We start from the raw sequence: 144,179 nt of genomic DNA on the forward strand, positions 1-144,179 counted from the left end.
ATAGATACTTTTCTCCTGAGCTTAATGAATACCCATGGACGTGTTTAACTGTGAATTATTTAGCGATTTGCAAATTTGCAAAAACCACTGGTTTTTGGCCATCAGCTTGAAGGGGATACGTTTCCCGCCCTCCTTTCATAATTTGGTGTGTGATTCATGCTTAGTGACGACATAGACTTGTTGTCCTAATTTTCTGCTCATTTCTAACATATACTGATGATTGGGAGAACGATGCGTTGTTTTATTTCATTTTTGGAATGAAACTAGTAGAGTCTTTCTGTAGCCATTTCAGATTCCGTTCCTTCTTCTTCCTATTGAGTTGAAAGCACGGCAGTGTGTTTTTCGATGTGCGGTAGAGGCGAGAGAATCCTCATATACGTGCTATGGCTGTCTGAGCTTGATACTTAGAAAAACTAGCCTATAAGAAATCATGGGCTTTCACGTCCTTTCTGTCTGTCTAGGAATAAAGATGCTATAAACAGTACGCTTACGCTGTTTTTCTATTCCTCGTAATTGGAAAATGCAAAGCACCGTTCTCAGTAGCGGAGGGGTGGGGAGGGGGGGGGGGAAGAGTTTAGCTTCAGACGTGAAGTCGTACAGCAGACCTTGATGGGTGAGTATGTTTGTCCCTTGGAATCACGCTATTAAGATGCATCCAACGAGTTAGGTTTCTTCTTAACGCGAAACTAATATCACTTTCATGACTTACAGATAATTTAATTTCGCCTTCTTTGTTTATATTGGCGTGTGAAAATTAGTTAACTTGTGGGCAGTGTTTAGCCTTGTGTTCAGGCTTTGTTCCTTAACGTTAGCTATTCCTGCGATAATATCAGGCTTACTTCGTATAACTTTCATGTATAGTGTTTTATTCAATATTTCTACTGATTTTCATTTAGGAGGGTGTAATCTTAACGCAGTTTCAGTTGGAATTCAGAATTAACCGCAGGGTACTCTTTGAAGGCATAATATCTGCCATCTACAATTTTGTGTTTTTATAATCTAGAATTCCGCTCATCATTCTCTGCCCATTGTCTTCAGCAAAACTTTTCCGTACAATATAATATGCTCTTAGTAGTTCTGTCCGACTTCTGTTTACCTCTTCTTCAAGAGTGTTTGCTTCTCATTCCTATGTCCTACTTAAAGGCAGTGTTGCTAGCTAAATCTTTTAACCATGATTCCATTACCCTTGCGCTTAAGCAACCGTAGTCAGTTTAACCATGAACTCTTATACTGAGTTGTGAGTTGGCCTTTGTATAACTACCAGAGTCTAACTTAGACGGTCAATTTTCAATTAGTTGCAGAGATTATTTACATCATACCAATTAGGAATTCAAGTACCGTCTCAAGTACCGCAAAATCACCACAGTGGTACAGTTATAATAAGATCAAAGAAATAAATACAGTGTAGTTATCCTTCCTCTTTTAGTAAACAGAGCGAGCATTTGAATGAGACTGGTGTTCACGGATGCGTTAATCACAGGTGAATATCACCACCTACTTGGACACATAGTTCCAAAGCGATTAGAAAGAACTGCTCATTCTCATTAGATTTTTCTTCGCGTAAACATGATACAAAATCGAATTCAAGCTGCAAAAAACAAATGTAATAGGTACAGCTTCTCCATTTTCATTTTATTAAGTGGAACTGGCAAAGAGGCCGTTCCTGCCCACTGAAGCCTACTAGTATCGAACATAGCACTTAATTTGAGGAGGATATTCCTGAGAATGTACTTTTGGAGCACAGCATTGTATGGCAGCGAAACATACACTATGGGAAAATCGGAACAGAAGAGAATCGACGTGTCTGAGATGTGGTATTACAGAAAAATGTTGAATATTAGGTGGAGTAATAACGTAAGGAATGAGGAGGTTCTCCTCAGAAACGGCGAGAAAAGGAGTGCACGAGAAACACCGACAACAAGAAGGAGCAGGACGGTAGGACATCTGTAGAGAGATCAGGGAATTAAATCCATGGTACTGTAGAGGATGAAAACTGTGCAGGAAGACAGAGATTGAAATACATCCAGCAAATAAGTGAGGGCGTAGGTTGTTATTGCTACTCTCAGATGAAAAGACTGACACAGGAGAGGAATTCGTGACTGGCCCGCATCAGACCTCTGAAGACTGATGACTACAGATTGTGCTCCGAGGTTTGAAATCCTGTAAGTGTGGTCCTATGCTAGCGCTGCTTTTGCAACTGACCGTTTTGAGTTTACGATACACACAACGGTCCCCAAAGATGGGTTTTGCTATATATTAAATTTTCTGATTATGTCTCAGAAGGGCGTCAGTAAAAAGTTCATTTCTTCTGCAATCAATAACCCTTTTCTTTCCACAAGTGATAGCAGTGAAATGTATAGATTAAACAAAGACCTTGCAGCAATCCCACCTAGATACGTGAAACAGCATGCTGAAACTGCATATCTGCATCATTCGTCGGAAAACTTGTGACGATGTTTCGCACGATATCAAAGCCGTTGTCCAGAGTGCTTCCTGGTGCAACCAAGATGTCTCCAACTGAAATTTCCGCGACAACAACCTGACTACTTCCGCCGTCCAAAGTCATTGAACCCCCGAGACATCTCATGCGCAACTACACAGAGCTAGGCATTGCAGCCTGTCAGAACTACTATACTCAGGAAGGCAACAAAAGCCTGGAAGAGCGTGTTGCGCTAGTGCGCTTATGAAAGAAGTCTGCACGGGTAAACAATGCGTTTCAACTCTTCCATTTCTTCCGGTACACTCTATTATTTAGTGTGGTTACGTGTACCTTATATGTCAGAACGCCATCTTTTCCGGAGATAATCGTTCGGAACTATGCGAAAGAGTGCTATATTCACAGTCCCAGAGCCAATCACATTTGTGTGGCTTCTTACTCGTAGCTATACCATTTCTTTTAGCGTTCTGCTGCTGTCAGGGACCGTCAGTAACTTAAGATTGCGTTTCAGGCACTTGGACAGTTACTGTGACTCAGTACAGTGCAAAGTCTTTGACGTTGTTCGCATGTTTACTCTATAAACTTTACAAGACTGGTTTTAAATAATTCAAATAATATTACATTTATAACAAGCCTACTTCTCATATTTATTTTGCAGTGGTTACACAACAGTAGTGAAACCGGTCATACATAATAAAGAAAATCTAAAAGAATCAAATTCGTGAACAAGAATAAAATTAAATATTTTGTCCAAGGACACTATGCGATAAATTAATCACATCCCCCCCCCCCCCCCCCCCCCCCCCCACAGGAGTTGCTAAAAATGAAATGTTATGATGCTTGGATGTGGGAGTGGTAAGGTACTGGGCATGCAATACTTAAATATTTCATATATTTATTAATTTTTTTTTCTTTTAAATTTTTAGCAAATGTGATTCACGATCTAGCAAATATATAAGAAGTTGCCCCAGAGACACTCAAGATTAGGCAATCATTTTAAAAAACTGTTTTGATTCAGAAACATTTTAGGTAATGTATATTTCATAGACAACAAACTAAAGAGCGAAAATCAGATGCATTTACATCTACGTCTACAGAGATACTCTGCAAGCCATAATACGGTGAGTGGCGGAGGGTACCCTGTACTACTACTTGTTACTACATTTCCTGTCCCATTCGCAAACAGAGCGAGGGAAAAACGAATGTCTAAATGCCTCCGTATGAGCATTAATTTCCCGTGTCTTATCTTCGTCGTCCTTACGCGCTGTGTATGTTGGCGGCAGTAAAATCGTTCTGCAGTCAGCTTCAGATGCCGGTTCTCTAAATTTTCTCAATAGTGTTTCTCGAAAAGAACCTCACTCCAAGGATTTCCATTTGAGTTACCGAATCATTTCCGTAACACTTACGTGTTGTTCAAACCTTCGGGTAACAAATCTAGCAGCCCGCTTCTGAGTTACTTCGATGTCTTCCATCAGTCCGACGTAGTACGGATCCCAAGCACTGAAGCAGTACTCAAGAATAGCTCGCAACAGCGTCCTATACGCGGTCTCCTCTTTCCTAAAATTCTCCCAATAAACCCAAGTCGACCTGTGGTCTTCCCAACCATATTTCTCACGTTGCTTTCCGACATTATGCCCAGATATTTAAACAACTTGACTGAATCAGGCAGGACATTAGTAATAATGTATCCGAAAATTACAAGTTTGATCTTCCTATTCATCAGCATTACCTTCCAGTTTTCCACATTTAGCGCTTGCTGGCATTCATCACTCCAACTAGAAATTTTGTCTGTGTTGTCTTGTATCTTCCTACAGTCACTGAACTTCGACACCCTATCGTATACCACAGCGTCATAAGCAAACAACCGCAGATTGCTGTCCATCCCGTCAGCCAAATCATTTATGTATATAGAGACCAACAGCGGTGCTATAACACTTTCCTGTGTCGCTCCTGACGATACTCTTGCCTCCAACGAACACTTGCCGTCGAGGACTACACACTGGGTTCTATTATTGAAACAGTCTTCGAGCGACTCACATACCTATGAGCTTACTCCATACTCTCGTACCTTCGTTAACAACCTGTAATGCTTTCCAGAAGTCTAGAAATATTGAATCATCCTGTTTCCCTTCATCCATAGTTCACAGTATATCATGTGAGAAAAGTTCCAGAATTTTCTCCGATTTCTCCACCAGATCGTGGACTGTGCGGCTGGTCCCGGCGGAGGTTCGAGTCCTCCCTCGGGCATGGGTGTGTGTGTGTTTGTCCTTAGGATAATTTAGGTTAAGTAGTGCGTAAGCTTAGGGACTGATGACCTTAGCATAATATTCCACACACATTTGAACATTTTCTCCGCCAGATCTTTTGATAAGGTGTGACGGTTGTAGTTGTCGTATGCTTCGTGCATAGATCTTTCCACAGATGCACGAATCTCTGTTAACCTTGGCTTGTCGTCATTTACGTGTTCCTTTTAAACCGAGAGTGCAACAGCCTCTGCTTCCTCAGCACATGTCGAATTTCATTACTAAACCAAGATGGATCTTTCAGTTCTTTACCCACTTACTAGGCACATAACTCTCCAGACACGATTTACAATCTGCTTAAACTTTTCCCATAATTCCCCTACATCCATCTTACTCTAAGTGATGCCACTTCATTGTCTAAGTGAAGGTTAATAACTGCTTATCTGCTCTATCTGGCAGAAACACTTTCTTAGCCTTCTTGACTGATTTATGAACTTCAGTAATCATAGTTGCAATAATGACATCGTAATCGCTAATCCCCATTTCTATACCGACGTTGTCGATAAGGACAGTTTGTAGTTACAAGATCGAAGATATTTCTGTTGAATGTGGGCTGCTGGGCTAGCTGCTCAAGACAATTTTCAGAAAAAGTGTTCAAAATTATTTGCTTGATTGTCTGTCTGTACCCCCCACAATGAATCCATAGACATCCCAGTCTCTACTCGGTAGGTTAAAGTCGGCTCCAACTAGTAATGGAGGATCTGGGTATTTGCGCGCTATTGATCGTAGACCTTCTTTGAATGACCCTAGAATTATCACCACAAATCGGGTGGCCGGTGAAAAAATTCAAGAAATAACTTGGTTTCACCAAAACCTGTTACGCGCGACCAGATTACATCCTGTCATACTTAACCTCGATCTGAAGAGAGACAACACTTTTGTCGACTGCAGTGAACATTTCCCCTGCTATGGCCTCTAATCTGTCTTTCTAATATACGTTCCACGAATCGCTAACTGTCTCAGAGCTTTCTATTTCGATTTTTAGCCAGCTTTAGTCCCAAGAGTAATCCCAAGAGTAATTTCCTTACAGTACGAAAAGGCCATAACGGCAAAACTTTGATTAATAGATCCACAGCGTGTTTAAGAGGGAGTTTAAATTTAATTATCCATGGCAGGTTTACTAGCAAAACGCATAATCTTTAAATACCAAATAAAGACAGGATTCAATTCCCTAACCCTTCAAAATAAGACAGAGACACAAACTATATGGAAACAATGTCTTTACTTCAGGAGGTAATAACGGAACAAAAGACAATCTGAATTGGATTCCCTTTAAAAATGTCTTGAAAACACTCGGAGATGTTCCATTTAAGGCATAATAGCGGCTATACCGCTATAGAACTGAAGCCAGAACAATTCTCAGTTAGTGAGGCTGCCGCCAAGAACAATACGGCTACCTCAGAAAGCGGAATGACCGGCAATACAAGAAACACAGAGATCTGTGCGCACCGAGAAAATCCCTTTAAATAGCCGAAAGGTTGCTTCCTAGCCAAACACTAGGGATGGTGTTCCTAGAGAGCGAACCCAAAGAAGCTCAGTCAGCGGCCTGAATCGATATCAATGCACGCATTGCTACTTTCCGTCACATCCTCTAGCATTAATAATAACCTAAATCAGGCGATCAAGAGACTCCGTAAGTATCTTCAGGTATATCATATTCCAATGGGGTCACGCACTGGCGATTAAATCCAGTAAAGCGCGAATGTTGGTTGCTACGTTTCACCAGTTGTTGCAGACTGTCCGAAACATTTTATGGGATTTTGCAGGCCATTTGAGGAGTGATAATGTACCATAGTGTCTTGCGAAATCCGGAACGTATACGTGCAGCCCTGTGGAAACAGCTTTTGTCATCTAGAAAGACAGGAGTGGCATAACTGTACTCACCATGAAGAATAAGCGATACTTACTCTTCGACAATATATAATTAAACTGTGTTCCGGTTGTCGGTAACTTGAGTAAGCGTGCCCTAGTCATGATGTCATAAACGTCAGCGAAATATCACATATCAAGTTACAACCAGAACTGCAATTTCCACCAAACTTATTTCGTCGTTAGTGCATTTAATGTCGTGTTCGAGAACAGGCAGAATCGCGACTCGTCGTACCAATACGCTCTTCAAGTCACCTATTTCCCTCATTTAATTCTGTTTTATGATTCACGGAAGACATCCAGCTATATGCGTGGCTGTGATTAATGTCCTTTTGTGATGTAACCGTCTCTAAAATCCACTGCATGCACTTTCCCATCTCTGTGTTTGCTCGGAATCTGGTAGGAGCTATGTTGACTGAGAGCTGAAACACCTTTCAGGTTCGATACAGACTGTCACTGACTGTAACTGTGGTCCTCGGTCAATATCGGTTAGGTTTTTTCTTTGGTCACGCTGTGTTACATGACTGCAGGTAGTACATCTTACTTACACAGATGGACAGTCCACGTTGATACATACATAAATCGGACAATTTCATTGACAGTGCGACCAGAGGCACTTCGAAAGACAATCCTTTCTGCCCTTCTATCACGTTTCCATGTCTTGTACATTAATACGCTGTTTCAATACGACCGAATGGCATATTCACAGTACTTTAATGCCACGTCTTACGTTAGCGGCGGAGGCCGCCTGGTATCGGCTCTGCGTACACCATCAACAACTCTCCAAAGTGACCAGCGGTCTCTTTTATCCGGCGAGATGAATGATTTTGTCCCTTGGATCCAATGTGCCCACCAGAGGGGCGCGGGGGGGGGGGGGGGGGGGGGGGGGGGAGTGGCATCCGACCGCTCTCGCTCTGTTTCGTTACCTGTTGTCGCTTGGCCTGCTGTAGCAGGTAGCCCAACGTCGTGCTTCCTGTAGCTTACTCTTTGCCTCTTCGACTACCAGATGACGTGGGTTTCCTGCCCAATACGATTTAAAGACAAGTATAAAGACAAACACGCCTGTGACAGTCGTGGATGATTTCCAATTCAAAAAATGTCCTGATTCCTGCTATAAGTTCATTTTGCGGTCTGTTGACGTATAAACCGTCCATTTCCGTCGAAGGGGCTCCTCGAGATATCCTCTCCAATTCCCTGAAGTTTCTCGGTTCGCTTTCCAACTCGTAGAATACGTCCTTAGTCAGGTATATCTAAGTATGTACTCATTGCATGATTTTTCCGTTTATGAAAACGACAGGCAGAGAAAGTATACGTGGCCACAGTATTTATAAAGATACTGAGGGTGAATAAATGTTTCCAGTTGAGGCTGAGCAATGCCCCTCCGTGCAAGGACGTGAACCCACTGAGTATCACCCTCGAAGAAATGGCGTGATGACGAGTAGTCAGACAAAGGTTAACACAAAGTTTTCCGAGGCGGTGGCACAATAATAATCGGACAACAAAGATTCACATTTGTTTACAGCACAGTAGTCAGTACTGGGACCTCAAAATCATCTCTTCCTCTTTTTATATGGTCGACCTTATTCCCGAAATAATCGCTACAAATGTGAATGCAACTGAGAAAATAGAGGAGACTACAAACATAAAAGAAAAAGAACAGCTTGAGAAAGAAAAAAAAACTTTGTTCTGCCTTACGGCAGGTCTTGTCATGGTGGAAGTCTCGTCGGAGAGGTCCACAGCATGAGCGTCTAGGGAAGTGATTCCAGTGGTGGCTTCCCGTTGCCTTCCACTGATGATGATGAAATGATAATTAGTACAACACAACACTCTGTCCTTAAACGGAGGAAATCTCCGACCCAGTCGGGAATCGAACCCGGGCTCCTTGGCATGACAAACCACCACGCTGACCACTCGGTAATCGGGGCGTACTTGAGAAAGAAACAAACAAAGAAAATATTCTGCATTCTTACCCTATGTGGTACCAATTAAGGGGGTAGAAGCGCAATACAATATCTTTACTCAAAACTGAGAGGAATCAGCAATGTAGGAATGGTGAGAAAGAGACAAATGAGGGAAAGTGTAAGGTAGGGTTTCTCTTTGTCACTACAGTTAGTCAAAAGCTCGTAGCTGATTATGCAGCTTCCGTACTGTTAGAGGAAAATGTGCCAGATGCTTTAAACCGGAAGAGAAAGCTGTCTTGTAACAGAGGACAGTTTTGGTTATGATCACGTGGTTTCCAGGATATCCCATCTCTTAGTTTGATTACTCTCTTTCTTATTGTGTCGCCAAGCTGTTGTCTTAATTTTCAGACAATCTGAGAAGCCGTCTTAGGTTGTTTGCAGATTATGCTGCCATTTATCGACTAATAAAGTCATCAGAAGATCAAAACAAATTGCAAAACGATTTAGAAAAGATATCTGAACGGTGCGAAAATTGACAGTTGACCCTAAATAACGCTAAGTGTGAGGTCATCCACATTAATGCTAAAAGGAATCCGTTAAACTTCGGATACACGATAAATCAGTCAAATCAAAAGGCCATAAATTCAACTAAATATCTGGGAATTACAGTTACGAACAACTTAAATTGGAAGGAACACATAGAAAATGTTGTGGGAAAGGCTAACCGAAGACTGCGTTTTATTGGCAGGACACTTAGAAAATGTGACAGATCTACAAAGGAGACTGCCTACACTACGCTTTCCTCTTTTAGAATACTGCTGCGCGGTGTGGGATCCTTACCAGATAGGGCTGACGGTGTGCATCGAAAAAGTTCAAAGAAGGGCAGCACGTTTAGTATTATCGCGAAATAGGGGAGAGAGTGTCACTGAAATGACACTGGATTTGGGCTGGACATGATTAAAATTAAGGCGTTTTTAGATGCGACGGAATCTTCTCACGAAATTCCAATCACCAACTTTCTCCTCCGAATGCGAAAATATTTTGTTGACACCGACCTACATAGAGAGAAATGACCACCATGATAAAGTAAGAGAAATCAGAGCTCGTACGGTAAGACAGAGGTCTTCGTTTTTTGCGCGCGCTATACGAAATTGGAATAATAGAGAATTGTGAAGGTGGTTTTATGAACCCTCTGCCAGGCACTTAAATGTGATTTGAATAGTATCCCTGTAGATGCGGATGTAGATGTAGATCATGTGCTTCGGTAAGTGCCGAAGAGATAAGGAATACCACTCAATCATTTATAAGAAGATTGCAGCACTGCACTGATACCAATGGTCATCACTTAGAACTCCTTTTGTAAATGGACGTTCATACCGCCTTTTTGACCTTTGTTGACCTTCGAAGACCTTACTTTTATGCATCATTGGATTCGTCTCGATAGACGCTATCAGAAAATAAGTACCAAACTATAGCACCCCATTTAAAAATACGAAGTTGACCTTCATATCTCTGTCGCGAGCCCACCAAGCAACAAAAACCTACGTCGTATTATGGGCCCCGTTATCCCATGCAACATTTGTTCCACAAACGTTTCAGCTCTCTTATCATACTTTCGAAGTTATTCTAGGTGGCAATATTTAGTGACTCACTCTGTATACTGCAATATTTTATTGGTGTTGGTTAACTGTCTATTGAATAAACAGAGTATATTTCCATTTCAGTAGGAATTCTGTGTGTAATATCCATACAAATTATGAACTGACAGCGAGGGGGAAAGAGGAGATGGGCCCAGGTAGGAATTGGAGGAGATGTACAGACGATGCAGAAAGGGGAAAGAGAATGAGGGGAGAGGGACAGGGAAAGGAAAGAGGAGAAAATGGACAGAGACAGGGAGAGGAGTAGATACGCAGAGAGATGGATTATGAGGAGATGAACAAAGGGAGAGGAGGAAATGTACAAAGAAGTGAAAGAGAAATATGGACAAAAAAAGGGCAGAGGAGGGAATGGACACTGAATGGAAAGGAGGGGAGGAGACGAGCAGGAAAGGCAAACAGAAGGAGATGGACATAGAGAGGAGGGAGTAGGAGATTCACAAACAGGCGGGTAATAGGAGATTGACAAGGAGAGAGAGAGGAGGAGCGGTGGAGAACAGGGTCAGAGAGATCGGGTGTTGGAAGAAGGAGATGAACTAAAAGAGTATTGAAATAAGTACGTACCCGGGCTACGCCGAGTACTCACGAATTACACATAAGAACACTGCCCACAAAAATGACGATATGTGAGAGTTAGGATATACTTCATGAATTTCGTAGTTAAATGACGGAAAAAAGGAAAAAAAGTTATAACCTAATCGCGACTCGAGCCACGAAACACGTCTTGAACGCTACCGATTGTTTTTGTTTTTTTTGTTTTTGCCGCCTTTATGCATCTTGGTTCTCAGAAATAATCGTAGAACATGCTCATTTCTTAAAATGTTTGAATTCACCAGGAATCAAAACATGGCGTCCAATGTAGCAAAAGACCACTGTACTACATAGCTACGGCGCTTATGAAATGAGCCATCTAGCATATTAAATATGCTCAGAAATCTTCATACTCAATTTTCTCGAGAGAGAAAGTCGCGTCGATTTGCTCTGGTACACTGATATGTGAGTGCTGAACCACAGGTAGCATAAATACACTCCTGGAAATGGAAAAAAGAACACATTAACACCGGTGTGTCAGACCCACCATACTTGCTCCGGACACTGCGAGAGGGCTGTACAAGCAATGATCACACGCACGGCACAGTGGACACACCAGGAACCGCGGTGTTGGCCGTCGAATGGCGCTGGCTGCGCAGGATTTGTGCACCGCCGCCGTCAGTGTCAGCCAGTTTGCCGTGGCATACGGAGCTCCATTGCAGTCTTTAACACTGGTAGCATGCCGCGACAGCGTGGACGTGAACCGTATGTGCAGTTGACGGACTTTGAGCGAGGGCGTATAGTGGGCATGCGGGAGGCCGGGTGGACGTACCACCGAATTGCTCAACACGTGGGGCGTGAGGTCTCCACAGTACATCGATGTTGTCGCCAGTGGTCGGCGGAAGGTGCACGTGCCCGTCGACCTGGGACCGGACCGCAGCGATGCACGGATGCACGCCAAGACCGTAGGATCCTACGCAGTGCCGTAGGGGACCGCACCGCCACTTCCCAGCAAATTAGGGACACTGTTGCTCCTGGGGTATCGGCGAGGACCATTCGCAACCGTCTCCATGAAGCTGGGCTACGGTCCCGCACACCGTTAGGCCGTCTTCCGCTCACGCCCCAACATCGTGCAGCCCGCCTCCAGTGGTGTCGCGACAGGCGTGAATGGAGGGACGAATGGAGACGTGTCATCTTCAGCGATGAGAGTCGCTTCTGCCTTGGTGCCAATGATGGTCGTATGCGTGTTTGGCGCCGTGCAGGTGAGCGCCACAATCAGGACTGCATACGACCGAGGCACACAGGGCCAACACCCGGCATCATGGTGTGGGGAGCGATCTCCTACACTGGCCGTACACCACTGGTGATCGTCGAGGGGACACTGAATAGTGTACGGTACATCCAAACCGTCATCGAACCCATCGTTCTACCATTCCTAGACCGGCAAGGGAACTTGCTGTTCCAACAGGACAATGCACGTCCGCATGTATCCCGTGCCACCCAACGTGCTCTAGAAGGTGTAAGTCAACTACCCTGGCCAGCAAGATCTCCGGATCTGTCCCCCATCGAGCATGTTTGGGACTGGATGAAGCGTCGTCTCACGCGGTCTGCACGTCCAGCACGAACGCTGGTCCAACTGAGGCGCCAGGTGGAAATGGCATGGCAAGCCGTTCCACAGGACTACATCCAGCATCTCTACGATCGTCTCCATGGGAGAATAGCAGCCTGCATTGCTGCGAAAGGTGGATATACACTGTACTAGTGCCGACATTGTGCATGCTCTGTTGCCTGTGTCTATGTGCCTGTGGTTCTGTCAGTGTGATCATGTGATGTATCTGACCCCAGGAATGTGTCAATAAAGTTTCCCCTTCCTGGGACAATGAATTCACGGTGTTCTTATTTCAATTTCCAGGAGTGTATTAAAAATTAACGAGATTTCGATTGCCACGCTGTCTTCTCGTAAAACAGATTGACGTCATCGATACAGAAGTAAGCGATATGAATCAATGTATACGATGTTGCACTGTGGAAATCCTTTCTTCAATCCACCCACTGCTACTTTTTCTTATACCTCTCGCTGTTAGCCAACTCATAACGCCGGTTGCTTCCGAAGAATAATTTTCCCGGAAAATTCAAATCGAGCTCGTCTGCCCGAATGAACCGAAGCTCCCCTTTACTGAAGCGGAATTCGGTTCGCACGCATCAGATAGCAGACTCTGGCGCCACAAAACACGCCGCCTGCAAGGCGCGATGCTTGAGGCCGGGACGCGGAGAAATGTGTACGTCCGCGAAACAAGGCGACGTCGGCCGCGACCCGTGGCGCGATATATCTGAGATATGCCACCAAATTTGCATCGCATTTGCATGGAAACGCGTTTTACATCCGCTCCAGCCGTATCGAAGAGAAGCATTTTAAGTCAGCGAGAGCAATATAATCATTTTCTTCCCGTGCCCGAGCGACAAAACCACATGAAATATGTTCCTGGTATCTCGCAGCTTGACCCGCACGACTTGATTTGCGTTTTATACGTCACACTTGCACACCACTCCGGCTATTTCTTTTCTTCTTCTAGGCGGGCTTGAAGGAGTCTACACAGAGACAAAGACTTGTCCAAACAGATATGACATCAGAATGTCTGGCTTTATGTTAAGACTGTAAACTGATCGAATACGTCTGTCCAGACACTTGTAACCCCAATGACATTTAAATAGAGAGTTACTCAGAAAAGTCCGAAATATTAAACCTCTTTTTCCAAAACTATTTCACGGGAAGATCGCACTGTAGTTCCACCTTTAAATCGTCGCACGAACGACATACCGAAATAAGTGACCAAGAGATATAAATCAGCTGAAATCGCTCAACAGAGGGAAGGCCACTAGATCTCATGGGATAACAACTCGATTCTACACAGTGCATACGAAAGAATTTGCCTCTCTCCTAGCGGCAGCGTTCTGTAGGTCTCTGGAGGAGCACAGCTTTCCTCATTATGGAAAAAAAAAACAGGTCACTCCCGTTTTCAAGAGGAGTTGTCAAACAGACACACAAAACTTTAAGCCTGTATCTCTAACATCGTTCTGTTGTGGAATTCCAGAACATATGCTATGCTCGCGTATAATGACATTTCTAGAGAGTGAAAATCTCCTCTGCGGGAATCAACGTAGGGTTCGAAAACAGCGATGGTGTAATACACAGCTCGCTCTGCTCCTCCTCGAGACACAGATAGCTGTGGATACAGAGGCTCGAGTATATGAAGTTTTCTTTGATTTCCGAGAGGCATTCGATGCAGTCCCGCACTGCCCCATAATGAACAAAATACGAGCGCATGGAATATCAGGGCAACTCTGTGACCGAAGAGTTTCTAGCAAACAGATCAGAGCATGTCATTTTCAGATGTCTTCAGACGTATAAGAACTTCGTGTGAACCCTCGGGAGCGTTACAGGACTGTTGCTTTTAATAGTATATATAGCCTACCTATTACATAACGTCGGAAGTTCCATGGCGCTTTTCGCGGATGAATTGTTGCATACAGGAAAGTCGCGAAGCTCGAAAATTGTAGTGAAATGAAGACGGTCAGCAGAGGACCCACGCTTGGTGCAGGGAGTTCCAGTTGATCCTTAGAATAAAAAAAGTATAATGTACTGCGAATAACAGACAGAAGGATACTTTACTGTATCACTTCAAAATCGCAGAATAATCACAGCAAGGAGTAACTTCTATAAAATATTAGGAATACGTTTTCAAATGGAACAATCACATAAAATGAATCATGAATAATGCTGATACCAAATGGAGATTCATTGTAAGAATCCTCACGAAATGTAGTTCTTCAACAAACGACATAGCTTTCAAAAAAAGTTGTTCGACACTATATTTCAAATGTAAAGGAGACTGCGTGGAGAGCACCAGTGCGGTCGATTCTTCAGTACTGCTCGAGTGTTCTCCGTACCGACCAGGTTGGCCGTCGAAGTATTTCAGAGGCGTGCTGCTAGATTTAGCACCGGTCGGTTCGATCACTAGGCGGGTCTTATGGAAATGTTCGTGAACTCAAATGGAAAAAACATTGAGATAAAGAGACGTGCAACTCGTGAAAAACTGTTGAGAATTTTGGAGGTCAGGGATTTGCGAGAGACTGCGGAACGATTCTACTGCCACTAATGTATATCTTACGTAAAGATGGTAAAGACAAAGTAAGAGAAATCAGGGCTGGTACAGAGGTGTATAGTAAACAGCCTGCGGAGTACGTACGTAGACGTAGAAGTGTATGCAGAATTACGCATTACTCAACATTGCCAATTGTTACTACTGCAGGAATAGCAACGACAGCCTGTATTCCGTTCACAAGACAGAGATACAAAGTAAAATTAACACTTCTAACATGTTCATTTTCACAAGCCACTACACAGGGTGATTAAAAAAATGTTTATAAACTGATGTGGCACATCGGGCATGCAACAAGGATCAGTGGTCACGTAGGAACCGGGAGTCGCAAACGCCACGATAGGGCGCTACGCTCATGTGTGAAATGGCATCGTCGGAGACTGTTTAATTGGCACAGGTGTTGCAGCGTGGCTTGCTAGATCACTGTACTTAAACACCCTGGATTTTTACCTCTGGGAGAATCTGAATACCGTTATGTACCCAGAAACAGTTCCTTATGTGCACACTTCGCAGCAGCGTGTTCACGCCGCCCGTGACACTATTTGGAGAGAGTCTGGGACGTGCGCAAGAGTGCGTCAATCGGTGATGGGACGTGTGACGAGTGCATTGCGTCCCATGGAGGCTACTTTGAAAATCAGTTGCGTCCTGGATGCGATGTAGCTCTGCTCTGAGTTCTGGGACGATTTATTGTTGTTGCAAGCACACTGTCCGTTTCCAGATACATGTTTATAGCATCTTTTTCCCTCCGTTTCTCGTTATGAATCCGTCCCTGCAGTTTTTCGGTTTTATTGATGTTCACCCTGTACAAACACCGACATGTAGGCAAGAGATTAGTGTAGCGTTCGCGATATAACATGAACCGAATACCTTTTAGCACACGGACCTCAAATCAGTAGATAAAAAATATTTTTAATTTGTGATAAGTATACTAAAAAATTCGTAAGAACAAATTAAAACAAAAGGAAAGAAAACAAAAGAAAAAGTTTCAGGCACAGTAGCTGAAATGACATAACAACGTACCTCGTAAACAACAAACCCAATGCATAACACCTACTTGTCGTAATATTCAGCCAAATACTGATGAGTATGAAATATTTTACAGGACTGTATTATCACCATTTGTGAACGATTATGAAAGTACAGCAATATGCATGATTATAAAATATTCATATCTCCATAAATCACAAACATAACGGCGTATATTTCCTAGCAGCGGTTCAAAAGATGGAAAGAATTTAAGGAATTGTAGCAAAACATCTCTGACTTATCGTCAAAATAGTTCACTAACAATTGTAAAAAGCTTTTGTCATAAAATACAGGCAACGTTGTGAGAATACCTTCTACAATCCTAAGAATAATTTAAGAGCACTGGATTATTCTTATACAGAACACTCAAAAAACGTGACTCAAGCAAAAATAATAAAAATGGCACTTTTAACTGAAAAGTTCTGAATATTTGAGCGTTTCCGAAGCCATGCTACCTTGTCGCGCGACAAGGTCAGCTGCCTTATCATTCTTTCTTACCAAATCCATGGCAAAGTACAGGAATGGGATGTCGTCGTCGTACCACAATCAAAGAAGATCGATATTAATAACATTTTGTATTTATCTGTTAACGTAACATTACCTCAAGGCCATGTAGATACGTAAGTATTATCGTAGTCCAGCGGTGTTACGATTTGACTTGGCCCATATTCGTCATGTACGAGCTGAGGTTGTCGACTACTAAATTTTTATCAACGGATGATTCTACTATTTATAGTTTTTAAAACATTAAGATTCCCATTAAAAAATTAACTTTTAATTGCATCACGAGTAGTGATCCATCCCGAAAAGCCTTACTTACTAACCAGTGTCGTAGACCCACTAACCATTCGTCACAGGGAGTTGCAATGGGTCTTGCTGCGGCTCGTGGCTCTTGCATTGGAGACAATTCGCACAGATACGACATTGAGTAACGTCACAAGCAGCATCATTCGCCAGCTTCAAGGAAGTATACTGTTTTGTTAACATGGCGAATTGTTCGATTTTATTTTAGGTGATTTGCCTCCAAGTACCGCTGTAATTGACATTTATTTCGATCAGTAGAACATTGAGTTCTTCTATCCAGAATACTATTTTTATTTCATTCACAAAACACTGTACTTCAGCTGCACAGTCACACAGACTGTTCACAAATATCGCCGCATCAGAATCATGGGATTTTTCGACTCAAAACCCGACGATCACTGCTTTTCGTAAAACTGGATGTATCGCTTACTTTATACTACCCGTACTGAATGATATTTGTACACTGAAGAGCCAAAGAAACTGGTACACCTGCCTAATATCGTGTAGGGCCCCCGTGAGGACGCATAAGTGTCGCAACACGACTTGGCATGGATTCGGTTAATGACTGAAGTGGTGCTGGAGGGAACTGATACCATAAATTCTCCAGGCCGTCCATAAATCCGTAAGAGTACGAGGGGGCGGAGATCTCTTCTGAATAGCAGGTTGCAAGGCATCCCAGATATGCTCAATAATGTTCATATCTAGGGAGTTTGGTGGCCAGCGGAACTGTTTAAACTCAGAAGAGTGTTCCTGAAGCCACTCTGTACCAATTCTGGACGTGTGGTATGTCGCATTGTCCTGCTGGAATTGTCCAAGTCTATCGGAATGCACAGTGGACATGAATGAATGCAGGCAATCAGAATGGATGCTTACGTACGTGTCACCTGTTAGAATTTTATCTAGACGTATCACGCGTCCCGACAGCACACGCCCCACACCACGTTCAAACTCACATCTTAATAATGTCCCATCGTAGCAGCAGTAACAGATCTAAAAACTGCACCAGACGCTTGTTGTCTTATATAGGCTCTCCCTACCGCCGTGCCATCTTCTGTCTGTTTACATATCTCTGTATTTGAAAACGCATAACTACACCAGTCTCTTTGGCGCTTCAATGTCTTAATGAAGTGTGAGTCCGGTATGTACCTACTTCGCCTGTAAACCGCACGTGATACCGGGTATGCCCTTCGCAAATATTTTACTTATGTGAACCTTAACTGCAAACTGGACTACTCTACGTGTGACAGGCTGAGCTTTTTAATAAAGAAACAAACTCCTTTACCGTCAGCAAATAAGCATGGGTCACCAAGAACCAGAATGATACAATAGAGGACTCTGGCACATTAATATGGTGATGGGCTTGTAAGCACCCTAAACCGGTCTTAATTCAATACCTACAATTGAAGCTGTTAATTATCTGAATCTACCACTTACTGGTTGGTTCAGAAAGTTAATTATTTCATCGTTGTGTGGCAATTTGCTGTCAACCGTTGTTGTATTTCAGCTTTATCTCCGAGATCGCCAGAATACTGTGTATGGCTGTCCCAATGGTGGCATTAGCCCGTTCACTGCTGTGTTATTCATAAGTATCTCTGACGTCTCGAAAGGTGGTTGCGTGAAAACTGCAAGACATAAAGGAAATAGATACCCACATCAAAAACGTTTTTCATCACCCCGGTTCCCAGAACTCCTGAAGACAGGCGTTGACTGTGGTTACTGCATCACAGACATAGTCCCTTTGACTGTTCAGAGATTTCACTAAACCCGCCCAAAGATGTAAACAACCATATATGAGCAGCGCCTATTAGACGGAGGGTGTCCGACAGCCGATCAGTTTCAATCACTCCACAAGGAAGGAGGTATAGGGCTCGTGTTGTCTGTAGTTCAACCATGCCTAGACGGTCAGCAGCGCGGTTCAGTCGCGTTCGCTTTGTTACTTTGTGCCAGGAAGGGCTCTCAACAAGGTAAGTGTCCATGCGTCCACTAGTGAATCAAAGCGATGTTGTTTGGACATGCAGGAGATGCAGAGAGACATGAACTGTTGATGACATGCCTCACTCAGGCCGCCCAAGGTCTACTATTGCAGTGGATGACCGCTATCTACGGATTTCGGCTCGGAGAAAAGACATCAACGCCATCATGTTGAATAACGGTTTTCGTGCAGCCACAGGACGTTGTGTTACGACTCAGACTGTGCGCAATAGGCTGCATGATGCGCAACTTCACTCCCGACGTCCATGGCGAGACCCATCTTTGGAACTACCTCAGCATGCAGCGCGGTACAGATGGACCCAACAACATGCCGAATGTACTTCTCAGGATTGGCATCACGTTCTCTTCACCGATGAGTGTCGCATATGGTTTCAGCCAGAGAATCGTCGGAGACGTGTTTGGAGGCAATGCTCTCAGGCGGAAGGCCTTAGACACGTTGTCCAGCGAGTTCAGCAAGGTGGACGTTCACGTATGTTTAGGAGTGGTATTATGTGGGGCCGACGTACGCCGCTGGTTGTCATAGTAGGCGCCTTAATGGTTGTACGATACGTGAATGCCATCCTCCGACCGATAGTTCAACCGTATCGGCAGCATAATGGCGAGGCATTTGTCTTCATGGACGACAATTCACGCCCCTATCGTGCACATCTGGTGAATGACTTCCTTGAGGATAACGACATCGCTCGACGAGAGTGGCCAGCATGTTCGCCAGACATAAAACCTATCGAACAGGCCTGGGATGGATTGGAAAGGGCTGTTTATGTTTATGTGACCCACCAACCACTCTGATAGATCTACGCCGAATCGCCGTTGAGGAGTGGGACAATTTGGACCACACTGCCTTGATGAACTCGTGGATAGTATGCCACGGCGAATGCAGGCATGCATCAATGCAAGAGGACGTGATATTAAGTATTAGAGGTACCGGTGTGTCAAGCAGTCTGGACCACCACCTTTGAAGGTCTCGTGGTGTGGTGAAACAACCTGCAGTGTGTGGTTTTCATGAACAATAAAAAGAGCGGGAATGATGTTTATGTTGATCTCTATTCAAATTTTCTGTACAGATTCAGGAACTTTCGGAACCGAAGAGCTGCAAAACTTACTTCATGTTTGTACGTATCACTAGATACAGCATCTCTCCAAGTTTTTTTTTATGTCATTATGAGTGATGTTCACTGAGATTACAAAAGGTGTGCCGGACCCTCTACTGCCAGGCGTAGAGCAGCAACTCGACGTGACATGAACTGAAGAAGTCGTTGGGAGTCCCCTGCAGAAATAATGAGCCATGTTGCCTCTACAGCTGTCCATAATTACGAAAATATTGCCGGTGCAGCATTTTGTACAAGAACTGACCTCTCGATTATGTCCCACAAACGTTCGATGGGATTCATGATGGGTGATCTGGGTTGCCAAATCATTCCCTCGACCTCTCGGGAATATTCTTCAAACCAATTGCGGGCAGTCATGCATAAAGATTCCATAGTTCTTTGGGAATATGAAGTCGATGAATGGTTGCAAATCGTATACAAGTAGCCGAACATAACCATTTCCAGTCAAAGACTTATGTACATACAGCAGCACAATTCAGGAGCCATATCAGCTTGCACAAAGTCTTGTTGGCAACTTGGACTCATGGCTTCGTGGGGTCTGTGCCACATTCTAACACTACCATCAGCCAACTGAAATCGGGACTCATCTGGCCAGGCCACGGTTTTCCAATCGTCTAGGGTCCAGTCTATATGGTCATGAGCCCAGTAGAGGCGCTGTAGGCGATATCGTGCTGTTAACAAAGGCATTCGTGTTGGTCGTCTGCTACCGTAGCCCATTAATGCCATATGTCGCCGCTCTGTCCGAACCGATACGTCCGCAGTGTTGCTTGTCTGTTAGTACTGACACTTCCACACAAGCACCGCTGCTCTCGGTCTCGAAGTGAAGGCCGTCGGCAACTGCGTTCTCTACGGTGAGAGGTAATGGCTGAAATTTGACATTCACTGCACACTCTTGACTCTGTGGATCTCGGAATATTGAATATCCTAACGATTTCCAAAATGGAATATTCCACACGTGCAGCTCCAACTAACATTCTGCATTCAGACTCTATTAATTCCCATTGATCTGCCGTAATCACGTCGGAGATCTTTTCATATGTGGCACCTGAATACAACTGACAGCTCCGTCTTTGAACTGCAGTTCTGTACCTTCTGCACCCAATATTGTATGTGTGTATCTGCATATCACTATCCCTTGATTTTTATCAAATAAGTGTATAAGGGGACCCTTTGCGATGCGGCAAACACAGATACTCGCATGCAGTTTATTGTAGTCGATGCTGTTGGTGCCCTGGAAGGTACAGCTGAGGCAACCCCTTTCGATTATACTCAATATGCTGTCTGCAGGTACGAACTGTTTCGTGTACAGTTTCTGACAACACTACCGCCTCCCTCCGTGTTGTGAAATTACGTCAGAGCACATATTACCAATCTGAACTTGATGAGATATTCTATCGATTGATATGTGTTATTTTTCTTCACCTCTTGCAGTTTTCAAGCAATTTTATTCTGAAATCACTGGGGAACATGAGCAGTTCAAAATTTTCACCATTTTCGATCCATTGGTCCGTCAGTCGTAAATGTGTGACCACTAATTTTTTCTCATCTGGATAAGGCACCTACTTACAGTTAGCATGTACGACTCAGTTTCTTATAAACGTGGGCAGTAGTGATGCATAAAGGCTGGGCACGTCACTAACCAAAAAGTCTTGCTTCAAAAATAGATGACTTTATTGCTCGTAATATGACGTAAGCCGTCTTTTAAAATGCAGTAAAGATTGTTTGAAATTACAAAACAGAATCAGGAGCATCTCTCAGTTGTACACACAATTTATCTCAGGCAAAAACATACTTAGGGGAAATATGCTGCACGTGAAGGCTGCAAGGTATGAGTGTAACCATCATAAGAAGACTAGTGAAAAAATCTTTACATGATACCTGGAGGTGAATACTGACACCAGTTGGCAGTACAGCAGTTAGAGTGGCATAATGCTTCATCCTAATTGACAACATCGTTCAAAAAATTAAATCATAAAAATATAATAGCTAAATATACACGATAACATTATGACAGAAAGAAAGATTGCAAAGAATATTTAGTTTAAAACAATAACATAAAAGAACAACATTGTTTTACGAATAGTTTGTCTCTAAACACTAAATCCAGTTTGCATTGACGTATTTTATTCTCATTTATATATGTTTTAACTTTTTATGTTAGCAACAACGAACTGTACCTTCATGTTTCTTGGAAAGCTTTGCGTCTTTGATTCATTGTACATTTGTTTTGTTTATTATTTTATTTCTACCCACAAACAGTTCTCGTCAGGAAACTTACCGTAAGTCTTGTACTCCTTTCACCTCTTAGTTTTTATTTCAAGCTTACGTTAGCCAGTATGCATCTGTTAATTCGTTTCATTATCTACATTGTAATTTCCTATTACTTTGTTGTTTGGTTCTAACTTGAACCATTGTCTACTGCGATGTTATAGGGCACAAATGTTGCTAATATTCTGTCACTTGATTGCAGCCAGTACAGCTCTGTATATTGGTTTTTATTTTACATTCTAACTGCTCTAATTATTTTGTTGTTGAATTTTTGCTATCGAATGAAACAACAAGTTTACTGTCACCAGTCACTGTATATTTATGTCCACAACGCGTTTAGAATGTTTTAAACTCGGCCATCAGGTGGATATATACGTGTTACTATAACATATGCGCGTATTGTGCTAAGATTCTGGGGTAACTTATACCACGTCTTCAGTGGTCACAGGCTCCTTTATTTATCGTAATATGGCACACGTGAACTGTAGTAATGATTTAGATGTTATGTGTTACGATACAGAAAGGAGCCTGTGACCACTACAGACAGTGTCAGAAGTTATCCCAAAATCGTAACACAACACAGACATATGTCTTACTAAAACATGTAAATCGCCCTGATAATGGAGGTTTAAATCATCGAAACCCGTTTACAGTGAATGGTAGCAGTAAACTTGTTGATTCATACGATATCAATAGCAGTCACGGTGAAGCTTAACCTAAAATGTTCTATTCTGACTTTTATTATGTACTCATGTTTGTTATTCTTCACAAATAAAATTCACTGTTGATCTTGACGATGTACAGCGATACATTTGCTACTATGCTGCCACTTGATGCCAGCCAAGTGGCTTTGTTATTCTTGTTTTAAACTAAAAAATTAGTACTGTTATAATTTTGTGATGCATATTTGTCTATTGTATTCTTATGGTCTTATTTTTCTGGAGTATGTTATCAATACGGACTATGCATGGTGCCACCATCGCTACTATACTGCCCTCTGGCGTGAATGTTCACCTCGAAGTTTCCACTTAAGATTTCTTCACTAATTTGCGTATGATTGTTACATACACATCTTCCAACCTATCTACGTACAGCATGTTGCTCTCAGGTAAGTTTTACCTAAGATGCATTGCGTATACAGTAGGGAGTTGATCCTGCACTTCACTATTGTGATTCTGTTTAGTAATTCTGTGTATCTTTATTATTTTTAACAGGTATCTGAAGATGGGTAATTCTGAAACGCCTCAGATTATGAGCAATAGCCACCAACCCAGTCTTTATGCAGGACTTCTGCTCATTCACAACGTGGTCGCCAGCCTCCTATTCTACTTTATGTCACAATTGTGTTTCTTATGAAAAGTCAATGTGCTCGAGAGAAACTTACTTCCCCATAAAAGGTCAGGTGATGTCTACAATGAGTAATGAAGTTGTTATAACTCATAGGCCACCAGTGTAAACATTAGTACTCTACATTTATTCACCGTAAAGTAAAGGTGTTTTTTAAATAAAGATACAAACTTCTTTGCAGTCACCATAGAGGATCAGGTGGTGTCAGCCAGATAGCCAACACGCACAGTGGTATGTGGAGCAGAAGGCGGGGGATCCCCCACGGGAAACGCAGGTGTTTCCGGCGGACCAATGAGAGGCGCCGCGGCGGCTTACGGCCGCGACACCCCATTGCAGCCAATTACGGCGAATAATCCGCGCCGGGCTAACCCACGCCATCTCTAATTACGGCCGGCGCGCAGCCTATTGATTAAGCGCGGCTAAGCTACCTGCATTTACAACGGCGAACACTGCCCACCGGCCGCTCGCGGTTCCTCAACATCGGCCGTCCATAGGCTCGGGACAATGTTCCCCCAATTGTTACCGCCCTACGTGGATCAGGTCTGGAAGGAGAGGTCATTAACAACTGCTGGCAACAGTGCGTTAGTCTAGCACGACGAGTTTAAGTTCCATAAGGTGTCTAACACACGAGTTACAGCGCTCCTTGCGGCAAACAACGTTAACTCGTCCGCCATTTTTATGGTGGTAAAAACATTCTACTATGGCATATAGCTACCTACGAAAATTTGTAAAGTTGCCCCACCCAATGTCATTTCACTGCAGATACTGATAATTTCCTTACCTAGAAGCAGGTAATTTTGATAACAACATTTAAACATTGTAACACTAAACTTTTGCACCTTTAGTGCAACAACGTACCATTATATTTTCAGAAACAGGATGCTCGGTTATCTGTACGTTAAGGAAGGGACCCTGTATTGGTTTGTGGTTAGGACAGTTTTTAAGGTGCAAACAAAGTTTTCTGTCACTGGAATTATTATTGAAAAACACTCACATCAATATACTGGTCCATACCTGAACTCCTGCAGTTGGTGGAGCAATGGCGCAATAGTGGTAGCAAGCGCATGGCGGCTAAGTGGTCCGATGCTCTTGAAGTTGAATGCTCTTTATAAATTCTTCTTGGAGACGTATTTCCTTCATTTCACAGCCATGCCATGATAACAAGAGCACCAAACGACAGCCAAAACCACATCCGAGGCAATTTCAACATAAATTGGGTTCGAAATACCTCACTTGGCACCCGCATTGTTAACAGTACAACGTCTAGCCACAGATTGCGCAATGTGCTCTCTCTCTCTCTTGTCGCCCAGATTGACCGCCGGATCCACCATTTCCCACGCACCAAACCCCTTCCCTGGCGGAGGGGGTTCCCTATGTCTTTTAAGTTATATCATACAAATTCCCTAAAGTGTGAACCAGCTTTCTACATACCATTTCTCTTTTACAAACAGGTATACTTCAAAAAGTTCCATTATTTAAACACACTGTTAAGTTTTTTTCAAAATATCCTTCACAAACTTCCACTTCCCTCTGGCAACTGAAAGACATTAATCAGTAAAGACTAAACGTTTCATAGTTACATATATAAAATTACGCTGTATAAATTATTTATAATTGATCTTGGTATACACACTGTTTGCTGTTTTCTGATAAAAAATAAACTGAAACTAGTGAAAGGTAATTTCAATGGGGCGTGGCAAAACAGACGACGCTTTTGACTACACGTAAAACGGTGAACGGGAATAAAATTTTCTTCAAACATGATGGACCTACAGTCACTCAACGAAATTTTAAGCTCCTTGATTTAGCAGTAGTAGGGAATTAAGTATGTGTGGTTTTGAAGTCTTTTTCTTGTTGTGTGTTGATTTTAACTAATCGATGTATTGCGAGATGTCAAGTCTTTACTCGTCCTGTAATAACAGCTACCTCCTTTTCCGAACTTCCCAGTCGCCATCATGTTTCCTCTCTGCTGTGGTCCTACTCTGCACTGCCACATATTTGACGGCTGACTTCTTTTCGATTGCGGAAGAGAGAGGATATAAGAGAACTTCCAAATTTAAACAGCTCGCTACGAAATCACAAAACACGATTTCACGGTTTCTGTAATTCTTCTATATTCAAATAAGTACTCAACACACAAGAACTGATAATTAACAAACCTTTTCAGACAACTTGTTCATACATGACGCTTCCATGCCTGATCAAAACAGTAAGTTAGTTACTTAACTCGGTAAAACGTAGAATAGAGTCTATACAACAACATTAATTTTTCTTTAGTGCTCGACCTTTGTCGTCAGGCCCCTTTCTTTTTTGGAGTCGACAGCACCCCTCAAAGCGAGACCGCAAAGTACAAGTGACCTCTCACTGATCTGTCCAAATTACGCATCCATCGTCGCTTTCTGCGGTGTGCCTGCATTTTTCCTTCTCATATATGCTCATACGTTCCAGCAAATCCGGGCACTGTAGCTGCTCTTTACTAATTAAAGTCACTTTATCACAGAAAAGGGGAAAGAGAGACGGGATTCCTACGATTCGTAGCAACGTGTATAACAACAGATTTCCCCACTAAGATGAAAGGTGTCGTATGGAATAAATTGCACAACTAAAGACAGAGTGTCGTATCTTATAAGCAGTCCACAAATTAAGTTAACTTTTACATTGAAGTTTCAAGTGACCTAAATTCAATGCATTTCTTTGAACGCCTAAGTGATACATTGGTTTCTGACCATGTAAAGATTACAGTCTTCGTACTTCAGAAAGATAGTTAGCATCATAAAACTGAAATTAATTTAACAAGAGGCGGTTTCTCTTACATTAGATTCTCTCTCTCTCATAGGTCAACTTACCCTCTCATTCCTACCAAATTGGTTCAGGTCCTTTCTTTGGGTTTACTTGACCTCAGGTATAGGTTACCTTTTTCCAAGGTAAACCTTATGCCATTACCTCCTTTCTGCGTAACTGTTGTGGTGTTGAATTAGTTATTCCGTGTAAGTCAGTGCAGATTGCTACGCGCGGTTTGAAATACACGCCCAGGCGTCAGTGGCAACCTACGGCGATGATAACATAACGTAGCAGTTCAAATTCGGCATATTGTTTTTGGGAATTGCAAGTATATTTTGAGCGCGACTAATACGTCTTAAATATACGTAGCGTCGCTTAATCTCAATACACCGGCAAAAAGTTACTTATTATTGATGGAAATGTTACGCTCTCAGTCAACGAATGACAACGTAACGTAATCGGCAACTAACCCAACGATAATATACAACACTAAATGATTCCTTTTGCCAGAAAATTAATCTAATGCTACACAGAAAGAAACAATGGTACAAATATCTGAGTATTTTAAAATAATTGCAAAGCATTTCTATGCAATTATCTCGTTAATAATTGAGCTAACTTTTAATCCTTTGAATTAACTGAAAATATTTTAAATCAGGGCTGAAGCCTGACCTAAGCCGTGCGGTGTTAAATCTCTGAATAAGTTTCGTAATCAATGATATTAAATAACTTCAATATTGAAAACTGACTGTAAAAGATCATAAAAGCTCTTAGAATTATCTTCCTTCGCCAGTGAAGCTCGCGAACACTAAAATGTATTATAGAACACGTAATGGCGGGTTTTTCGAAGAAAACATTAGATAGTTTCAATTAACAATATATTGTAACCTTAAAGTACAGACAGCGAGTTATACATACGTGGATCCACAGGAGAGAGACAAAACAGGCGAAAGACAGAGAACAAACAGAGGCGAGCAATATGGCTCTTTTGTATATATATATATTAAGCTGGAATTTCCATGCTACCATGGAACGTATTGAAATACAGTATTTTTAATGGAAAATATTTGTCACAAAATATTATCAGACTCTACAGAATGACTTACAGTATTACAGATATTACTTTCTTATTTTGTACACTACTGGCCAGTAAACTGCTACACCACGAAGATGACGTGCTACAGACGCGAAATTTAACCGACAGGAAGAAGATGCTGTGATATGCAAATGATTAGCTTTTCAGAGCATTCTCACAAGATTGGCGCTGGTGGCGATACCTACAACGTGCTGACATGAAGAAAGCTTCCAACCGATTTCTCATACACAAACAGCAGTTGACCGGCGTTGCCTGGTGAAACGTTGTTGAGATGCCTCGTGTAAGGAAGAGAAATGGGTACCATCACGTTACCGACTTTGATAAAGGTCGGATTGTAGCCTATCGCGATGCTGTTTATCGTATCGCGACATTTCTGCTCGCGTTGGTCGAGATCCAATGACTGTTAGCAGAATATGGAATCGGTGGGTTCAGGAGGGTAATACGGAACGCCGTGCTGGATCCCAACGGCCTCGTATCACTATCAGTCGAGATGACACGAATCTTATTCGCATGGTTGTAACGGATCGTGCGGCCACGTCTTGATCCCTGAGTCAACAGATAGGGACGTTTGCAAGACAGCAACCATCTGCACGAACAGTTCGACGACGTTTGCAGCAGCATGGATTATCAGCTCGGTTACCCTTGACGATGCATCATAGACAGGAGCGCCTGCGATGGTGTACTCAACGACGAACCTGGGTGCACGAATGGGAAAATGTAATTTTTTTCGGATGAATCCAGGTTCTGTTTACAGCATAATGATGGTCGCATCCGTGTTTGGCGACATCGCGGTGAACGCACACTAGACATTGGAAGCGTGTATTCGTCATCGCCATAGTGGCGTATCATCCAGCGTGATGGTATGGGGTGGCATTGGTTACATGTCTCGGACACCTCTTGTTCGCATTGACGGCACTTTGAACAGTGGACGTTACATTTCAGATTTGTTAGGACCCGTGCCTCTACCATTTATTCGATCCCTGCGAAACCCTTCATTCCAGCAGGATAATGCACGACCGCATGTTGCAGGTCCTGTATGGGCCTTTCTGGGCACAGAAAATGTTCGACTGCTGCCCTGGCCAGCACATTCTCCAATTGAAAACGTCTGGTCTATGGTGACCGAGAAACTGGCTCGTCACAATACCCAAGTCACTAATCTTGATGAACTATGGTATCGTGTTGAAGCTGCATGGGCAGCTGTAGCTGTGCACGCCATCCAAGATCTGTTTGACTCAATGCCCTGGCGTATCAAGGCCGTTATTACGGCCAGAGGTGGTTGTTCTGGGTATTGATTTCTCAGGATCTATGCACCCAAATTGCGAGAAAATGTAATCACATGTCAGTTCTAGTGTAATATATTTGTGCAATGAATACCCGTTTATCACCTGCATTACTTCTTGGTGTAGCAATTTTAATAGCCAGTAGTGTATTACCTTTATATCGGTTGAATAAATCGCATCATACATTAAATACTCTTCCAGGTGTCGCCACAACCCTCCGTCTCATTCTCCTATGTCTCTACAAATCTGGATACACGCCACCGTCATGCTTGATTTTTACCATTTTTCATACCTTGTCACATTATTTGTATTCTTCAGATAAGCTGATTTCTGGACACTGTCTTGGCTTATCTCACAATTTTGAATTGAAGTGTACAGATGTAAGTAACAGCTAGTAAAAACATCAAGAAAAGAACTTTCTTATGGCTCCCGTATATCTTGTATGGACTATAACCTATCGTACTGGTGGCTGCCTGCTATAGTATTCCACAAGATCAAAGTACAGAGTCATGACTCCTACAAAGAATTTCCGTTATCTTTTGGTGTTTGGTAGAAATTACGTTGTTACCACCTGACTTAAAATTGTTATACCCGTGTGCTCAAAAAAGCAAGACACTTGTGTATACAGCTATATCTTCCTTTGCGCAGGTAAATTATTCTGTCTCTTTTCAAAATTTTAAATATTTACCTTTAAGAAGTATTTATCTGTCTCTCTTTCCTAGCGCCTTTATAATTAATGAAATCAGATCTTCGCATATAAGGGAAATGCATTCATTAATAGTCGTTTGTACAATTTCGATATTACTTGTTTCTGTTACACGTGCATGAAATTTTAGATTTGTGTTAATGGCGTTCAAATTCCAATGAATAATAGCATTATTAAACTTCTGTGTGCTTTGAACGATTACGTTTCCACTTCGCACTTCTTGAAACAAAGTAAATATTTTTCTCTGATCTGAGTTAACACACCGATATTGCCAATGCTTTGAAAGAAATTTCGGACACAGATTTGATTTTAAAACAAAAGTATCTGTTGTACATACCTACTGTGGCAAGGCTTGTTTACTCTTTACACTAAACATCAGTGTTATCTACATACAGTAACTACGCTAGTACAAAATTAGCAGCGGCTAATTTTGCTTTAAATGAATGATGTTGTCCTGGTCTAGCGGAACGGGAATATACTAAGAAATATTAACATCTGAGTTGCTCTGGACAGACTCGTCAAAAACTATCTTACTGCATGGAAATCTATTTCGTATTATGAATTACGGGTTTCTTTCTATACTCAGTCTGTTCAAAAAATTCAGGAACTTTCCTAATTTCACGCCAATGATGTGTTGGAGCGAAATGCGGCTGGCATCCCAGCATATGCCTGTGTTTAATGTGTAGCTGCCGAAAGTTTCACTGTTGTATGTTTGTTAGTTATTGTTCGGTGTATTGAGCGGATCGTAGTGTCGCACAGTTTGCGAATTTCGAGATGCCACAGTTAGAGGAGCAACGCGTCTACATTAAATTTTGCGAGAAACTCAAGGTAACATTTACAGAAACACACCAAATGATGCAGGACGCCTACGTTAATGAGTACTTAAGCCGTGCACAGTGTTACCAATGGTTCACACGGTTTAAAAAGTTAAAGGTGACCCTCTTTCAGGACACCTTTTGACGTCAGACGACGATGCTTATGTGAGGAGCGTCGACAAGATCGTGGATGCCAAAGGAAGACTGACTTACCGAGAAATTGCAGAAGAATGTAACATTGCAGCTGGATCACGTCGTGAGATTCTGCCACAGCATTTGGAACACATCTTGCTGGTGCCAAGCTCGTCCCACGGCTTATGAGTCAAGACCAGAAAGACCTTAGCTTCGCAATCTGTGAAGAGCTTTTGCATCGTGCAAACCTGAACATGTTCATTAAGAGTATCATAAATGGTGATGAGTCAGAGATCTAAGTTTATGTCGTTGAGATCAAGGTTCAATATTCATAATGGGTCAGGAAACGATCTCCAAGACCAAAAAGAGCTCGTCAGGTCAGCTCAAATGTCAAAGCCATGCTCATGGTTTGTTTTTTTTTACTTTGACGGATTAGTTCATCATGAGTTGGTGACACAAGGACAAACTTTTAATCGAAAGTACTATCGGGACGCCTCCGAGAAAATATGAGAAGGAAACGGCGTGAAATGTGGTGAGACAATTCACGGTTCCTGCATCACGATAACGCACCCGCATATTCATCCGTGTTGGTGCGTGACTATTGCACGAAAAAAGAAATCACTGTGCTGCCACATACTCCGTAGCCGCCAGACATGGCCCCACCGGACTTTTTTTATTTCCAAAGTTGAAAACCCTATTGTAAGAACGAAGATTTGCAACGATAAACGAAATAAAGGAAAATTCGCGGACGGCGCTACGTGTGACACAGCAAGGGACCAAAATGCTGAGGTCATCGGTCCCTAGCTTACACATTGCTTAAACTAACGACACACACACCCATGCGCGAAAGTACTATCGGGACCTACGGGACCTACGGCGGGAGAGGCCGCGCAATAAGTGACATGGCGCCTCCAACCACGAGGCCACTCCGGGCGGCTATTTCGAAGGAGACCATGCACAATAAGCAAACGGTAAGCGTAGAAAAATGCTGTGGATAAAATTCCGGAAGTTTTTAAACAGACCTTGTATAAATACTGGTGTCCAAAATTAAAACCGGCCGTTGTGACCGAGCGGCTCTAGGTGCTTCAGTCTGGTGCCGTGCTGATGCTGCGGTCGCAGGTTCGAATCCTGCCTCGGGCATGTATGTGTGTGATCTCCTTAGGTTAGTTGGGTTTAGGAAGTTCTATGTCTGGGAGACTGATGGCCTCAGATGTTATGTCCCATAGAGCTTATGGCCATTTGAACCATTTTGAACCAAAATTAAAGCAACAAACCTCTATTTCCTCGTCCAGTGTCTAATTCACGATATAATTATACAGACCGTCAACAGATGCCTGTATGATCGTGTTCTGCACAGAAGAATGCATTGCGGTCAACGGACAACCACGTCAACGGTGATATCAGGGCATGTACCAAACGGGATAGTGTTTGCCGGATAGTTCCACATCCTTAATCGCTGTGTACAGTCACAGAAGTTGCAGTATGGTTGCAGTATGGCACACAGAAGACGCCTACCAGAGTGTCTGTGGTGTAGGACCATAGGTAGAATGGAAGCAAGACAGTCGCAAGCTGATGTGGCCCGACGGCTTAATGTGAATCGTTCTGTTCTTTCTCGGTTGTAGCGAAAGTTTATAGAGACCGAAACTGTGTCATGAAGACCAGGGCAGGGCCGGCAGTGTGTGACATCCGAGAGAGAGGTCCGTTATTTGTCTGTAAAGGCGCGACGAAACCGCTTTAGCGCTGCACGGCAACTAGCGTCTGACCTCGCAGCATCCACTGGACGTGTTGTATCGAGGCAAACGGTGTTTACCTCTGATGCGTCTTCACAGAAAGGATCGTCTAGAGTGGAGTTGTCAGCATGGCACCTGGATGGTTGGAAACTGGACCAATGTTCTCTTCACAGACGAGTTCCAGTAAGGTCTACAGAGTGATTCTCAACGGATCCACATCTGGAGGGAACGTGGGACACGATTTCAGGACACAAACGTTGTGGAAAAAGATCGAAATTGAGGAGGATCACTAACGGTTTGAGCAAGGATTACGTTGATCACTCGAACAGCTCTTTGTGAAATTGTACGGTTGGGTAGGCAAAGTTTAACAGGCGTCAGGCATCGTGGCGAGATCTTGGGACCTCGTGCGGTCGTTGCGAGACGCTGTGGGAGCAGACTTCGTGCTGATTGACGATAATGCTCGACCTCATAGAACACAGGTTGCTGATGTTTCATTGGAAGATATTGCACGCGCGGCGTGGCCTGCTCGCTCTCCCGATTTGACTCCCATGGAGTATGTCTGGGAACTCCTAAGGAGAAGAGTTGCATCACGTCAGCAACCACGAACCACTCTCGAAGACCTGCGAGCAGCTCTGCAGGAAGAATGGGCTTTATTGCTTTAGCGTGAGACTGAAGATATCATTCACAGCATGCCACGACGTTGTTAGGTCTGTATTGCTGCTACAGGTGGTCAAACCCCAAACTGAGAATATTAACCAGTTCTCGCAATGTGTGCGCAAATCCTTTAAGTTGTAAAAAACGAAGAACATATTTGTGTACCTTTATGCGTGTTGTATTTGCTTACGTTCTGCACTCTTCAAATTGTTTCTACTATTCAATCACCTGTTTATATTGTTTTGTGGCAAAATAAAGCAACCTTGCTAAATTTTTGTTTGTTACTTTAGTTTTAGACACCAGTGCGCTAGAGTCAAAGTATATGTACCCTGTAAATACCTTAACTCTACTATCAGCAAAATATTGCGAGTCGTTGGTGTTATACCGGAGCTAAGATAGCCCCTGAGGGCTGGCAACCTCCATTACACCACCGAAGACAAGGTTGCCTATGCCCAAGGCGTACCAAAAGCACCATGATAAACACCGGTTATTTACATACGAGATAATGGAAACAGATATTCCGAGCACTACTTCCTGCAGGGGGAGCTCAAGCCACGGCCTGCAGGAAGTATCACTAAGCCAAAAACCTGCTTGGCTGGAGACAGCTATTTAGCAGCTAGAACCAGTCCGAACTTCAGTTCACGTCGAATGCCGACCTCGTGCATGTTAACCAAGTTCTTCCTGCCGTCTGCCTCCATCACTGAGTGGTCCGTATAGATGGTTGCTATCAAGTGTACCCGGGCTTAATTCCCGGTACTGCCAAAAATTTATGTAATGGTTGCAGTGTCTGGAGAGTCTGCAAAAGGCCAGGAGAGCGTTGGGCTGACCACATGCCCCTCCATATCGTATTCACGTGACACTGCAAGGCAGAGGATTGAGACGACGCTGCAGCCATCCCTTAGGCCTTCATGCCCTCGCGAGGAGCTTGTTGAAAGTTCTTCCTTTCGGCACAGTTTAGTAACTCCAGCATTACGCTCTTTGATACGTTTTGTACAACTGTTACATATAATCTGATTGCAATGGACTACATGAAGCCTATTTGAGATGCTACCAAACTATGCTGAGGCATCCTACCCGCTGTTTCAGCCATCAACCTTACTGTCCGGAACCTGTTCTTCGCGATGGATCCTTGTGCCGCCGACAACAGTCGTCCACGTCGACAAGCGTCGCCTTGCGTACATCTTACCGCGTTTCGCCCGCTGAACCATCCGACCATGACCATAATCGGACATCTTACTTCTGGTGTCCATTGTCATAAAAACATGAACCGCAGTCATTTCCTCATTTTACTTATATTGCGTGTTATACGTCACTTGTGCATTGATATTTGTATCAGTAAACAAACTAAAAAACGAAGATAGTATCTAAAGATTTATGCATGTAGACTGGTTTCGTTAAACAGAAATGATCTGAATGAGTGTACAATACGCACACCGAAAATTTTAAAACATATGCTGAATGCTATTCATCCTACACAACATGTTTTGTTGACTTAAGTCGCAGAAACAATACCTTAAAAACTGGACCATAGTTCTAAGTTATTTAAAACATTTTCAGTGATGTGAATTACTTTTGCATTGGCCGGTAATGCCTTCAGTCATGTAAAGTGTTGCAATCTGAAGGCCTCTTCAAAGCTTTTTCTAACTTTTCGTGGTAACTACTCCCAAATGGGAAGTGGTATGGGGAACGTATTGGTTCAAATGGCTCTGAGCACTATGGGGCTTAACATCTATGGTCATCAGTCCCTTAGAACTTAGAACTATTTAAACCTAACTAACCTAAGGACATCACTCAACACCCAGTCATCACGAGGCAGAGAAAATCCCTGACCCCGCCGGGAATCGAACCCGGGAACCCGGGCGTGGGAAGCGAGAACACTACCGCACGACCACGGGCTGCGGGCGGGGAACGTATTCAAATATATTCCTGAACATGAAACTAAGTGCATACTGTCTTGACACATAGTGTTGTAATGTAAATATTCCTCAAATCTATCATCCTAAGATCACTTTGGTAAATGTCATGCAAAGCGATTTTTCATTACAATGTTGATTTACTGAAATTCCTTCAAGGACAATTTCTGTCCCATAATACACTATGTGATCACAAGTATCCGGACACCTGGCTGAAAATGACTTACAAGTTTGTGGCGCCCTCCATCGGTAATGCTGGAATTCAGTATGGTGTTGGCCCACCCTTAGCCTTGATGACAGCTTCCACGCTCACAGGCATATGTTCAATTAGGTGCTGGAAGGTTTCTTGGGGAATGGCAGCCCATACTTCATTGAGTGCTGCACTGAGGAGAGTTATCGATGTCGGTCGGTGAGGCATGGCACGAAGTCGCCGCTCAAAAACATCCCATAGGTGGTCTATAGGATTCAGGTGAGGACTCTTTGGATGCCAGTCCATTACAGGGATGTTATTGTCGTGTAAACACTCCGCCACAGGGCGTGCATTTTGAACTGGTGTTCGATCGTGTAAAGATGCAGTCGCTATATCCGAATTGCTCTTCAACAGTGGGAAGCAAGAAGGTTCTTAAAACATCAATTTAGGTCTGTGCTGTGATAGGGCCATGCAAAACAACAAGGGGTCCAAGCCCCCTCCGTGAAAAACACGACCACACCATAACAACACCGCCTCCGAATTTTAGTGCTGGCATTACACACACTGGCAGATTACGTTCAAAAAAATGGTTCAAATGGCTCTGGACACTATGGGACTTAACATCAGAGGTCATCAGTCCCCCAGAACTTAGAACTACTTAAACCTAACTAACCTAAGGACATCACACACATCCATTCCCGAGGCAGGATTCGAACCTGCGACCGTAGCAGTCACGCGGTTCCAGACTGAAGTGCCTAGAACCCCACGGCCGCACAGGCCGGTAGATTACATTCATCTGGCATTCGCCATACCCACATACTGACATCGGATCGCTACATTGTGTACCGTGATGCGTCACTCCACACAACGTTTTGCCACTGTTCAATCGTCTCCAAGCGAGGCGTCGATTGGCATTTACCGGCGTCACGTGTGGCTTATGAGCAGCTGTTCGACCATGAAATCCTTTCTCACCTCCTGCCTAACTGTCATAGTACTTGCAGTGGATCCTGATGCGTTCTCAGGCGCTGCAGTCATGGATGTGCGGCTAGTCCCGGCGGAGGTTCGAGTCCTCCCTTGGGCATGGGTGTGTGTGTTTGTCCATTGGATAATTTAGGTTAAGTAGTGTGTAAGCTCAGGGACTGATGACCGTAGCAGTGAAGTCCCATAAGATTTCTCAAACATTTCACAACCATTTGAACATTAATGAAGTTTCTTTTGCCCAGTTTGGTCCTGTAAATTAGTTGTAAGTGGTCAGTTCGGCGATGCTACGATCGCGCGTCATGAAAGCGCTATTGTTATCCGATTTAAACATCTGCAAGTCACTGTAAGTCGAACCTGTGGCTTATGTTCTTAAAGAAGGTCGACACTGATAATTATTTTCGTGCAAAACTACCTTCTTGCATTAGCGATTAACAGTGACACAGTTTCGTGTCACCAGGCTCTCTGCTTTCCAACAACGACTTGATGACTTGATGCTATCCCTTACATGAGACTGCCATAAGAAAACAACATTATTGTTGATTTAATGACTACAGATTTCATTTTCATATCGACAATTTGATGCATCCTTTCATCGATAGCATTTTTACTGTCACGAAAAAATTTAAACCAACCAAGTCTATACTGGGGAAGAAAGATGATATTACACTGTGTCATCGCTGAAAGCCCTAGACTGTGCTACCCATCAAGGTTTTGTTTTCGCAGTATTATATCCCTTCCCTAAACATCATATCTGTCACTTAATGATTTAGCAGATGTTTCACCTAGATGGCTTTTGATGGCGTGATTTTTCATAGTTTTTTCGTCAAACTTTGTATTCAGTACACCCTGGTTTTATATTGATAGGGAGCATCTACTTTCCTAAATTACAGGATAGATTAGAATGCACATGCTTCATGTAGCAGATTTCCAGTTGTGATTGCAGGATGTGCGCAGCTGCGCTTTTTTCTTCGGTCTGTGATAGTCTTATGACATTCCCCTACCTTGCTATTTGAAGCATCCGTGTAACGTAAGGGGCGATCAAAAAGTTCAAGCTTGAGGGCGTTGCTGCAGCGTATATGACACGTAATACGACTCCATTGTGGACATACAAGTACCGACAAACAAGGGAGGGATCAATGTGGCATTCATGTCTTTCCGAAGAGTTGGCGGTCAGTGTGGAAACGTGAACTACAACGACACTATTACCAGATGCGTCCAAAGAGGACCAACGTGCTGTTATTCTTTCCTTGGTTTCTGAAGATCAAACACCGGTAGACATCCATTACGGAATTAAGATTGGGTGTGGGACTACAGCGCATGCTGGAAACCACCTTTCTGGAACGATGGCCCAAGTTCCGTGCTGGTCGTGATTTTACACAAGAGGGCGGTCGACTGGGAGGCCAGCGTTAACAAGTGCGAGACATTCTCAATGTAGACATCCATTACAGAATTAAGATTGGGTGTGGGACTACAGTGCATGTTGGAAACCACCTTTCTGGAACGATGGCCCAAGTTCCATGCTGGTCGTGATTTTACAAAAGAGGCCGGTCGAATGGGAGGCCAGCGTTAACAAGTGCGAGACACTCGAGCACCCACCCTATAGTCTTGATTTCTCTCCGCTCGGTGATTTACCAAACAGGCATCTTCAACCTGGTGGCACGGTACGATGATTGCCTCAGTGTTCACGGAGAATCTACCTGATTGGCATAGCAATTCTGGACTATACGACTTTGTAAAGGAGTCTTTTTGATCGTCCCTTGTATGTAAACAGTGACAGGCATGTCTGTCTGAGGTTTACCTTTCGCTATGATCAAATGCATGAACTTCACCGTCATAGAGTATACTTGACGTTAATGTAATTTCGGCAGCAGCATGTCTTTGGATGATTTTCTTTGACACAAGAGAGAGAGAGAGAGAGAGAGAGGGAGAGAGAGAGACAGGGAGACAGAGGATGCTAGTCGTCCTATCGCCGTCTATTCTTTTCTACATCACGTGCTCCATTTTTGAAATATTCTTCATTTAGTAGCAACTGGAAATAGGAGACATGGGCAACATTGCTAAACAGCTATAGTCTCTAAACCTCTCTCAAAGATGCATACGTAAGAAACCCTTATAACACGAAGAAACAGTGCCTCACGCTTATCACTTGATTTAATTTTGCGCTCTCGATATTATTTTATGGATACAGATGTATGTATATTATTATTTCTCTGTCAATGATAATTAATTAAAGGATTGTAATTTATAATTATGATAAACTAATGATAACCGTCATTGTAAAGAAATTTAGTAGAAATGCTGACAATGTCAGGAACTATGTATTTTTTAGTATACAAAGACACTGTTAAAAGTATGGCATTAACATCGTTGATAAGCGAGCGTGCGCAGAAAGGAAAGGAGTTCCAATCTTACGGTGGTTGAGAATAGACACAAAGTGTTAGTATTAGCGTGCAATCCATTGCCGATGAGCTATCCAGTATGCGGCAAGTCATTGTTGACATACTTTTTTTTTTTTTTTTGGTCATCAGTCTACTGACTGACAGGTTTGATGCGGCCCGCCACGAATTCCTTTCCTGTGCTAACCTCTTCATCTCAAAGTAGCACTTGCAACCTACGTCCTCAATTATTTGCTTGACGTATTCCAACCTCTGTCGTCCTCTACAGTTTTTGCCCTCTACCGATCTCTCTAGTACCATGGAAGTCATTCCCTCTTGTCTTAGCAGAAGTCCTATCATCCTGTCCCGTCTCCTTATCAGTGTTTTCCACATACATACTAGCGAGCGTATATCTGAGATCATAGTACAAGGTTTAACCAAGATCAGTTGGTAAATTGGATATCAGGAAGAAGAGTACTTTGCGGCAAAAAATATAAATTGCTCGTTTCTGATAGAAGAGCCTGTTTCTGTTTGTTGTTGCCAAGAAATACATTACGTTGTGCCATGCGTAAATGATCACAGAGTAAGACTGTGCTATTCAGCAGTTTAGTATTGTAAAAGGTATGCCAGCGTAGTAGATTGAATATTTTCGAAAATTATGGGACTTTCTGGTCAAGTGTAAGTAGAATTCAATGTTAATGATTTTCCCATATCGTTTATGACTAGTAGAATCTTCTTGTGGATCTACATACATGCCGGCCGCGGTGGTCTCGCGGTTCTAGGCGCGCAGTCCGGAACCGTGCGACTGCTACGGTCGCAGGTTCGAATCCTGCCTCGGGCATGGATGTGTGTGATGTCCTTAGGTTGGTTAGGTTTAAGTAGTTCTAAGTTCTAGGGGACTAATGACCACAGCAGTTGAGTCCCATACTGCTCAGAGCCATTTGAACCATTTTTTCTACATACATACTTCGCGAGCCACCGAACTGCCCGTGGCAGAGAGTTCGTTCTACTACTACTAGATATTTCCGTGGGTGTTTCGCTCGAAAACAGAAAGAGGGAAAGACCGCTGTCTATATTCCTCCGTACGAGACCTAATTTCTCTTATCTTCGTTGTCTCTACACAAAATTTACGTTGGCGGAAGTATAATCGCTCTAGTTCAGGTTGAAAAGCAAATTCTCAAAATTTTCTCAATAGCGTTCCTCGAAAAGAACTTAGAAAGTAACATATAAGTACAAAAAAGGTAACTGCGAAAAGACCTTGGATTACAGAAGAAACACTTCAGTTGATCGATGAAAGAAAGAAGTTCAGAAATGTTCAGGGGAAACTCGGGAATACAGAAACACAAGTCACTTAGGTCTCAAATAAAGAGGGAGTGCAACGAAGCTTAGATGAAACGGCAGCGAGAAAAATGTGAAAAAATTGAAAAAGAAATGGTTGTCGGAACATCTGATTCAGCACTGAAAAGCAGGGGCGATAACATTAAGAATGGAATGGGAATTCCCATCTTAGATGCAAAGAAGAGAACGGATGGGTGGAAAGAACACATTGAGGCTTCTACGAGGAGGAAGCCTTGTGTGATGTCACGGAACAAGAAACAGGAGTCAATATAGAAGAGGTAGGGGATTCAGTACTAGAATCAGAATTAAAAAGTATTTTAGAAGAATTAAGATCAAATAAGGCAGTAGGGCGATACATAACATTTCATTAGAATTTCTAAAATCATTGTGGGAAGTGACAAGAAAAGACTATTTACGCTTGTGTGTAGAGTGTATGAGTATGGAAACTTTCGGAAAAATATTATCGCCGGCCGTTGTGGCCGAGCGGTTCTAGGCGCTTCAGTCCGGATCCGCGTTGCTGCAACGGCCGCAGGTTCGAATCCTGCCTCGGGCATGGATGTGTGTGATGTCCTTAGGTTAGTTAGGTTTAAGTTGTTCTAAGTCTAGGGGACTGATGACCTCAGATTTTAAGCCCCATAGTGCTTAGAGCCAAAAATATCATCCACGCAATTCGAATATTGCAAAAGCTGACAAGTGCGAGAATTATCGCACAGTCAGCTTAAGAGATCATGCATTTAAGTTGCTGACAAGAATAATATACAGAAAAAAGTAAACGAAAATACAGAACGTGGTGGATGACGTTCAATTTGGCTTTAGGAAATGTAAAGGCACAAGGGAAGCAGGTCTGACGTTTCGGTTGATAATGAAAGAAAGACTAAAGAGAAATTATGTTACGTTTATCGACCTGGAGAAAGTGTTCTACCATGTCAAATGGTGCAAGAAGTTTGAAATTATGAGTAATATAATGATGAGTTAAAGGGAAATTAATGTAATATACAACATGTATACGACCCAAGAGGACATAATAAGAGTAGAGGACCAAGAACAAAGTGCTCGGATTAAACATTGTGTAACAGGGATGTAGCCTTTCGCCCCTACTGTTCGGTCTATGCATCGAAGCAGCAGTGTTGGAAACAGAAGAAAAAAGTCGAGAGTGAAATTAAAATTTAATGTGTAACGATATCACTGGTAAAATTTGCTGATGACATTGCTATCTTCAGTGGTAGTGAAGAAGGATTACAGGACCTGCTGAATGGAATGAACAATCTAACGAGTACAGAATATGAACTGAGAGTAAATCCAAGAAAAACGAATGTAATGAGAAGTAGCAGAAACGAGATTGATGGCCACAAAGTGATTGACGTTAAGGAATTCTGCTTCCTAGGCAACAATATAACCCATGGCAGATGGAGCAGGGAGGCTACCAGAAGCAGACTAGCGCTAGTAAAAAGGGCATTCCTGGCCAAGAGAAGTCTACAAGTACCACATATAGGCTTTAACTTGAGGAAGAAATTTCTGAGAATGTATGTTTGTATCACAGAACTGTACGGTAGTGAAACATGGACTGTGAGAAACCAGAACAGAAGGCAACTGAAGCATTTGATATGTGGTGCTACAGACGAATGTTGAAAACTAGGTGACTGATAGGGTAAGGAATGGGGAGGTTCTGCGTAGAATGGGAGAGGAAATGACTGTATGGAAAACACTAACAGTAAGAAGAGACAGGATGGTAGGAGATCCGTTGAGGCATTTGGTACTAGAGGGGACTGTAGAGGTTAAAAACTGTAGAGGGCGACCGAGACTGGAATGCCTCCAGCATATAGTTGTTGATGTAGGTTGCAAGTGCTACTCTGTAACGAAGTGGTTGGCACAGGAAAGGAATTCGTGGCGGACAGCTTCAGACCATCCAGAAGACCGATGACCCACCAAAAGAAAAAAAAAAAAAAAAGCTTCCACTCTTATCCGGCAACTTATTTGTTTCTAACTCTTTCAGCTACTTCCCCCCCCCCCCCCCCCAACAGGCGTGTCTACTACTATGTCCTCTACATGGGACTGTGAAGGTGAAAGGATGATATGTTTGTATTAACCTCCTGCGTGATGGATTTCATAACCAGTTTCGGCAACGACTACATCAGGGTCGGTCATGGCGTGCCAAACTTCAGGCTTGCAGTGTGTGCGGGCTGTGCATAGACCAAGGCCTGGCTTGTCACTCAGCTTTGCTCTGCCTTTTATCAGAAGTAACAGGAACAGCGCGGCTTTTCATTTGACATTTCGGTACAGCATGTTTCAATCGGCAAAACTCTGAATTCGCCAGAATCGGGGTATCATAGCTGTTTACTCTTCCTTATTTGTTTGTGGTATGATTAATGTTTACAGGTTCAGTGGCTGTTGGAACAAAAAGAGGAGGTGTAGCGATCTATCGTCACAGTCCTTTAAGACGACTAGGAATGACAAAAGAGAGAAATGAAATTTATCATTTCGCAAAAGCAACGGGTACCACATACATGCCATGAAATGATATTACAGTACCACGCAGAAGGAATTTAAAGATTTATTTGTCAAGTAAAGAGCAAAAAATTACCACTATCGACAGACGGTATTTATTGTTCTTCTCATCATGAAGCACATTGTTCTAAATTTACAGGAGTAGATCACTTGAAGATATTGGTGGTGCGAACAGTAGAATTTCTGAAGTGTCACCCGTTATTCCATTGTCATTTGCAACAGTTTTCATTGGAACTGAACGAAGAGTGTGGACGCTTCATACGTAACTGTAAAGTACTTTGGTTAACTCAAGACGCATAACTGGTACGCTTTTTCGATTTAAAACCCGCTATCGTTGAATTTAATAGGGAAAAAGGAATGTCGGAACGAAAATTATAACATCCAGAATGAATTGCATATTGCCCACAGTAAAACATTACGAGGTAACTTCTTTCTGGTGTGATGGGGACGCATTAAAAAAAGAGAATCACACTGCAGAAGGGACACATTCTGAGAAAGACTGGTCAGTTCTCTTAGCTCACTGGCATTAAAGAAAACGGGAGGTTTGAAGAACTGAATGTACCCTTGAAAATATTACTAGGGTAATTTTATGAAGGTTTTGAGGAGAGTGTCACAGTCTTGGATCTGTTTTGAAGCTGTTTTCGAGACCGTTTTCCATTTCATTAGTCCTGTGCATGTGAAAATGAAACTGAATGACCAGCAATCAATGTAATTCCAGTTTTGATGACAAATCGTTTTACCTTAAAACTGTTCAGGACCTCCACATTGCTTTCTTCAGTTAGAGTCTCCATAATGAGGTTGGAAAAGTGCAAGCATATTTCGATGGACTTACATGTGTGAAAGATCTTTTCTCGATTACGAAACTAAATGAGTCGTGGTTACGTAGCAACTTGTCTCCGAAGCTGTGTGAAGTTTTCAGCATCTCTCCGTGTGACAACAGTTTGCACCAAGTAAGAATTACATCTTCAGCGCGTTGAAAATAATAAAATATCACCGAAAATTTGTTTTGTTTGTGATTTAAGTTGATAAGAAACGTGATATATAAAACAGATTCATATTCAATGCTACTGCACTGTCATTTAATTGCGGCACGCTCTCCGATCTCTCTTCTTCATCTTCCTCACGCTCAGACAGCGTGGCGTGGCTTTGGGGGGGAAACGTGCCAGCCAGGTTGAGCGCTTTGGCACTCGGGCCCGGGCACGGCGGTCCCTGGACTAGATAGTCGCCACGCTTAGCGATTTTAGGCGGGATCAGAAATTTCTCAGGCTATTGGCTAAATACTTTGCAAAAGTACGACAGTGGTAGTTTCATTCTTTGTGGCTCGATTCTTTCTACTGACACGAGAATCTCTACTAACTTTATCCTGTCGTCATTTGCATGTTCTCTTTCGAAGTGACAGTTCAGCCATCTTTGCTTCCTTAGCATCTTCTGAATTTTGTTACTAAACAGCTGTAAACCTCTTCCGTCCTTAGTCCACTGACTTGGCACAAACTCTCCAGAACGTGATTAAAACTCCATTTATACTTTCTCATAATTTTTCAACTTCCGTCATACTGTTACCAAATGATCTCCATTCACCTCAAAAATACTGCTCTAGCTTTCTTCATTTATTAACTTTAATAACCACCGCCGCTGTGGTGACATAATGACCACTAACTCCTGTCTCTATACTGACACCATCAATAAGATCAGGTCTCTTTATACCCAAAAGATCTAAATATTTCCACTCGGTGCAGGTTTTTGAACTAGCTGCTCAAGATAGTTTTCAGGAAATATATTCAAAACTACTCCGAAAGACCGTCCATATTCCCTGCAATGAATCCAACGACATCCCAGCTTATACAGGATAGGTTAAGGCTGCCTCGAACTAATACTGCATGGTCTGGTTATTCTGCACTACTGAGTGTACACTTCCGTTGAATGACTAAAACTGTCTCAGTAGAATCGGGGTGGTCAGTAAAAAATCCATAAATTAACGTAATTTCAGTTACATTAGTTATACAAGTCCAGGTAACTTCACAATCACCTTCAAAATCGACTACATTGGAGACCGTATATTGGGACTGCAGTGAACACTTCCCCTCCTATAGCGTATAATCTATCTTTCCGACGTAATTTCCATGATTCGCTAAATATTTCAGAGCATTCTACTTCAGGATTCATCCAGCTCTCCATCACGAGAATAATTTGAGCATGACAAATTTATGGATCATATGTTGAAAACAATAGACTGGCTGGGTGAAATTAAGATACTTGAACGCAAGATAAGCAGTCTCGCATATGCGGATGACTTAGTTGTGATGGCAGATTCGATTGAAAGTTAGCAAAGTAATATTTCAGAGCTATATCAGAAATGTAAGGACTACGGTACGAAGATTAGCATCTCCAAAATGAAAGTAATGTCAGTGGGAAAGAGATGTAAACGGATTGAGTGCCAAATGGGAGGAACAAAGAACAAGTGGACGGTTTCAATTACATGGGATGCATATTCTCACACGATGACAACATAGTGAAAGAACTGGAAGCGAGGAGTAGCAAAGCTAATGTAGTGAGCGCTCAGCTACGATCTACTCTCTTCTGCAAGAAGGAAGTCAGTACCAAGACTAAGTTATCTGTGCACCATTCAATCTTTCGACCAACTTTGTTGTATGGGAGCGAAAGCTGGGTGGATTCAGGTTACCTTATCAATAAGGTTAAGGTTACGGATATGAAAGTAGCTAGGATGATCGCAGGTACTAGTAGATGGGAACAATGGCAGGAGGGTGTCCACAATGAGGAAATCAAAGAAAAACTGGGAATGAACTCTATAGATGTAGCAGTCAGGGCGAACAGGCTTAGATGGTGGGGTTATGTTACACGCATGGGAGAAGCAAGGTTACCCAAGAAACTCATGGGTTCAGCAGTAGAGGGTAGGAGGAGTCGGGGTAGACCAAGGAGAAGGTACCTGGATTCGGTTAAGAATGATTTTGAAGTAATAGGCTTAACATCAGAAGAGGCACCAATGTTAGCACTGAATAGGGGATCATGGAGGAATTTTATAAGGGGTAATATGCTCCAGACTGAACGCTGAAGCCATAATCAGTCTTAAATAATGATGATGATGATGATGAGAAATTTCCTAGGATCTTATCCTATCATCAATATTAGTGAGTGAAACATTGTTAAATGACATATTATTAGGCAACTAAAAATGAAATTTTGGCTCCTCATGAAAATGGAAGCACTGGTAAGTAACTGAAGTCATTGTTTCATTGTAGCACGTAAACTGGATTCTGTAGTTATTTGAGATATATATTTAATGCATATTAAGAATAATGTCATGCTACTACAAAAATGTAGTAATCTGTAACATTTAAACAAATGTGATTACAGTTTATTTATTTTACAATCTAAAAGTGTTGCTGCTATTCGTGGGAACCATTTTCAGCTTAATAGTTACAAAGTCAGGTATGGAATATTCATTATTCCTTCTTAAAACCTATCGACAGCCAACATTATTGTGAGTGCCTTTGTTTAGTACGTACCGCATTACGAGTTGTTAGTAGCTACTAACAATGGCTCTTCATGGTTCTAAATTTTTCAGTACGTTAACAGCTAACTTCCATTCATGTTATTATGTGTGCCTTTAGGGTAACAAGGCACCTGTCCTGAAGAACCGCATAGAATACACTTGGCAGTTTTATTTGAGTGTCCGTTTGCAAGTTTACCATTGCCTGTCAGTAATTGTTATGTAATATCATTTCCAAAGAAACAGATGTAAATTCATAATATTTGCTCAAGCGTGAGCTGACAAACGGAAATTATCATTCAGCAACAAATATTTCAGTCAGCTTCAGTTACGTAGTGGATTACAAGCTTAGCTGACTACACAGAAGTAATTAACTTTAATAGAATGTTTCTGATCGTTGTTGGGCAGTATAATTAACTGTTTGATAACAGTCTTCCTGGCATTCTTTCGGTCTACGTTAGTTCTTCGTAACCCACGACCTTTCTGTGAATTACAGAGTCATTATTATGCGGGAGTGTTCCGGTGGATTACACGCTCTCGCTATTGCTTGTTATCGTCGTATTTGTTTCTGAGCTACATCGGTCATAATGAGCTACAAGTTCAAAGTAGCTGGCACTGTACATACATGAAACAGGGCTTTAAATATGCAGTATGCGATGCTGTCCAGCTCAACTGGGAGACACCATAAGAGATAAGTTGTGTTTGACAGTGTGACTTACTGTTAAAATCCAGAGAAGGTAAGTTATTACGAGTACCAAACAATATTTTGGATTATCTTATGCAAGCAAGTGATATTTTACACTTATCACATGACGAAGACCAATGAAGGCAAGCACTTGGGGAATCGAAGACTTACATGTATTTCATGACGTAGACAGTGAAGCCAAGATTATGGGGATTTCAGCTCACATCACGATTTTTCAACACTCTTTCGCTCGTGTAGTGGTTTGAGAATTATATGTTTAACAGTAGCAACCGTGCCATTAGGAGCGATTTTTGACTGGGGAACGGAGAAGAAACGTCACACTTCAGGTTTCTAAAGGAGAGAACGTTACAGGGAATAGCTTTTCAGTAGTGAACCTTTAGTTTGAATACTAAGTTTATAGCATCTTGATAGTATTAACCACTCTTAGTTCATGCGATGAATATTCTCAGAAATTACTTCATCAGATTAAGGCCAAAGTATGATGCTGGTAAACCTCTTAATTAAGATTGCCCTCTTTGCTCTGCCAGAAAGCTTTTTGCTTCCTCCCTGCTTTGACTGTCATCCGTTACTTTGTTCCCAAAGCAGCACAACTAAAATATTGATCAAGTTAAGCCCACAGCTGATATTAATGTTATGATTAAAGAAAACCACCTCAGGTGCTTTCTTTTTTAAACATTAATTATGTGCCCGCATCTCGTGGTCGTACGGTAGCGTTCTCGCTTCCCGCGCCCGGGTTCCCGGGTTCGATTCCCGGCGGGGTCAGGGATTTTCTCTGCCTCGTGATGGCTGGGTGTTATGTGATGTCCTTAGGTTAGTTAGGTTTAAGTAGTTCTAAGTTCTAGGCGACTGATGACCATAGATGTTAAGTCCCATAGTGCTCAGAGCCATTTGAACCATTAATTATGTTACGATCGCTTTGAACAACTTTAGGTTGCTGGTGAAGTCAAGACATAAATGGTCTGTTTGTCTTATACAATGTTAAACATAAAATCTAAGAACACTGATCGCAAACATTCTGCCGACCGCTTGGCGGAAGTATGGTGAGCCGATTCGACATCCTTTGTACAGTACGTGGACTTACCGAAGTTACGATTGCATCATTCTGACGTCTCTCTCGTTGAAACAAGAGCAGCAGAAATACATCTCACCACACCTACAGTTACCCAACCATTACAATGAGAGAATGTTTCATTACGATAAATTGTGAGAAAAGCCTTACAGCCAACGAATACACAAGGGCCAGCCAGAAGAGAAATTTGGGCGGCAAGTACCCTTCACATCTTTATTTTTAACCCGCAAAGACCCAGACGTCGACTCTAGATTCTTCATTAATTGTTAAACAGTCGCAAGTTTTCGCCTTTGATGTCTTCCGTCCCGCGGCGTCTCACAGAGCTCGTTAAATGCAGTTGCATGGTGTGCAATACCATCACTGGAGTCAAACAATCCCCTTAACGGGGGCACCATATACAGGGTGCTACAAAAAGGTACTGCCAAACTTTCAGGAAACATTCCTCACACACAAATAAAGAAAAGATGTTACGTGGACATGTGTCCGGAAACGCTTAACTTCCATGTTAGAGCTCATTTTCGTTTCGTCAGTATGTTCTTCCACCTACGCTCAGTGGAGCACGTTATCATGATTTCATACGGGTTACTCTACCTGTGCTGCTAGAACATGTGTCTTTACAAGTACGACACAACATGTGGTTGATGCACGATGGAGCTCCTGCACATTTCAGTCGAAGTGTTCGCACGCTTCTCAACAACAGATTCGGTGACCGATGGATGGTAGAGGCGGACCAATTCCATGGCCTCCACGCTCTCCTGACCTCAACCCTCTTGACTTTCACTTATGGGGGCATTTGAAAGCTCTTGTCTACGCAACTCCGGTACCAAATGTAGAGACTCTTCGTGCTCGTATTGTGGACGGCTATCATACAATACGCCATTCTCCAGGGCAGCATCAGCGCATCAGGGATTCCATGCGACGGAGGCTGGATGCATGTATCCTCGCTAACGGAGGACATTTTGAACATTTCCTGTAACAAAGTGTTTGAAGTCACGCTGGTACGTTATGTTGCTGTGTGTTTCCATTCCATGATTAATTTGATTTGAAGAGAAGTAATAAAATGTGCTCTAACACGGAAAGTAAGCGTTTCCGGACACATGTCCACATAACATATTTTCTTTCTTTGTGTGTGAGGAATGTTTCCTGAAAGTTTGGCCGTACCTTTTTGCAACACCCTGTCGCCACGCGCCAAAGATAAAAAAAAATTACCTTGTGAAAAGCCGAGGACCGATTCCTGTATAGAGGGGGCAAAATAGTCCAACACCAATTTTTTTGTTCGCGCCCAATTTCACTTTTAAGGGGAAAAACACTCCCTGAAAGTTAATCTGTCGCATTAGGTCAGTAGCGAATAAATGAGAAACGATGGTATAAATAGGAAATGTTTGCTATGCTAAAGCTGCTACGTAATTACCGATCTCTGAAATTTTGCAAAAAACCTGTCCACCTTTAATTAATTTTCAAACAAAAAAACTTTTGTTAGAACGTAAATTAAGGAAGTTTTCAAGCTACATACATCCACATGTTGTAATCCTCGTTTCTGAAATACAATTTTTGCAAAATAAGCTGTATATAAAGATACTTAAACATTTGTTATTAGTTCAGTTATTTATTTTACTTATTTCGTTCTATGTTTTAAATTTTAGGTTTTACATTCTTTTTTTTTTTTGTTTTTGGTTTTTAGTTTACTGTTACATATACCTGTACTCTGTTCATTCAAAATAATAAGTAATTAATTTATTATGATACAAAATCATTACAACAATGATCTGTATATAAATGGCTAAAACATAACGTTTTCTTACGCCTTGCACATAAATTGAATGAAATTTGTTCACATAATATGCACAAAGGAGAACACAGCATAAAATCAAATTCAGCAGGATTTCCAATTGTCGCAGGTAACTCTCTAAATATCCTGATTTGTATCAGGTGTATTTCAGTACAGTAATAAACCTTCGTGAACATAATATTTACCAGTGTCTGCAGCTAGACTATGTTATTTTTCAAGTGGAGCTCAACGCTGACAGCTCCAGTTCAGCCTAAAGACAGCCTCCATAATCTTATAATAATACAGAGTTTTATTCCTCACAGATTTCTATGCTTCCACGAGGACATTAACGGTTTGAGAAAGAGATTCTCCAATTATCCTCTCAAATTCACCATTAATTTTTTAAGCTGTGGAAAAGACGGGTGGCCAGTGTGCAAAAACCGTTTCGACCATCATTGCCGAGGACAAGGAACTTGCTCATCTGATAGTCCCAATGGGCTCGATGGCGTAGGTACAATCGTGAGGTGTACACGGCTTCGATGTTGCAATAACTTCGTAAGATTTCTTGATCTAGTTCTGTTGAATTGATTGTTGAGGCACCCGCGTCATCCTTTAAAATGTACTTGTAAGCTCTTATGGAGACAAAAATTTACCATGTCTGCTGCTGTCAAATAAAACATTGCATTTAACTTCGTGAACTAACTAACATTCATCTGCCTCTATTTTGGATGTTAAGTAGCCTATTTGTATTCGCATCTACTAGATGGCACTGTTGGTGTAATGTTCACTTGCCCGCAGTATTGTTGCTTTCTTGTACTGTTAGTCAGTACTTGCCCTTTTATAAAAAAAAAAATTCACCATAATTTATGTACTTATGTTAGAGACCAGTTTGAATGTTTTACTTCTGATGAAGACACTCATAGTAGTGCCGAAACCAGGTCCAAAGACTTAATTTTTGCGTCCGAGGGCTGTTATTGCTTTAATTTTACCATGGAACAAGGTAATGAGAAAAACAATAACCCAGCCAAGCATGAGAAAACACAAGTATTCTCGCCTACGCGCTTAGTGGTTGCAGCTAGCCAGCTTCATACTCACCTCATCTTGGTGGATGCAAATACGTCACATGCTTGCCAATCTAATGACGTACGAGAAAAGTTGTATGCTGTAACTGCTGAGAAAAGTAAGTTCAGTCCTGGCATCTGAGTTCTGTTCTAAGCTGGGGACTTATAGCTCTGCAGCTTTAAGGAAAAGAGTACGATCCCTATGATGCCCTATGAATAACTCATCGCTGCGATCCCCCAAGGGCAAGTGCCTAGTTACGACACTCTAAAGAGAAATGTTTTCTTACTTTCTCTACAAAACGTAGCTGACAGCACTGGTATCTCGCCGCCCAGCTGAAAAGACCTCGGGTGTTACAACCAATGATAACTGAAAAAACATGCTGAAAAATTCCGCACTCTTACATATTCTGCCGTGGTTATGCAGTGAAGCACTTTTCGCCCTTCGCCCGTGGAGTGAGATAGTGGGAAGAAAATCTCCCTCACTGTGCAACAGGTTTCTGGTCACAGCCAAAGAGAAAGTGTGCACATGCTTACGCGTGGTAACTCCCCCTCACTATCAAAGTAAATGCTATGAGCTGGTCACGGATCACCTCACAGAATTTTGACCAAAAATTCCTCTTGGTCTTCAAGCCTAAAAGCTTTGTCCCACATAGCACTTCGTGTTTATTCCTGTCCTTCAGCTCTGAAAGGAATTCTTCGCTCATTGCACAAAACAATGGAGAACGATCTCACTGCCATCACTTCTCGCCCCTACTGTATTTGTCTAAAAGAGCACTAATTTCTATGTGTATCTGGCTGAAACTTAAGCTTTCAGCAGAAACCTTTTTATGAGTTGTGCGGTTCACCTAGTGATTCTCGCGTTCCGTCAATCAGTTAACAGACCCAGGCAGCAGCACTTTATAAGACTTCTTCACTGTACCCAAAGGAAAAGAGGTAGAGCTAATCACATTTGTAGACGCTGGGGATTCTTATTGTTGCTTGCAGCATCCAAGATGCGTTAGAGATATTTTTGATTTACTAGTCGGATCAGAATATTGGATTATAAACAGGTTATGGGACAGTATTCGAAGAAACTTCCATATACGACTATATTTGTCTGTTTAAGATAGGTGCTCGAAATACGCCTTTCTCCTCAGCTAGAATGTCAGTTGTATTATATATCGTCACAGCATTTATAGCATTAGAAAAAAATCAATCGCAATTTGCCATTGCTTAGTACTTCAATATCGCACTACCTTTCTCATTGATTTTATCAGACAATTCTGATTAACTTCAGTTCCGTCCATGTCATCACTAAATCGTGATCAAAGTCCGTATCTGCTCCTCATTATACCTTCAAGTCCAGTAATTCATTCTGGGATTCCTAAACGACCATTATGTCACCGACAGGCATTGTGTTCGGCAAAAACCGGCCGATGTGACCGAGCGGTTCTAGGCGTTTCAGTCCGGAACTGCGCTGCTGCTACGGTGGCAGCTTCGAATCCTGCCTCGGGCATGGATGTATGGGGTCCTTGGGATAGTTAGGTTTAAGTAGTTCTAAATCTAAGGGACAGATGACTTCAGATGTTGAATCCCATAGTGCTTAGAGCCATATGAACCATTTCGTTAATCAAAAACATTTGGTGGTCACTTTCAGTAGAATGTTAAAACATTTTCTCTGTGATACTGAAACTTCGCCCTAGACACTATTGCTTTCAGACGTTGAAATTCTTGTATAATCTCAGGTATGCTGTCAGCTGTGTGCCATTGATGACCTCATCCCACGTTCGATACCACATACGCTGCACATCTGCTTGTAACAGACTTAGTCTTAACATGCACAAATGGGACAAACCTTCCTCTGATTTCCGGATAATCAGTCCCTCTTAAGAGTCATCAGGCGAATTTGGTCTTATCTTTGGTCAGTATTTGTCGTTTAGTTTTAGCAGTATGTAGCTGGAGTCACGCCAAACAAATTGTTCATCACGTCTTTCATGCGTCGCCCAGTGTCGGCGGGAAGTCTCGGTTAGTTCACCGCTACAACAAAAATTATTGTTAAAGCGATACATTTCCCTTCCAGTATATTATTAGGTAGGTGGTAATTTCCTATGGGACCAAACTTCTGAGGTTATCGGTCCCTAGGATTACACACTACTTAATCTAACTTAAACGTACTTACGCAAAGGGCAAGACACACATCCATGCCGGAGGGAGGACTCGGACCTCATACGGAGGAGCCGCGCGAACCGTGACAAGGCGCCTGAGACCGCGCGGCTACATGCGCGGCTCCCTTTCGATAGAGCTGTCACAAATTAGTCTAGCGCGGTATTCGTTTTATCAATATGTTTTAACAGGAAGAGTAAAACGCGTGAGGAATAATCAGTACTCAAGAATATGCAGCGCCATTCTCGCCCGCGCTGACTGCTACCGAAATGCGGCAGTTCTGCTCAGTCGCTGATGAAGTACTGGTTACTCTACGTGTATCAGGTTAGCTGTTAATACATGTTGTAACAAAGTACACACAACAACAAAAATTTCGCATCATCTCCAGTCTGAAAGTTCCGGAAACTGTACAGAAAATTCGGATAGAGATCAACATAAACATCATTTCCGCCCTTTATATTGCTCATGAGAACCACACATTGCATGTTGTACTACCATACAGCGGGACCTTCACAGGTGGTGGTCGAGATTGCTGTACACACCGGTACCTCTAATACCCAGTAGCACGTCCTCTTGCATTGATGCAGGCCTGTATTCGTCGTGGCACGCTATCCACAAGTCCATCAAAGCACTGTTGGTCCAAATTGTCCAACCGCTGAACGGCGATTCTGTGTAGATTTATCAGAGTGGTTGGTGGGTGACGTCGTCCTTAAACAGCCCTTGTCAATCCATCCCAGGCATGTTCGATAGAATTCATGTCTGGCGAACATGCTGGTCACTAGTCGAGCGATGTCGTTATCCTGAAGAAAGTCATTCACAAGATGTGTACGATGGGAGCGTGGATTATCGGCCATGAAGACGAATTCCTCGGCATTATGCCGCCGATATGGTTGCACTATCGGTCGGAGGATGGCATTCACGTATCGTAAAGCCATTAAGGTGCCTATCATGACCACCAGCGGCTTACGTCGGCCCCACGTAATGCCATCCCAAAACAGCAGGAAACGTCCACCTTGCTGCACTCGCTGGACAATGTGTCTAAGGCGTTCAGCCTGACCGCATTGCATCCACACACGTCTCCGACGATTGTCTGGCTGAAAGTCTATGCCACACACATCGGCGAAGAGAACGTGACGCCAATCCTGAGAGGTCCATTCGGCATGTTGTTGGTCCCATCTGTACCGCACTGCGTTGTGTCGTGGTTGCAAAGGTGGACCTCGCCATGGACTTCGGGAGTGAAGTTGCGCATCATGCAGCCTTCTGGGCTCAGTTTGAGTCGTAACACGACGTCCTGTGGCTGCACGAAATGCATTATTCAACACGGTGGCGTTGCTGTCAGGTTTCCTCCTAATCCGTAGATATCGGTCATCCACTGCAATAGTAGCCCTTGGGCGGCCTGAGCGAGGCATGTCATCGACAGTTCCTGTCTTTCTGTATCTCCTCCTTGTTCTAACAACTTCGCTTTGGCTAACTTCGAGACGCGTGCACACTTCCGTCGTTGAGAGTTCTTCCTGGCACAAAGTAACAATGCGGACGCGATCGAACCGCGGTATTGACCGTCTAGACAAGGTTGAACTACAGACAACAAGAGCGGTGTACCTACTTCCTGGTGGAATGACTGGAACTAATCGGCTGTCGGACCCCCTCAGTCTTATAGGCGCTGCTCGTGCATGGTCGTTTGCATCTTTGGGTGGGTTTAATGACATTTCTGAACAGTCAAAGGGACTATGTCTGTGATACAATATCCACAGTCAACGTCTATCTTCAGGAGTTTTGGGAATCAGGGTGATCCAAAACTTTTTTTGATGTGTGTATAATCACAAACCTTTCTAGGGAACCTCTCTATGGGCCAATGAAAACTACAATTCTTCGTGGAATTAGCCTTCAAATACAGGCAGAGAAACGCAGCAGGGAACTCCAATTTATACACCTGGCGAGCCATTGGGTGAGACTGACTGCCGTATCATCCTCTGCCAATGGCTTCATTTGATGCGTTGTGGAGAAGCAAGTGGTCAGCACACCACTATGCCGGTCTTTGCAGTGCTTCTTGACCTTGGAACCGCAAGTACTCGGCCGAGTACCTGTTCAGTTTACCTTACCACTCTTATCTCCTGGGAAAATTCCCGAGATCATCAGTCGAACCTGGAACCCAGCGTGGTAGTCATCACTCTTGACCACTCAGTTGCTGGGGCGAAAAGTACCGTTTGGCCACGAAAACTAGACGATTTTCTAGTGCTGCCACAAGCGGAGAAAATCGGAATTACCTGAAGATATTAATTTGTCTCCGACCGCGGCCAATGCCAAGCTGCCTTTAGATGCGATGTGTTCCGGAAGACTTGAGTTCACTAGGAAGTAACTTCTGTATGCACATACTGAGATGTTAAGATTTGAACATTGTCCGCCTGTTTAGCTAGATGGTAACGTGTTTGCCTCCCATGCAGCGGGCCCAGGTTCGATTCCCGGCCTGGTTGGAGATTTTCTCCGCTCGTGGACTGGACATTGTGTTGTCCTCATCATCATTTCATCCCGATCACCGGCCCGCGAGTAGCCCAATGTGGTGTCCGTTGAAATAAGACTCGCACACGGCGGCCAAACATCCCCAGATGGGGCCTCCGGGCCAGCAATGCCATTCGATCATTTCATTTCATTTTACACAAGTTTAATTTCTCAGATCACTGGGGTAAGTTTATTTCGGGAACTTGCTGCAGAAGTGCAATAATTCTTAAAAACCAGAGAAGTCGCCACTGTTGTTACAATATGGATAAAAATCGAGACACTAAAGTAAAGGAAAAAAAATGTTAGTGATATACATATTGATGTTACATAGAAACACACCATTCAATTACTTAAAATCAGAGGACTTCACTTACATCAGAAACTTTGAGCATGTCGCATGCAGATTTCAAACTTCTCTGGTCTATCGTACAGGGTGTTTGAAAAGTGATGGTCAGTATTCATGGATATGACACGAATGAGCATTCGAAAGGAAAAAGTCAAGTAAACATGAGCTCTAAAAAGCATACCTTAAGAGCCGTAAGATATTCTTGTTCTTCAATATTGTGAAACAAATCTCTTCTACTGCAATCTCTCTGCTTTCCATATTTTTGGAAGTGGTAGTATGGACCGAAACAAGAAAAACGTCCAGTAAACATGCACTCTAAAATACATACCTCAAAAGTTATGAGCACTTGTTCATTAGAAGAGTTGTGTTCCAACGTACCGAAAATAAACAGATGTTAAGATATGCATTTTAGAGCACATGTTTACTGGTAACTTTATCTTGATTTGATCCATACTGCCACTTCCCAAACTATGGAAAGCAAGAAGCTTGCATTAGAAGAGATTTGCTTCACAGTACTGAAGATCAGTAACTTGTCTTTTTTGTTTAGAGTGAACATTCCTGTCATATCCCTGGATATTGACCATCACTTCTGAAACACTCTGTACAATCAAATATTCGATAACAGGAAACAAAAATCCGAAGCAGTAACTCACCAAGAGACAGCCTTTTAATTAGTCTTCGATTTTTGCAACCAATATTTTCAACTTTTATCACAAATGAAATGCATTTATATGTACGATGTCATTAAAAAATCAGCTAAGATGTAAAGATATCTGCAATGCCATTCTGTTTTCCTTTCTGGTGTAACAAATTCATTGGTAAATTCATTTCGCACATCCTTGATGGTGTTGCCAATTATATGTGTTTAGAGGTTCCAATGGTACATTTATTTTGGAACATCTGTCTTTGTGCCATTCTTCTTTTTGATACTGATATATACGCACTGGTACTGAACGTACGCAACTTCTGTAGGTTTGAGAAAAACTTCCATAAGTACTTCCACAAGAACTTTCAGCAAATTGCAAGAAACTACAACAAAGTGCAGTGAAGTGTGTGCCTTTTGAAACTTCATGACAAAACTGTGTGCCAGATCAGGAGACAAACCAAGGAACTCGGTCTGGCATACTGCTTTAATTTGTGTAGAACTTTCGAGCTGTCTCCACTGACTTGCAAACATCTTAAAGTCGACGAAACTAGAGGACGTCGTCAGGAGTAACGGGGAGGGGGGGATATACGGATATGGTGGTTCTTAATATTCCACCCAGTTCTGTGATTGTACAGATAATGCGCCATTCCACAGCATGAAGTTCGACACAATGCCTAATAAATATGATTACAATGTTAGAGTGGTTTCGAGTCGGGCGAAAAAGATGCAACGACGCAGTGTGGAAGGCTGAAACGTTATCTAAAATAAACGAAAACAAACCAGCCGTGAAAGTGTACGTTGTTGCGGATAAAAACGCTGAGAGCAGAGGCCAGAAATTAGTCCGTTTACAACTGCGACCTAAATCCGGTAGAATTGGCATGAGCCAAAATAAAAAACAATTTCAGGGTGAAAAATATCACTGCTGACACGTCGAAAGAAAATTTGCAGATTCTCGTTAATGCTACTTTCCTTCCAGTTACTGTACAGTACTAGGAACAATACTGCAGGCAAATGCAACAGCTGGAACAAGAGTACTGGACACGAGATGGAATAATGTAAATGGCCATCGATGAATTTATCGTCAATACCACGACCGCAAGCGATGATGATGATGACGATCTTGAATCATATACAAAAGGCAGTGATCTTTAGTGAACAGTTCTTTCAAGCACAATTAACTACACTCTGTAAACACTAGGCTGTTCTATGTTTAATAAATGCAGTATGCAAACAGATTTCAAAAATCAGTTTTGACTTTCGATCCGTAGTGTCGTATTTTGTACATTCATCTACTTTCATTCTTCATTAGTTTCGATAGAAAATAATACCAAATTGTAGTTAAGACTCTCAAGCATGAATGTGTCACCAAATTAGGTGATTTCCGAACCGACGAAAGTGTAAAGCGAGGGTGGCACGGCCGTTCCCTCCAGCCACTGAACCAATCGTCAACTTATCATGGACAAATAGTCGTGTACTGTCAGATAAATTAATTCTCTAACACACAACGAATACAAAACCTTTGAGAAAGGGGAGTGATGCAGCGGTACCATGCGAATCGTTGTACAACTTATTTTCAGACGCAGTTGAAACCAGGGTTGGTTAATAAGAATTGGTGCAAGAAATTTTAATCGAAATTCTCACGACAGGGAGGTCATCGTCGCAAGAATTCCATTTCACTTATTTCCCCGTTAAAACTTTTCAGACTTGTTATTGTAACTTCTCACGTAGTTAAATTATATCAGGATACGTCATTCCCCGAGATAAGTATTAAATTATACAATAGGACTTACGTAAAGCAGTCGTAATTTGAATAATTTATAATTCGCAAATCTCCTCCAGAGAGACGAAGCTGCGACCGCTATTATTTCTGATTTTCGGAAAGTCTTTAATTTGGAAAGTTTCCTTAACGTTAGCGCAGCGGAAAAAAGTGATTTCGGGGCCTCGTCACAGGCCTCACCATAAACACAATAATGGCTAATAAGGGAAACGAAACAAAACTTTAAAGCAGCAACATTTTCATCTCAATAACCTAATGAATAATTTGCCACAGGAACAACCGAGGACCGGAACGGGCTGGAGGGAGATGCCTGGAGTTAGGGCACTGGAGGGTATGAGGGATTTCCCCCGCCCCCATCGTGGCTTGGCGACACAATTACAAACTTGGTAGCGTGGGTGGGAAGGGCGGTGAACGGTTGGGGGGGAGGTTGCGTGTGCCAGAGCTGGCTTACATTTCCTGCGCTTTCCCCCGCTTCCCGGCTCGTCTCGGTGAAAACTCGCTCCACGAAACTTGATTGATGGCGGATTCATTAGCGGGCCCTAACCAACTCATAAAATACTTCGCTGGAGTGAGTATTATAGCATACTTTCAAGTTTTCCATCCCGCCCGTTGAGTGTTTCAGGCCTGGGGCTTTATAAAACTAATTTCGGAGAAAAATATATATGTATAAGCTAAAGCCGTATGGCTCTTCGAGTAGCTGTATGAAGAGGTATTGGTCTGGTGTGGACGAAAATGATTTTAAACGACAGAACAAAAGGCTAGATGCTATCGAAATGTAGAGTAAAACAATAAAAAGGAAATTTTTGAATTTTTGTCGTTTTTTATGCTAGTCGACTTGCAGACGTGGCACAATAGCCCTTTGTAAATCTATATCGCTTGAAATAAAGTTCCCGCGATTGCTCGTGAATACTGTTTATTATGGCATAGTAGTAACAATCTAGGAGACTTGGAAAATTTGATGAACGGAAAAATAACATTTGCAGAACGAGGTCGTGCCCGTCTCTTTTTCTGTTACAGTACATCAATCTATAGCCATAAAAATGTAAATTTTTGTTTTTTCAGAATCATATCTCTCCAAAAGTGCTTCAGGGACTGCTTTGAAATTTTGACAAATCGTTGCATTGGAATACGAGCGTGTCTTTACATACACACTGGTGCGCTGTATGTTATACAAGTTATGTATTACATACGTAATATTGATTGGCGACTCCACAGAGACCTGTGTGCACAACTACCATTAACGTGAAATTAGAAGGAAGGTCAGCGTTGGCTGTAATATTGACGGTCTGTCAATAAACCATCAATATTACGGACAACGCTGACCTTCCTTCTAACATACGTAATAAACAAAGGCACTCCAGTATGTTTATAAAACACGCGTGTATTGGACTGCGATTTTGTGTTTAAGTTTCGAAGTAGTTGGTGAAGAACTGCCAGGGATTGACGATTTTGAAGAAAAAAGTGATATACTTACTAACAACGTATGCGTTTCGGTAGGTACATGAAAACACGTTGGTATTCGGGTGCAATGTAGGGTCAGACTTTCGAAGCAATCGAAGAATGACTCTCCGAGATTAACGATTTCGTACAAATGAACATTTCCATGTATATGAGAAAAAATGTAAAGGTTTAAAATATTAAGTCTCCTTAAGTGCTTCACCGAATGCTTTGTAATTTTGACGCAATGTTGCATTAGAACATGAATGTGTTTTTGCAAATCTACTGGAGGGCCTTATATGATATATAAGTGTGTATGTACTAATTATACGGGAAATATAAAGAAGCGTATATGTTCGTTTGTACAAAATCGTGACTCCCCGAAACTTCTTCACTAGTTGCTTCGAAATTTTGACACACTCTTGCATTCGTGTACGCTCGTGTTTGTATGTATCTAGTCTTCAAAAATGGTTCAAATGGCTCTGAGCACTATGGGACTTAACATCTGAGGTCATCTGTCCCCTATATCTTACAACTACTTAAACCTAACTAACCTAAGGACATCACAAACATCCATGCCCGAGGCAGGATTCGAACCTGCGACCGCAGCGGTCGCGGGGTGTATGTAGTTTTAATATATGTAGTATAAAGTACAAAATACATGTAATATATAAGGGGAAAACGTTATTGCCAAAAATCTCGAAAGGTTCTTCGCCGATTTACTTTAAATTTTTATACAATACTCTAATGAACTGCAAGAGGCGACTATTGGGAGGGCGTTTGTAGAGTTGGTTCTCTGTCAGGAGACACTCTGCCACTTCGCCCCTTTCCAGCTTTCCTCGGAAGGGTGGTAGTGACCTGTGGTCGCCGGTGGCCGCATTGAAAGAAGATTCAGAATTAATTATTTATTTCCATATAAATACAGGTGGCATCTTGGCTCGTGGTCGGCATCATCTGTCAATGTCCACAGGGGAATCGCGTTGTAAGCGGCCTTCAGCCAGCTCACGGCAACTGCCACCACACCCTTGGTTCCAGCCGGCTGCTGCACTGGCGATTCGCCGCTTGCGGTGGCTTTGGCACCGCCTGCACCGAGACTCCGCGGCAGTGAGTGATGACGGCGCGTGTATTGAACTTACACACGCCGACTTGAGAGGAGCTTTGTCGCCTCCCGCACACCACCCTTCTTCGTCATCCGTGGTACGGCAATGACGGTTGCCGTGTAGCCGTGAAGTTCGACGATACTGACCTGGCGTCCAGGTAGGTCCTATTCAGTCTTCCGGAATTTCAGGTACTCTTGTGTCCCGATCCTGGTGGGAAGGAAAGACCTCCAGGTCTTCTCATCTGCGACTGAGGCAGACTGTGGTGTTGAACTTCTCGACTGGTGATTATGGCGAGGTAGCCATCCCTCCCAGTAGCTGCTGCTGTTGTCAGTAAAGTGCAGGAAATCTACAGCAGACTTGTGCCAGACGTTACTTCGTTGAAATCAGGGGATCGAGTGTGAAGTTCATGTTCGCCATGAATCGGTCCGACCAGCTCCCTTACGAGCTAAACGGCTGGTGTGTTTAGGGAGTGAAGTAGTGGCTAATGTTCGCCTGACGTCATTCATCGTGACCGCAGAGGGCTTCTTATTTCGAAGGTATGAGCGGCTTTCCTTCTGCCTTGCTTGCTTAACGACTTTGCTATAGTATACAAACGGTTCGTAAAAGCTCTTGGTACAGTTTGTTGCGTTCGCCTTAGCCTTTCTGCTGAAGTCTGCTGCTTGGCTTCCGCCCACAGTGATATACCCGAATATGTCTTAACATTCGATCGATATCAATTTGCCACTTTTTTGCATCAATCAATTTATCTGTGGTCTGTAGTGCGGTAGTATCTAGTGTGTAATTTACAAAGGAAATTTTCTGACTAGGTAAAATGATGAAGGGATTTTCTGGCCGATCAGTATCGCTTTTACACTAGTAATTACCGTAGTACCCATGATGTTTGCCTGTAGATGAGAGTCGACTGTCGCTATATCACATTAATTTCCGTTGATAAATACACAGCTAAGATGTAATTCTACTCTTTTCCTTCCTGTAAAACTCTTGTTTCTGTAACAGTTCAATATTACCGTTTGCAGCTGGTATATAGAATAAATCCAATGATTTCGGACTAGCTGAAAACTTGTCCGTGGCTTCATGACTACCTTCTTACACTCTGGTGTATTCATTTTTCCGAAGAATAGTTGTACCTCACACGATCGGTTATCCGTTTGAACTACTCGTGAAGGTCAGATAGTAATAATTACAATGATACACTTCTGCTGATAGAACTACGTGCATTTCGTGTTATTTAGACACCAGTAATACTTCATTAACCGAAAACTTAATCCATTTGTTAATAAAACTCCACCAGTTGGATATGCTTGCATCGTATAACACTCAAATTGTAAGTTAGGTTGCTATAGCCCTCCCAAAATTTTTCCGTTGCTAGCAGAGTACTGCTTAAAACTTTATGCAAAGCATGGTGGATAGCTTCTTGAATTCTTTCCAGGTCTATTCTAGAATCACTTACACCGTTGGCTAATTCCCTCATTAGCCTATCTATGCCTATTTTGATTTTGTATTGTACCCAAATTCTTATTTGCAGCAATCCTTGTACCATTAGCATACTGCTGTAATTCAATAGCTATTTTGTGCATTGTTTTCCTTATGCTTAATAACCCTGCTCAATATGTGCCTTATGCCAATCCACTGTTGTTGCGACATGTCTCGCTACTTATTGCACTTGACCTACTATGCTATCCAAAGTTGCAGTATGATCACTACCTGCTGCGCCAAAAAAGGTTTTCAGTAGCTTCCCACCAGCATTCATCCATCCCCTCTTTCTCTGTACAAAATATACGGAACTGTACCTGTTACATGCTGCAGCTTTTCTCAGCGTATCATAGGAGAACGTAAGTTCATAATATTAATTTCGTATATCCCCTGTCGTATTCCCCCGTTTCGCTTCCTTTAATATTTCCAAGAACGTGTCTTTCAGTCTTCTCATTTCGTTCCTTACCTCCCATGTCGAATGTCACTCTGAACGACCACCTGTTATTCTTGAGGACTACATCCGGTTGCTGTTGGAACAAAACTTCGTTCTGTAAAGGGTGCCTGACAATTCCTTCTGCTTCAACGATGAGCAAACTCATAAAGCTCGCTATACTCCATCTAGGCGTCATCCTCGCCATCTCCTACAGGAAATAATTTAGTTGTCCTCCCTTTCTCCTTAGAAAAAAGTGTGAATACAATGAAAATACCTATATTCCTAAGTACACTACTTGAATCAATGAAAACAAACAAAAAAAATCCTACTGTTATCAACGTATCTCTGCATCTACAACTCTGCAATTCCGGGTTGAACCCATATGGACTATTCGGCGATATTTCTTTACTTCTTTGCTTCTTACTTCTAGTATGTGCATCTCCGCAGGTACTTAAGGAAATAATCTATGGCCCCTTGAAAAGTTTTAATTCATCTGATATGGACTACAGAAGTTCGTCCTGATAATTGTAACTTTACAATTACAGGTGACGTTACCTCGGCCACGTGCTAAGGACATTGAAACTTCATCAAAAACTTTTTGTCTTACACTTAGGACTGTAAAGGTTTGGAAGTAATACCCGTTGACCTATCTGATACTGTGGAAAATTCCGCTTACGAAACACTGTACGCTCTCGACGTTCTAGCGCTTTTGTGTTAACCCGTTTTACCTTTTTCCGGACTTCCTTTTGAGTTTTTGCGAGTACATTAATGTGTTCACCTGGTTTTCCCAACTTTGGTTGAATCACATCAAGCGGAGCAGGCATTTTGAGTCCGCATTCCACCTTGTAAGGTGATAACCACGTTCCTGTATGAGTTTCTGAATGGTAGTCACAAACTACAAAATCTAAATATACGTCCTAGTATAAGTGTAGAGAATTCACGTAATGGCTTGGCATCTTAGATATAGTCCTATGAACTCTTTCTGTAAGACGATTCGCCTGTGGCTCAAATGGACTTGTAAATAATTTCTTAACTTTCAGTAAGCAACACCACTACTTAATGAGATCCAACATGAAATTTGTCCCCTGGTTGGTAATAATCATTTGTGGCACCCCAGATTTAAGTAACCACTGATTTACCATAGTGTGAACTACTGTGCTTGCTTTCTGATTTGGTATTGCTACCATTACCAGATACCCTCAGAAGCGGTCAACAGTTGTTAACACACACTTATTACCCAGTTGACTCCTGTGAAATTGACCCAAAATATTTGCTGTCATCATTTGGAATGGATAGTCAGACTCTGATAATTTCCGTAATTGTATCTTTTGATGGCATACATCAGCACATTGTACACACGGAATACAGTTCTTGAAGACTGTTGAACATTAGCGCATCTTGTTCTTCATTCTGTTGTTCTTATACCCCAATTACCCAATAACATATTATCATGTGTTTCCCATACTACATATGTCTTCAAAGCTGCCGGGACTACAACACGAGGTCCACACTTGGTTGATACACACAAAACCCCATCTTGTATCACAAACTGTGGCTGTTTGGGATACATCTGACACTCTTATCACTTCCTTCAATTTTTTTAGATCATAGACACTTTCAAAGCCTCAGTCTTCCTAATGGATATGTCTGCTCAAATGGCTCTGATCACTATGCGACTTAACTTCTGAGGTCATCAGTCGCCTAACTAACCTAAGGACATCACACACATCCATGCGCAAGGCAGGATTCGAACCTGCGACCGTAGCGGTCGCTCGGCTCTAGACTGTAGCCCCTAGAACCGCACGGCCACTCCGGCCGGCGGATATGTCTGCATCTGTGTGTTTAACATCCAGCTTGCGTATCACATCGTACTGAAATTCGACATTAGACATGAAGGATATTTAGCCCTAGTAACCATTTTGAAGCGGCATGATCAGTAATCACTGCAAACTTACGTCCATATAAATGTCATCTATCATAAGAAACACTGTATGTTAATGCCAGTATCTTTTCAGTGGTAGAATAATTTTGTTCAGAATCATTCAGTTGATGAGATGAATATGCAACTTGGTGGCATTTCCCTAAAACCGCTCCCAAAGTTGTACCACCTTTTTCACATGACGATATGAATTCTTTTGTGAAATCTGGAGAAATCAAAACTCGATCTGAAGTTAACATATCTTTTAAATTTTGAAATGCTGCCTGACACTCATTTATCCAACTAAACACAATACCTTTCCACAATAATTTTCTTAGTGGTTGTGCCACTTCAGTAAACACCTTCAGAAATGTTCTGTAATAGTCTGCTAATCGAAGTAAAGATTGTAATTGTTCAACTGTCTGACGGACCAGAAAGTCATGTACTACTGATGTAAGGCACAGCTCTACCATTACTCCATCTTGGCTCATTACATGCCCGAGGCAGTTTGTTTGTAATTATTCGAAGTTACACTTATTAACGCTGAGTGCAAGTCGAGCCTTTCTCAACATGTCAAATACTACCTCCAGATGCTGAACGTGCTCTTCCAGGCTTTTAGCAAACATAATTATACTATGGAGGTACATCGTGCATTGTAATATTAGTATCTGTTCCGATAGCTTAAATAAACGTATATTCGATAATCTAACCATGCAGGCTCATAAAAGCCATACAATTTGTGAAAAATTTCTTAGATCGTCGCTGAGAAGCGACCACCTGATATATCAAAGAATATACTACGCAGCACGGCGCAGAATACGAATTGTTCACAAATTGTATCGATAGCAATTTTTTGTTTTTCTTATTTTTTGACAGCTGAAAAATCGTAATCCTCTTCTGTTACCAGAGTCCTGATATATTTTTTAAAGACAGCGGACGTTTATGTGGCGTGGTCCAGAAACACTAATTAGTTATAAAAATATTAGTATTGTTCGGTGCTATGTAAGAATTTATTTGTGTATCTGAGATGAAATATCGAAGATGTTAAAGGACTTTAATTAAAGAAACAGCCAGCAAGATAGAAAACTGAAATTGTACGGAGCCTATTGTTAGCAATACTGACAAAGGTAATTAAATTGGTTATTGTGCTCTGAAATTCTGTAGTACCTGCTTATTACTTAAAGTATTTCCATGCTATCCGTCTCCTATTTATGGCAGCAGAAATAACGGTGTTTTTATAGTTTTCATACAGCTACCAGGGACCGATTGCACGTCAGAAAACGTCGTAGTTAAGGCACAAGGCGCATTGCCATTTACCTTGTTTGTGATTTAAATCCAATTTCTTTTAATGTCTGGTGTAGTATAGAAAAGAAAATTTTCAGCTCTGTCTGGTCCCTTAGGTTTCTCTGTTCGTAGTTGCTATGTCTCACATCCGGTCGTGATCAAACATGATCATGACATAAATAAATGAAATGGCAATGTGAACTCTGTTCTTAATCTTGAGAACACTACGCCTTCTGCAAACGATTTCAGGTGACATATAAACTATCACATACAGTACTTAAGTTTTTGAAAAGTCTTTGCTCTTCCCGCCAAGAAGTGGTGCAAAACTCACAACCGATTTCTGAGTCTTTACAAGAGCATAATAATTTATTCAAAATATAAATATAAAAAGAAACACAACAGCATTTGTTTGGATGGAATCTCTAAGAACTCCGCCTAATAAGCGAAATGAAGATTGCTGTTGTTTAATACAGATATAATCGGATTTCATGTCTTACTTAAAGGGAAAACCTTAGTACTGTTACTAATATCCCCAGATATCGAGCGAGGTGGCGCAATGATTAGGACACTGGTCTCGAGTACGGGAGGACGACAGTGAAAACCCGCGTCTGGCCAACCTGATTCAAGTTTTCCATGATTTCCCTAAACCGCTAAGGGAAAATGCCGGAGAGGTTCCTTTGAAAGGGCACAGCCGACTTCCTTCCCCATCCTTCGCTAATCCAAAGGTGCTAATGACATTGTTGTTTGCTTACCTTCCCCAAATCAATCAACCTATAATCGAATTTGACTAGATTCCCTTATGACACACTCCCAGTAGCGGGAAACAGGAGTGACCTTTTGCATCTTATTTTACATCATATTCCCATCATTAGGACAGTGGTCTGACACTGTGAATTTCTCTGGCTGGAGCAAACAAGTATGGAGATGGTGTTCCATACATCGGTTCTGAATAGTGTGACCAATAAAAGTTATCGCTTAATTACAAAGTATTTTCTGTTCTCCGGATTTCCTCACTCCCAAATCGTACTTGTCTGCTGATCAAAGAGGGGCTTTAATCTTAGAAAGTAGCATTAATACACTTCTGATGCCTAGTTATCGTAAAATACTTTACATTTCCTAACATATACTCCCAATACACGGAAGAAAAGTAACAGATTTGGAAGTATCCTCCGATGAAGATGGTGGCCTGTTGGTCCGTTGGAATATCGTGTTTAGGTGACTACATTATCTGGCTGGACATCCGAGAAGTGTCCTATCAGTTAATACGCCACTTATTACAGTGTACATTCTGTTCAATTCCTCGTACATTTCCTCACAACTGTTCATTAACGAAAGTTTCCAGTTGACAACGGGATCATCAATAAAGAATGTTTTAGTGCTGTTGACACCATCCAAGAAACCTCTTATGTATACTGAGAACATTAGATGCCCACTCATTTGTGAGACTCTCGACTAAGTTTTCATTGAACAGTGTACTGGGTTCTATTAGCTAAACGTTCACTGATTTAGTCGCATATTTGTCAAGATACCTCGATACTTAAACGATGAAATGAAATGATCGTGTGGCATTATTGTCCGGAACACTCCATCTGGTGTAGTTTGGTCGCCTGGTGGGTGTCTTTTTATTTGACGTCACTTGGGCGACTTGCAGGTCGATGATGATCAAATGATGATGAGGATGACGCAACACCAGTTAGTCGATGCGTCTAATGCTTAAAAAACCAAAGAGAGCGGAATATATTTGTGCACTTCTGTTTACTGTCCATGAATAAAGCAATTCCTATTACATAGTATGAAGGCTTTCACGACCGGATGACATATCTTCTGGTAGCTTGCCAGCAAGACTCACCGGAGGAGAAACACCCCTCTGAAGATGTCCAACGCAGCTCTGGACGAAACGTTAGGAGCTGAAGAGTTTCATGGACCACGACCTTACATCCCGGAAGGTTTACCAGAAGAAAATTCCTATTACACATGAATAACATTTCCTGGATCCATGCAGATTAATCTGAGAAGAGCTTCTTTTCCTCTATAAACGTAATAATATATAAGCTTACAATACATAATGGGCAAAATAAAACTGACAGAATCAGCATTTCACACCCCTTAAGACAGGCAAACCTAATTATTTCATTGCATCTGGATCAAATTATGTGTGTTGGGTTGCGTAGTTTAAGGTGCGAGAAATATGCAGCGCAATACAATTAGAGGATCATTTTTTCGAAATCCCTTAACTATCTCCCATTACAACGCATAAATTGGAAATTTGGCCGAAAGGTGCATACGGCCTATAAAACCGTGGGGTGCTGCGACTTCACCATCGGGCTCGGCAACACTTCAAATAGTAAGGTGTCGACACATGCGGAAGAATGTTCATTTGAGGTAGAAGGTGGGGTAATGATGCCACACTGGCGTCATATTTCACACGCTGGGAAGGTTGTTACACTCACTCTTACGCACATTTTACCCCTCCTTTTGAAGCGCCTACGATGGGGATCAGAACGCCAATGCCAAGCGTTGACAGCATGCGGTTTCTTAGGGGTGGACCAGGAAACCACTTCAGACACACCACTGTGCCAAATCGACACGAAAAGAAGTCAGATTGCGGCGTAAAGGGCATCAGTGAAACCAGTCCTTCTCTTAGGCCATTCGTTTTTCACACATTTTGCGCTCGAAAACGACGGTTTGTATGTTGATGTACAACAAAATGACGGTCTCGATATCGTTTGATACTGATGGCGTCCCCTCGGACAATTCAACGTAGGAATTGTATTGATTCCACCGCAATGAATGTAATTGGCACATTTGGAGTGTAGGGCGACGCTAATTTTTTCTCTGAAATACAGGATGGAACCGCCAGGGACCGTTCAAAAACATTCGATGAAATTTGAACGCGAGTCAAAGCACATAAGAGTGTTTAGGTTTTTTCATCTGTCCTGTTTCGCACCGTCATGTGACATGATCTCGAGCGAGGTGGAAGGGGAAGCGACATTAACACTTGTGTAAAAAGAAAACTGCAAAGAGTCCATCTAAGACACTGGAGTTCGGCTGCTCTCTCAGTGCCTCCTGCTCATATTAGTTGAGCACTTCAAAAACGTACCGGTTCACACACAACGCTCGACGGAGTCCTAAGCGCTGTAACTTTTAAATATAGATTTTTTACTAGGACTGAAGTAAATGGGAAGGTGGAACTTCTACTTAAACTGCTGAGTGCTTTACTTGTTTTTATCATTTCATTTTAAACGCTGACCTACAGAATTTTCCCTGCAAAATACAATTCAAAACTTATGTTATTCATTTATTACCCATAATATACAATGATAACACAATCTGACTGCTCAAATAATTACCACAAAAGAATGGCCCTGAATTAGAAGAAATCCTAACAATAACGTACACATTTTCATAACACACTTACCTCAAACAAAATCTTCATGATACGAACTACAGCAGATACAGCAAGTATACAGCCAGCTAAATAAAAAGATTCTCACTACTGTAGGCCGTAACTACTAATAGGCAAGTGGTTAGGAAAGGAAAGACTTCGTTGCAGAGTAAACAACGTATTTAGCATATTTTAACTCAAACATGTGACATCCAGTTCCAAAAATGATATAATCTTCCGTGACATCCAGTTCCAAAAATTATTTTAAAATTATTTTACAATCCATGTCCAACCAATATTAAATCTCCATGACGGACACAAGACCAGACCGTCCGCTCACTCTAACACAGCTTGAGTCCGACCAGCCACAGAGTCTCTTACAGAGGGCGCACAGCGCTGTCAGTGGTGTTAATGCACTCTACAGCTCTTGCAGACAGGCAATGTCTTGACAGTCGAAAGAGGGCACTGTAGCCTGTTGTAGGTGCAACGATTATCATCTGACGCTGGCTCTGCACATGCAAGTTTTTACAGTGCGCAACAAAGAACAAAGCTGCGCAAGTGAAGGAAACGTTAGCGACAGCCCCGAACATTTGCACAAGCCCTGCCCATTTACCCCCTCCAAACCTACCCCCCCGCCGCACCAACCAAGAACGCATCAATATGATCTTTGGTAGTCCTCGTCGCTGTCGTGTTTTTGTTCGTCGTTTTTTGTTTTACCACTGTTGTTCATACTAGCAGTCTTGTGCTGTTAGTACTTTCAGCAGTTTGTGTAATATTGTCAAAATGAAACATAGATATGCACTCTCAATAAAGTTATCATACACAAGGTACCTAATCTTGACTGTTGTGGCCAACGCTGTCAAAACTAGTATCTAACAGACATTAAAGTACAATAAGATGTGTTGGAATGACACTGACGAAATTATGTACATATGTTTAACAATAGGCAGCTCTAAAGCTCTCAAACACAGAAGAAGAACTCAAAGTAATCTCGTGTCTGCTATAAGCAAGCAGTCATAAGAGTTCACAAGTAAAACTTCACCCATTACACAGGCAAATATTAATGAAGAATGTCACTGTATAAATATCTGACTGCTTGCATTACGCATTTCTACATTATCCCACTCTTATATTCTTTAGTCTTAATGAGGTAATCAGAAACAAACCAAGACATCGACTTTGCCTTGTTTATGAACAAAATTTGACTTCAGACAATCGAGATAGTGGACAGCATCCTTGGCGATACTACCAATTAATATTTCCCAACAGAATTTCTTACACTACGCTAGGTGACGGAAATTTGCGGAAATTGGCGCTCACTGCAGTTAACAAATTTCAGATGTTTCGATATAGTGCAGATGAAAGCTCATAAAATAAAAAAAGACAGTGTGGATACCATTTTTATTTTTCATTCTTATTGATGATTTTTGAACTCGCATATTGAATGAACATATTTCTAATTCTTTTCACAATGGTACTGGAAAAGCTGTATTTCGTACTTACTACTGATTTTCTCCCTTGTTATGACAGGCATATCTGTGAAACGAACAACTTTGATGTTGGAACATGCGGCAGACCATGGGCGGAGCTTAGGATATGGATTGGTGTGGAGGGGGGTGATTGGGCGGGACTTGTGCACCGTCCGGGGCTGTCGCTAACGTTACGTGGCAAGTGACACCGAGGCTGTCGAAATGGGAGTCCTTAGAGGGACCCTTTGCCAGTTTGTTCACACGTGTGTAAAATTTGGATTTCTCCACCCCCCACAGCCACATGTCCCCCCCCTCACCCCACCCCCCCCCACCCCCCATCGGCAGCGGAATGTGTGGGAATCAACAACACTATAGAAGAGGTGGTTTCATTGACGTCCTTTATGACATCCCCTCAGGTCCTTTCGTCTCGATTCTGAGCGGCCGTGACTGAAATGTTTTCCTCTGCCACCCACAGTAAGGCCGCCTCATTTCAACGCTTGGCGTCGTGATTCTGACCTCCGTCGCGGAAGCGTCAAAAGTTGGGAAAAACGTGGGTAAGAGGGGACTATGATGACCTTACCATCGTGTGACACATGCACGATGGGGTTGGCCAGAATTGTGATGAAATTTAATGACAATGTGACTCAGCTTCTATGTCCTTGTGGTACCATGTCCACAGCTAGGTAAAGTTTGTCTTTCCTCACCAAGATGCCACCAACCAGCAGCACAATGCAATGTATCACACAGCTCGAAGAGCACCAGGTTAAGTTTGACGTACGTCCCTGGCCACCAAACTCCTCAGATTGAAACCCAATCGAGACTCTGTGGGACATCCTTGACCGGCCTCTTCGCGCCATGGATTGTCAGCCGAGGAATCCAGCGCATCTGGCTGAGGCACAGGAATCGACATGGCTGCACATCCCTGTCGGTACCTTCTAGAACCTTATTGACTTCCGGCACGTCTCGCATCTCTCTGCCCTACAAACTGTAGTTATTCAGACTTTGGTTTCTATGACTAAATGATAAGATGAAATTTGTCGAGAAAACCACCAGAATGCTAAATTCCTCCCACTCTCATGCTTTCTGTTGCTTCAGTGGTGGTACAGAGAGGGGTTGTAACAGTACGTGTCTAGTAATTGAAATATCTACATCTACATCTACATGATTACTCCGAAATTCACATTTAAGTGCTTGGCAGAGGGTTCATCGAACCACAATCATACTATCTCTCTACCATTCCACTCCCGAACAGCGCGCGGGAATAACGAACACCGAAACCATTCTGTTCGAGCTCTGATTTCTCTTATTTTATTTTGATGATCATTCCTACCTATGTAGGTTGGGCTCAACAAAATATTTTCGCATTCGGAAGAGAAATTTGGTGACTGAAATTTCGTAAATAGATCTCGCCGCGACGGAAAACGTCTTTGCTTCAATGACTTATATCCCAACTCGCGTATCATATCTGCCACACTCTCTCCCCTATTACGTGATAATACAAAACGAGCTGCCCTTTTTTGCACCCTTTCGATGTCCTCCGTCAATCCCACCTGGTAAGGATCCCACACCGCGCAGCAATATTCTAACACAGGACGAACGAGTGTAGTGTAAGTTGTCTCTTTAGTGGACTTGTTGCATCTTCTAAGTGTCCTGCCAATGAAACGCAACCTTTGGCTCGCCTTCCCCACAACATTATCTATGTGGTCTTTCCAACTGAAGTTGTTCGTAATTTTAACACCCAGATACTTAGTTGAATTGACAGCCTAGAGAATTGTACTATTTATCGAGTAATCGAATTCCAACGGATTTCTTTTGGAACTCATGTGGATCACCTCACACTATTCGTTATTTAGCGTCAACTGCCACCTGCCACACCATACAGCAATCTTTTCTAAATCGCTTTGCAACTGATACTGGTCTTCGGATGACCTTACTAGACGGTAAATTACAGCATCATCTGCGAACAACCTAAGAGAACTGCTCAGATTGTCACCCAGGACATTTATATAGATCAGGAACAGCAGCGGTCCCAGGACTCTTCCCTGGGGAGCACCTGATAGCACTTCAGCTTTACTCGATGATTTGCCATCTATTACTACGAACTGCGCCCTTCCTGACGGGAAATCACGAATCCAGTCGCACAACTGAGACGATAGCCCATAGGCGCGCAGCTTGATTAGAAGTCGCTTGTGAGGAACGGTATCAAAAGCTTTCCGGAAGTCTAGAAATACGGAATCAACTTGAGATCCCCTGTCGATAGCGGCCATTACTTCGTGCGAATAAAGAGATATATGCGTTGCACAAGAACGATGTTTCCTGAAACCATGCTGATTACGTATCAATAGATCGTTCCCTTCGAGGTGATTCATAATGTTTGAATACAGTATATGCTCCAAAACCCTACTGCAAACCGACGTCAATGATATAGGTCTGTAGTTCGATGGATTACTCCTACTACCCTTCTTAAATACTGGTGCGACCTGCGCAATTTTCCAATCTGTAGGTACAGATCTATCGGTGAGCGAGCGGTTGTATATGATTGCTAAGTAGGGAGCTATTGTATCAGCGTAATCTGAAAGGAATCTAATCGGTATACAATCTGGACCTGAAGACTTGCCCGTATCAAGCGATTTGAGTTGCTTCGCAACCCCTAACGTATCTACTTCTAAGAAACTCATGCTAGCAGCTGTCCGTGTTTCAAATTCTGGAATATTCCATTCGTCGTCCCTGGAGAAGGAATTTCGGAAAACTGTGTTCAATAACTCCGATTTAGCATTGATCGTTGTTGTAAGTGCCTGTCTTGATTCACAATGAAGTTCGCTAAATGGAGGAAATTAGTTAAGTGCTAATAATAATTTACGAATTTCAATATTTGTGAGGAAACGTGAGTCTTTGCTAGTCTGCGTCACTCGTGACAGAGATCTAATGAAGTCTTTTCTGTGTTTGTTTCTCACTTCCTCTTGTGTACTTGTTGACAGTTTGTTCGGATTGTCTGCCTGTTGTGTTGCAGCTCTTTCGCCGCGTACCTCGGGTTTCGGTGGGAGGGGGGAGGGGGAGGGGCGAGGGGGAGGGAGGAGGGCTGGAGACTGAGCCACAGCAGCACTGCTCCGACAGTCGATATCAGGAATCAGCATACGAACAAGGAAGGAAACACAATGTGTGCTGCAGCGTCTTCGGAATGGCGGGCCAGTATATTAAAATTGTGGCCGCGACCGCCGAGTACGGAGGGCAGTACTAAGTGCAGGCGGTTTATGTGTCTACCACTTTTCCACGTCATGCGCAGAGGATGAGGGGCCGATGGATGTTGTGGTGCAGTAAACATCAGGGAGGCTAATCAAAATACCCACGGGTGTACTGCCGGTCTACAGTGTCCAACGGGCACAATATTTCGGCGATCATACATGTCGCCATCATCAGGTGAACTGACGGACTAAGCTCTTGTGAACGTGCCAGTACGGAGATCCGTACGCTATGGCTGCTCAGAGGGAACTGGGTTCTGTCGCGGCGGCGGCCGATTTAAATACCCTCCGCCCGCGGTGCACTCTCTCCGCCGTCTGCGCCCCGCGCCACGGTCGCGCGGTGGACCAGATTGCGATGGCGTCTGAGATTACGTCGGTGTGATGGCTCTGTCCGCCGTGGTCGTCACAACTATACGTTTGCTCGATTTACTCTTGATTAACCCAATCGCTGGTTCCCAAGCCTTGCTAAGATTATAGCCACAGTCACGGTTTATGAGGTCGTCATTGGTGCGAATTCCGATGTCCTCTCTAACAACGCTGTCCCAGTATCTCGACGTCTGTACCAGAATCCTCGTGCGTTCATATTCCATAGCGTGATTTTCCGACAAACAATGTTCAGCGACCGCCGACTTGCTCCGATACATCAGTAGTGTGTGCCTCTGGTGTCACGGCATCGATCCTCGACGGTACGCATCGTCTGACCAATATGCGACTTGCCACATTGACACGGAATCTGGTACACGCCGGCCTTCCTCAAACCGAGGTCACTTTTGGCGCTCCCCACCAGTGCACGTGTTTTATTCGGAGGACAAAACACAGTTCCGACCCGGTGTTTCTTCAAAATGTGGGCGATTTTCCCCGAAAGTGCGCCTGTATATGGAATTAACGCAGTGCCTACCTCCTCTCCCGTGATTTCATCCATCTCCACAAGTTGTGCTGTAGTAGTTGGGCGGAGGGCACGTTGAATCTGCCACTCTGAGTACCCAGTTATTCTTCGAAATACAGTTCTCAGATGTTCCAGTTCCTGGGGTAGACTCTCTGCGTCAGAGACAGTGCGCGCCCTATGTACTAGAGTTTTAAGTGCCCCATTCCTCTGTGAAGGGTGGTGGCAGCTGTCTGCGTGCAAATACAGATCAGTGTGCGTTGTCTTCCGATACACCCCATGACCTAGGGTGCCGTCAGCCCTTCTCTTGACCAAGACGTCAAGGAAAGGTAATTTACCCTCCGTTTCAGTCTCCACAGTGAATTTGATGTTGGGGTGTAAGGAGTTTAGATGTGTAAGGAAGTCAAGGAGTTTATCCATACCATGTGGCCAGATGACGAACGTGTCGTCCACGTAACGGAAAAAGCAAGTAGGTTTCCATTCGGATGACGACAGGGCTTCCTCCTCGAAGTTCTCCATGTACAAATTCGCAAAAATCAGGGAGGCTGCCGGCCTGTCGTTTCCGCGATGGCGTGTGCCGAACACTGTGGCCGGATGGACGTTGTGGATTGACCAGCAGTGGGTGTTAAGTTGTCGGCTAGAAATTTTGTCGCTGCTGTGCGTCTGGAATATGACTCCCTGGCGATATTAAAATGTGGTAGGCTCAGCTGAGGCTGCTACAGGTCGCTCATTTGTGCGTGGGACATTGTTCCGCCGGTCATAACGCTTCGTACTGATGTGGTTTTTTTTTTCTTTTTTTCCGGGGGAGAAAGGGGGTGAACTGTCTTCTGTGTGATATATGTCTTGTTCATGGAGATGTGCTGATGACGCCTGCCAAACGTGTGTTAGTGTCTTGTTAAACTGTGTGTCATTCCGTTGGTCCCTAATTGGGGGGTGGGGAGCTATTATGCCATATTAAATTTCATTCTCGTTCCCTACCGTTCGTTAAAATTCGTGTTAAGTGTGGGTCATCGTGGATGCATACACGTTATCACATACTTAAGAACTACAATGACTTATCATGATTTACTAATCTGTAAAGATTTCCATGTGTCTCGAGTTAACTGGTGTGCGTGTCATGTACGTTCTTGTGCGAAGTTTTCTGTGAACACGTTAAGTTTACCGCGCCTGTTGTTCCAAAGTATGCAAGCGCTTCGATGTATCGCAAGTGAACTGAAGTGAATGCTATCTTTGTTCTTGCGCAAAGTTCTGCGTGAATATACGTCTTAAAGCATTTACTGAAATGTTTGTCTGAATATTGTGACTTTTAATACTGGCCTTTAGGACCCATTTATTTTTCCAGTGTCATCATTGATCTGTGACATTACGTGTATGCATGAGTTTGCTGCATGATGTCTCAATATGATATGCGTGAGGGACTACATCCGTATGTTTTGATAAATTATGAGATTAAAGATTTCTTGCCTTAGAGCCAAATGTAGAAGTTACATAAGCGGTGTCAACTGTTTTAGGCGTTAGCTGAATGGCAGGAAATTCAAGGTCGTTACTATCCACAAACGTGAAAATGACTGATGTGATTTAAAGACCTCTAGAGCAGAATAATATGATTAAATGAATTCATTTTAAGGTAGTTCAGAAACTAGACAGGAAGCATGGTAAGGAAGCTGGGTTAAACAGAGAGACTGATTCTTTTACAAGAATTTGGTCAAAACCTTACAGAATAACACCGTGTGCAAAGTGCTGACATGGACTGCCAACTATTCAAAACGCAGCTGTAATTCACTACTATGCAGGACAAAGAAGCATGGACCATGCAGCGCTAAGAGAAGAAACATTAATATTATAATACGTAATTTGCCGTCCAAGAATTACCTAGCAATGAGATAGGATTTGTCAACTTAATACGAGAGAAACATAAGTCATATATAAAAACATATAAATATATACATCTCTCTTTAACGAAGAAAGGGCACGTGATTGGCCGTGAACTTATCTAAGGAATGAGACCGGCACTTGCCAGAAGTGGAAACAACGGAAATTTTTTGTCAGCACGACCCTCCATCCTTCCGAATCTGTCGCCAGTGTCTTGACCATGCAATGCCTCAATCGCTTACACCTAAAGTGTATCAGCATTATTTTGGTACATACTATACCGTTTAATCTCTCCGCCCTTTTCGTTGCCTACAACAACGCACACTTGGGAAAAAATTCAGGACTACGACCATGCTGATGCTCCACCCACTACATCTTCAACGCTTCCGTTCTGTTCGTCTGAATTCCTGGGTCAGCTTTCCGGCAGGCTGAGTGAGATGCTGAACTGAGGAAGACAGTGAAAGACTAGTATTATGCATCTCTGAAATTCACTGCACAACTTTTCTGCAGAAGTATTGCTATGGTAATCTCTGTTATAAAGTAATACTGCTATATTAGGTTTTACTTTTTTTACCAAACAATACTCTGAGTTACTTAACTAACCTTTAACTCTATAGCATGTATTGTTTAAGATGTAGACTTTGTTGTCGGTTTTTAATGAATTTATTCAAGTTATCTCTTTCAGCTTTTTTTCTGATGTGCACAACAGATTGGTAAATGAACTCAGTTGCCTCCCTTAGGACACTAATTTCGTTTTAAATATTTCCTTGCAACCAAACCGATTGGTACAAGTAGCTAATATTGTAATTGCCCTTTTCTATTGATGAGGAATGTTATGGAACCACAAGCCACTGGCTGTTACACAGTCGTGATACAATCCAGATACTATTTGCTAGAATTTTCATTTGTTTATTCCACGTCATCTGTCAGTCATTATTCATCTTTAAAGGTTTTTTTTGTTACACAGTCAAAAGATTTATCACTTACGTTTAATGTGTCAGAAATGACTTCTCTCGCTAATCTGAATTTCAGCACAGAGAGAGGAGTGCAACCGGGTACTGCAGATTCACCATTACGTTTTATTGTACATACATATGTGATTATAAAGGAAATGAAGTAGACAGGAGAATGTAATGTCAGTGTTCTTATCTTTGTTGGTGATGTAGCTATTTGAGGAGAAACGGAACTAGAGTAACAGGAAAGATTAGATGAGTGGAGCTCCAAGTTTAAAGGGTACCACCTGACAGTGAACAAGAGCAAAACAGTAGGAATTATTATGGGCGGGACGTCTGCCTAGGGCAATCTGATGTTAGAGGGAGAAAAATTGAACGTATGAAACCTCTCAGTTAGCTGTGAAGTACAATATCAAGGAACGAATCTGTCAAACTAGAAGTACGCACCACAATAACAAATGGATCTAAATTTTTTCATCAAGTTTGGAACCTTGTGTATGACAAGGCAGTTCCTGCGAGATCCAAAACACACCATGTTTTAAACATATCTCCTGCCAAGTATGACATACAGCTTGTAGTGTTGTCTACTTAAAGGACCAGATCTGAGCAATTTATAATTGTGGCGAATGAAGTTTCTGCGAGTAGTTTTGCGGAAGACTAGAAAAAATATAATTAGGAATGAAAACACCAGAGCAGAGGTGCAAGTAGATGTGTCGGTGACTGAGAGAATGAGTACTGCACGGCCCACGTGGTTTGGGCGTGTGAAGAAGACGCAAGACATCCGCCTGCCAGAGCAACACTTGGACGGAAATCTGCAGGGGAACAGACCGTCACTACGACCCAGGATCAGGTTAAGAAAGATCTGAAGTTCAGAGGGAAAAACTGGGGATAATATCAAGACAAGATGTATATCAAGATAGAACAAAATGGAGGTAAATTGTTCATGAACACCTTACCCGGCTTGCTACAAGAATACGAAGTTGGTGAAATAGACTTTAATGTTTTTTTTTTTTATTTTTTCATATCCCTGTCAATGTATTACACGTTGCCCAATTGCAAACATCCGTGATGGATAAACCAGAGTGTTCGGTACAGTCCTATGATCTGATCAACAACGCTATAAAAAGCTCCAACTAAATATAAAAATGACGAGCAATGAAGTTTTCCGTTCCATGATGCGGAAGTATAAACATCAAGTACGGAATCTTACAAATTCGTAACGCTAATGTTGAAGGTAATGGGACAACGGAGGGAAATGAGGGTTTTGAACTGGGAAAAATATAACAACCACAAAATCTAGTAAATAATAAAATACTGAAATAGAAAATCCAGAGAAACACGATACAATGGTTGGTTCCCAGAACGGAAATAAGTACAAAATTGTGGAGCGTGACGTGACATTTACAGTATTTTCCAAATACATGCACCTTCTACAAAAATTGTATAGTCGCCTCCTGAACCACCATTTCCTGCCACAAAACAGATGTGTAACATAATGGGAGGATAGGATCCATGTAGTGAAACTTCCACGGTGAGAACAAACAAAAGAAAAGACAAAAAAAACGGTATAAATCTACGAGATGAAACAAAACACTCATAGGTTAATATCACTGAAACGTACAATCGAGGCCTCTGCCTCTCAAAGCAAGTACACTGCGCAAAAATTTTACGTTATAAAGGACAGTATATTAATAATTCCAAGATCACGTAAATTGTAATCACTGTTTTCGCTTGTTGCTGTAATATCTGACTGATTGGTATCAAGAGACAAGTTACAAACTGTCAATGCAGTATACAGTATCATTTGTGTCAGTGTGTACTAAGTGCCACGTTAAGATTCTAAAGGACTTGTAAACAATTGGTTCTGTACAGATAACTCACTACATGAGTCGTCTTAGGCTGTATTTTTTCGTACAGCAGACGGAAGATAGGAGGAAAGAAACATGTCCCAAAACATGTTTAACTAGAACTGTCTTAGATATGTTTCTTTTTTACTGTATTATATCTAAATACTAACGCTACAGTTTGTGTTAACCGAAGTACCACCAGTGCGTAGAAATTCTATGTTTATTTTATTAGTTTTAACAAACTTAGTATTAACAGACGATGTGTTTTTAAACAATGGCACAGTCACTGTTCCAAAGGTTCGCATCACTGTTCAATAGCATCGCTGAAGCAGAGAAGAGAGAAGTGGATCATTTGACTGTGGGCGGACGTTTGTGTGTGGAGTGAAGAGGGAAGCTAGTTACTTCTGGGCAGTCACAGGATACAGTTGCCACTCGCGACTTCGACGGCTGGGTAGTTATTTATACAAGTCGCCTATGTTCCGGAAGAGATTGTATGATACGGAGTGGAACATCATCCGGGTGGAAGCATTATGAAGGACACATGGAATGGCGTGAGTCGCAACCGTGTTCGTCCCTGAGCGGAGGCTTTTTAGCCTTCGTCGAGCATAACTGGTTTGTCCACGTTCTAGTGAAGTGGACCCAACGTGATTCCTCTTTTCAAGGTACGTTCAGTACGTGAAGCATTAGGGTATTGTAAGTTAAGTTTTTTTTCCAATACGAAGGTCTCCTTTTTATAGTATAGTAATTACCAATGATATGTGATTGTTGAAGGATTATTTAGTTAGCTTTGCTCTTGTCACGGCGAGCAACTACTGGGATTTGAAGTCTTATTTGAGAGCACTAGTCGAAAATTTGTGTTGTGGATGTATCTAAGCCAATCGTTTAATTTGTAGATGTGGTATTTATGTTTCAGGGAAATTTTGGTACTGAAGTAAGAAAACAGTCTTGTTCACGTGTGTAAGGGACATGACCAAGGAAAAAGCATCTTGTTGGTGTGAAAAACCGGAGGTAGTAGATCCTGACTAGGCAAGGTCCCGAAGTGATTTCGGAGTAATTTCCGTAGGATGTGTTGGTACTATCATATTGATATTAATACAGTTAACACTTTTATGTATTGCACTCTAGCTAGTGCGCTCTTGATTCCTTTCGAGAGTTAGAGTTTTAATTAAGACTTGATGTTTAAGCATTGGTCAGCATTAATAATATCGTAATCGTGTTACTTGTATCTGGCTGAGTTACCTATCGCTTTTTATAAAATAAAATTTTTGGTGAACCGATCATTTTGAAGATCTCATTCGCTACATTTCAGCAGACTTTCTCCTCATTTTTAATTAATTCTGACAAATCTGTAATAATCTATTGTTATTCCACAAAATTCGTTACATTTACAATATAAAATTTGAGTGCTTCTTTTTAAATCAGATGTTGGAACCTCTCTTGTTCGTCTACCCTTTTGCCTAATCAAACAGACACTGACAAAAGGATGTCGTAGCAGTATCTGCAGAAAATTGGTAGCAGAAAGCATGGTTAATTACGTGGAGAGACGAACAGTCAAGATTAAATAATTGAACAATTATTTATTGAAATATGGTATTGTCTTATTGATTGTTCTAGAATTGCTCATAGGAGAGGTGACTTAGGAACTGCAAAGAAGATTAAAGGAACTGGTAGTTCAATTCAGACGAAACATGCAACTCCCGGTAATACGGAAGATCTCAGGAAAGAGAAAGAGGTAATATTGTCCGCCACTGGTATTTGCACCGCTCTTGCAGATATATTAGAAAATATTGAAGAATTCGGTAGTTTTCTGCTTACTTACGATCAGTTTAGGAGAGAACAAGCCAGATACGCACTTACGTTGATCGCTCAGAGGATGTGGAGGGCATCGAGAGAGAAGAAAAAGAGTGAATGAACGGCTACGTAAAAAGCATTGGTAACTGGTTCGCTAACGTAGTTGGTTGGTTGGTTAATTCGGGGAAGACCAAACATCGGTCACATCGAACTGACAAAGGAAGTCAGCCGTGATCTTTTTCAGGCATTTGCCTGAAATGATTTAGGTAAATCAAGGAAAACCTAAATCAGGATGGCCGGACGTGGGTTTGAACCGTCGTTCTACCGAATGCGAGTCCAATGTGCTGACCACTGCGACGCCATCTCGCTCGGTGCTAACGTGGTCTGGGCAGGGAGTGACGATGGTTCAAATGGCTCTGAGCACTAAGGGACTAAACTACTGAGGTCATCAGTCCCCTAGAACTTAGAACTACTTAAACCTAACAAACCTAAGGACCAGAATGAGATTTTCACTCTGCAGCGGAGTGTGTGCTGATATGAAACTTCCTGGCAGATTAAAACTGTGTGCCCGACCGAGACTCGAACTCGGGACCTTTGCCTTTCGCGGGCAAGTGCTCTACCAACTGAGCTACCGAAGCACGACTCACGTCCGGTACTCACAGCTTTACTTCTACCAGTACCTCGTCTCCTACCTTCCAAACTTTACAGAAGCTCTCCTGCGAGACATGCAGAACTAGCACTCCTGAAAGAAAGGATATTGCGGAGACATGGCTTAGCCACAGCCTGGGGGATGTTTCCAGAATGAGATTTTCACTCTGCAGCGGAGTGTGCGCTGATATGAAACTTCCTGGCAGATTAAAACTGTGTGCCCGACCGAGACTCGAACTCGGGACCTTTGCCTTTCGCGGGCAAGTGCTCTACCAACTGAGCTACCGAAGCACGACTCACGTCCGGTACTCACAGCTTTACTTCTACCAGTACCTCGTCTCCTACCTTCCAAACTTTACAGGAGAGCTTCTGTAAAGTTTGGAAGGTAGGAGACGAGGTACTGGTAGAAGTAAAGCTGTGAGTACCGGACGTGAGTCGTGCTTCGGTAGCTCAGTTGGTAGAGCACTTGCCCGCGAAAGGCAAAGGTCCCGAGTTCGAGTCTCGGTCGGGCACACAGTTTTAATCTGCCAGGAAGTTTCAAACCTAAGGACATCACACACATCCATGCCCGAGGCAGGATTCGAACCTGCGACCGCAGCGGTCACGCGGTTCCAAACTGACGCGCTTAGAACCGCACGGCCACACCGGCCGTCGAGTGACGATGGATGTGTAGTTGGGCAAGGTGAGCAGTGGCAGCTGAGGGGGCATGAGGCGTCAGATAAACCATTTGCCAAGCTGCCCAACCCATTGGAAGAATGTTTGGCTGAGTGCGATCATTTTGCACTGATCCAGTTGTCGAACGTACTAGATTTCTGCATTTCGTTGTGGAGTTCCAACAGAAAGCTAGAGCGGTCGATATGGCTGTTGTGCAGACCATAAAGCTAGGAACGGAGATACGAGATGGTATTTAACAAAGTGAGACACAAAAGTAGGAACGGTGAGAAAAGCAAACCCCCGGAAGAAAGAAGGGAGAAGCACAAGGCCATGTTTGCGGTGAAGAGATGGTAGGGATAAAACGTACCATTTGAATGTTGCACCACTGACGATGATCATCTTTGCGCTTTGTTAGATGCAGGGAATGCCAGTCTGGTGATAGATTGCTGTTGTACAAATAATTGTGTAGATGAGGGGAACTGAGAGAAGATAGTGTAGAGAACAAATGGGTTCAATCATTCTAGCGTCAAGGAAAAGTTGCAGTGTTGTTGAAGCTTAAGGTAAAACATTCTACTTGGAAGGTGAGCATGCGAGTTGTTGACATGTTGGCTATTACTTGTAGTTTAGAGGCAGACGTTATTGGTGGGATTGGTCTTGTAACTTTTTAGGGAGACAAGACAGTATTCGATCAAATTCAGACCACACAAAACGTTTTCCCTTTTGCAATCATAAGGACCGGTGCGACAGAGTAATAGCAAATAGTGGACAAGTTGCAGGAGGGAAAGAGTAGGCAGAAGAGTGTCCATCTGTAGGTTGTCGTGCTTGGGTTCTGAGACGCACAGGAAAATAAAAAGCTCGTATTCGGAATGTTGGACGTATTGACAATTAAATTAGGGTGTTTTATTGGTAGAATAGAATATTTAATTATCAGATAATTTCCCGATAAAATATCATCATATCGCTAGCCCATCGTAAGATGAATATATTGAAAACATTAATGGAACAAATTCTGTAAGAAGGAGCTATTCAGCTTTCCAAGTCTGTGTAGATGGTTCACGTTTTTAGTAGCCCTGTGAAATGGAGAATACCGTTCTGATAATCAATGTCCGCACTGAAATAAGAAGGTGATATTACGTTCAGTATCGTTGCTTGATCTACAGTCTTGCTTCGGTGATAGGGAGGTCACCACGTTAGACGTCAGCCAGGCTGATTATGAAATTGCTCTAGCTAAATATACTGAATCCTTACCGTCTTTTACGACTGTCTGGAAATTCAAGTATTTAACAGGATTTCTTTGGTCTGTCTATGGGTTACCCTGTACTCTTCTTGTATGGGATCTTATCTGATGAAAAATAAAAATTTGTGAGTCATTGTGTGGTCGAGTGCATTCAGGATTTAAAAGTTTTTGAGAGATTGAGGAGAGCAGGATTACCTGTTAAACTAAACAGGATGAAAGTTGCTTTTGAGTCGATGCAGCTTTTAGAGTATATAGTTTCTCTCGAGGGGATAACAATCGTCACTGTCAGAGTAGAGGCCTTTAGGTTGCTGGCATCAATAAGTGAAGACGAGGTAGCTACGTTCATAGGCATGGTCAATTTTTTCCGTAAATTTATCTCAGGATTTCCCGGGAAGGCCGGACAGTTGAATTAATTATGTAGAAAAGGATGTAAGTTGCAGTGGGTTCTCGCTGAAGCAAGCATCAGTAACAGCAATGGCCCTGTCCTCTTCTAGATTATAATGAAACATTTCTCTTACAGACAGATGCTTCTGCTGTGGTGATAGGGGCGATCCTGTTACAGCAGAGTGAAGAGGGGAGACGACCCATTCCTTATGCGTCGAGAACGTTGAAAAGGCGTACTCGTTATACGAATTAAAAGCCCTGTCGGTACTGTTTCAGATGGAAAAAGTTAGGTAACATCTGCAACAGGATTAGTTTCCCCTGAAAGCTAATAAACAGGCATTATGTTCGGTTCTGGGCAGATCTTGGAAGACTAGGAAATTACCCTTCCAGTTTTAAGTCCGGAACATAAAAGGGTCTGAGAATCACACAGCAGCAGTTTGAGCGACATGTTTAGGGAAGAAATGGAAGGAAACCAAGAGGACAGCGTCAGGAATGCCGCTAAATAAGTATCCTATCTACCACAGCTGAGAGATATATAACCATATAAGGGGAAGGATGAGTACTTGATTGCTGTTACTAATAAAACCTTGAAGGAATGGGGTATCTAAGGATATTTTGTCAAAGACAACGTCCTCTGCTGCTGGGCGCTCTACGATGAGAACTTAAAGAGAGTTTGCATCAGGTATTGTTTCCCCTATTACTAACATATTTTCGTGAGTAACCACTGAGTGAACATATAGGTCTTTTGAACCTAGAGCCGAGCTCCGACAACAGTTCGTATGGGATTGGATAGACAACGAACTATAGTAGGTAGTGTAAAGTCTGTGCTATGTGAAAACCCACACAAAACAGTAATATGGGATGATTGGCATCTACATTTGTCGATCTTACGTAACAAAAATTATTCATAGAGTTTGTGAAACCCTAGCCAAGATCTAAAAGAGGGCCACTAATACATAACACTGCGTGTTGCTGCATTTATCATGTTTATCCAGCTTTACACCGGGAAAACAGCGATGACACAAGCCTTAGTTAAGAATTTGAAAGCTATTTTTCAAATTTTTGGACCTCCTCAATACTGTACTGTTAATAATGTTATTAGTATATCTTTCCTCGTAATTATTACGATACTTCATATTTTCAAAACGGAGAGATCTAAGTCACGCCTAGGTAAAATCAGTCCGCAAGGAGAATGGGTCTCCTATTAAAGTTTTAGGTGGTTGTTACCCGCTGTTTCGTGAAGAAGACATGGGTTTAACTGGTCAGGCGAGGAGACATGAAAAAGGAGCTGTTACCTCTGTATTTCTTTCGTAGTTGTCGCATTTATACAAAATGATCATCTCAAGGAAGCTTTGTGTTCGTGAAGGTGTTGGTAACAAAATTGGAAACGTATGGTCATCACCAAATTGAGATGCGCGTTGTATGGAACATCTATCATTAAGAAAAAGAAAACTGATCGAAGAGCTGGGAGAAAAACAAGATAGAATTAATCAGCGCAAATAAAAGAAAAGAAGGAAGTCATACAGCAGCAGATAAGGCGAAATTAGAAGAGAATACAGACTCACAGAAGCATTATTGATGTAGTTCTGAAAGGCAAGGTCTTTAAAGAAGATGGTTATAGAAGTGTAAATAAAATGTAATCGCAAAAACTTGTTTTATTCTTTATTATTCATCATTTTCTGGTACATACAGTAATTACTCTTGCTTCAATACTAGTTTTCATATATTTATTAGTCATGTACTAGTTTCGATTAACTTCGACAATTCATCAAATATTATACTGGTCATAGAAGTGCTCCTACATGGTGAACGCGCTATTTGTATTTGATAAAAAGTATTTTTATTTCTTTGTGTGTTTTTACGAAAAGTAGTCTGCTTTAAACGTTTGTAGATGTAACTTGATTTTTTTCCCCATAATACGTAGCATTCTATAACGTATATGTGAAACCCAGTTAGTATTCTAACATTGCCTCATATTCAGAACCTGTTCAGACCACCTCGTGAAGTTTACACCGTAGTTTCGTTTCAAAAAGTCATAGTTGTACGATTCATAAATTTATTGACGTTAGGAGAGGTGAGATGGCGGCGTCAAGCTTCGGTAACAGATGCACATTTACCAATCTAGTAACGTACGAGTACATTAGTGTTAGTAGCGTATGCTTGTTAACGAATGACAGCACCAAACACAACGATACATCACAACTAAAAAAACACTACGTGGTATCGAAGTCTCAAATTCAGCTCCCTTGACGATACGTGTGCGTTACCAGCCAGGAGGTCTGGTGTTTACGGGTGATAAGAATGTTGCTGTCTTCTTTAAGCGGTATTTTCGGTCTATGTCTTCGAAGGTCTGATACATATTACGAGCGGAACAGATGATAATATACGTTCGTGAATATTTCACATGTTAATGTTTTCCGTTTGATATTTGTTTCACTATCAAATAAATATCATCTGATCACTGAGCCATCCTATTGTCTACGCATTTCTGGACTATTAGTTAACTATTATACTTATTCCAAATGTCAACAGTTTGTTTGGCAGTATTTCACTGCCAAGAGTGGCCAACACGTACGTCACAAAAGCGATGTCGGAAATAAAAGAAACGGTCGGGATTGGGATTAAGATTCAGAGCTGAAGAGCATCAATGATGTCATTCACTGATGACACTGACATCTTCAGTGAACGTAAGAGATAATTACAGGATCTACTAAACCGTGCAACACTCCCTTCCTCCCCCCAGGACAGAATATGATTACCCCAGCTACATCCAGGTAGGCCGGAACATCGAATTCGTCGTTAATTCGCCGACCTGATCGAAACATGCTACAACCTCAAATCGTGCCTATGCTGGAAGAAAATTAAAATGCATTCATTAATAAAAATCGATGGTTCATATAACTAATCATGCATATTTATTACATATTTACCACATCAAAACGCACTCCTTAATAAAAAATGTGGGTTCATATGACTAATCATAGATACTTATTACATTTATTTCCACGGCTGCTGTACAATCGTATAGCAGATTCACACTCTCAGATCTTCTGTCTGTAACAGAGTTTGAATGTTCATTGGTAATGAATTTCCAGAGGACATTACTCGCTGCTATAGTTTCTTGGTTTCGTAACATCTCCCGTCGTGTACGATGGTGATAATTAGATTAACAGCTTCCTCGCTGTGGTATTCACTTGTGGAAGATGGGATGATGTTGAGGCGGAATAGTTGTAGTCGAGTCTCCCAAAAAGTGCCGTTCTCACTATAAAGTCTCTACTGTATCTGGAATTACGGTATCATGGACGGGATGGGAGATTTAGTACCACAGCGGCAGAGTAGTCACTCACTTTCATTTCATAAGACTGGTGCAGTCATTGCTTTGACGACCGTTGATTTTGTCCTTATGGCATGTTGAAGATCGTCAGGAACCAACATCTCGTGTTTCATTACAGCAGTGTAAAGCGCTTCTCTGGCCACAGTATTTACCTCGCCAGAAGTGTATACTAGTACTTTTGTAGACTCTGTTATGACCGATACTGTCCTGCTATCTTGGAGGTGTGACTCTGATTGGTTAACAAATAATTATTCACAGAAATTGCATAAAATAAGGCACTACAAGATGTCTGTGATTACGTCTGAAATGCAAAATTTTCTTCTGTATCAGTTGCCATCAATTAGGCATGACGCAAGATGGTGAGCAAATAAAAGGACATGCAGCAAGAGTAATAATAATGCTGAAAAAATTATTGATACTTTTAATATTAAATAAGATTTCCATTCAGCCGTGCACCTGTGTATCAGAGAACTGCCACTATTTATTTAGTACCTCATAAAACATTGTCATCGTTGGTGGAGCTCATCATGTTTATCTCAGATCGCATTTACCGTCAGCCTGCAATATAGGTTTAGGAAGCATCTGAGACGCGCAGTACAACGCACACCTTAGACTCGTCGAATGATGTTACAGATTCGTAAGTTTTTTCTATAGTTTGTCACTTGGCGCAACTCGTTGGTAAAGCTGCTGTCCACATACCGTCGGGAAGCGAATTCCTTCCATAATCCACTAAACAATAAATTTCCTTAAATCCACTCAATATGGAGAAGCATGGGCAAGGACCCAATAATCGAGACCCTAGGAAAAAAAATTCACAACGCGTCAGCGACTTCATTTCAATTAAACACGGGTTAGCTTCATTGTTCTTTCCAAATGTTTCTCGTACTGTCTGAATTCAGTCATCAATTGATTTAGTATTTCACGCCAAAGAGTCTCTACCAGGAATGAAAAACATTAGTTTTAATCTTCCGCATATATACTGTTTCACTTAATAGCGTCAGCATCAATTCTTGGAAATGTTTAATATAGAGTGTACTTTTCAGCGCAGTGAAAAACTGTATGACGAAGAACTGCTAAGCAAGATTCATGGATTACCCGTAGGCAAGACTCACATTAAGAAGACCGAAGAGGATAGAACTCTAAATCTGTAGATCAGTAGGGACCAAGCTACGGATATTACAACACCCATTCTTCCTGCAACCTTTACTTACTTACTTATGTCATCACGTAGAACATCATATTAGTGTTACTGTGCTTGGTCCAAATTTCCTGCCATCTTTCTGAATCAGCGGAATCGGTGTCACCTGACTATGCAGACAACTAATCTTAATATTTACCAAACATGTACCAGCACATGTGTGCCAATATCAGTGTGACATTTTTTATACCTTAGTTGTAAGAGAGTTTTCCATTGAAAACATTTTTCTAACGTAACAGTTGTCTCTGTAACTATTTTATGATGTAACAATTTTCCAGTGTAGCCATTTTCCAGCGCATCTTTTGCGGTGTAGCCATTCTCCAGTGGTACCGTTTTCAGTGGAACCATTCTCCAGCATAGCCATTTTGAAATGTATCGGTTTCACAGTAACCATTTTCCAATGTGACTGACTCTGATGTTACCTTTTACCTTGTAACAATACCCAGTCTAAAATTTTTCCAGTACAACCACCTCCTGATTAACCATTTCCTGGTGTAACCTAACTTAACCTAACCTAATCTAAGCCTTTTCCCAGTATAACAGTTTCCAATGCAGTCATCTTCCAGTCAACCTCTCTCCTTTGTAGCCATCGCCAGTGTAACTCTTTTCACAGTTACAATTTCCAATGTAACCATTTGCAATGTAACCATTTTGCGTTGTATGTGTTCTCCATTGTAACTGTCTTCCAGTTTTCCATTGTTCTCCAGTGTTTCAGTTTCTAGTGTAACTGTTTCCTGGTCTAACCAATTTCCAGCGTAACTATCTCAAAGTGTAAGCATTTGCCGGTGTAACCGTTTTCCAGTGTAACTGATGCTGAGGTAGACTTTTTCAGCATAGCCATTTATCTGTATACGTGTTTCAGTGTAACAGTTTTCCGGTTTGGGTATTACTAAAAGTCACATTTTCCCCTGTACCCACTTCCAGGGTAACACTTTCCAGTCTAAATTTATTCCACGTTACCTTTTCCGGTGAAATCATTTTCCCTCATTTCCAATATTGTCTTTGCCCTGTTGTAACTTTTCTCCAGGGAAGCTGTATTTCAAGGTAACAGTTTTCTAGTGCAAGGGTTTTTCAGTATAACAACATTCCTGTGCAATTATTCTCCAGTGGAACCATTTTCCAGTGCAACCATTTTCCAGCGAAACCATTTTCCAATGCAACCGTTTTGTAGTGGAACTATTTCCTAATGGAAGTGTTTTCAGTGTAACTATTTTCCATTGTACCTATTTTCAGCATAAACATTTTCCGTTGTATATTCTTTCCAGTGTAAACATTTTCCAGCCTAGCCATTTTCCAGTGTAACTGATCCAATTGTAATCATTTTTAAATGTAACCATTTTCCAGTGTAACAACTAACCAGTATGACCGTTTCTAGTGACACTGTTTCCCAGTGTAATTACTTTCCAGTGTAATTGCTTTTCAGACTTACCAATTTTGGCGTAAGCATCTCCAGTGTAACCGTTTCCTCAAGACTTGTTTCAACAAGGAAAACACGCAGATTCCTGATATCACATGCTCAGATCAGCTCGCTTATGTGGTGATTGCTAGTCATGTAGCCTTGAAGAGTGATGACATAATGTCATGTGTGGTTCACTGACTCAAACTACATGTGGTAACACTATTAGTAGATATTTACACTGGAAAACATTTACACAGGAAGATGTTTACACTGTGAAATAATTATCCTACCAACTTTTACACAGGAAAATGGTTTCATTGTAAAACAGAGACGCTGGCAAATTGTTACTATAACACCTTTCTGCTAAGGTGTATATGTGACAAATGTATGTAGTGTTTAAGATTTTGCTTTATCAATAGGCAGTTCGTTTGCTATGACATAGGTTGCTACAATTTTTGCTGTAACATAGGTTCCAACAGTTTTTGCGGTAGGATGGGTTGTTACAATTTTTGCTGCAAACTTATTACTCCCACACACTGATAGCTATTGGTGTCACAAAATTGTTTTAAGACCAAGTAACTAACACTGTCAAGCTATAGAACATAGTCTGTGACATTTTGGTGCTTACTATGCCAGTTTCTGGTGTTTGAATGGTATTTCAGTTCTGCATCTCCTTTTGTTTGTGTAAAATGGCAATATCGTGAGTGCAAATGGTTGTGGTCGTCAGACATTAGGTTCTATGTATTTGTGTGTCACATAATGATTTGCTAGATGTGCTGCGTGGCACTTGACATCATCTTATGATGACTAATGAGAGATAGGCTGTTGTTTTTCCAGATTTCATGCTAAACAATTATAATATAGCAAGCACCATTAGCTCTTATGAGGATGTTTACAGACCTGCATTTCCTGGCTCGAATGTTTTGGAGATTTTCTACAACAATGAACATGAGCCCGTTGTGGTGCTTCGTTCTTCATGCACAACATCCAACCAGACCAATAGTGGTCTCAAGCATCAATACCAACATCTAGCAGATGTGTTAAACACTTGATGCTTGCATAAATAACTGAGTAAATAAATAATATGTAAAAGACGATATTAAATCTGCATCACACTTTATTAAATTGTAAGGCAGTAATGCCCTCACCCCCTCATGCTTCTTCTCCTTCAACAACAGTCTGTATAGTAATTAGAACAGAAGTCGCAAAAACAGTTGGCAATGGCGGTGACTTCTCAGCCGAGCCGCCACGTGTCCAGTTCGCCGCTGACGACGAGAACGTCGACGCCCTCGCAGATGTGTCGGGCGTGTCGGCGGCTCAGAAGTGCTGCACGCTTCGATGCGGAGAGCCGCAGGGGTGGGTGGTAGGGGCTCTCCAGCGTCCTGTAGGCGGAATAAAGAAGCTTGAGTATTTCGCCACCAAACACTAGACTGCGTACAGCAATGCATTATTTCAAAGTAAATGGCAGAAAATTGCGTTAATTCCAAGTGCTGTCAGTTAGCGTGTGTGTCGTAACCATGCTGTTCTGATTTTCAAATAATCGAAAGCACAGATCGGTCAGCTTCGCAGTTCAGAGACATTCGTCTGGTCAGTTCACTGGTGCTCGTGGCTGTTAGACACTGTTCTACATGGTGGAGTATCAAGACGGTCATACGGAGTGTTTTGCATACGGGTCTTTCACTAATTATCTCCTGCTATCAGCAGTATCAGATGCCTACAAGAAACTGTCGCCATATGATGAAATTACGCAAAATGTGACGAGAATTACAAGAAATTTACACTAAGTTTATTAATGGCAGAACTCTACAAATGAACGTAAATAGATCATTTCTATAAACAAGAGAAGTACCCCTCATTCTGTACGACTACACAAGTCTCCTCAAATAAGAATTAAGAGGTAATTATAAGAACCAATATAGAATGGGAAAAATACTTAAATCAGTATTAACAAACTCAAATGGAAGTCAAAGCCTTCTTGGAACGGTACTGGGAAAATACACTGTGTATATAAGGAAAATTGCATGAAAGGCATACGATATAACAATTCTGGGATATTGTTCTTGCGTTAAAGGAGTTTTCGTTAAGTAGGAATGACTGTTCGCACAGAACGTATTCAGAAGCGTACTCCTACGATGTGAAGAGCTAAGTTTAGCCCATATGAAAAGAAACAGAGATGCACGCCTAACTTTAATGGGACTCTTTGGACGAAAGATTACGCACTTCTCCTGAAACTTTGTTGCCTAAATTTAGGGGTTCTGTATCTGAATGGGAGCGTACGTCGTAATATTGCTGCCGTCTGTTTGACATATTGAGTACTTTCTCCTTGATTTCCTGCTGCTCATGCCGGACGAAACGAGAACGGCGAAAAAGTCATAGAAAATACAGCTGATTCAGAGATTAACAACAGACATTCACTCCATCCACACTACACTCGTAAAGCAGCATAGAAGTGGGTGAAGCGACAATGGTACCAGAAGAACTCTCCGCCACACACAAAGCAAGACTAAAGTGTCTCAGGACAGAAACGCAAATTAGAGAGTTCAGTTAGCTAATAGATACTTACACCTAACATTACATATGTGAATACAATTGGAAGAGAGGTGCCACTTCAGTAGTATTATTTGTGAAGCCGAGCGGAAAAATCATTTTAGCAAAGTCTTATTGGAGTTGCAGGGAAACGCGATAGAGTTTAGTAACTGGTGGATGTGTTAAATGCAATCAGGTTGCCACTGTTTCGTGTGTCCTGTCATCAGCGACGTAAGAAGGGATGCCTCACCTGCAGAGTGGTTGGGACTGCAGCTCGGCTCTGCTCATCCTCTTCCACGTCCTCCTCCATCTCCTGATATCCGGCGCCCAGGCAGCATAGGTTCCTGATGCGTTGGAAGATCTGCATACACATAACAAGGTGTGAGACAGTGGCCAGAGTAAGCAAAATGCAATAAAATTTAATACATTCTGATGATGTTATACAGTACAGGTCATGCAAGAATTACGAGCTATGTCCTCTTAGCTGAAAAACACATGACTCTGTGTCAAAGCATGTGGAACCTTATTTTCGCAGCCGTCAGGAACGTCAGTATTAGAAATTAACGTTGAAGTTCCAGATAATGCAAGTACGTTACTAGCAGACAGAAGTTATCTTATATAATGAAAACCCAATATATTCTAAGTCTTCGATTCGGTAGACTCATCAACCCCTAAACATCTTCCGCCCTACAATGCCATTGCTACTGTTTATCTTTCACTTCATCGTACATACTAAGAATTTAAAACATGCCATCCTATCAGTCTATATCTGCACTGCAACTGCACTCTGCGTTCGAATACTAATGGCGACTGGTTTGGGGACGTACCGTGAGGCGTCCAGATCGTCTTCCCCCTCTGGTGAGTTGAGGGCACCAACGCCACAGACGCGACGCGTGGTGTGGTGTCTCTGAAGAGCGGGACGGCTCGGTGTCCACACTAGTCCAGCAGGCAGACCAGGAGCCACCAGTGTCCTGGAGAAGAAAATTTAAAAGTTTGAAATAGCGCCGCCTAGTAATACTGTGCTGGACTGACGTGTTTGGTAAGGGTATAAGAATTAGTGGTAAGCTAAAGTTGCCGCCTTAGCATTGAAAGGTATGTGCTGTGAACTGTATGAATATAGAATGAGATTTTCACTCTGCAGCGGAATGTGCGCTAATATGAAACTCCCTGGCAGATTAAAACTGTGTGCCCGACCGAGACTCGAAATCGGGACCTTTGCCTTTCGCGGGCAAGCGCTCTACCAACTGAGCTACCGAAGCAAGACTCACGTCCGGTACTCACAGCTTCACTTCTGCCAGTACCTCGTCTCCTACCTTCCAAACTTTACAGAAACTCTCCTGCGAAACTTGCAGGACTAGCACTCCTGAAAGAAATGATACTGCCGAGACATGGCAAAGGTCCCGTGTATGAATATATTTGTTTACATATGAATATATTTGTTTCTCAAACACAAGTGACAAATTTTGCATTGCGTCATCTAAGCAAGATAAATGGGCCAGGAAAAAATATCCTCGTATATTTGCAAGACGCCATCTGCACTGCTAACATGTAATGACGGGAGGAAATATCATTAATTGCCTCCAGACCACACCCATAACGGAAGAGTACGGACTCTGTGGTACTCACCACTCCAGCTCCACGCTCTTCCTCTTAATGCAGGCGGTTCTCCATCAACACAACAAAGAACTCGTCCAGTGTCAAAGCTCGCACCTGTTGGAGAAGAAAGTACGAGTGTAGAGGGCGAACATTTAGTTCAAATATTGGGACGTTGTAATATTCAACTTGTGTCCACTATTCGGTGCTGTAACAGAATAATACATTCTACAGCATCCATAAATGTCTACATCTATGCTGCCTCACTAAAATAGAAACATTCGCCGATTCGAGTTATCGTGTCATCGTTGGTCAGTCCGACATCTTAAGTTAACGCTGTTGAGTCTTGTTTGCATGTGGAACTACATGGTAATACACAAAATTTACAAGAACCAAGAGGAAAGAGTTAGAATCGAAAACAAAGAAAAACGTGTTATGATCAAAACCGTAGTAAAACCGGGAGGCAGTCTTTCCCTACTGCCATTGCTGTACATCAAAGAAGCATTGAAGAAAATAAGAGGAAGGGGCATCAGTGCAATTAAAACTCGGAGCGAAAGAATATGAATGGTAAAATTCACTGAGATTGCAATCCTCTGTGAATGGGAGAAAGCTTTACGAAACAAATAGAGTGAAATGAGCAGCGTAATGAGCAGACAATAGGTCCTCTGAGAAATGCAATTAAATAAGTTACTAATCCTTCCTACTTTGGAAGGAAAGTAACACAAGATGGTCAAGCAAGGAAACTACAAGTAGTAAACTAGAAGAGATGAAGACGGCGATCCTCCGTAAAAAGCAGCCTGCTAACATCAGACACAGGTTAGTAGTGTTTGGTAAGTGCTGTTAGAGACTTAATGCAATATTCGGAAGACTGGTGAGATAAGAAATAATGAGTCCCTGCAGTGAGAAAGAAGGAAAATATGGAAAACCACGGATTACAATCATGAACGTCATGAAATGAAATTTATCACGATGTCAGGGAATAAATTCCATTAAACAACCACAGCGCTCCGTAGATAGTCAAATCTTCTGAAGAAAGAACATTTTGTAACGCGTTCAGCATATAGTTCAGGACGATGATTGTAAAAGGTATTCTAAGACTAAGAGGTGGGCAGAGTATTCTTTTATTCTTTGTGGTCGCATCGAACTGGTGGGAAGCCTCCGCTCCTCATGAAGAAGGTGCTTCACAATACAAGGACATTCAGTGTATGCTCAACGCCTGGAAGTCTCTTTCTATACATCACCAGAGCGAGTGATATGCCGTTAATCAAGTAGACGAGCTGCACTGGCACCTTCCATCTCCAGGTCTTGTACACAAGGTTCCCCTCTCACAAAACGATGCGACATCACTACCTGCTGCTCTACCCTGACGTTCCCTGTAATTAACATCCTTCGTGTCGGTCTTGTTACTCGCAGCTAAAGCCATAAGTAACTTGTTGAGCTCTTTTGGACACTTTAGTTCTTTCAGTAACACTAAGCTGTTTGCATCCCGGCAGAGTCTAACTGAATCGAAAGAAAAACGAATGAACAATCGTAATCCCTTAAAACTGAAGTTTTGCTCGCAGAAGCAATGTAGCAGGTCGAGACTCACCTGCAAGGCGTCTTCTGCTGGAGAGACGTCGTCCCCCACGCGCGTCTCCTCCGCCTCCCCTGGCGCTGCTGACCAGCAGCAAAACCACTCCCTCACACGAGAAAACATCTGTGCAGAGGAGACACCACGTGAGACGTAGTCCAGGCACTCCACAGGGATAAACATTACAGCTGGTGACATTACGTTTTCAGGAACAATTACACTGCTAATTTCAGGCTGCTGGTTATTACAAATTTCCTTTACTTTTATTATTACTTTGCTTCTTTCACAGTAAAAAAAAACCTTTTACCACAATTACGTCATGATCATTAAGGCTTTTTAACTGAAAATAAAGGTAAGACTTTAATGCAACGAAGTCACATTTACCGTCTCGTTCCCTCCTCACATGGTACATAAACAGTGCGGTTTCATGTATTCCTTCAGTGTTGTGCATCAATTAAACTTCATCTTCCCGTAACACACAACTAAAAATACGAAATCCTATAAAATGGCGATTTAGCTTGGGAAACACATCAATGAGCACAGTGCATGTTTCATCTTTTACAGGCCACTCACAGGAGTAAAAATTTTTAGCGTTTGCAATATCAGACATGTTCCAGGACGGGCCTTACCAATGGGGGTAAGGTGGTACTTCAAGCCCAACCGAAAAAATTTAAAATTGCTAAATACATTAACTGTTGTTGATTTACGTTAACAGCATATTTTATAAAGACCTACTGATGTGTAAATAGCGTCACGAATCTGAAACACTTCTCTGGCACTCTCTTAGCAATTCAACTCTCTTTCAGTAAAGTGTACTACCGAATTCGTGACCCGTACACAAAACAACTAAAATTATAAATATAGTTCATTGTCGTTGACTTTCACTCTGAAGATATTTTTCAAAAAATAAATAATAAAACAATAAATGTCGTTTTTTCGAATTAAAATGTAACGCAACTGAGTAAACTGCAATATTTTCAGAGGTGGGCATCAAGTACCCCCATTCTCACCCCTCCTCGCTTGGTATTACGAGAGTAAAACCACGAAGAAAATTCGTTTTCCTCTCAGTCCGTCCAGCATGCACAATATGAAGCTAAACATGACATCAGAAGGGAAAGAGTAACAATGTTTGGCACAGCATTTGCAGTAAACAAGTCAGTCAAAGACTACATCCTGTAGTTCATTTCAATACCAGAAACATTCTTCACCATCGCCTTCAAATCAGGAAACGCACATGCACCGGTGAATGATTACAACATAAAGAAACCGCAACAAGTCCAAACCTTTTATGAAGCTACGGAAGGACAACAAAATATCACAAACACACATTAAAGCTGTATTTGGAGACTTCAAAGCACAACTAGGTGAAGGGAAAAGTACACTGACCCTTACGTAGAACACAAACAAGAAAATTAATATCATCTAATGTATTATTACCAAAATTTTCACATAAAAATTATATCAATGCAGAATCGACGCCCACACCGCTGTGGAATCAAAATTTTATTCCGTAAACATCCCGCAGGCTGCAGATAAGCCATGTCTCCGCTGTATCCCTACTTCCAGGAGTGCTAGTCTTGCACGTTTCGCAACGAAAACTTCTGTAAAGTTGTGATGGTAGGAGACGAGGTACCGGCAGATGTGAAGCTGTGAGAATGGGTCAGGGATCGTGCTTGACGTGCCACGAAAGACAAAGGTCTAGAGTTCGTGCCTCTGTCCGACACACAATTTTAACCCTCGAGGAAGTTTCAAGTAAAAGATTTTCCGAGTCTGATCATCACTTGCTACAAGCAAAAATTAGACCCGTCCCAAAAACAGAAATATAATACAGAGCATAATTATAATACTGGATCCAAAATAAATGTAGTTAAACAAAGATAAATACAAGAAGAATTTCATCAAAATACAACGGAATAATCGGAAAACCTCGAGAAGAAAGTTTATCATCAGTATGTTGAGGTCATAATCCCAGGAAACACAAGCATAAATGATGGAACGCAACTTGTGACAAGACCACTGAATGAAGAATTCTGCCGTGGAGTAACGTTAGCTGTAACAGAACAATATAAGAAAAGGCATGATTTTTAAACGAGTCCAGAAATAATCTTCGAATGACACTGTAAGATTGAAAAGGGTACACGTCGAGTAGAATAAGTGAAATCGTAAGCTATTTCAAAAAAAAATGAACAACGTGGTAAATTTCTACAGAATATTTACGAAAATTTAAACGGTTATCACTCTCCAAATATCTAGTTCAAATGAACAGGCAGACCTCTGGAAACAAATACTGAAGAAAACTCCCTAATTCTCAAAAATCTATTCTTTGAAAAATTCTTCAATGCCGAGTAGCCTAAAGAAAAAATCAACTTCACGAAATCAGTACCAAATCCAGATTCGAAACATCACAGAGTGACAGAACTGGAGAATATTATAATACATCTAAAAAGCAACAGAGCCCCAGCAGAAGATGGCACTATGAACGAAATGTGGAAACTCAAAGAGCAAATCATCGATAACAACATTCGTAAAATTCTCTCACGGATATAGATTACAGATTAAATCCTACTAGAATGCAAAGGCATGTTGATTCACAAAGCCTCCGTCAAGACAGACTCCATTAGTTACAAACGTACCTCATTATCATCATTTCTTCACGAAACTCTGATCAAGACCATACTCAACCGACTGGAACCACAAGTTGATGCTGCAGTTAGGTGATTACCAAGCAGACATCAGAAAAGTAAGTCACGTATTGAAAATGATGTTGACTATCTAAACACTTCCAAAAGTTGGAAACACGAGTAACACAGTGATCACATTTGTGGGCTTTAAGAAACCAACGACTCCCTACAGAAGCATACTTTCTTTGATTCATATAAAAGACACAGAGCTTAGGGCACCCGTACAATACACTCTCAAGTGCGCCACATCCAGAATATAATTTGTGAAAGACACCTCAGTACCATTCGAGATAACTACAGGGTTTAGACAAGAAGATGTGCTCTTTTATATGAATTGTGTACTGCAACAGAAACAGGTCTACAAGTAAATGTCGGTTGGTAAAAAAGCTCCAGTAGATACAGAGTGGAGCAAGTGATTCATTCTCACCACACAACTACCCATTAATGGCGCCATTGCAGTTCCGTTTTTAAATTCGCTTAGAGGGCACTTCAAAATGAATATTTTAAGTACATGTTGAAACAAATGATATTCAAATACTGTGTACTTCTCGATACACCCTTCAGATACTTGTAGCCGATGATGTCGTTTACCTTGTAGGTAGCATACTGCCTAAGTCAACAAATTTTCTTAAGAGAAGACCAGTGAGCGTTATTTGTACGTTTGCAATACAACGCGACATAAACCTTGTCTTCTTCCTTCCCGTAAGAACACTTTTTATATTAAACATGCCTATGCGTACAAGCTAATTATAATGTAAGCGTTATCAAATGTTTTCCAGAACAACTACAGACAGTGTACTGTTGCTGATGAAAGAGGTGTATCACAAAAGACTTGTTGTGCTTTGCATTGAAAATAGTAAGATTTCTCCAGTTTACAGATAATCGACGATTCTGACAGATCTTACTGCTTCATGCGGAACATAAATTAATGGGCAAGTATTTCGATGCTGAAATGCAGCCCATGGAAAGATGGCCCATATTTTATTCTACTTGCTTTCATAACATTGGGAAACAAAAGTCAAAGGGGTTCAGCTAGGAAGAACACGTACAAAAAAAAACTCATAAAACGTCTTGAATTCACAGATTGGACGGCAGACTCAGCTACAATAGGCACGGAGAACAAGGAGTTCTGGAAAACTTGCAGAAACTCTGTGCCATAACAGGTTTACACATAACTTAAGAGTAAACGCAATACATGGATGAAAAAGCAACACACAAGTAATGCACACAAAACACGTTAAGGTTAGCAGACTGGAAAAATTCAAACATCTAGGGGAATATATACAATTAAGAGGATCAAACAAGCCAGCCAACGCAGATGGAACACAAACATTTCAGAAAGCGCACACACTCACATGGGCGCACAAAATTAAAAGAAACGTTTCAAGACAAGCCAAACTCGGGAACTATAACATAGATGCCAGAAACACGCTAACATTAGAAACGTTCACTGTCTGATCAGAGAGACTGAGAGAGAGAGAACACAAAATTCTCAGAAATATTTTTGGAGCAATATACAATGTTTTGATGAAGAATCCGACCAATAACTTATAAGAACATGTAGACAGACTTAGAGACACTATCGTAAAAGGGCTACTGACACTATACGGACACATACACAGGATCAGCAGCAACATCCTCACAAAGAGAATTTTTGATACTGTGAACATCTCAATCGCCAAACGCGATTGCTTTCGAAAAATAAAAGAATACCTAAATCAAACATAAATCAGTGGGGAAAGGATAAATGAAATAGTCAAATTGAGAATTGAATTATGAACTCTTAATTTTAAGTAAAATGAAGGAAGAAAAAGGGAAAAGATGGGCAGCATGAAGGAAACAGAAAGACAGTCAAAGTATGAGGAGACTTTGGGAAGAGAAAGAAGAGAGAGACAAGAAAAACTTGGAAAATCTTATAACAACATAGTTAAAATCATTCCTTAAAGGAAAACTGGGTAGTAATTACAATAAATGGAACGTTATTGTTAGCAAAGGCATTTATTATTTCCATAGAAATTATTATTGTGAAGCATTCTTCATCATGAATTTTTCAGTTTTGGCATATGAATATATATGGCTAGTGTAGTGCGACTTGATTTGACACACACTAATTGTGATACCACTATAGTCACTTTTCATTTCTAATTGTTAATGTGCGTTTGATGTGAGTCTGAAACGAGAAACTGTGTAGTAATAGCAGCTCATCGCAGTCAGGGAAACATGTGGACCATGCGTGAATTCAGTTACTTGAAACATACGTAATCAGACTGAACACTGACAATCACAACACTAAAATTTTGTATTCTACCGTAATTAGTTGTTTAGGATTGCGTATGAATATAAGGGTAACAAAAGAAAGAAACTCAGTGATTTCGAACGAGTATCTAGGGGCAAATTGTGACTGTTTCCCAGAAATATATTTCTGTGGTTTGTGTGAATTATTGAATCTTTACTACGGTTGTGTAGACCAAGACAGACGTGCCGTAAAGTTACAAAGACGTCACCACTGACTAGGCGTTTCGTAGTGAATTTCAGAGCAAAATACTTTGGGTCAGGATGATCTGATGTATTTCCCACTAGGGGCATGCGTACAAAAGGCGACATAAGGTATGAATACGACACTTGTATATGAGTAATACAAGATTTGTAGTCCTTTCCATTGCAGACAGTAACATTTTTTCAGTTTCCAGCTGAGTGAATGTACCTACCCTTCCTCCTTCTTCACGTGGAACATAAAATGGTGGGCAAGTACTCCGACACTGGAATGCAGTCCATCGAAACATGTTCTGCCTGGAATATTAATATCCGCTTTTAACCTGTTCCCAGCTACTATTTTTCCATCGTCCATTATACCTTTCACCACTTTCAAAATATTGCATGCAACGATATGATTTTGTCATTAGCAATTGCAACACATTTTACTGGATCAGATACGTGAATGATATCCTTTGTTTAATAAATGATTCTCTTGCAGAAATTGACCAACTGAATGAAGATGTAAGCACAGTACAAAAAAAGATAAAATCTACACTAGAAAAAGTGTATGACAATGAAATAAACTTTTTATTTTATGACTCAAAAATGTCAGGATAGATATGAACCTACAAAAGACTCACAAAATTATAAATCTTACTTCAAATCATACACGCACTCAATAATAACCAGCACTCATATACAAGTTTCGTAGACCCAACACAGTACCGCTCAGCAGAGACATCTACCAGGAAGAACCAGACATCACCACACAAATAGCAACAAACACTGGTAGCAACAGTAATCTAGTCACCAAATCGAGCAACAAAGACAACCATTAAAAACGATACATACACAGCCACACACAACAGCACAACAAAAGCAACTCAAAAAGCACACACAACAACGACACAAAGCATACATGAAAACAAGGAAGAATATCCAAGATGATACGCAGTGGCATACAGTTACAAACTCTCACACAGAATAACAAACATTTTCAAAAGACAAGACCTAAACCAAACATTCAAAACATACAATTCAATACATTCTTGAAATAACAAACGACGCAGATATCCACCAGAAAGTAGATCGTATTAGAACACGGAAGTCGGAAGTTAAGAAATTTTGCAACACTTACAGAAAACAGAGACACTCTGCACATCTGAACTGGTAGTTATGGGGCCATATGTCGAAAACACAGTGACCACTAGGAAAACCGCAAGGCATTCAACCACTTTGAAGCATGAGACAAGGTGGTTTGGATTACAAACAATGAATTAGACAGTTCTCTGTGAGTACCTTTCCGTTTTGCTATAAACATTTGAATGAACTCTTTTAAATGTATACATAACCAGTTCGTTCAAACGATAATCTAAATGTGCAAACAGAAAAGCCGTTCGCATAATATTTCAGAACACCCACTGAAGATGCACTATCAACAAGGCGAAACGCATTTGATTGTACAACTTAAATAACACTCTTAAGGTGCAGCAGGCAATAGACGTTCTTCTTTCAAACACCTACAATTCGTATCTAGCTGTTACTAACTGAGCCACCACGAGAAAGTTGATTCAGTCATTGCTTAGAATAAGTCTCTGATAGCGTTCAGGAGGGACGAGAGTTCGACGACGCAGCGATTATCCTTCCACACTCCAGTTCCGCGTTTTTAAGAACTTTAATTGTGACAACCAGTTGCGCTGCCGTTATTAATATGAACACCTGCAGTAAGTTGTACAGCCTAACCGGCAAGATTTCAGTACACACATATACACAACCTTTCTTCTTTGGTGTTTCGAACCATTCCTGTAAATCTATTTAACGTGCCTCCAGCACTATCCAGCACTAAGTTCATGAAGGATGTCATTTCAGTCATCAGAATTCAATCTTGCTGTGCGATCGTATACCTGGATGACACTGTTCTAAGGTTTAACATGGTAACAGCAGAAATGTAACAAGTATATGGATCGATTAAATACACCGTTCACTTTGTAGTAATTCTTGAACAATTGACAGAAGGTTTTGAGCTAAAATTCGGTAGCGAGATTCAATTCTGTTAGCTACAATGGATGTCCAGTGGCCCTAGAAACTGATTCACTGGGGTTGCTGTAGTTCTGCAGTGCAAACGTTCCACTCTGTTGGCTTCCGTGGGTAATTTAGGCTTGAGTGACCAGCAATAAGTAAAGCTTTGTTTAAAATAACTTATTACTAATCTTCGGTAGTGCGTCCGATTTCAAGACTTCCTTGCAGACGAAACCCAACACTCCGCACTTGACAGAACTATATCGACTACTTTAAAGGTAATTTTCGGGTTATCCCATAGCACGGTGATCGGACCGTTATTCTTTACAGTGTATATAATTTATGCCTAAGACATCCGGCATAAGAAGCCACCCCCATTTAGCCAACGGCCTCGTCAACGAGGGTGGAGAAGTCGATAGAAGTTCAGGGAACTCTCTGGTTCTTGAGGTGGGAATCTGCCTCTAAAGACGCAAAGGCATAAACATGCAGAAGGAAATGTAAACCACTCCATTTAAGACACTTTACGTATGTCCACAGGACATGCGGTTTGTGATTGAAAAAGTGTTATTACGACCTCTCCACTGAAGTAAAATGGAAGAAGGCAAGGATTTCTGGTCAGATGACTATAGGGTAATATAAACAGCAGCAGAAAAGGATATAACGGGAGCAGGATTCGTAATGAATAGGAAGGTAGGGAAGAGAGAGTATTACTGTGAACAGTTCATTGATAGGGTTGTTCTTATCAGAATCGACAGATAACTGACACCGGCAATAATGGTTCAGGCATACATGCGGACGTCGAAAGCTGTAGATGAAGCGATAGAGAAAGTATATGAGGATACTGAAAGAGTAATACACTAAGTAAACCGATATGAAACCCTGATAGTCAGGGTGGACTGGAATGCAGATGTAGGGGAAGGAGTAGATGAAAAGGATACAGGAGAATATGGCTACGGACAAGGAGTGACAGAGGAGACAAACTAAACCAGCTCGGTAATAAATTTCAGCTAGTAATAGCGAATACTCCGTTGAAGAATCACAGCTGGTGGAGGTATACTTGGAAAATGCTGGGTGATACGAGAAGCGTGGCTGGTGTGGCCGAGCGGTTCTAGGCGCTTCAGTCTGGAACCACGTACCCGATACGGTCGTAGGTTCAAATTCTGCCTCGGGCATGGACGTGTGTGATGTCCTTAGGTTAGTTAGGCTTAAGTAGTTCTACGTTCTAGGGGACTTATGACCTCAGATGTTAAGTCCCATAGTGCTCAGAGCCATTTGAACCATTGGAAAAGCAAGGATGGTAACATTAAGAGTGCGACGGGAACTTCACTGTTAAATACAGAGGAAAGAGTGGATAGGTGGAAAGAATACATTGAAATCCTCTATGGGGTCAAGGTTTGGCGGAGGTGATTACAGAAGAAACAAGAGTAGGTTTAAAAGAGATTGTCAATCCTGTATTTGAATCAGAATTTTTGAGAGATTCGGAGAACTCAATCTCGAATATGGCAGAGGTGATAGACAACATTTCAAAAGACTTTCTAAAATCATGGGGGTAAGCGGAAATAAAACGGCTATTCACTTTAAAGTGTAGAATGTTTGAGTTTGGCGACATACTATCAAACTTTCGGAGAAATATCATCCGCACAATTCCGAACTCTGCAAGTGCTGACAAGTGCGAGAATTATCGCACCATCAACTTAACAGCTCATGTGTACAAATTCCTGACAGGAATAATACACAGAAGAATGGAAAATAAAGCTGGGGATGTGTATCATGACTATCAGTCTGGCTTTAGGGAAGCAAAATGAACCATGGAGGCAGTTCTGACCTTTTGATTGATAATGGAAGCAAGACTAAAGATAAATCAAGACACGTTCATAGGATTTGTCCACCTGGAAAAAGCACAGTACAATGTAAAATGGTGCGACATACCTATAAGCTATATGGAGAGACGGGATAGGTAATATACAATGTATACAAGAGCCAAGAGGAAGTAGTAAGAATGGACGGCCAAGAACGACGTATTCCAATTAAAAAGGGACGTTGTATTTTGCCCCTTTTGTTCGTCTGTACATCGATGAGGCAATAATGGAAATAAAAGATAGGTTCAGGAGTGGAATTGAAAATCAAGGTGACAGGATATCAATATATCAGTGCTAAGATTGAGTACGGAATATGGTTTGAGAGTAAATCGAAGAAAGACTAAAGTTATGAGAAGTAGCAGAAATGAGAAGAGCGAGAAATTACCGTCAGGACCGATGGTCACGAAGTAGATGGAAGTTAAGGCATTCTATCATGTAAGCAGTTAAAAAAACTAATGAAGGAAGGAGCAACGAGGACATCAACTGGAGACTAGCACTGGCATAACGGGCATTTCCCGTCAAACGAAGTCTACTAGTATCAAACGTAAGTCTTCATTTGAGGACGAAATTTCGGGGGATGTACGTTTGGTTCACAGAATTGTATGATAGGGAAAGACTGACTGTGGGAAACTGTAGCAGAAGAGAACCGAAGCATTTGAGATGTGGCGCTGCAGTTGAATACTGAAAATTAGGTGGCCTGATGAGGTAATGAAAGAGGAGATATTGCGCAGAATCGGGGAGGAAAGAAATATGTGGAAAACACTGTGGCAAGGAGAAGGGACAGGATGACAGGACATATGTTAAGACATCATGGAATGACTTCCATGAAACTAGAGGGAGCTGTAGAGTCCAAAAAATTAGGGAGGACTGATGACTCAGAAAAGAAAAGAAACGTGTGTATTATCTAATAGAAAAAATAGAAAGTTCTTCAGACTGTTGGCAGATGATACGGTTGTCTGCTAGAAAGCAACCTTAAGACTGTTCGCAGATGATGTGGTTTAAATTAACAATGCCAGAACACATTATCGATTTTGGAAATGAGCAAACGTATATAAATGTAATGTACTGTGCATAAGGAGTAAAGAAATCCACAGCTGCATTCTTCACGAAATGTAATTCATCCAGAAAGGAATTGGCTTACAAGGCACTTCTTGGACAGTGCCATGAGTATTATTCTTCAATCTGGGATCCATCCCAGGTAGGACTGGTAGAAGAGATAGATAAGATCCAAGAAATAGCGGAGCACTTTGTCACGGGTTCGTTTTCTCGACGCAAGAGCGTTACAGAGATGCTCAACAAACTCCGTAGGTAGTTTTTGCAAGACACGCGTTGTGCATCATGGAGAGGATTCAATAGAACTAAAAACCAGTCCAAGCTGCAAATGTTTCATTTTTCATTGGATGACTTGTTTGGGGCCGGAACCTATTTTCATATCAACATAATGAAGTCGAAAATGGCAGTTCCGAAGATGTCAACAAATCTGTAATGCACATTTACTGTGAATACAGATAACTGTAAATATACATTCACTTTTTAGGACCTTTGGAATAGCCATTACGAAATGTTGTTATGTAGATTTTAAAATGAGTCTCAGCCCGAAACCAGTGATCGAATGAAAAATATAATATATGCAACTTGGACTGGTTTTTCGTTCTATTGATTAAGAGAAGTTGCTGATCCAACTTACTCCAGCATGCTGGAAGTTCATATATAAGGAAAGGTCTACTATTGAATTTTCGAGAGGGCACTCTCTGAGAAGAGGTGGACAAAATGAGTTTACCCATATCATACGTATCACGAAATGACCTCGACTAGAAAATTCGATAAATTAATATTAATACAGAGGCTTAACGACAGCCATTTTCCGTGACTCATAGTGCACAAGTTAAGTCCATAAGTTTTACACACCAGTTTACATTCTATGAAAATTCAGGTCCAGTAACACAGCCAGGGGGTACACAAATATTTCTGATCGATACAAAGTCGTCAGTCTAATCACACAATGAGTCTGGTATTCTATAGGCTCGTTATTTATTCATTACTCGGCCATGTGGAACTCTATTGAACACTTTTCTGGAAGTCATGGAACACGGCATCAAGTTGGGAGGCGGTGTCTGCAGTATCCCACCATGACTAGTGTCTTTTCCTCTGTTGAGTGATTTCAGATGCTTTTCTATCCCACAGTCACTTATTGTGATATGTGTCATTTTGACACTCGTGTGAAGAGTCAAATGAGGAACTACAGTGCAATCTTTCTCAGTGAAACAATTCTGATAAAATGACTTTTGGTAATACGGTTTTTCATGTGTAATCATCCGTTTCGATGTTACTATGACTCGGGAGTATCTGGACTGGTGACTTCGATCCATTTGTCTTGAGAACGGCAGACAAAAAGGTTTTAAGGTGTTGTGTCTTTGCCGGCCGAAGTGGCCGTGCGGTTAAAGGCGCTGCAGTCTGGAACCGCAAGACCGCTACGGTCGCAGGTTCGAATCCTGCCTCGGGCATGGATGTTTGTGATGTCCTTAGGTTAGTTAGGTTTAACTAGTTCTAAGTTCTAGGGGACTAATGACCTCAGCAGTTGAGTCCCATAGTGCTCAGAGCCATTTGAACCATTTTTTTTTGTTGTGTCTTGTCGGTGTATGGAATTTTATTTTCGAGTTCGTTGAGTGCTTCAATAGTGCCTATCCCTAAGCTGCTTTTGGTTTCGTTCATGTTTTCTTTGTCTTCGAGGGTCCACCTACCTTTAAATTTGCAATGGGGCTCTCTTTGCTATCGTTGCAGCTTTCTATAATGTTTGCTGAGCAACGACAAGTCTTTCCCATACCTCACAACTCTTTTCAACACATATCTGCTGTGCAAGAGTATTGTACAATTCTCCTGAACATTGTACATTGATGTCAACATTGTCAGTGCTGGATATGTAATTTTGTCGTTGACCGATAAGCTAATTCGAACTATGTCTCTTGTCGGAGATATATTCCTCCGTTTCTTGCTATTGCAATTTAGAACCCTCTTCAACTGTGCTATAAAAGCTTTATCGTCACAGGTTCCCTTTTCTACTGAGTCGAAAAAGTGTCGCCTGTTGCTGACCAGGATGTCTAACATGTTATCTTCCCGAGTCGGTTCTGTGATTTGGCATTCAAGTTCATTTTCGGATAAGTCATTTAGAAAATTTCAAATGTTCCCCTGTCCCTACTTCCAGCCTTAATGACTTGAGTCTCCGAGCAGAATTGAAATGTGCACCTGACACTAGTTACAGAACTCAACTGCAATGAATAAATTAGTAGTAGACCCACTTTTATCAGTTGCTGTGTCGCTTTACACGCTCATAAACACGCCTAGCCAACTTGTATTTTTACTAGGTGGACAGCTGAAATTTATTTCATGCTAGTGAGGTCTCATTTTGCCTGAATGGTTGTTGGGTCTTCTTCATTATGTACCTCATCACCCCGTAGGAGTCTTCCTAAGAGTCGTATACTGCATTAACACATAGACTGTAGAAGTATTCTGTCCTAATTTATGGATTAAATAACTCAGAAACTCCTCAGGAATAGATAACACTGTAGATGGAGAAGGAACTGTACATCCAATAACAACAGATGAAGTCAATAAAGCCTCTCTAGTCTAAGAAAGAAAGGCATCAGAATGTGGTGATATGAATCCTAAATTTCTTCAATTGTCCATGTAAGAAAGAAACATTTTATTAACATTGCTCTTATCGCCAACGAAAACAGATTTTATTAGGTAACTTCAAAGAAATTACTTATAGTCGTTTTCCGCAAATGCCTTCCACAGAGTTAGTTAGAACGATACAACGTATGGCAAACCATGTATTAAAATTATAGTGCACTGATGAAAATTGAAATAATACAGGGATTTAGAAAAGGATTCACTTGGTCACCATATATATATATATAACTCTACTAGAGACTCAGTACTATTTGAGGAATGCCTAATTACTTTATTTGGAAAGCGAGAGGATAAACAACGTTGGCTGTATGCACTTGAGAAAGTATTGTAACCCTTATCATAACACCACAGTTGTCTAATGTCTCTAGAGACGTGTGACAATGAGCTTCCCCATATTAAAGCGGTGGTAAGACATAGCGCCGTGTCGCCTTTTAACTGCCGGTGTCAATGTGTTGTGAGGCATTAAATCACTGGTTGCAAATTACGCTGCTACGCATTGAGTCACAGACGTCTAGGGAGCCTCTAAAGACTCGAGCACTCGTGGCACTGCATGTGGCGATCCGTGAGTCTGGGTCAGCACACCAACGACTAGCTTCACCCCAAGCTACATTCTGTCACAGTATTCAAAAAGAACATAATTTCGGCCTTTTCGCAATGAACACATGTCCAGTAAAGGGGAAGAAGATTCACTGTACTCCATTCTAAGCGCTTCGGTGGAGACCAGATAACTGTGCTGCCGAAATTGTGGCCACCTATTCGACAGGAAGGGAAACACGTCGGTTCAACTTGTAACGGAACTGAAATGATGGTGGGCTGACTGTAATTTGGAGCCCGCACGTCGGAAACGGGCGCGCTGGTGTGAGACTGCCAGGGAGTGCACCCGGATGCCATCTATTGGCGAAACTGGGAATTAGCGCTGCCTGTCAGACAATGCACTAAGCTCTCGGAGTCAAATGTATTCTTTTTCTTGGTAATTATAAGTTATTACTGTATGATTTAATGTTATAAAGCGCTAGTAGTAAATTATTATGACTGGTATGAACTCCAGGGTAATAAATATAAATATTCTTAAATACTAAATGATTTCGGTGAAAAGGTGGTAGGGGAACGCCCCCACTCTTGGTGATACGAGCGTAGCTAGAGGTAGCTGGAGACACAGGGACTGAACAAGGGAATGGCCTGGGGAGTGTTGACGTGACCGGACGTGCGTAACTGTGCTCACGCAAAAGTGATTGTGCAACAGTGAAGAGGCGAATATCGTCGCCGTTTGTGGAGTAGAACGCGACGAATGGTTGTCGAAGCCATCTCTATGCCACTGGGGCTGATTGAAAGAGTTCCTGCGCCCACATTTTATGGCGGACGTGCAGTAGCTTATACGAGTGCTACAGCTCGTTGTTCCAGCCGCCATTAAGGGCATGAGGCGTGAAGAGCTGCGTTAGCCACATGCATCTCACCACCAGCACCGACACGTCTACCCAAGGCAAGACTGCCTGCAATTGTTAAGTCGAACTTTGTATACATGTAAAAGGAGAATACCAGTTTTCTTTTGTGCAAGTGCAGAAGACAGAATATAGTAATGAGTAAAATTACGATGCATGTTGTTCATTGTAAAGTGTAGTAACCTCAAATATAGTGTAGTGAAATCAGACTGAGGCCACCATCGCCTCTTTCATTTACAATTCTTTTAGGTGTAGAATACTTTAGCGTATAAGAATGTTGAAAAGAGCAATGGTCACACCAGAATGAGTCGCCTATTTATAGTTACTTAAATTTTTCTGAGTAACCTTTCAAGTAAAGTCACTTAACTAATTCTATATCAATTGTCCAAAGAGTAATATCCAAAATCATTAAATAAGTTGAAGGATAGAATTTTGTTAACCTAAGTTGCATAAATTGTCTTGGTGGTAATTACCAAGCCAACTCACAGAAATTGAGAGAGTATTTGCTTTGTAGAACCACCTAGAATGATCAGAAATACTAATATTCAGAATTAAGTTTAAATTCAACTCAAGCCATTTCACTTTGAAACGAGCCAAAAAATTGATTTATTCTTTTGCTCCTTCAGAGCTGGCGACCGTAGTTATAAGTATTTTCAGGAGGATTCGACGGTAAGTCTGCTGCTCTCGTCGTGCTGATAGGATTATCCACTGCTGCTAGCAGTGGTGATTGGATACATAAGCTCACTACCAGGTTAAGTGGGTCAGGTAGGCAGTGTTACCGTGTGAACTGTAGGGCACTGTAGGCCGTGGATCGAACCCGTTCAATCATCACAGCTCTTTGGGAAATAGTCCGGTTAGGAGTGTACTAATCCAATAGGTAAATACTGGCGAGTAACGGTCAAAAATGTATACGCAAGTGAATTTAGCAAGGTCCATGTAGCACCTAGTTAATGTGGTGTAATGGCGAGGGTAGGAGTGGAGTAAAAGTGAGCTGATGTTGTGGCAGCTGTGCTGTCTTCAAAGATTAATAACGTGAATTCACTACTACCTCTTACCATTAGGGCTGAGCTATTTACGGTTAAAATACGTAGCAGTAAGCGCAAAGGCGTGACAGCTACAAGTCCGTATTGGCTTTATACATACGGAAGTAGGAAGCGGGTCATTCCGTCAGTGGAGGGGTTAAAACAACCGAGTCAGTTAGGAACATACCCCATTTACTGATGGAAAGATTCGGCGGTTCGGTCGCAAACTCCACACGGCTCTAAACAGCTGAAACAGCTACCACTTCACCGATGGTGGAATTGGCAATATCACGATGCAAGAATGGTCACGAAGATTATCCTTACGTCATCGACTTGGGAGAATGCCTCGTACCAATGTAGCAACGCGAAAAGGATGAAGAGGAATGTGTGATACTACAATATGGGCAGCTTTGACCGGTGACGAAATGGTAATGCGTTAGTGTGACATTACTTCTTGTAGTACATTTCGAACTTATTTGCTCTTCACCATCGTTCGATTTCAAATTTTTGCTGGTTCTGGGATAAATTATATTTCAACCTGTGAAGCGTCTCTGGAACAATACTATTTCGTAGTAGAAATAAAAATGTGAACCGCTATAAAGCTTTCTTTGAGATACTGATTCGTTATCTGTCTCTCTGTGATATCATTAATTTACGACTGAGTACCGTATTCGTAACTGGTATTATCTTTCACGACATAATATACAGAGGTGTCAAAGGACATTGTATAGCGATATGCACATATTCAGCAATCTGTGTTATCGCGTACAAAAGTGCAGCTGTCTGACAGAGCTGTCCTTCGTTATCAGGTGATTCATGTGAAGTGGTTTCGAACGCGATAATGGCTGCACGATGGGGATTAACAAACTCTGAAAGCGTAATGGCAGTTGGAGCTAAGAGTATAGGCCATTCCATTTCGGAAATCAAGAGGGAATTCAATATTTCAAGATCGACAGGGTCGAGAGGAGTTGAGGATACCAAATTTTGGGCATTACTTACTATCGCAGACAATGTGTTGGCCGACACTCTTCACTTAACGACCGAGGGCAGCTGCGTTTGCATTAGGTTGTCATTGGTAACAGACCAGCAACACTACGTGAAGTAACTGCTGAGATCATTGTGGGATTTTCGTTGACCGTATCCATCACGAGATTGCTCCGAAATTTGACGTAATGGACTTTGGCAGCACACGACCAACGAGAGTGCCTTTGCTAACGACACAACATCGCTTGCAGACCTTCTCCTGGGTTGGCGACCATATTTGTTGAACCCTACACGACTGGAGAATCCATTGCATGCTCACACGAGTCACCATTTCGCTGGATAAGATCTTATTGTAGGCTTCGAGTCTGACGTAGGACCCACGAAGCCATGGACCCAAGTTGCCTCAAGATACTGTGCAAGCTTATTGGGCCTCCGTAATGGTGCGGGCTGTGGTTACATAGAATAGACTGGGTTTTCTGGTCAAACTCAACTGATCATTGACTGGAAATGGTCAAGTTCGTCTACCTGGAGACCATCTGCAACCATTCATAGATTTCATTTCTATGGATGACACTGCGCCTTGTCACTGGGCTACAATTGTTTACGATTGGTTTGCAGAAAATTCTGGATAATTCGAGCGCATGATTTGGCCACCCAGATCACCCGACATGTATTCCATCGAACTTATATGGGGCGTAATCGATAGGTCAGTTCACGCACAAAATCCTACTTTAGTAACACTTTCGCAATTATGGACGGCTGTAGAGGCAGCAGGGGGCCCCCAACGACTTTCTGAGTCTATTCCACACCGAGTTGTTGCAGCACCCCGTGCAAAAGGAGGTCAGACACGATATTAGGAGGAATCCCTTGGCTTTCGTCACTTCAGTGTACAATTCGCGTAATGAAAACTTCCTCTTCATTAATAGGTCAAAATATTGCCAGAAATGTGATTTAGCGTTCAGTACCTAGTGTGACACACAGTCGCCTTTCCCATTACAGCTCTGGTCGGCAAAATTACAATACCCGCATTAAAATATTAAGCGTCTCCCTCACTTTGTGAATACGCGAATGCGTTGCATATATTGCGTCACATATTCAGCACGATTATCACAAAAATTAACCCTGGGATGCATATACAGGGCCTCCGAGGCCCTTGCATGTTTTCACTTTTGAAAAAATTCTGTAATTTGTTGTTTGATTTCAAACTGCTTTCCAGTACTCTTTCACTAACACTGTGACATTCCTCCTATCAAGTCTTAACGAGATACCTTTTTCAGTTTTTTGTATAATTCAATGCGTTTACCCATACACCGTGAATGCATAAGCAGGGCTTCAGAAGCCCTCACACATTTATAAATGTTCTTTAGCCTATATTGTCTTCAACATTTGTTTGGGAGCAGTTATTAATTCAACAATAACTGTAGTGGTATTTCCAGCAACAGGAGTGCCAACAGCAGCAGTAGCTGTCGTAGTAGTAACAGTATAAATAAAAAATAATACACACTACTTTCACATATTGGCCATGTCGGTGTATTATTGATCTTTTTGCTATCAAATGTTTTGTTATTGTATTGTTATCCTGTGCTGCTACTCTTGCCAGCCTCATTTTTACTGTAGTTTGTTTGTCGCTGCAAGGCCCATATTGTTACGAGTATGACTCGTTTAGTGCTGCACAAGCTGCTGTTCGAGAGACACGCCTTTTGCTATGGCTTCGACACGCAAAGCAAGAGAGTCAGTACGTGCAAATGCAGCTAATTTTGAAAGTGTTGTGGCTCAGTGGTTTGAAGAAGATGATTCTTGCGAGGAAGGAAATATTTTTGAAGATGCAGGTAGGGAAGAATCAGCCAATGAACCTGCAGATGTGAATATTGAGGCAGATGACAGTCCTTCCGATAATATTACTTCATGAGAGTCTGAAAATGAAGAACCACCACAAAAAGCTATAGAAGACCACATATACAAGAGTCGGAATGTTACGATTTGGAAATTAGAGCCTCCTGCAACTTTTCGTACGGCCGTCCATAATATCGTAAAGAAGGCACCTGGTCCAGCCCGTGGTTTGAAAACTTGTAAACCTAAGGATGCCTGGGACTATTTCATCTCCAAGGAAATACTAGAGGAAATCATCAACTGCACAAATATTGAAGGCAGAAGAGTGGCTGCTTTACTTGGTAAAACGTGGAAAAACGTTTCGCTTGCTGAAATGGAGGGTTTTCTTGGTGTTTTACTGCTTTCTGGTGTTGAGAAGAGTTGGGATGTCCCTATTAGAGAATTATTCTTGGATGAAAAGGCAAATCCTACATATAAGGCCACCATGTCAGTAAATAGATTCGAGGATATAAGGAGAATGATTAGATTTGATGACAGGCGTACCCGTGAAGCTCAATCTGCAGATGACAAACTTGCTGCTGTTCACTATGTATGGGAACTATTTCTTGACAAGTGTAGAAATAGAATGATTCCCAATGATTCTCTCACTGTTGACGAACAGCTTGTCCCATTCCATGGAAGATGCAGCTTCACCCAGTATATGCCCTCTAAACCAGCCAAGTATGGCATAAAAATATTTTGGTTATGTGATGCTACATCTGCATATGCTTTAGACGGAATTGTTTACACGGGAAGGAAGCCCCATGAACCTATTCAGAAAAATCTTGGATTGAATGTGGTGAAAGATCTTGCTAAAAATGGTTCAAATGGCTCTGAGCACTATGGGACTTAACATCTATGGTCATCAGTCCCCTAGAATTTAGAACTACTTAAACCTAACTAACCTAAGGACATCACACAAAACCCAGTCATCTTGCTAAAAGCATTGAAGGATCATCAACAAATATTACTGTTGACAAATTCTTTACTAGTGTGCAGCTGGCAGAAGAGATGATTCAGAAGCAAATTACAGTGGTGGGAATAATCAAACAAAATAAACCAGAATTTCTTAATGAGATGAAACCATCTCCCTCAAGAGCGATTCATTCCTCTTTGTATGCATTTAGAGGTGACATTACAAAGGTGAGTTACGTTCCCAAAAAGAAAAAGTCTGTGGTTCTCATTAGCACAATGCATCACGACAGAAACATTGATGAAACTCATGCAAAAAAGCAACCAGATGTAATAAAGTTCTATAACTCTACGAGGGGTGGAGTAGATCAAATGGACCAGAAAATTCGTTATTGCACTTGCAAGAGACAAACAAGAAGATGGCCATTTGCATTATGGATGAATATGATGGACGTCGCAGCAATGAACAGTGAAATTTTATTTTCTGCCCAACATCTGACATACCATAGTGGAAGAAGTAATAAAAGGCGTTTGTTCCTAAGAGATTTAGCAGAGGAAATGGTAAGACCACTAATGGAACTTCGTATTCAGATCCCTAATCTTAAAAAAAAATCGTTGATGCCATGCAAAGATGTGGTGTTCAAAAAGATGCCATATTGCCGAATCAACTATCTATTTCAGGAAAAAGAAGAAGATGCAATTATTGTTCATACAATAAACATAGGAAAAATGCTATGACATGCATTAAGTGTAAAACCAACATTTGTAAGGAACATAGTGGCGTTCTTTGTGCTTCTTATTTGTCACATGTTGAAAACTAAGAAAAATGCAATTTTATGTGAACAATGAATTATTATTTTTTGTCAAAATATTGCCTATATACATAATATTGTGAATAATGAGTATGTTTTTATTGAAGAAATTGGATGTAATAAATGTTATAAAATGTAAACTGCAACTTATAAGTGAATTAATAAAATTATTTGTATATGTTGTATGTAAATGGATGTAACTAATAAAAATTCACTCTTAGAGTTTCTTTTAAAAAATTAATAAAATGTTAATCAGGCCCACCAGATCCTGTTACTGTGTCTTAGGAATCTTTTAATATGAAAATAAATTTGACAGAAATAAATTCAATTCCAAAGAATGATTAATTAAAAAGAGGAAAATTTTAAATTAGGGCAGGGCCTTGGAGGCCCTGCATATGCATTCACATGTCTTTTCGGCACCGCGGATCCTAGGGTTAAAGCAACAAAATTTCGGCTGTGTGGAAGTTACCAAGAAGTGCTACAACGTAAACAACTGATCAGAGTCTTATCTATCATAGGGAATGCAGTAACCAACCAGGTGCCCGCAACATGCTTCAGCATCCCCAAACACAATTTATTACGCAAGTACTGATTTTTTTCTATACAGATAGTGAGACATAATAATTTACGTTATGCTGATTGTAATTACATGTCTCCTGCTACAAGAGGAATAAGGAGTGACTGCAAGCCGCTGGATCATACCTGTAATCACTGATGCGTCCCGTGCCCCCAAAGCTGGAGCTAAGACTACTTGCGAAGCTCACAAGCTCGGAATGAGCTTTTAACAGCGGCTGTTGTGCTGTAAGAAAAGCTCTATCACTTCAAAAAAGAATACCGATAGTTTCTTCTCGGTTTAAGTAAGCGCACGATTTCGTAACGATACTACAATAGCCTCGGCAGAAATCGCAGTGATGCTAGGCAACGACACAGGCCCTTCTACACTGAATATGCATTGTTGCGAACGTTCCCAGGGATCGTCACTGAATAAAAACGACGTGAATTGCACAGAGCATTCTGCAGTGTTTTATCGGAAACGTTATGCGGGCATGTTCTATTCACTACTATTTAGAGAGGTAAAACATATAAGATCCTAGATACAATTATGCATGGATGCTGTGACGTTGGTCATTAAATTATGTGCAATAGACAGACCTCCCCTCGTCAAAGGGTATGTGTATATGGATTATCATGAGTTAAAAGTAAATAAAGAAATTATTCAATTAACGTGGTACTGCGAATACTTAAATGGCGTCAATATTTCCTCTCGTACAGAATAGAGGGGCAGAAGTGTAAAAATGTCGATACCGAAGCACATAACTACCACCGTCACATCTTAGCAAAAGATGTTGAGGGAATCCGAGAAAATTCCCGTATATGCAGATTCTCGAAATGTGTCTAATGCTTCTGTCCAGTCACTCCTTCAATAGTCCAGTGTGACGACAAAAGATAGTAATAGGAAAGTCAACATTTTATATTTTGCATTTAAGAGACATTTCATGCGCGACAATCGTGCAAACATCCCGTGGTTCGACCATCGCACAGACTCACATATGGAGAGAGTACCGTGTATCATCGTCGTAGACAAACAGCTGAAAGAGTTGAAAGTAATTAATTTGCAGTGACCGAATGGAATCCTGATTTGGTATTAGACACAGTTCTCTCCGACATTGTCCTTAGTCAGACTGCATTGATCGGGAAGCTCCGCCCACCGCTGTCCCAAGCGACGGGAAAAAATCGTTGGCGAAGGGCCAAAGAACCGACCGGCAAAATTACTGGCCAATATCCTTCATATCGGTTTTGTGCACAATTCTTGAACATATTCTCAGACGAATATAATAAATTCCGTTGAGACCGAAAAAGTTCCGTCCACAAATCGTATTGATTTGGAAATCATCGCTCGCTCGAAACTAAGCTTGCCGTTTTCTCATATGACTCCCTGCGAACCATGGATGAAGAGCAACCAGCACATTCCACGTTCCTTGATTTCTGAAAAGGATTTGACGTAATGCGCCACAGTAGGTTGTTAAGGGCGGTACAAGCATACGAATACGTTCGCTGGTATGTAAGTGGCTCGGAGATCCTAAAGTAACAAAGTCCAGTACGTTGTCCTTGACGTCGAATGTTCATCGGAGACAAGTGCGCCGTCAGATGTCCTCCTGGAAGCGTGACAGCACAGCTATTGTTATCGATATACTTAACTGATCTTGCGGAGAGAGTGAGCACAATCCGCAACTGGTTGTTGATGATGCTGTGATGTAAGGAAAGGTGGCGTCGTTGAGTGACTGTGCGTAGATACAATATGAGTTAGAGCAAATTTGGACTTGGTATGATGTATTGTAACAAGTTGTGAAGGGAGAAAAATATAAGTTAACACAGATCAGTAGGAAAAACGAAGCGATGATAGTGTACTGCTTGGCATAGTAAAGTCGATTAAGTATACGGGCATAAGATTTCCAAGCGATATGAAATGCAATGGGCATGTAAGGGTGGTAGTAGGAAAGACGTAGGCTCGACGCGTGTAGCGACTTGGAGCGGCAGTTTCAAACGTAGCGCCGGCCGTTCCCTCCATGTGGCGTCACTCGGTTCCTTGGGTGGACGTAGCCTCTCCTAGCTGTTTAGCTTGCCCGCTGCGCATACATCACTCCGGCTCTCTCTGGAAGTTGCGTTACATTGTATCAGCAGAACATCGTGCCAGCCCAGGCATTCAGTGATGTCAACTTCTTATGACGATGCTACAGAAAGCTCGAGTGTTTTATTGCAGATGACGTGGCTTGTTTACCGAGATGATATAATAGAAGGATGCCACCGAGAAAGACACCTAAGAAGCATCTTGTAAAGCTCATTGTGGCTCGAAAAATATGTAAGCCACATTCGTCTGACCAAAATTCACTTAAAGGTTCTCCACTAGCCTTGGGTATAATGGCATAATGGCATCCGTCCATCCTTGAGGGATGATGTTGCAACATGCTTGGTTCAGAGTCTGCAGCGTCTGCTGTGGCTAAAAAGTCCCACTCGAGAGTGGCAGTCCCTACTGCAATTTGGACATGTGAAATTTGAGGGACTTCGAACTGAAGCCGCTCTGTCTCTTCGTTTTGTCCTCTTCCTTATTTGTTCCTGTGTGCGTTCGTCCTCTGAGAGCTTGACGCCCTTGCGCACAGTTACTCGCCACTTGACACGGTCATCTGCAATGCTTTCCCAGCGACTTGGATTGATTCTGGTCTCGATCAGGTCTCTCTTGCAGACATCCTTGAAACGAAGATGCGGTCGTCCCACTGGCCTCACACCCTCCTGAAGTTCTCCGTACAGCAGTTGTTTCGGTATCCGTTCAGGATCCATGCGCCTGACATGTCCCAACCATCTTAGACGTCGATGACTCAGGAGTGCAAATATGCTGGTTGTGCTTGCACGATAAAAGACTTCGGTGTCGGGTACTCTATCTCTCCAAGAGATCTGAAGGATCTTCCGGAGACAGCGGAGACGGAAGCTGTTGAGTCGAGATTCATGCTTAGAAAGAGTTGTCCATGTCTCACAGCTATAGAGAAGGGTGCTTATAACGCAAGCGTTGGAGACATTTAATTTAGTTTTTGTGTTAAGCAGTTCGTTGTTCCATACTCTGTTTTTCAATCTAGCCATGACAGATGATGCCTTTGCGATTCTGTTAGTAATTTCAGTGTCCATACAAGTTGCTACATATTGTGGATCCCAAGTAGGTAAAGTCATGATCTACGTGGAGAGGATTTCATCAATGCTGATGGATGGAAGGTTGGTAGTGCTCTGGGCCATGATCTTAGTCTTTTGAAGACTGATGAGTACACCAAATTTTTCACAGGCATGTGATAATTTGTTAATTATATACTGCAGCTCATCTTCTGTGTTCGCTACTAGAGCTGCATCGTCCGCATATAACAACACAAGGATAACAACTGTATTTACTTTGGTCTTGGCCTTGAGGCGAGCAGTGTTGAAAAGATTTCCATCAGACCTCGTATGTAGATACACTCCCTCCTCAAAGTCTTCAAAGGCAAATCTGAGCACAAGGGAAAAGAAAATCCCAAATAATGTAGGAGCTAAAACACACCACTGTTTAACACTGCTATTAACAGGGAATGCTTCTGATGTTTTACCGTTGAAGCAGATTGTTGGTTGTATTTTCTCATGGAAAGAGACAATTATTTGTAGTAGTTTAGGTGGGCATCCAATCTTCTGCAACAGTTTTGAAAAGCCCATTTCTGCTCACTAAATCAAACGCTTTAACAAGGTCAATGAATGCGATATAGAGTGGCCTCTGCTGCTCACGACATTTCTCTTATAGCTGTCTTAAGGAGAAAATCATATCTACGGTTTATCGGCCAGGCCTGAAGCCACACTGAGATTCTAGGTAGATTCTGGAAGCTAAGATCTGTAACCGCATTAGGGTGACTCTTGCATAAGCTTTCCCGGCTACACTTAGTAATGAAATGCCTCGGTAATTGTTACAGTCACTTCTCTTTCCTTTCTGCTTATACAGAGTACCTATCCTCGAATTCCGCATACTCATCGGGACATAACCTTCTTCTCAGCTGGTTATGATCAGTGAATATAAATGTTTGAGAAGAACAGACTTGTTATACTTAATAACCTCTGCAGGGATCCTATCTTCACCTCGGGCCTTTCCGTTAGCAAGAGAATCTATTTTTCTACTGAGTTCTTCCATAGTAGGCATTGCATCTAGTTCTTCCATAACTGGCATTTGTTTTATGGCGTCACATATATCCTTGCTAACTTTATTCTCGGCTGCATTCAACTCGAGGTAGTGTTCAACCCAGCGTTCCATTTGTTTGCCTTCATCAGTAATGACTTCACCCGTCTTGGACTTCAGAAGAGCTGCTTTTCTGACAGTTGGTCCAATTGCTTTCTTAATACCATCGTACATTGCTTTAGCATCCCCAGAATCGGCCACTTTTTGTATACCTGCACATAAATTCAGCCAGTAGTTATTTGCACATCTCCTGGATGTTTGCTGTGCCCTGTTCTTTGCTTTTCGTAGGTCATCTCGAGTTCTTTCATTTGGTTTTCTTTTGTTGATACGGGGATGACCTCTCGGTTTAGCGTGGTGATATTTCTTAGGACTGAGCCTCCACGTGCACGCCACCAGGGCGTGGTCAGTGTTGAAATCAGCACTATGATAACTTCGTGTCAGTAGCACATATTTGAGACCAGTACGCTCAGCTATGACTAAGTCAAGTTGATGCCAGTGATGAGAGCGTGGGAGTCTCCAGGACACCTTGTGCTGATCCTTAAGCTGGAAATATGTGTTTGTAATGCAGAGTCCATAAACGCAGCAAACTTCAAGCAGTCTCTGGCCGTTTTCATTCATTTTTCTCAACCCATGATGTCCCAGGCAATAAGGCCAACTCTAGCATTAAAGTCCTCTAGAGTACTCGGTGCTAGGTACCTTGGCTACTCTGTCGCTGAGTAAATCATAAAACATCCTTCTCTTCCATGCTGGATGATAAGGTGGGAGCGTACCCATTTAGGATGTTGACAGTGCCGCTTGAGGAGCATATTTTTAAAGCAACAGTTTGCTCTGTTCCACCGGATGGTGGCACAGTACAGTCCAGGAGGGTGTTTTTAACAGCAAATCCTACGCCATGAAGTCTTGGCTCGTCTTGAGACTTCCCCTGCCAGAAGAATGTGTAATTATCCTCCCTGATAGAGCCCGCGTCTGGTAGCCGCGTCTCCAGCAGTCCCGCGATGTCAACATTCAAACGATGGAGCTCTCTGTCAATTACGGCAGTCTTATGGATGAAATCAACCTCTTGGGCACCGTCAATGTACTTTGGACACATGGTTCTAACATTCCAGGTGGCAATACGAAATAGTGATTTCTTAATTATTTCATTTTTGTTTTCAGTAGGTGTACTATATCAACCCGCTCGTCGAAGATTACTTCTAAGCTCCACACACCCCGTGAAGCAGACGGATAGTGGCGGGACAGCACTTTATTGGCTGGGGACTGCCCAGTTTGAGGCGGGCGGTAGCTGCCCAATGAGATGCAATGATCTCTCCCACCGTCGGAAGTGGCCCCTGGCACTCGAGTCTTACGCCAACCAGACAGAGCTTATACCCGGTAATTGCCTCTTCCCGTGTTGTGCCGCAGTCCTTGGACGTCGCTGAAGTGTCCTCTCCAGGATGCTGCAAGCCTGAGCGATAAATATGAAGACACGTGAGTTGCCCAATCATCACGGTCTCCCTCTCGACCTAAATGACAATATCGAGAGGAAAGGCAAGCCAATACGTCTGGTATCACTTCGATTGCAGGAGCTGCCGAAAGGGGACGTAGTACGCCTTCCAACCGCCTTTTGGGCCCCACTCCAGATTTTCTTTCACAGCTTTCTCCCTTAGCCTTCATCCTTCCCGAGACCAACCACAAGGCAGTAATGTGTTAAGGTAATTAGAGAAAGAAAAGGAATGGTAATTGAGGAGAGGGTAGGTAATAGGATATATAGGATATAGGATATAAGACGAGTCGTTGTGAGGCACACTTTGTCTGGCTCCTCTGCTGAGACCTGCCCAGCTAGGTTGGACCTGCCAGTAGTTACGCTACCGCCGATATAGCTCTCAGCTTCCTTGGAGCACACAAACTCTCCCGCCCACACGGAAAGTGCTACGATAAGGCGGTGCCTCATGGGAGCTATTAAAATTAGTAGATCAAAGGATTCCTGTAGATCTGTAAAGTCAAATTCAACTCAGCGCCGAGGATATAGCTGTCGAATTTTACTGTCTTCTGCACAATTATTGGTATGATTTACTATTACACTCTGCATGTGATTGATGATAAAGTGTCTGAGACAATCTGTCCTAGTCTGCAATTGTGATCTAAGATGACGAGAGTACGTGCATTTTCAGTTATATTCCCGGAAGAGCATGTCAGGTGGTACTTTATAATACTATCCGTCCACTTCTACATACAAGAGTAGGCGCAATAGTTTCCTGAATACTGTATCATTTTCATCTTCTTCATATTAATTCACATCCACCTAGACTTCGAACTGTATACCTTTTTCTGCCATATCTTCATCATCATCACTCTCATCCACTTATCCCAAAATTGATTCATCATCACTGGTTCTCCTATGTATATCTACTAAAGACTGTTAGAGTTCTTAGCCCGTTTCAAAGCGTATTGTTGTTGTTGTGGTCTTCAGTCCTGAGACTGTTTTGATGCAGCTCTCCATGCTACTCTGCCCTGTGCAAGCTTCTTCATCTCCCAGTACCTACTGCAACCTACATCCTTCTGAATCTGTTTAGTGTATTCATCTCTTGGTCTCCCTCTACGATTTTTACCCTCTACACAGCCCTCCAATACTAAATTCGTGATCCATTGATGCCTCAGACCATGTCCTACCAACCGATCCCTTCTTCTAGTCAAGTTGTGCCACAAACTTCTCTTCTCCCCAATCCCATTCAGTACCTCCTCATTAGTTATATGATCTACACATCTAATCTTCAGCATTCTTCTGTAGCACCACATTTCGAATGCTTCTATTCTCTTCTTGTCCAAATTAGTTATCGTCCCTGTTTCACTTCCATACATGGCTACGCTCCATACAAATACTTCCTGACACTTAAATCTATACTCGATGTTAACAAATTTCTCTTCTTCAGAAACGCTTTCCTTGCCATTGCCAGTTTACATTTTATATCCTCTCTACTTCGACCATCATCAGTTATTTTGCTCCCAAAACAGCAGAACTCCTTTACTACTAAAAGTGTCTCATTTCCTAATCTAATTCCCTCAGCATCACCCGACTTAATTCGACTACATTCCATTATCCTTGTTTTGCTTTTGTTGATGTTCATCTTATACCCTCCTTTGATGACACTGTCCATTCCGTTCAACTGGTCTTCCAAGTCCATTGCTGTCTCTGACAGAATTGCAATGTCTTCGGCGAACCTCAAAGTTTTTATTTCTTCTCCATGGATTTTGATACCTACTCCGAATTTTTCTTTTGTTTCCTTCACTGCTTGCTCACTATACAGATTGAATAACATCGGGGAGAGGCTACAACCCTGTCTCACTCCTTTCCCAACCACTGCTTCCCTTTCATGCCACTCGACTCTTATAACTGCCACATGGTTTCTGTACAAATTGTAAATAGCCATTCGCTCCCTGTATTTTACCCCTGCCACCTTCATAATTAGAGAGTATTCCAGTCAACAGTGTCAAAAGCTTTCTCTAAGTCTACAAATGCTAGAAACATAGGTTTGCCTTTCCTTAATCTAGCTTCTAAGATAAGTCGTAGTGTCAGTATTGCCTCACGTGTTCCAATATTTCTACGGAATCCAAACTGACCTTCCCCGAGGTCGGCTTCTACCAGTTTTTCCATTCGTCTGTAAATAATTCGCGTTAGTGTTTTGCATCCGTGACTTATTAAACTGATTGTTCGGTAATTTTCACATCTGTCAGCACCTGCTTTCTTTGGAATTGGAATTAGTATATTCTTCTTGAACTCTGTGGGTACTTCGCCTGTTTCATACATCTTGCTCACCAGATGGTAGAGTCTTGTCAGGACTGGCTCTCCCAAGGCCGTCAGTAGTTCTAATGGAATTTTGTCTACTCCCGGGGCCTTGTTTCGACTCAGGTCTTTCAGTGCTCTGTCAAACTCTTCACACAGTATCGTATCTCCCATTTCGTCTTCATCTACATCCTCTTCCATTTCCATAACATTGTCCTCAAGTACATTGCCCTCTATATATTCCTTCCATCTTTCTGCTTTCCCTTCTTTGCTTAGAACTGGGTTTCATCTGACCTCTTGATATTCCTCCAAGATGTTCTCTTTCCTCCAAAGGTCTCTTTAATTTTCCTGTAGGTAGTATCTATCTTACCCCTAGTGAGATAAGCCTCTACATCTTTACATTTGTCCTCTAGCCATCTCTGCCTAGCCATTTTGCACTTCCTGTCAATTTCATTTTTGAGACGTTTGTATTCCTTTTTGCCTGCTTCATTTCTGCATTTTGTATTTTCTCCTTTCATCAATTAAATTCAACATTTCTTCTGTTATCCAAGGATTTCTGCTAGCCCTCGTCTTTTAACCTAATAGATCCTCTGCTGCCTTCACTACTTCATCTCTCAAAGCTACCCATTCTTCTTCTACTGTATTTATTTCCCCCATTCCTGTCAATTGTTCCCTTATGCTCTCCCTGAAACTCTGTACAACCTCTGGTTTAGTCAGTTTATCTAGGTCCCATCACCTTAAATTCCCATCTTTTTGCAGTTTCTTCAGTTTTAATCTACAGTTCATGACCAATAGATTGTGGTCAGAGTGCACATTTGCCCCTGGAAATGTCTTACAATTTAAAACCTGGTTCCTAAATCTCTGTCTTACCATTATATAATCTATCTGAAACCTGTCAGTATCTCCAGGCTTCTTCCATGTACACAACCTTCTTTTATGATTCTTGACCCAAGTGTTTGCTATGATTAAGTTGAGCTTTGTGCGAAATTCTATCAGGCGGCCTCTCTCTTTCATTTCTTAGCCCCAATCCATATTCACCTACTACGTTTCCTTCTCTCCCTTTTCCTACTACCGAATTCTAGTCACCCATACTATTAAATTTTCGTCTCCCTTCACTATCTGAATAATTTCTTTTATTTCATCATACATCTTCAACTTTTGTAGTCCTGTCTTCCTCAGTTGCGTGTAACATTACGGTATATTGATAATTTTTACTTATGGACCGTCTGACAGCAACTGAATAAAACACAATTTTAGTGCCATACGCGTTTCACCTTTATTTTCTGCAAGACATCATCAGTGGCCTGGAATATGCACATATGTTAGCTATTTTATTTACATTTTTGTCACTGTGCCTATAGGTTATAAACAGTTCTGGTGGTTGGTATTTCCTATTAAGTAGTAATGTTTTGAACTGTACTTACAGGTTGCGTAGACAGTTTCTTACATATTACGCTCCTGTTGCATTTTTGGTGTTGTTCTTCTTCCTATGAACGCCAATTTGCTGTTTTTCCCCATTCCACAGCACTATGCACTGAACGCTTGTTTTAATGCAATGTTTTGGTATCTGTTGCCGACTGTCAAATGTTTTTACCAAAGATCGAATATTACTGCCAAACTTATGAGTGTAACTATTGAAGTATCTGTGGTCTGTTCGTGTATGCATTTGTATGTGCGTTTCTGTATGTGTGTGTGCGTGTGTGTGTGTGTGTGTGTGTGTGTGTGTGTGTGTGTGTGTGTGTGTGTGTGTGTGTGTGTTTTTTGGTGTGGTGTTAATTTAATTTAATTTAATTTATTTATTTATTTTTGTTTTTGGCCTGTGTATATGTGTGTGTGTGTGTTTTGATGTGATATATATTTTTTGTGCTATGTGTGTGTGTGTCTGTCTGTATTTTGGTGTTATATACATATATATATATTTTATGTTATCATTTCCTTTATTAAGTGTAGTAGGGAGCCTGGGCTGATGTGTATTTGTTCATTTATCACATGTTTGTTTTCTGCTATGGCTTTCTGGATGTGGAAGTTTTCTTGCATTTGTATAAGATGTTTGTCATGGTTGCTTATTCTCATTATTTTGATTTCTTGTTCCATGTTTGTAGGATGATGGTTGTAGTGTTTTAAATGCTCTGCGAATGTGGAATGGTTTGTTTCATACTTCCAACATCTGATATGTTCTTTGTATCTTGTTTCAAAATTCCTGCATGTCATGCCTATGTATACTGCATCACAACTTTGACATTCAAGTTTATATATTCCTGATTGTTGGAATTTGTCCCTCTTGGTAGCTGGCTGGCTTAGGTGTGATTGAAGGGTTTGCCCAGGCTTATATGCTATTTTGAAACCCTGTCTCTTTAGGATGTTTGCAACTCTGTGTGTTAGTTTATGTGTGTAGGTCATGGTGTACCATCTGGTTCTTTTCTGTGTGGTGTTGTCATTGTGTGTGTTTGTTGAGTGTGTTTGTAAGTTTTCAGCTTGTGAGTTCTTTTGTATTGTGGAAATGTTGTGTTTGTTTTTTATTTGTGTTTTTATTTTTTGATTGAGCTTGTGTACTACATGTGTGTCATACCCGTTGTTCCTAGCTATTTGTATGATCGTGTTCATTTCTTGTTCATAGTTTCTCTTGCTGAGTGGGATTCTGTTTAATCTATGTAACATGTGTCTTAGTGCTGCAAGTTTCTGGCTGTGTGGGTGGTTGGATGTGGAATGTATTATTGTGTCCATGGCTGTTGGTTTTCTAAAGATGTTAAATGTATGTTTTCCATTTTCTTTTTTAATTGTAATGTCAAGAAAATTTATTTGATTTTCTTTTTCTTTTTCAAGTGTGAATTTTATGTTCTGATGAGCTTTGTTTATTTCTGAATGGAGTTCATCTATTTTTTCACTTGGCTCATCTACCAGACAAATAATGTCATCCACGTATCTGTACCAATATATGATTTTGAAACTTTCATTTGTGGTTATCTTATCAAATATCTGATTTTCAAGGTGACTGATGAAAATGTTTGCTAGTGTTCCTGATATTGGGGATCCTATGGGCAGACCATCAGTTTGTAGATAATATTCTTCCTCAAACTGAAAGAAGTTTTGTTCAGTTGTCAGTCTGAGCATATCTGTTATTTCTTTTATTGCGTCTGTGGTGAGGTTGCTGTGGGATGAGAGATTTTGTTCTATGATTTCTACTGTTTCTGTGATAGGGATGGAGGTATACATATTTTCTATATCGAATGAAATCAGTGATGCTGTGTGTGGTACCTGTATGTTCTGTATGTTTTCTATTAGGTTTCCTGTGTTTATCACTTTTCTGTTGTTTTCTACTTTATAGTGTTTTGTAACTAACTTTTGGAGGTGTTTGGCTTTGCGGTATGTTGGGGCTTTCTTGAAGTTGATAAGAGGTCTCATTGGCATTTCGTCTTTATGTACTTTCGGTTGACTGCGGAGTGTTGGTGCTTGTGGGTTTTTCTGTGTTAAGTAGTATTTCTGTTTGTCTGTGAGTGTGTGTTCAATGTTTTTCAGTGTTCGTTTCACATTTGCCTGGAATCGTGTAGTTGGATCTGACTTCAGTTTTTGTATTGCGTTGGTGTTTATGTATTCCTTGGTTTTTGTGATGTATTGCTCTTTATCCATGAGTACTGTTACATAAAGAGCATCGATTACGACAAAATATGATATCACCGCTTATTACAACAAAACACGATTTCTTTCTGTGAATTTATTACAGCAAAGCATCTTTTTGTATTTTCTACTAGCCGGCTACAATAATGGACATATAAATGTCGGGTGAGAAAGTGGTTGCTCTCAGGTTTTCATTTTCGTAATAAAGTTGAAACGTAACTCTGTAAGTCACACTTTCTATACTTCGGGTGTTGTCTGGACACTGCAAAAATTCCAAATTATTGTTCTACACCCTAATATAACCATAAATATTTTTCCCTTTTATAATAAAAATAATAATCCATATCTCGAAGTCGAGAAGCCTACGTTCACGCTGAAACTGTTTCTTTGTAGTTAAAGGAACATTGGACTCTAAAAGGACACCAGCCACCCAGCAAGGGTTTATAGGAAGCCGACATAAACGGGGCTGAGCTTATGGTTCCCCTTGCCCCGACTCCCATTGCTCTCTGTACACCCACAAATCCTTTAGCAATGATGTCGGGGGTATTCTGCCTGAAATCTCATCGACTGGAGCAGAATTGTCTTCCTTGATGAGTCATGCTTTGAACTGAGCTCCGATGACCAGCAAAGACCTGTCTGGGACGCCTCGGACAGCGGTGGGATACCAAGCCGACAGTCGCCCACCATACGGCCCGACAAACTGGAGTGGTGCTCTGGGATGCCATTTTATTTCAAGCAGGACCACTTTGGTTATCATACGCGGCAACCTTACAGTACGGCGGCACGTCATCGATATTCTAGGCCCAAATTTGTTCCCCTTCGTGGCAAACCACCCAGGCTACCTTTTCAGCAAAATTAGGTCCGTCCGAACGCTATGAGACTTTCTACTACTTGTCCTCGTGCTTGCCAAAACCTACCTCGGCCACCAAGGTTGCTGGACCTCTCCCCTGCTGAGAACTTTTGGAGAAGTATGGGCAGAGCTCTCCAACCAGCTAGTGATTCTGACGAAATAACGCACCAGTTGGTCAGAATTTGGCACCACATCCCTCAGGAGGACATCCAGCAACTCTATCATCAATGGCAGGTCGAATAACTGCTTGAATAATGGCCAGAGGTAGATCAACACGTTATTCATTTCTCAATTCGCGAAGATCTATCTGTTGAATAAATTACCCATTTTTTCCGAAAGTATAATCATTTTGTTTGCCTGTATATGTAAATCCCTTCTGCCGACTTCCGTGCCATTCGGATTATTCCTTTCGTGAAGCGGTGGTTTTCTTTCTTTCTTTCTTTCTCTTTTATTTAATTTTTGTTCTCGACTTAGATTGTATGTACTTGTGGTAAACAAGGAAAATACAGGTGGTCAGCCGTAACATTCTGTAAGGAATGAGATCTAAATTTGCCTGAAGTGAAAATCACGGAACTCTTTAATCAGCATGTCCCTAGATCCTTCCCAATCTGCCTTCGGTGTCTTTATAATGCACTGCCTCAGTCGTTTATACCTGACATGCAATGGCCGTATGTTTGTACATAACTGGAACAAGTTAGCCTGATAGTGTCAAAAATTATATCAAAGCGTTTGACCTCTTCATGCTTTTCGCCTTTCATGTCCAGAAATGGCTAAATAAATCTGCATCGGAAAGAACATCTTGGTTTAAAAAATCAGTGCTTGTCAAAAATTCGGCTAAGAAGCTACAGATGTTGCAAATGGACAGGGTACGAAGCAATAATAAAACGAATAGTAACATTAAGCGGTGCAACCATAAATAAAACGCAAGAACGCAAGAGATATCGTAGAATATGTTGAGAGATCCGATATTTCCGATTTAGAGCTGAAGAATGTATTTTGTCGACGCGAAGTGAATGGTGAAATGAATGTATGTTTGATGCAAAATTCTTTGATCAAAATAGACGCTGAAGGGGATCCTAATGTAGAGAAGGAGGAAACTGTGAAGAATTATACTGAGGCACTAATCAGGGCAATAATTATAGCAATGTAGGTGACTGTGTATCGAGGTAATAAGTGAAGTTATTTGTGAAGGCAGTGTAGTTGTAGCCTCGTCAACTGGAAATGAATTTTATGGAGTATCGATGATATTTGCAATGACGGCGTAGCAATAGTCTCACCAGTTGATGAGGAATTGTATTATGTATCGGTGGCGGTAAGTTGTTTATTGTTACATGATGTTCTAGATGATCAAGTTTCAAAAGTTGAGGCTAATGATTTAGATGTCTCAAAGAAAGGTATTTGTGCATTTATTTACCAGTGGAAGAGAAACCGATGGCTCTTAATCAAATCACAAACTATCAGGGGATTTGAATGGACGAATGTGATAGTACTGTGTCAGGTGATAGATCAGAATGCAAAGTGTAGGAGAAATCTAAGAGCAGAGAAAATGTAACATAGAGTGTAACCGAATTCGTGTGAACCGTGAATTGTAATGTAGAAGGATGCAGTAGCGACAGTTTATGTGGTGTATCCTCCGTGGTCGACCTTGTTATTGGTGGTGATTTCTACAATGTACGAACGGATGCGGTGAACCATTTAAGTAACGAAATTTATGAGTTATCGGAAAAAGTTAACAGAGCTATTGTGATAAAGTTCGTGATGATTTGGCAGAAATATGTCAGGTTTTGTGTAAGAGAAAGCAAGTTTTAAGTTGTGTGTTAATCGTGAGTGTATGGCAGCTATTGATATCGTTAATTCGGAAGAAGGAGACAGTATGTTTGATTTTGTTAGACGACGTTGAAACTTCGGATTTTGCGAAAGATTTAGATGTCACAGATGATTTAGAGATAATTTAGAAGAGTCTAGGAGTAGATAATGATATTGAGGGTATGTCTAAAATTACAATAGGGAAGAACGGAATGGACACTGATTGTGATTTTTTGAGGGAGAAACATTATGAGAGGAGTGAAATTAATAATTCTCAGTCTGTAAATTAAAGTTCTTTTAAATGACACTACATTCACCGTTGAATGGAGATGTTTTTCATTTCACAACTGCAGCTGCGACCTTTTGGCCACTTTCAAGTCGCATTTCCAAAGTTTTTTCTACAGCTTGTGTCAGACTTCAAAGCTCCCGGACTTGTATATATGTCAGAGGATTATAAAGTCTAACATGCGCCGAAGCAAAATCTTTTGCAGTACAACTTGAAAATGGACCAAAGGCCAATACTGCAATTCTGTGATAAATGATTTCTACAATCAAATTCGGATAATATTTCTTTAAAAAAAGTCGATACGCCTGTGAATCCGACCGTGAGAAGTTAATCTAAGGAAATGATAAATTTTGATGAAGAAAGAAAGAGTGTGTCTCTCGAAAATAAGAAAATAGTGTTCGAGCGGTAGTAACATATTTTATCTTTAAGCTTAAGAGTCCGTTGATAATCGAATAAAGAGGGCTCTAATTTGAGCAGATGAAAAAGTAAAAAAAGAAATGTGAGATAGCCAAACTGGCGAGATAAATATAGTAAGACACAACGGTGGCTGAGTTGCACCTTGTCAATGAAGAATGTTGTTTGCAAAATAACTGTGTGTCAATAAGAGTATTTCCATGAGTGATTACTAAGAATTTTGTGGTCAACATCTGTTTTGTGTAAAGTAATGATGAATTAAAAACGTACGTCATAAAGTAAGGAGGCACAATTTAATATATAGGGTGTTACAAAAAGGAACGGCCATACATTCAGGAAACATTCTTCACACACAAAGAAAGAAAATATGTTATGTGGACATGTGTCTGGAAACGCTTACTTTCCATGTTAGAGCTAATTTTATTACTTCTCTTCAAATCACATTAATCATGGAATGGAAACAGACAGCAACAGAAAGTACCTACATGACTTCAAACACTTTGTTACAGGAAATGTTCAAAATGTCCTCCGTTAGTGACGATACAGGCATCCACCCTCCGTCGCATGGAATCCCTGATGCACTGATGCAGCCCTGGAGAATGGCGTATTGTATCACAGCCGTCCACAATACGAGCACGAAGAGTCTCTACGTTTGGTACCGGGGTTGCGTAGACAAGAGCTTTCAAATGCCCCCATAAATGAAAGTCAAGAGGGTTGAGGTCAGGAGAGCATGGAGACCATGGAACTGGACCGCCTCTACCAATCCATCGGTCACCGAATCTGTTGTTGAGAAGCGTACGAACACTTCGACTGAAATGTGCAGGAGCTCCATCGTGCATGAACCACATGTTGTGTCGTACTTGTAAAGGCACTTGTTCTAGCAGCACAGGTAGAGTATGCCGTATGAAATCATGGTAACGTGCTCCATTGAGTGTAGGTGGAAGAACATGGCGCCCAATCAAGACATCACCAACAATGCCTGCCCAAACGTTCACAGAAAGTCTGTGTTGATGAGGTGATTGCACAACCGCGTGCGGATTCTCGTCAGCCCACAAATGTTGATTGTGAAAATTTACAATTGGATCACATTGGAATGAAGCCTCATCCGTAAAGAGAACATTTGCTCTGAAATGAGGATTAACACATTGTTGGATGAACCATTCACAGAAGTGTACCCGTGGAGGCCAATCAGCTGCTGATAGTGCCTGTACACGCTGTACATGGTACGGAAACAACTGGTTCTCCCGTAGCACTCTCCATACAGTGACGTGGTCAACGTTACCTTGTACAGCAGCAACTTCTCTGACGCTGGCATTAGGGTTATTGTCAACTGCACGAAGAGTTGCCTCGTCCATTGCAGGTGTCCTCGTCGTTCTAGGTCTTCCACAGTCGCGAGTCAAAGGCTGGAATGTTCCGTGCTCCCTAAGACGCTGATCAATTGCTTCGAATGTCTTCCTATCGGGACACCTTCGTTCTGGAAATCTGTCTCGATACAAACGTACCTCGCCACGGCTATTGCCCCGTGCTAATCCATACATCAAATGGGCATCCGCCAACTCCGCATTTGTAAACATAGCACTGACTGCAAAACCACGTTCGTGATGAGCACTAACATGTTGATGCTACGTACTGATGTGCTTGATGCTAGTAGTGTAGAACAATGATATGCATGTCAACACAAGCACCGAAGTCAACATTACCTTCCTTCAATTGGGCCAACTGGCGGTGAATCGAGGAAGTACAGTACATACTGACGAAACTAAAATGACCTCTAACATGGAAATTAGGCGCTTCCGGACACGTGTCCACATTTCTTTATTTGTGTGTGAGGAATGTTTCTTAAAAGTTTGGCCGTACCTTTTTGTAACACCCTGTATATATATGTTGCAAAACACTTGGTGCGTGTAGGTCGACTGAACAAAAACATTTTCGTTAATTACGTGGAAGAGGAATGAATTGTTCTCTACATAAGACTGGCCGCAGAGATTTCAAGGGGTTATTTAAATGTGCTGCTTGTACTAGATTTAGTTTATTTACAGTTATTGTTTGCACGAAAACTGGTGTTTGGAGGCAATCAGATCCCATTAAATTTTAATTGTTTGTGAGAGTAGAACATGTGTTTGAATGCAAAGACGTAGTTCTAGGGATTTATTTCGTTCAGTAACTCTATATCATATATCCTCTGGAACGGTTTTATATAGATTTGTATGTTTTTGCGTTGTATAAGTATATTTTGGGGATAAATTCATAATGTGCTCACGAGAATAAAATTCTAGGGATAATAGGTATTTCAGTGCAAATGTCAGTAAGCATTTGCTGATCATGATTCAGCCTATCCGCTGACTTCAAATCAAAAGGGAGGATTATGCCCAGAGTAATTTCCGTTTTCCATAGGGATTCTGATTACATACGATAATGCATTCGTTGGTTGGTTTAGAGACTTAAGGAACCTAAGAAATAATAAAATTTTAGCTGACTTATGCTTCTGAACACATTTAATGGTACGAAAGACATGCGCAAGGTGTTTGAAATGCGGAGCTAAATCAAGTGTGTCTCGCTCGTACTACAAGTCAATTTTTTTCTTGCTTAACTGTTTGTGAATGAATCGATTCTGCTGGGATTGATTAGCGAAGTTATACCATTATTGGTAACCACACCACAGATGTATTTCGACAGCATTCATCCTCCAACACTGACGGGCATGTTTCGACGCAGTACGCGGCCAAGTGGATCATGAATTTCTGCAGAGGCGGCTGGACTGCGAACGATCTAAAATTTGTCGACAGAATGCCAATCGTGCGCTGTGTTTGCGATAGTGAAGTGCTGCGAAGCAATGCTCCAAACAAAATGTGATTTCAAATGAGCATAAGTCGAGTTGTCTCGAATGTCCCCTAAATTTATATGATTTATTCTTATCTGCTCATTTAATAAATATTCCGTTATTTTCATAATTCTTGTTAGATTTAGTAAATTATGCTGCTGATATATTATGCCACACTAGCAGATATATGGTGTTCCATACACAACTAAAAAGATGCTTACATTATGGTTCTGACATGTAAGTAATGAATTCTGTTTATTTTAGTATGTATTTATTAATCACTTTATGTACGTCAGATTTGAAGTGACTGAATGTGCCAAATTATCGAGCTAATGTGCCACATTAAATGAAGGTATGTAACGTTTCCCATATCTAGGCGAGATATTCCTTACTTAAATATTATTGTAATATACTAGTTTAGTTTGGTAAGTGGTTAGGTTAAGTCAGATCAAGTGGAGACAGACACTTTTTGAGTGGTGCCCTCAAGTGACCGATTCTGAGCACTTTTCGTTTGGATCTTAAAGAAGATTTTATAAGTTGTTCATTTATCTTTTAATCAATAATCCTGTGCATTTTATTAACTGGCAATTCTAGCCAATGTATGGAATGTATAAATGAAGGTTCACAGCTAAAGAATTTTTTTTTCTTTTTGCAGCGAGTTAGTTGCTGGGGACGAAAGCAAACGTGCGCGGCTCGAACTTATGACTACTTCCAGCTAACGTTTTTAAACAGATCCGCGGATAGTCTAATTACCTAAGGTGAGATCAACATCAATTAAAGTCGCAACTGGTTTGTTGATATGGAATGCTGTTCAGAGAGTATCTGCTCAGCAGAAAACCATTAGGTAAAGTGCCAGCTAGAATGAGAAATTCTCCAATTCTCTAATGACATTAGGTTTTGTTAATACTGACAATGATCCTACGTCTGCTTTAAAGAAGTCAGAAGTACCATCATAACATTTTTTTCTTGGAGGAGTACAGACGGATTTAATTAAGTTCTGAACAAGCTGAATGAGAAGTTTGAAACAACATTTGTCATACCTTGGAACGAAAATCGAAATAAGTCCATCGGTAATTTTAGGATATCAACCTATGTGTAGAAAGAAAATCTCAAGACAGTCTTAGTTTGACTGTTTTAATGCAGGAGGTACGGCTACGGAGCGTATAATGGTGACAGATGAACAAAATCTCGTAAGCGATGAGCCATTGGTAAGTACTTAGCACTAACGAAAAACAGGGGGAGTCTGCTGTACGATGCAATATCATCTCGCCCAGACAATAGTTTTGTTATTAATTACTTAGGCAGATTTAGATATAAATCAATGGATAGTCACTGGAAAACGGTAGAAGGCATTTTTCAGTACGTAAAATGAATTACGAATTGTGGTATATTCTTTGATGGAGGTTAAACACCACCTTCCTATGCACAATCTGATTATGGAGATTATTTCCCAACTAGGTGCTCCACCAGTGGAGTTCTTATCATGGAAAGGGGGACAAATTGTATGGAATGCTCGAAAGGAAAGTCTAATGACAACTTCAACAGCTGAAACAGAATATTAATCCGCCGTCTCCTCGAACTTTCTAGTTGTTAGATATGAAACTTTATACAGGAACTGGGAATTTCAGCTCTGAATGAATTATGACAATAATGCACTGAGAATCAAGCTGTCATATATACGTTAAAGAACACCTATGAAGAAAAAAAATTGCAGAGGGAAGTAACATATTGAAATTCCACGCAAGTTCATCTAGCAGCATAATAGAAGGACTATAAAACTGAAACATCTACGAAGGCCAGGTCAACATGCTGAATTACTGCCTAAACCACAGAGTCGCAAGGTGTTCGAAGAGTTAAGAAAAGATATTAAGGAACAGTGTTGAAAGTTACTTATTTTTTTGGCTTGTTGTTACATGATGTGCAGACTGTTTGTATGCCCGTGTACATGTTCCACATATTTTTTAATAATAATATAGCAGTTACCATATGTTCAATTAGTTGTTTCTTAATCAAGCACGTTATACGTGAAATAGGTATATTAATGTGTACTCCAAATATCGCGTAACTGTTACTTATCATTAAAACCAGAATTTATAAAGAAATAACCACAAAGAAAGGTTGTATCTAGTTACACACGGCGAAGAACCTACAACAGAAAGTAACATAACATCGTGGAGACAATGAGGAATTGTCATACTCTCTCTAATATATAGTACTATGGTCATGTAAAAGGTTTACTAGATACCATCATCACTGCTCCAAAGTGACTCTATTTTAAACATGTAATTCCATTCATATGTAATTACAGCAATGGGTAGAATTGTTGAGACTATTTCCTAATCTATTAATCACTTACGGCTGTTAAATGAATCTAATTACTCACTAATGAAAGAAGAACGCTATCTATCCTTGTCGGGGAATTCCTGGCTACCTTAACAACACTTGAGCATTCACGGATAACGCTATAAAGGGAATTTAAATACGATGAACATGCGTTATTAACATTACGATAAATAATTTATCTGCCTGAGGATACCCTAGAGGTAATATAAATTTTCTCAATACAATAAAGGAATATATAGGTCAAGTAAAAGAATATCATTGTATAGACATATGTTTAAAGATGACAGCGCAGGCGGTCGGACGTAAATTTGTTGAAGGAATGGTTTCGGTAATTTCCTGAACTGAGGAACTTGGAATACTTTAATCAGCATGAAAATCCATCCTTCCAAACCTAGCGCTAGTAACTATCCAAATGCACCGCCTCAGCCGGTTACACCCAAAGTACAGTGCTCTTACACTTGTAGATACTTGGAACAAATAAGTTTAATAACACAAAAAAATAACATACCATTCATTGTCTCCATTCTTCTCGCTGCCCACACCGACACACACTTGCAGGAGACGTCAAGACCACGGCTACGCTGATGCTCCGCTGCTACATCTCCAAGTGGTCGCTACTGCCTCTCTGAAGTGCTGGGTCAACGTTCTGCCAGGATGAGTGAGACATCGATCTGAGGCAGAGAGGCGAGACATTAGTATTACGTTCCTTGGGTGTATGACTTTTCTGCAAATATCGCTACTTTGCCGACGTATGTTATTAAGTCAAACATTTCTATTAGTTATAGCTTATTTTATCAAACGATAGCGTGAGTAACTTACTTAATCAGTATTTCTATGGCATGCTTTACTTAAGATCTAGACTTTGGTGCCTTTGTGATGAATGTATTCGACATTTCTCTGCCTACTTTTTCCTGATGCGCAGAAAACACTTGTAGATGAATTCATTTGGCTCGGTAAGGACACTAATGTCTTTTAACTGTTTCCTGACAATGGACTCGTGGTACTTTCGTTAATATTGTAACGGCCCTTGCCTGCAGTTCTAAAACTATGCCGATGTTTCCTGTATTTAATCCTCTGAAAACAATCTCACAGCTCTAAACTGTTTATTAATAGCACTAGTGTGTAATAACAGGCCACTGGCTGTTACACATTCATGGCAAGTGACTTATTCTCTTTGCTAGAATTTTCCTTTGTTTATTCCATGTCAACTGTCAGCCATTATTCATTCTAAAAATTTTCTGTTTGATAGACAATCGTATCATTTCCGTTAAATGAGCGAGAGTTATTTTCTCTCTTTTAAATTGAAGCGAACATATCTGATATCTTCGAGTTCACTGTCGGCGTGTTATATATTACCAATTGTAAACATCGCTGACAGATAAACCAAAGTTTTCGATGCAGTCCGCCGATGTCACCAAAGCGGTCATAAAAACTCCTAAAATTCCACATAAATAAAATATAAAAACGACGAAGAACTAGATAGTCCGATCTCATGTCGCAATAATGTAAACCAATACTGAGTCATATAAATGAGTAATAAAAAATATAGAAGCTGATGGCACGACAGTGGAAATAAGGTTTTTGATGTGGAAAAAAATCCAGTGTAAAAGAACGAAAATAATAAAATCCACGAATCGCAAAAGCCACAGAAAAACGAAAAGTTGCGACTGTTGCTTTCCATGACGCAAAAAAGTAGTAAATTTAGCAAGTCGACTGCAATTTATAATATTTGCGGAGTACATGAAAGCTCTAAAAAAATTGAATAGGTGACTCCTGAATCAGTGTCTCCTGCCAAAAGAAACGGATATTAAAATCCAACGGGTGTATCCGTGCAGCAAAAAAAAATACAGCGCTAGGAACAAATTAACTAAACGACTAAACAAGGGTATAGATCAAAGACATGAAACTATTGCTTCATATGTTAAACTGACAATAACACTGAAACGGAGCCTCTATCTCTCAAAGCACGTAGTACGGCGAACAAGAATTATATATTGCAAAGAAAATATATTAAACAATAATTCCAGGATAATGTAAATTGTAATCTCTGTTTCGCTTGTTACTACGAAAATCAAAGATAATGTTTAAAATCTGAATGATTGACAGCCACAGGAATACGTAATTACACTGGCAATAATAGCTAGTAATACTGTTTACATTATCGTTGGTGTCACTTGGCGCTCGCCACTATATTACGATTTTAAAATGCTCGTAAACGACTGTTTGTGTTCAGATAACACAGTCGTATGAAATTGGATAAATCGATATAACTATATTTCCTTTACAGTTTTGACATAGTGATCAACGCAGGTGTCGTGTTTGCTTGTATTTTTTCGTGCAGAAGACGGAAGATGGGAGGACAGAAAAACATCTCAATGCATGAACAAATATAAACATCTTACGTATTTTTGTTTTTGTACTTTATACAAGCCAAAAAATTACATTATAATTTGTCTTAATTGACGTACCACCATTGCTAAGTAGTTTATACATATTTTAGGGGTCTGAACAGAAAAAGTATTAACTGACGTAGCCTAATGATGTGTTCGTGATCAATTTCACTGTTATCGTGCCAAAGGCTGGCATCACGTTCAATAGCATCGGTAAAGCAGGGATGTGGAGTGGGTAATGCGACTGGTGGCGTTCGTGTGTATGGAATGAAGAGGGAAGTTAGTTACTTCTGACCAGTCGCGTGGTACGGTTGACGCTTTCGACTGCGGCAGCTGGTTCTGGGTGGAAGCAGAGCGATACACACATGGAGCGGCGTGAGTCCCTTGAGTGGAATCTTGGGGGGGTTCTGTCGAACATAAATGGTGTGTGAATCTGTATTGTGTGTTTGCGTAAGCCAGTCATTTGAGTAATTGCAATAGAACATATATTTCAGAGATATTTCTGCACTTAAGTAAGAAAACAGTCTTGTTCATGTGTATAAGGGAGTTGGCCAAGGACTCAGCTAACTTTTGGTGTGGATAAACGAAAGCAATAGATCCTGACCTGCAAAACTTACAAAGTGAATTCGTACACAATTTCTGTAAAAAGGATTGATACAACGGAATTGTTATTAATATGTTAATGTGGTTAATCTTTCTGTGTATTTTATATTAGCTCTTTGGTCTTGCGTGTTGTAGCAGGATTTGAGTTTTAATTAAGAGGCGATATAAAGGCATTGATCAGACTTAATAATATATTAATCCTTTACTTGAATAAGGATTACCTGATTTGTTGTTTTTAATAAAAATACAATTTCTGGTAAACTGATCGTTTTGAAGATCTCATTGATTTTGTGGGACCCTAACCGAGATCTAAAAGGAGGCCACCAATACACAACGCTGCGCGTTGATGCATTTACCATGTTTACCTAGCTTTACCCCATCAAAGCAGCATTTTGGGCCCCCTCATTACATTGCTGTTAGTTCTGTTTTTAGTGCCTTGTATCTCGTAATTATTACGATATTTCACTTTTCCAAAAAGGGAGAGGGCATACCTGGGTAAAAGCAGTTCGCAAGGGGAACGGGTCTCCTACAAATGTTTTATGGGTGTATTCCCAGAAGTTTCGTGAAGAACAGACGGGAAGGCTCCAAGAAGGCGCTCTTTCACCGTACTCCTTTAGTATGTATCAGATTTTTAGCAAGTGATCACCACAAGCAAGCATACTGTTGTTGAAAATGTGATAAAAATTGGAAAGTGTGTTATAAAAGTTCATCATCGAGTTGAGATGAGTGTTGATTAGCGAACCTGTCACAACGAAAATGAAAGCCAATGACGGAGTTGAGAGAAGAAAGAGTTAATGAGCACAAAGAAAAAAACTAATGTCCTATAGCAGCAGTTTAGGCAAAATGAGACAAGAATACAGACTGGCAGGCATGCAGTTATTTTCCTCTCAAAGGAAAGACCACTAACGAAGAGGAATAAATATAATGTAACTGCAAAAACCGTGTTTAATTTTTCTATTGTTCTACATTTTCTGATACATACATTAACTAATCACGCTGCTTTACTGGTGCTACTGCATTTATTAATCTTTCAGCAATTTCGAACACCTTCGACATTGCTTCAAATATTAATCTCGTTATAAAACTGCTCCCAGAAGTAGAACGTGCTATTTGTCTGATAAAAAGTATCTTTATTCCTTTGTGTGTTCTTACGAAAACTATGGTCTGCTTTAAAGCTACCAATAACTTGGTGTTGTTCTCATAATAAGGTAGTGTAATGTATGTGCTGAACATAATTAGTATTCTAATATTGGCTCACATGCAGAATTTGTTCAGACCACCTCGTAAAGCTCACAACGCTTTTTTTTACGTTAGGTGAGGTCAGATGGCTCAGGTGGCGGCTTCAGGCTTCAGTAATGTACGAGTATGCCAGTGTTAACGAATGACAGTATCGAACGCAATGGTACAACATCAAAGCTAAAAACAGCTACAGGGTATCGAACTGTCGAATTCAGCTCGTTTCTAGATATCGTGTGCCTTGTCAGCTAGGAGTTCTGGTGTTTTCCAATGAATAGAGTATTGCTGTCATCATCAAACAGAATTTTCAATACATGTGTTCAACTGTCTGAGAAGTCATTGATACATATTACGAACAGAACAGATCATAATATACGTCCGTGAATATTTCCCATGTTAATGTTTTCAGGCTGATATTTGATTCACTAACAGTTAAACATCATCTGGAATGGGGATCATTGCATTTCTCTAGGCATGGCTGTACTATTTGTTAGCTGTTCTACTTACTTCAAATGCTAACAGTTTGTTTAGCAATAGTTTTTTGTCAAGAGTGGCGAACACGTACATCAGAAAAACGATGTAAATAAAAGAAATAGTTATGACTGGGAATAAATGATAAATGTATCTAGCTTTACCCCGTGATAACAGAGACGACACAAGCTGTAGTTAAGAATTTGAAACATATTTTTCGAATTTTTGGATCACCTCAACACACTGTTGTTAGTATTGTTGTTAGTAGGTCATTTCTCGTGATTATTACGATACTTCAGATTTTCAAAAAGGAGCGGTGTAAGTCACGCTTGGGTAAAAGTAGCTGGCAAGGAGAACGTGCCTTCTAGTAAAGCACGTGCCCAGCAGTTTCGTGAAGAAGACATGGAATTCACTGGTCAGACTAGGAGACATCAAGAAGCACCTGTTCCTTCTGTATTCCCTCCGCATCCAACGCATTTTTAGAAAATGGTCGCCTCAAGGAAGCCTCATGTGGAAGTTTTGGTGACAAAATTCGAAACGTATGTTTATCACCATATTGAGATGATCGTTGTATTAAAAATCTGTCATTAACAAAAAGAAAAATGATCGAAGAGCTGAGAGAAAAAGATACAGTTAATCAGCGCAAAGCAAAGAAAAAAAGTAAGACCTACAGCAGCAGAGTAGGTGAAATGAGGAGAGAATACAGACTGACAGGGATATTGTTGATGTACTTCTCAAAGACGAGGTCTATAACGAAGATGGTTATGAAAGTGTAAGTAAAATGTAACCACCAAAACCTTGTTTTATTCTTTATTATTCATCACGTTCTGATTCACACAGTAATTACTCGTGCTGCAGTACTGGTGTTTATGTATTTGTTACTCCTTTACGAGTTTTGATCAACTTCGACATTTCGAAAAATGTTATTCTAGTTATAAAAATGCTCTTAGATGGAGATCGCGATGTTTGTCTCCTTTGTGTGTTGTTATATTCAGAACGTAATCAAACTGCCTCGTAAAGGTTACAAGGTTATTTCGTTTCAAAAAATCATAATTGTACTATTCATAAAGTTCTTGGCGTTAGATGAGGTCGGATGGCAGTATCAAGCTTCGGTAACCAGATGCGCCTTTACCAATTTAGTAATGTACAACTGCGTCTGTGTTAGTAGCGTACACTTGGTAACGAATGATAGCACCAAACACAGCGATACGACATCACGACTCAAAAACGCTAGGTGGTATCAAAATGTCAAATTCAGCTTACTTGACGATTCCTGTGCCTTCCCAGCCAGGAGGTCTGGTGCTTACCAGTGATTAAAACGTTGATGTCATCTTCACGCAGCGATGTCGGAAATAAAAGAAACAGTCGGGATTGGGATTAGAATTCAGAGCTGAAGAGCATCAGTGATATCATTGACTGATGACATTGACATCTTCATTGTGAACGTAAGGGAGAATTACAGAAGCTGCTGAACAGTACAACAAGTCCCTTATCCCCCGGATGGAATATGAGTACTCCAGCTGTCTTAGCACACGTTGTTAATCCGCAGGCCGGATCAAACCCGTGGCTGTAGCATTAATTAGTCGTGGAAGCGGCGCTTTAACACGCAAGCCTATCTATGCAGATGAAAGCCGTGGGCTCTTGCTGTCTCGTCTCGTATAGGGTACCTAAAGGATGCTGCATTCTCGGAATGCTATACAACAATTCAAGCAAAATCACATTAATAATTTTTATTACAAATAAGAAGATTGACAATACTTGTATTCACATCGTGTTGTCGCAACACCCAATATAAATCAGATTCCTTTGTTGCATACAAAGTTCATGCAAGTTCGTCACACAGTTTGTGGATCACTAATAACTGCTAACGTAGCGTTCTCTGCTAGGCCTGTCCCTATACTTAGCGAATACTGAACGTTTGAGGCTGGCAAAGGCGGCGCTTATATTCTCCTCTTGTAGAGGCCGCTCCTGTCGTGGTGTTGTCCTAATCAGAGCACCATTGGCTGACGCCGTTTTTCTTCTCTTGCGTTGTTTATCTTCGTTCCGGCGCTTGTGGTTACGTCAAAACAAAAACAAAATTGGAATACTGAAAACGAATGACTGAGGGCGTAGGATGTAGCTGTTATTTTGAGATGAAATGTTTACTCAGTGGAGGAAGTCGTGGAGTGCCACATCAAAGCTATCAAGAAACTAATGATTCATACAGACATCTCACAAACCTTGGGCAGATCTAAGGATATAAAGATATTGCTGTAACACTGTCATCCAAATCCAGAGCCTTCCTTTAAATTTGCCAATTCGGCCGTACAGCTAGTGTCAGAAAGACTTTTTTAATATTGAAATGTATTACAGCCTCAAACAATTTATACGAAACAAGCTATGACCTCACATTAAGCCAATTAAAACGCATTCATTAATAAAAATGAGGGTTCATATAATTAATCATAGATATTTATTACATATTTACCACACAAAGACGCTTTCATTGATAAAGAAATGAGAGTTCATATAACTAATCATGCTTATTTATTACATATTAACTACATTATAGTGCGAAATTCAGCTTCTACTGCAGAATTTTGTAGCACATCCATAGTTTATGGTCTTCGGTTTGTAAAAGAGCTTGAATGTTCATTGGTAATGCCAGAAGACATTATTCGCTGCCATAGTTTCGTGGTTTCTTAACATCTTCTGTCGTGGTCGATGGCGATAATTAGGTTAAGTGCTTCCTCACTGTGGTATACACATGAAGAAGATGGTATGATGTTGAGGCCACAGTGATGTAGTCTATACCCCCAAAACGTGACGTTGTCACTATAAAGTCTCTACTGTCACCGTAATTTCGGTAACAAATTCGTGATGGGAGATTTGGTACCACAGTGCACAATAGCCTCTCACTTTCATTTCATAAGAATGGTGGCCGAGCCGTTCCAAGCGCTTTAGTCCGGAACCGCGCGACTGCTACGCTCGCGGGTTCGAATCCTGCCTCGGGCATGGATTTATGTGATGACCTTAGGTTAGTTAGGTTTAAGTAGTTCTAAGTCTAGGGGACTGATGACCTCAGGTGTTGAGTCCCATAGTGTTTAGAGCCATTTGAACCATTTTTTGGTGTCGGTCATTGCTTTGACGACCGTTGATTCTTAGCCTTATGGCATAATGCAGGACGACATTATTGTGTTTCACTATAGCAGTCCAGAGCGCTTCTCTGGCCACAGTATTTACCTCGTCAGAAGCGCATACTAGTACATTTGTAAACTTTGTTATGACCGATGCGCTCCTTATGTTATCTTGGAAGTTTGACTCTTCTTGGTTAACAAGTAAGTGTTTACACAAATTGCATAAGCTAAGGCACTACAAGACTGTTATGTGATCGCTTCTGATATGCAATATTTTATTCTGTATCAGTTGTCATGATGTAGGCATGACGCAAGATGGCGGGCAAATAAAAGGACATGCAGCAATAGTTATATCATCACTGAAAAAATTATTGATACTGAAACCTTCCCGTCTCCTCTATACCTCTTGTGTTATTGATATCCTTCCCTTTTACAATAAACTATGAAACCATTCCTTAGGATTTCTATCTCTTGCTTAATAATAACAAATGAAATCTTCCCTTAGAAATTTATTCTCTTTCTCTAACTTCGCATACAAATTTAATTGCTGCTTATTAAAAGTTATTTTCTGATTATTACGACGAAAGATAGAATGTGTCGTCGTCGTGGCCCTCAGACGTTATCTGCAATAACCCAAAACTGTTCCTTACCTTTTTTACTGTTACTGGATCGCCATCTGACTGCTACATCGAACTGCTACATGAATATACTTACTCTGTATTACTATACACTATTAGCTGCTGGTTGGCTTTCATAATAAGTGGCTGTATTTATTACCAAAGCTGACGTTATTCTTCAATAGCAAAGCTGACATTATTGTTTAATTAATTTGACTGAAGTTACGCAATTCATAGTTAAACATTTTCTTGACAATAATAAAATTTTGCAAAGTTTTATGTTGATGGATTTTGGGATGGATTACAA

This window comes from Schistocerca americana, chromosome 4 (genome assembly GCF_021461395.2).
Source record: "Schistocerca americana isolate TAMUIC-IGC-003095 chromosome 4, iqSchAmer2.1, whole genome shotgun sequence".
NCBI classification, from domain to species: domain Eukaryota; kingdom Metazoa; phylum Arthropoda; class Insecta; order Orthoptera; family Acrididae; genus Schistocerca; species Schistocerca americana.